Source organism: Manis pentadactyla, chromosome 18 (genome assembly GCF_030020395.1).
Source record: "Manis pentadactyla isolate mManPen7 chromosome 18, mManPen7.hap1, whole genome shotgun sequence".
NCBI lineage: Eukaryota > Metazoa > Chordata > Mammalia > Pholidota > Manidae > Manis > Manis pentadactyla.
The window spans coordinates 26,733,420-26,873,576 of record NC_080036.1 but is presented as its reverse complement, the minus strand read 5'-3'; the positions used below and the strand labels follow the sequence as shown (position 1 = coordinate 26,873,576).

The window sequence follows — 140,157 nt, the reverse complement described above, 5'->3', positions numbered from 1 at the left end:
AGAGTACAAGGGACAGAGCATTTATGAAGCACCCACCATGCGCCATCCCTGACACAGTGCTTTCTTGCATTCTTTCTTTTACTTAACTGCCCAGCACCTAGCCAGGATGTGGCGCGTGGTAGATGCTCAGTAGATGACACTGAAACAGCCTGAAAATCCTCTGCTGTGACAAGCTTCCTGCAGCCTCTTTTCCCTCCGCCTCCTGGCCACCCGAGCATGCTCGCTCGAGCTGCCTGAGGCATGGGTGGTACTCATGCCCCCCTTTGCTCCCTCGGGGCTGGGAGAACCAGTCAGGAGGCAGGATCAGCCCTCTGGGGAACTGTTATCTGGCTCTGAGGACAAGCCAAATGGTTATTATGACAAAGACAAGAAATAGTAATTGTTGGGGAGGATGTGGAAAAAAGGGAACCCTCCTCCTCCAACATTGCTGGTTGGAATGTAAATTGGTGCAGCCATGATGGAAGACAGTATGGAGGTTCCTGAATTTATTAAAGCTAGAATTCTCAATGATCCAGCAATTCCACTTGGATTTAACCAAAGGAAATGAAAACACTGATTCAAAAAGATAGCTACACCCCCATGTTCACTGCAGCATTATTTATAATAGCCAAGACATGAAAACAATCTAAATATCCACTGATGGGTGAGTGGTAAAAAAAAAAAGAAAGCGTGGCATATAATATACAACGGAATATTATTATTCAACCATAAAAAAGAAAGAAATCCTGCCATTTGTGACAACATGGATGGAACTTGAAGGCATTATGCTAAGTGAAATAAGTCAAAGACAAAGACAAATACCATATGATGTCACTTATATGTGGGAGTCTAAAGAAATAACCAAATCTGGGAGGGGGCCCTGCGGATGGAGACCGAGTGTCACACCTGGTCGGCAGAGCAGGCTGAGAGTGCAACTGCTTCCCCTGCAGGGCTCTGGGCCGTGCCTCAACTCCGCCGCTTACTTGCTTCAGCTTTTTCCTTAATGACCACCTAAGATGTCTACCAGAAGCCCTGACAGAGGCACGGGCTTGCCCCAGATCTCCCAGCTGATGAGTGGCCAAGGCTGGACCCAAACTCAGACGGTCTGGGTTTTAACCATTGCACTACAAGCCCTGCAGTAAGTCCAGATATCAAGGAAGTTTCCAGAAGTCTGGATGCCTTAGTGGCTTTAGGCAGGTAAATGCTGATGGACTAAAACAGAATTATCATACACATATAATAAACCAGAAATCAAGCCAAAACTCAGAAGGAAAGTAATCCTTTCTATTCCATTGCAAACCACCCCCAAATTTTGTTGGCTTAAAACCACAGAACTCATAGTGGTTCATGATTCTGCGATGCGGGCAAGGCTTGGCAGGGACAGCACATCTCTGTTCCGCATGGCATCATCTGGGATCACTGGACTGAAGAAGGAAGAGGCAGTTCCAGGCTGGTGTGCTCACTTGGCTGGAAAGGGATGCTGGCTGTTGGCAGGGGGCTGACCCCCTCTTTGTGGTCTCCCCACATAGCTAAGTTACTCTTCGGCAGCATGACAGCTGGATTCCAAGAGGGGGCACCCCAAGGGAGTAATGCACAAGCATTTTTCAAGCCTCTGCCAGCGTCTTGTTGTTAATGCCCCATTTACCAAAACTTTGTTGCTGGTCAAGATTTAATATTTTCAACATCTTGACTATTCCATGCTGCATTCATGTGGTTTTAGGTTTTAGGAATGGTGAACAACAACTTAAAAACAAAAATTAGAATGAGAAGAAAATGAGTAGAAAGTACAGAGCATTCACACATTCTGCCCTGATCATTACCACTGCCATATACACACATTGTGCCCCCCATTATTAACATCTTGCCTTAGTGTCGTACATTTCTTACAGTTGATGAGCCAATATTGATACATTATTATTAACTGAACTCCATAGTTCACCTTAGGCTTTACTCTTTATATTAGTATATTCTTTGGGTTTTGTTACCTGTGTAATGACATATATCCACCATTACAGTATACACAGAATAGTTCCACTGCCTTAAAACTCACTTAAGCTCCATTTATTTTTCCTTCCCTTCCTTCCTCCTCCTGAAGCTCAAATCATTATGTTACACACCTGAAGTCAATATAATATTTTATGTCAATTATAGTTCAGTAATAAAAAAAAAGAATGGGGGAAACCAATGGCTCTAGACAAATTATCTAGACCACTGATCTTCTCACTGTCTCCAGTTTTGCCTTTCCCCATTGGAATCCTACAATACATATCCCTTTTGGATTGGCTTCTTTCATTTAACAACATATCTTTTTGTGGCTTGATAGCTTACTTATTTTTGTTGATGAGTAACACTCACTGTATGGGTGTACCACCATTCATATATCTATCCATCTATTGAAAGGTATCTTGGTTGCTTCCAAGTTTTGGAAATTATGAATAAAAGCTGCTGCTATAAACCTATGTACACAAGTTTTTGTGTGCATATAAATTCTCAGCTCCTTTGGGTCAAAACCAGGGAATGTGATTTCTGGATCATATGGTGAGAGTGCGCCGAACTGTCTTCCAGAGTGGCTGTACCATTTTGCATTCCCACCAACACTGAGAGTTCCTGTTGCTCTACGTCCTCATCAACATTTGATGTTTTTGGTGTTTTGGACTTTAGCCGTCTAATAGGTGTGCTAGTGGCATCTCATTGCTGTTTTAGTTTGTAAATCCCTGATGACGTATGATGGTGGTCATCTTTTCATGTGCTTATTTGCCATCTCTGTGTCTTCCTTGCTGACTTGTCCGGATCTTGAACCTCCGCCTATGTCTCCAAAGCTTGGCCCTCTGTGCTCTTGACACCCTCCACTGCGGCCTCCCTGAGCCCTTCCTCCGTTCAGTAGCCTCTTTCTCACTTCAGCTGTCATTCCCTCGCCACTGAATTGCTCCTTGCAGCCAGCATACCTCTTGAGTCACAGCTAGTCCCAAACAGCTTCCCTCACCCCTGCTTCTCCCTCAAGCGACTGCCCTGCCTCCAATCCTTTGCTTTCAAAATTCTTCACAGAGCTGTTGGTGCCAGAAGCAGAAAAAGCCACCCAAAGCCAATTTGCTACATTTACTGAATATTCTGATTTGGCCACTTAAAAGAAAAATTTCTTTAATTTTTTCAATGAATATGAATATATCCTTATGAAAGTGTTAGCAAATACATTCAATAACATACTTTTCATGAACAAGTGAGAGAAGAATATATTCAGAAGAAGCCCAAACCACCCTCTGACCCTTAGCTTTCAACAAATCGATGTTCCATGAAAAATGTATTCATGTTTGTTGAGAAAAACCTTCTTCAAAATTATTTTTTTATAAATTTGCCAAAATTGGCACAAACGTCTTAATTGAAAAATTCTATCCATCTAACAGATATTTATTGAATGTCATTACATGCCCAAAATTGAGGCAAGTGTAGTCATACATATGACCCATACCTGGCCCTGCCCTTATAGACTTTATAGTCTAATGGGAGAGACAATAGTGAATCAAGCAGTCATTTAAAAGAAACAGTAAAATTGCGATTATGACCAGGGCTAGCAAGTGGAGTACCCAGGGCATGTGTTCACGCAAAACGTATAATGTTTTATCAGCATCTGCTTTTAATTTACATAGAAGTTATTGTGCTATAAGCTTCATTCTGTTTCTTTTTTTCCCACTCAACACTATGTTTCTAATATCAATCCATTTTCTTAAATGTGCATCTCTTCCATTATTTCTGACTACTGCATGTACCACATTTTTATTTATTCCCCCAGTGTTGGGCACCTAGGTTGCCTCTAACTCTTTGCTATTACAATGCTATCATGAACATCCTTATATATGTACCATCACAAAAATAATTTCTTTGTGAAATTTATCTAGGAGCAGAATTGCTGGTTATGGAGTATGGGTGTGACTCCCTGAGCAGAACCACACTGGCCCTCCTGCATCGTCAGTCTACACTCCTACCAACAGTGAATCAGGGTCCTTTGGCCTCCAAATCCCTGCCAGCCACAAACATTTTCCAGCTTTCTAATTTTTGCCCTTAGGATGGGGGTGCAAGTGATGTGTATTATTAATTTAATTTTCTATTTCTTCAATACTTTTAAGTTTGAGCATCTCTTAAATGTTCACTAGTCTTCTGGGTTTTAATTTCTGAGAATCACCTATTTACAACTTTTTCCCATTTTCCTTTAAAGTTCCTGTAGGATTTGTTTCCTTGATTAGATGTAATTTTCATATACTTAAAACCAACATTCTGGTCTTTGGCATTGCATGTGTATTTTGCCAGCCATGGTAAGTAAGTTAACTTTCTTCATGATGTCTCTCACTGAATCATAATCCTCAATTTTGTATTATCAAGTCTGTTCTTTTTTGCCTATGGATATGCCTGCACAGTTTTGTTTAAGAAGTTCTTTCCCTCCCCTGCATTCCCCTTTATTATCATTTTTACGGCTTATTATTTTCCATTTCAAATTTAGGTACCAAATCCATTGGATTTCCAGCTTTGTGTATGGTATTAGGGAGCAACACAATTTTTTTCCTCTATATAGGTAATCAGTTTACCCAAGGAAATTTATTAAATACCCTGTCCTTTCTGCTTTGATATGGGTGATTATTAATTGCACACTGAAGTCTTATACATACATGTGCCTATTTAAAATAATATATCCATGGTGTCTGTAGCTGTTTCATTTCTTTGTATCTTTTTTCTTTCAATCTTGATTAAGTCCTACCATAGGTCTCTCTTATTAATACGTATTTTCATAAAACCAACATTTGGTCTTTTTTATTTTATTTTTTAATTTTTATTTTGGTATCATTAATATACAATTACATGAGCAACATTACGTTTACTAGACTCCCCCCATCATCAAGTCCCCACCACATACCCTATTATAGTCACTATCCATCCAACATTTGGTTTTAATTTTATTTCTTTTGTTGTCTATTTCATTTAAAAAATTATCTTTGTTTCTTTGAACCTGCTCTATTGCTCTCTCTCTCAACTTCTTGAGTTAAATGTGTATCATCTTTTAATTTACTATTTTTATAAATGAAGTCTAGTTGATATACAATATTATATTGGTTTCAGGTGTACTACATAGTCATTCGACAATTATATACATTATGAAATGCTCACCACAAGAAGGGTAGTTACTCATTTATTATAAATCCTTTTTGATCCCTAATAAATACAAGTAAAACCATATTTTTACATCTCCAAGAGTTTGAGATGTAATGCTTCCACTGTCATTTAGTTCTAAATATTACAAAATTTCCCTTAGTTTTTTAACCCAATGGTGTTAAAATAGTAGGATATTTTGTTTCCAAACATATGGGTTTTTTTAGTCATCATTTTGTGATTCATTTATATATTTTTAGAAGCTTCTCTCTGGTGCTTGTACATAGCCCTCTGCATCTCAGCACCAGCGTGGGGCATCAAAGCCTTCTCATGCTGCCCTGTCTTTGAAGCAGCTAGAGAAGGCTCTCTACTTTTGAAGACTATGTTTTGTTTTTGGAAATAGGTTAAAAGAGGGATTTATTGGAAGGATATAGAGGTGTGTCACTTAGTCAAACCCCGGGCAGGTCAGAGGGGCAGCTGGGACTTAGAAAAACACCAACCAAGGACTTGAACCTCACCATCCTTTTCTCTGCTTCTGTCTGTGTATCGATTGCATTCTCTTTCACTGCACATGCACCCTTGTATTTATCAGGGTGCCCTGATGTTACCCCGCCAATATCTAAAACCTGAGCTGTTGCTCCCTACTTCTATTACATGGAGGCAGTGGGGGCAGCAATAACCGTCCCAGTCAAGGTGGAGAAGAAGCAAGAGAAAGACTTAAAAGGTCTGTTCCATCGCATCCTCCCCTGATGTGTCAGGCTGCTTTGCTCTCAGGTTGGTGCTCCGCCCCCAACCTACCAGCACACACAGCCGTTCACAACAGCCTTTGGTTTTCCTGGGAGTTCTCATGGTTTTTAGGCTTGTTTATTCATTCCAAGCTTCCCTCTGCTGCCGTAGTTTCGTTAGAGTTGACTGTGGGCAAGAGCCTGTAGCCCACGCTAGCCTGTCATCCTGGGAGGAGTCAGAAGTGGTTCTACCCCCGTTTCTTTCCTCTGAGTCTCTAAAAACCAGTGAGGGGGATAGATTTGATTAGGGTCACACACTCAGCTACCTGCTGGGGTAGACAGCCTACAATAATGAATGAAGCTGGCTAAGGGTGAGGCAATAGGGATTGATGGGGTCTGGGGAGAAGTGGTGTGTGCATGTATGGACTTTATCTATTGAGAGCAGCGATATCCATTGACAGGAGGCATCTGGGTCAGTATCATCATGAAGCCAGAAAGGCAGATTTGGTGGGAAATTTCCTCATTTATTTAAAACACCCGAGGGTTAGATTCAGCTGGGAGTCACTAGTTTGCTACCCTTGACTTTTTAATCCCTAAAGGTTCTTTTTAGATTTAACAAGCCGGGAGTCTTGGAGTCTAGGGTATGCCTCCCACGTAACATGCCAGGATGAGAACTTTCTCAAAAATGGAAAAGAGGCCTGTCTGGCATAAGCTCTCCTTAACAAGCCCACACTGGAGCCTTGTCCAGTCCACCAGCCTGTGGGTCTTAGAATATGTTTGTTTCTCTTTTGGAAAATCAGAACATTTGCCCGTTTCCAGTCAGGTGGAGACTCACCCATTCTTAAAAATTCCTTAACGATTACAAACACTGGTGGGGCCTTGGAACTTAACCAAAGCAGCTCTTGCCGACTTTAGAGTTGTTTTTTTTTTTCATTAAAAAAAAAAACAAAAAAACGTAACTTCATTCTGTGCTTTACTTTCTTCCACACTCTCTTCTATGGTTCTGCATTATTACTTTTAAAGTCTTTGTCTGGATTCTAACCTTTGTTCTCGCATAGCCCCTCCTCCAACTGAGACCAGATCAACATGGAATCCCATCACAGTTGTGCGATCTTAGGCAGAACACCTGACGTCTCTGCCCCTCAGTATTCCCTTCTAGAGAATGGGGGGAGCTGAGCGAGGTGCTCACCAAGTTTACTTCTAGAGCCAAGTTTGTGGGTTAAGGATCCCTTTGACAATTGGTTAAAAACTGTGGACTCTCATCTGGAAAAATGATCACATGGCTTATAAAGGCTGAACCTTGTTTCGTCTGCCAACACCACCATTCAGCTTTCTTTGGGGGAACATTTTGCCCCTATTCCAACTACTCGGCCCTAGATGGGTCACCAGTGAAAAGAAAGTACCCCACCCCTCCGTGTCCAGAAGTGTGGGCATGCCAACTCCTTTTCTGTTTTTTGCTTTTCTTCTTTTGAATGGAAATTGGAAGGGAAGGTTTTTTTGGTAGAGTTAAAGGAAGAGTCCAGATCTGCCTGGGGCCATTTTCCTGCTTTGCAGAGAAAGCCCCTCTCTGTAGACCACGGGGAGAGAGAAGCCCAGAGATTGGGGAGTTGGGGAGGACATGTTGGTCCTGGATCCAGCTGTACCTGAAGTTAGCCCATTCCTATCCTTGCTGCCCTTTTGTTCAATGAACCAATAAATTCCTTGCTGTTGTTGTTTCATGTGATTTTAAGTTGGCTCACTGGCATTTGCAGCAGAACAAGTCTTGGTTAGTATTGGCACAACCTCACCCTCTTTTCTATCATTGACTTGTTTCTTAATACCATTCTACTTGTCCTCACATGATTCTAAAACAGCCCTATGCACCTCCTACACAAGTGCTCAACTGGCGTTGACATAATTAAACAGGACTTTAGTCATTTTCTCTTATGGGCTCCTATTATCACATCGCCCCCCTCCCCGCCACCCAACATAAGACTATGATTTTGGAAGACAAGGGCACTGTTTTCTACTGTTTAAAAGTAGCTGGAAAGCGCTCTGAAAATGATAGGAACTCACGCAGTGCTGCAGATTGTGATGCCATAACAGTGACCACATCATGAGAGGAGCCCGCTAACTTCATGCACTGTAACATTCCTAAACACACCGTGAACGCTGGCCCCATTGAGAGACTGAGTCACAGGGATGACGAGGTCACGTGGCAACAGAGACCACTCTGCTGGGAGTCCCGGGGCCCAGCCTGGAAGCTGAGAGTGCATGTGACTGCCCAAAGTCCCACCTCCCCTGGACTGTCAATCAATCCTGCCTAAAAAGGACAGCAGCTTCTAGAACTTCCCCAGTGAATGGAGTCCTCACAGGGAGAGCCTACAGACCGACGGTGGTGGCTACAGCCAGTCTGCTTTCAGCAAAGGGCCAGAGTGGCCTGGCTTGGCCAGTAAGTCCCTGTGCTGAGACCCTGGGAAGCTCCTGAAACTACAGCGCGGGATGGGCGCGCACACAACACGCTTGTACACACATCGAGGATGTGGTCAGCAGACAATTAGCACGCTTTGTTTACTCACGTCACCACAATTTTTTAAACGTATTTTTTCAAAAAATGGATATTAAAAGCACATTTGCTGTCGTGAGTGTGTGAAGAGGTGGGGTGGATGTGTGAGGGTGCTCTAGCGCCAGTGAAGAGTTTTGACTTGCAAAAGGATCCTTCACACCCGGGAACAGCTTCAGGGAGAGGGTTTGTTAGCGGAGGCGAGAGTGGTGTGTCCGGCTAGCCGCTAGAGGGCGCCAGAGAGCAGGGGTCTCCCCCTCGGGGGCGTGTCCCTGCAGCCCAGAGCTCTGCCCCGGTGGGGCCTCTTCTGCAAATACAGACAGTGGCACTTGGCCAGTTACGATGGCATGGGTACAAAACTGCACCACCGAAGCCTGCGCTTTGGGCATCTCATGGCTTCCGCTGTCAGGAAAGGCCAGAGAAGTTCTCCCTCTGTGGTTGGGCCCCAGCAGCCCCAGAGAGGTCTCTTAGCTTCCTTAAAATTATAAATTGGGCCTATTTGTCCTAGCCAGCTCTCCAGCCCCTAAAGCAAACCAGTGTTCCTCCTGGCTCACTCAGGCGCTGAGGCCGGGTCCCCCAGGCAGTGAGGGGGTGAGGCAGGTGTGGGGAAGGAGCCAGCAGACCCCCTTTTCCACCTACAATGCCTGGTTGTCTTCCCTGCGGGCAGCAGAGAGCTGCTTTAGGAAGGAGCCGCCTCAGTTTTTCCAGGTGAGTGGGTGTCCAGGAAGCGCCCACGGGGTTGCCTGCAGGAGAATGAGTCACTTACTGGGGAAATGGCAAAAGAACTCATTCACCAAGGCCACGGAGACATTTTGCCCAGGAACTGGAAATAGGTCTTTTTCCACTGCGGCCCTGATGTTGTCTGTCCCTGGCAGGGCCCCTCTGCAGAAGCCAAGAAAAGGACCCCTGCACCCTAAAAAACCGTTCAGGCAACAGGCCACGGCCTGGGCTGGTTCACAAACTAAGGGGGCTCCCCTGCACTTAGAAACTTAATGGAACCTTAACCCCCATTTAAATCCTCAACCCCTCCTGCCTCTAAATCAGCAGAACCCATTGCCTTCTTACTGAAATGAGCAGCTGGAGCCCCTGCGGGGGGAAGACCTGTTTATTAAGTACTCTGCACAGGTGGATAAGGTCTGGGGGGTGCAGACTTCGTTGAGAAAACTAAGGGCCTCATTAAGTCCTCAATTTCCTCCTTTCTCCCTCAAAAGTTTGTTTCCTTCCTTCCTTTTCACTCCTTTTTTCTTCTTTCCTTGCTTCCTCTTTCCCTCCCCCCTTCCTTCTTCCCTTTACTGCATATTATAAAATTCACCCTTTTGGAGTGTATAATTCAGTAGGTTTTAATGTACAGAGTTGTGCAACAATCACCACCATCTAATTCTGGAACATTTGTGTCACCCCAAAAAGGAGCCCAATACCCATGCACAGTCACTCTCTCCTCCTCCACACCCCCTCGGCTCCCGGAAACGACTTACCTACTCTCTGTTTCTATGAATTTTATTCTCGACTGTCATATAAATGGAATCATACAATATGTGGTCTCTTGTGGCTGGCTTCTTTCATTTAATGTGGTGTTTTTAAGGCCCATCCATGTTGTAGCTTGTGTGTGTGTACTTCTTAGGCTTGTCTGTGAACATGATCATGTCACTTGTGAATAGAGATAGTTTTACTTCCTCCTCTTCCATCTGGACTCACTGTGCTTAATTTTCTTGCCCAGTTGCCCCGGCTGGGACTTCCAGCACAATGTTGAATAGAAGTGGTGAGAGCAGACATCCTTGCCATGTTTCTGATTTTAACAGAAAAACATTCAATCTTTCACCATCGAAAGTCTGCAGATTTCAGACTTCCGGCCTCCAGAACTGGGAGAGAATATATGTGTTGCCTTGAGCCATCAAGTTTGTGATCATTTGTTACAGCAGCCTTAGGAGAGGAATACACCAATAAATACCATTTATAAAATTGGGACAAAAATTATCATTGCATCCATAAAGGAGTAAAAATGTAATTCTTTGCACTACAGTTGAGCTGCTTGAAGGAGATGTGCTGAGAGTCAAGGTCAAGTAGACTCTTATTACACTTTATTTCTCATTATTAGCTTGTTTCAGATCAGTGGTTGCTTTGGGGTGGAGAAGATTGACTGAGAAGGGACATGATGGAATTTTCTGGATTGATGGAAACATTCTTCATCTCAACAGTGGTGTAAATAAGTGTTGTTAAATGAGTCTATGCATTTGTCAAAACTGATTTTGAGTGGGTATTCTTAAGAGATGAGCATTTTTCCATACATACATTATATGGAATTTTTTTTAAAAAGCTTGCCCACATATGGGTCCCAACTTTCTTAGGTAATTTTCTGTTTTTCCTAGAACTTTAAAAAAAATTGGTCCCCAATTTTTAACTGAAGGGGAGGCAAAGATCATCTCTTTCATAAACATGAGCTGTTGGTTGGAATTCACTTTCTCTTTGAAAGCATTCATCAGGAAACTCCTCAGACTTCCTACTCTAATTGAGCAACTGAGTTACATGCCTGCCGACCTGTATTTACAGATCTGCGTTCTGGGATTGCCCCTCTCCTCAGCTGATTTTGGTTTCTTTTCCCTGATTTCCCTTTCCCTTTTGCTAGAGCATGTCCTTGACTTTTTTTTTTTTCCAGAAAAGGCCATGGGAAGTCAATGTTCTAAGTCCTTTTATACCTGAAATATTTTTTATTTGATCTTTTGGCTGGGCAAGCAATTAAAGGATCAAAACAACATTCCTTAAGAACTTGGAAAGCATTGTCTCAATATCTTCTAGAATCCAATTATTGTCTATGAGAAGTTTGAGGCTAATTGGATATTTATTTTGCAGGTGACCTATCCTTCCCTCTCCAGAAACTGAGGATTTTTTCATTACCCTTGGAGTGCTGTAATATTATCAGGCTGTGTCTTGGAGTTCTGTTGGCTTTGTTTGTTTATCTTGCTTGATACCTGAGCCCTTTCAGTCTGAAGATTCATGCTTTTCTTTACTTTGTGGATATTTTCTTCTATTATTTCCTTCCTTCCTTTCTTCTCTTTGTCTGCGACTTCTGGACAGACCACTGCCCCTGTTCCTTATTTTTAATCTTCTTGGCACCCTTTTTATCTGCTAGTCCTGTAAGTGCTGGAATTTCCCCAGCAGCCAGCTAGCCCGTCTCTAGTCACTCCCTACTTCCTCTCCGGATGACCACATCCACTCCCACAGCTTTACTTCTCTTCTGTAGTTTGAAGCCCGCCTAAACCACAAGGCTATTCTCCACAACCCTCATGAGCTTCAGACCCAAATTTCCTTCTACCTGCTCAGTCCGCACAGGAGTTTCACAGATAACTGCAAAATCTTCCTTCCCACCTGTGAAGGAAGAAACACACCCCTGTGTGTCTCCTTCACTCCCAGTGCTCCACTTCAACACTTGTGGTGCTTCTGGTCACCGAATGTGTGTGTGCGCGCAGGGGCGTTCCCCACAACAAACAAACAGTTCTGCGACACCAGCCAGATGTCTTGCAATTAACTCAGTTCTGATGTTATCTCCCTGGAGACAGCATCAGATCCCACAGGTAAGGGCCCAGTTCCACAAGACTGTCCCCACCCCCTGGCCCCCAGCTGCAGATGTCAATCACCAATTGCAAGCCCAGGTTGTCACCTGTGCTTCTGACGCACCGGCTATAAATCAGAGGTTCCCACAACCCCCTCCTCAAGTTTGATTAATTTGATAGCATGGCTCACAGAACTCAGAAAAACAGTTAACTTATTAGATTACTTATTTATAAAGGATAAAGGAACAGCCAGATGAAGAGCTACATAGAATGAGGTGCAGAAAGGTCCCAAGCCCCCGAAAGTCCATCATGTGAAATTTGGAGTTTGCTACCCTCCTGGCACCTGGATGCACTCTTGTTCACCACGCCCTCTTTGGGGGTTTTTATTGGAGGCTTCATTACATAGGCACGATTGATTAAATCATTGACCGTTGGTGATTGAGCTCAGTTGCCATCCCAGAGGTCAGGGGGCAGGGCTGAAAGGTCTAACCCTTTAAGCACATGGTTGGTTCCTCTGGGAACCAGCCCTCCACCCCCCTGCTTAGGTGCTTTCCGAAAGTCATCTCAGTAACATAAACTCAGCAACATAAACATAAAAGGGTATGAATAACAAAAGGCACCTTTATTGTTCTTATCCGTTAGGAAATTCCAAGAGTTTTGGGAGCTCATTACCAGAAACAGGATGGGGACCAAATATATATTCTTGTCATAAATCAACAACACACCACCCCTCCACCACCTCCCCCTGCATCCTTTGTCCCCTGCCTCAGAAAATGGCTTCACCAACCAACCAGCCTGTCAGACCCTGCCAGACACTTGATTCTCTCCAGAGGGTCTCTGGACTGGCTCCTACGCCCTGGCCTGCACTCCACAGAACTGGCATGGTTCTTACCCTTACTTTTAGGGTCCCCTCCCAGAGTGCTCCCTTTCTGTCCTACTGTATCCATTGAGAGAAATGGAAATGAGATAAAAGATGGGGAGAAAAGAAAGAGGAAGAGAAGGCAGGAAGGAAAGAAAGAAGAGAGAACAGTGACAGGGTTCAGAAAAAGCCTCCTCCTCCAAATGTTCCCCTTCGGCATGTGGACTATTTTGAGCTGAAGACAATCAGGACCCTGCAGATTCCAGAAAAACTTACACTCTTCAACTATCTAGAAAAATCTAAGTAGTGGGTCTTTCCCAAAATAATGGTTATTACCAGAAATAAATTTTGCCTGAATGCCCCATCTGTACAGTAGGGCAAACACCTGCTCCTCTTACTGCCCTGGGCACTGCCCTCCTCCCCTTTGGAGCCCCAGACCCATCCCGTTCCTGAGCTCAGGATGGCTCCTGTACCTCCTTTTACCCCTGTCTTTGAACCTCTCATGTACGTGGCGTTCCTGCATGTACGAAACTGAATTTAATTTTCTCCTGTTAATCTGTCAGTTTAAATCTTAGAATAGCCAGAAAAACCTTTAAAGGGCAGAAGAAAAATTTCCTCCCAACAGTGTTGGTGAGCCAGCCAGGGGTCCTCACCCGCTGGGCCCTGCTCGCCTTGGGATAACTGTAGGAGAAAGATCCTGGCACCTTGGTAGGAGCCGACAGATGTGAGAATTCTTACCGCATCAGACTCCTGGCTCTCTGCCTGCAGCGTCCGGTGCAAATGGAGTTATGAAAGTCCTTTTTTTTAACTTTTCTAAATTTAGATTAACAGGGGAAAATATTTGTGGAACTAGTCCTTGGACTTCTCTACCGGTTTGTTTTTTATGGACCTTTTTCTCCCAGAGATAGTCATTGTTGCCGTGTCATCCTGTGTCCTGAAAGCTTGGCTTTGTGACCAGTGAGAATACTTTCTCTTGGTCCACTGGGTGGGGCGGCCCAATGGGTCGTGGCTCCAAGAGTCAGTGTTTACTTTGTCCGACCATGCCAGCTCTCAGGGGAGTTTGTCATAAGAGACCCTTGTCCATAAGGGGCTTTGTCGTCTCAACCTTTGTGGCTTTGTTAGTGCTGGAAATATCCCCCTCCTGCTTGGTGTCACAAATTAGCAGGTCTGTGACTGGAGGGTATCATGTTTCTGGGCGAGACTGGAGACACCGTTTTCTCCACACCATCCTTACCCGCTGTGAGACCAAGGCCTTTGCTTAATTATCTTTGGAAGCAAACTTTTCAGATCACGGGGGCTGCATCATCTGCGACCACTGTGGGGACATCTCTTGTGTCCATGGTAGTGATTTATTCTAAGCCTGGAAAGTTACCTTTAGGTCTTTCCATGAAAAGGCTTATGGGTTTGGGTCACTACTGAGAGACCCTGTTCATCAATGGCCAGAATATGGATCCTTCGGATTTTCTATATTTAAAAGAACCAAATTCTTTTAAGAGAGCTCTCCTCCTAAACAACTGACTTATTGACACTGGTGGAGAGACTAAATTTAAAAGAGGACATTAAAAAATAAAATGGCTAGCCTTAGGGATTCCCTTAATAAGATGAGAGAACAGATACCAGACTTAGAACAAAAATGAAATCCATCGTAAATCCTCTTCTCAGAACCTGGTCCCATCTGCCTGTTTTAACTTCCCTTTTCCCTATAAGACTTATAAAGAACACTCCTGCCTGATCCCCAGGCCTAGAGTACACAGGTTACTCGTGTAACGCTCCAAGTCAGGGAGTGAATGCAGCAGAAGCACCAGGGGCAGGCGCAGGGCTCGCCTCTCTGGCTCTGCCAGTGGTGGGCCTTCCTACGCAATGTCCTTTGGGGATATACCTAGACCCCCACCCAAAGGTTTCATGTCCCCTGGGCAGCAGTGGATCTTTCCAGAAGATTCTATGAAATTTAGAGAAGCGTTAAAAAGATCAGTGGTCATCCACAAATCCCCTCCACCCTGCCCAGAGGAAACAGATGGCCAGGTTTTCTCCTCGGTCCTCCTGCAAATGATCCGCTGGAGGCTGATGTTCTGGGGCAGGTAGAAGAGGAAGATCAGATACCACGATGCCCCTTCCTTTCCCGATGCAGACCCACCGGTTAGCGATCCTTTCCTCCCAGGAACAGCTGCCGGCTTCTTGCCTGTCTCCTCTCGCATCCTAAGAAGTGGGCTTGGCCCTCCGCCTGCCTGGGGATCCCTGTCGGTTCTTCCTTTTGGCCACTGTGGGAGTGACTCTGGGTCTTTGAAGGGAGTATCCTTTGCACCCACTTTGGGGACCCCTCTTACACCCAAAGAGAGTTATTCAATACTAGTAGAAATTTTTACTGCTTTTCCTAGCTGAAAACTGACAAAATATTTAAAAGATATTTAAAAGCTTTAAAAAAAAAAGTAGTGCTGTAGTCAAAAGTTTGCCAGATGGAAACTGATACCCCACGCCTGAGAGCAATTTTTTTATGACTCCTTTCCTAAGTGGAAAATAACACTGTGTATCCAGAGGGAAAGAAGCAAATGGGGGAGAATGTAGTTGGATGGGTTGATCCATTTATGATGTCACCTGAGTTGCAACCTAATTCCTTGAGGGATTGAAAGCAATAATCTCTACCTTAATTTTTATGAAACTAGAAATACAGCCCCAGAAACAATTCAACAATTCTGTCCTTTTATCTATCCCCAAACCTTTCCTCTTTATCTCAAAAGGCCTTTAAGTATTGTCCTTAGGAAACTAAAGACCTTCTTGGAGAAACTTGGATATTTTCTTTGTGCCTCTGTGATACAGATTTTCTACCCCATCTTCTCTAGGACCCAAGAGCCATTCTTCAAAATGCAAAGTTTAAAGAGCAGTTTTTTACTTTAAAAAGAGAGAGAGAGCAGAGCAAGTATTTGGAAAATGGACAAGTGAAAATTCATCTCCACAAATATTAACAATTATAAAGTCTCTGCATCTGTTCACATATGTCTATATGTATGTGTTGTAGGCATATGGTATTTTTATACCTCTGAATGGTATTGCTGTTTAATATCTTGTGAAATTTTCATGACTAATGTAAACATAATTTAAAAAATGAATTAAATAGATTAAAGTAAGATAAAAGTTCATAAATGAACTTTTCATGTTTCATGGTAATGTCTACTTAAATAGTTTCCCAAAATGTCTTTTTTTTGCTAATTTTGCTAAGTTAAATTAAATGATGGGAAATTTATTGCAAATCTCAATCATTTCCAAATGAGATAAAATACTGAAGCATTAATTGCTAAACAAGTCTAACTTTACCTACTTTAGTCTTTTTATTACAGAGAAACTAAAGATAAAGTTGGGTCTGTTGGGAAACATGTTTTGTGCTCTATTGAAATAACTGCATTCTAATAAATATAATTAAGGCTACTAGAAATAATAAGGGAAGCATCTCTGTATGCAAGAAAAGTGAGACATGCGCTTTCAGTAAAAGAAAGCATAAGGAATGGAAATGCATCTTTGTTGAGGGAAAAGAAAATGTTTGTCCTAAAGTAAAACAGTTATGGGAAAATTTAGGACAAAATCTGAATGTAAATAAGAAAATTATAGATTTGTGGAAAAGAAATCCTTGAACATATGGTTAAACTGGCTGAGATTAAAATCAATTTATTTAACAATGAGTTTTAATATAAAAAAATACAGGTGTAAGATTAGAATTTGGTTTTCTCTCTGTTAAAAGGACAAAGTTTTCTTAGATTATTGGTTTGCTCTTAATAAGAAATTATAAACAAAGGTTATTTTGTCTTTATTGGGTCTTGATTACTTAAAACAGAAAACTGAGTTTTCCGATATTAAAGGAGCTAAGATATTTTACAACTATTTAATTTTTTGTATTTGCCTTCAAAGTATTTAGTTGTCACTTTGCTTAAATGGATATCTAAGTATTGTTTCATAATGATCTGTGATGTTATTTAATCAAATATTCAAACCATTCTTGATATTTTTTACCAACTCCCTAAAATCAAATTCTAAATGAAGTCTTCCTGACCTGAAAGAGACTTTGGGATTGTTCCAGAAGGGCTTCTGGAACATTCCAAAGGATTCATTAAACTAATTAGATTTATTTATTTGGTATTTAAATTACATGGAAAGCACTGTCAAGTAAGTGATGCTACACATTCTTAGATTATATTTGTGTAGATATGCGTTATTAAAATAAGTATTACAGAAATTATATGAAACTCCTAGAAATCTGATATGTCCTGGCATGTTATCACTTGTAATTCTAGTTACTGACATGTTATGTGTCACTGAAATAACAAAATTCCCTCGTCAATTGCATTATAATGAACTCTCCTCATATCTTTAACCATGGCAATTTTTACGTCTTTTGTCATTTATAGACAGCTATTGTTTTATCGTGATGCTTTTGCAAATGTGTTTCACCTTCAGAAAGATTCACAGAAGGGACTTTTGACAAATAAAGGTTTCTGATAACCTTATATTGTAAAACTGAACTGAGTGAGAATTTACAGAACTAATGGGAACACTGGATTCAAGCAGAACAAGAATAACATGGGACTCAATGAACTGAGGAGGAGGAGGATAATTTTTATGACTTCTTGTTTAAAACATTGATGGTTCTCTAGTCTCTGCTTTTCCAGATTTAAGGAAACTTTTTGTCTTATCTCTGACTCATAGCAATTTGGTAAAATATAATTCTGTAAGCAGATTGAAACATTTATATTTATCTCCCTACTTGATCCCTCCAGAATTCAGAGACTCTCAGTCAGTATTCTTATTTTCATGGCAATATGGTTATTTGCATAACGTCAACAAGAATCTGTTCTCCTTGTAATGGGGCACAATTAGAAACACTGGTTATATTACCAAGGGTTTGACTGAAATGTCATATGTGAGAGAGAGACATAGGGATTCAGATATGACCAGACAGCTCTAAGTGACTAAGGTTGACTTTATGGAACCGACGAAGCCCTTGGGGAAATCAGCTTGGTACCTTGTTTACAGGGTTCCAAGAGCCTAACCAGGGGGAGAGGAAGGCCACTTCCTGGCAGACCCAGGAACCTCAAGATACTTTGGGGATCTTGAGAAGAGAGGAATTCACCCAAATCTGTACATATTGTAGGAGAATCTGATGGAAAGTCCTTGGCTTCGCTTTCCTGGACTCAAAAGGCCTTTTAAAGTTTAATTTGGAATTCTTTATGGGAAGTGCCAGGAAAGCCAATTTAAAAGAGCCTCTCTATATATAGTCAACCACTATTCTCACTGCTCTTATATAAACAATCAGGCCAAGTTTATTGAAACTAGACTTACTTTGCAAACAGATTAGTCTTAATTTGGCTATCTTTGATGGAAATTTGGGTGATTTTGGAGAGAAAAATCATGGTTTAGTAACATACCTTTGTGGATATTAGATTCTCGTTCTGATTAACTGTCTTTGAGGGTTAGTTGTTTCCCTACAAACTGGACTGAATCTTGAATTCTTCTGACTTCCTCAAGTATCTGGCTATGACCCCAAACGAACATCTCCAATTTACTCCCATCCTTCTGACTTGAAGTCATTGAGAACCAAAGCTGCCTTTTTCCTGAAGCCCTGCAAACTGAAGTTAGGAAACTTGATATAAACTTTAGAGAAATCACCACAACAGCCCACATTTAGACCATCTTTGTGCCTGTTGCTCTGTGGGCCATACAGGGACATTCAAACAGCAAGCCAGGAAATCTGTCAGATTGCCACGGTCTGTCATCACTCTATCTGAAGATGCCTGAAGCCTGACATCTAGAAATCCTCTCACTGGCAGCACCCAGGACTCAGCCATTGGGTTTATAATTTGCTCCAACCATTAACCTCTGTTTTCCTTTTGTTTCTGTAGAAATGCCTCTTATTAATTATAATTACCTGATGCCCTGCACAACACAAGCCTAACTGTGGGAGCCCATTTGCAAGACTGCCTCTCGAAATGAGACACAACTGTTTAGTTGAACCGACCTAGTCTCGGGACTAAGAGACTGGTTCAGTGAGATAAGAAACAATCTATCAGTTTAGCTTCTGGATTATGAAATTTCTTTAAAGTTTCAAAGGTGAGACTGAAGGGATTCAGAACAAGTCTTCCCAAAATGTGCCTCTTTAGCATGTGGACTGTTTTGAGCTGAAGATCAAGACCCTGTGGCCTCAAGAAAAACTTTTGCCCCTTCCTTAACTAAGTAGAAAATCTAAATTGAGAGTCTTTCCCAGTATAAGAGTTATTATGAGATAAATGTTATCTGAGTGACCCATCTGAATGGCAAGGCAAACACCTGTTCTTATTGTCAGGGGCATTGACCTCATTCCCTTTGAAGCCCCAGGCCCCTGTCCCATCCTGTAGCTTGTGGTGGCACATGTACCTCATTTTACCTTTCTGACTGAACTTCTCATGTACATGAGGTTCCCGTATGTATAAAATTAAATTTGAATTTTTCCTATTAATCTGTCTCATGTCAATTTAATTCTTGGACCAGTGACAAGTTTTGAAGGGCAGAAAAAAATTTTCTTCCCAACAGAAAGAAGGGAAAAAAAAATAGAGACTCAAGAGATAGGTCATTTCTGAAAGGGGTAGGGCTGCCAATAAGGCTTAATCAATAAACTTGTTTTTGTAATGATGAAATTAGGATAAGGTAAAGGATAGCCTTGAAGGGTAAAAGAAGTCAGCAAAGGCTGACTGACAGGGGAATGTGGAAGGGTCATGTGGAGGGCCAAAAAGGGGGAGAGAGCTCCCCAGCTTACTTCTTTAGGGCTTTTTGGAATGAGCCAGGGAGCCTCTCCTTCTCAGAGGCCCCCCTCACATCCCTGATGTGCATAGTACCTGCTGAGATCAGGGGTCTCAGTCCCAGAAGCCCCACAAATAGTGAGGAGAGTTCAGATCTGAGAACACAGTAAAATATGGACTGGTTCTAGATGGAGAGGGAGGGAGAGGGAGATTTATTTTAAGGAATGGGTTGGTAAACCTAAAATCTGTAGGGCAGGCTGGAAACTCAGGCAGGAACTGCTACTTTCAAATTTTTTCTTCCCAGGAAACGTCAGATTTTGCTCTAACAGCGTTCAACTGATTGGATGAGACCCACATACATTATCAAGGATCACATCCTTTACTAAAAGTCAAGCACGTCTATGAAATCCCTTTGCAACAACACCTAGATTCATGTTTGATTAAATAATTAAATAAGTGGCTACTATAGTCTAGCTGCAGTGACTCATAAAACTGACCATCACAGTAGCTAAGGTCGGGAACAGAACAACCAGATTTTGTGTTGTTTCTATTCTACAGCAGCAGAGAACCATGTGGAGTGGAGAACAGCCTTCACGTGACTCACCATATTGAACAACAGTCGAGCAGTTTCCTGAGGTTTAACCAGTATTGATTTAACCCGGTGTGGGTAAAATTGCAATATTTCCAGAATCTCTTGTCTGGGTTTAGTGTATCCACATATCAACAGGCGTTTCCAAGGGGTGGAGAGGGGTAGTCCATCTCCGTATCAATTGGTAATTACACGGACAAGCAAGGGCTTATCTGGACTGGAGAGGTTCGGGGGAGGGTTCGCTTGCTTCTGCCACAGCAGGAGATAGAGAGACACGGGATGACTGCTTGTAAACAATAAACGAGTTTTAAACCTTATTTCCCCCTTTGATTGATTTCGGTTTCAAAGGTATTTTGCGCAGGATTTCCCCTCCCTGGAGTTACACAAGGTCAGAGTTCGTTTCACTGGTGCTTTCCCATGACTGGTGCTTTTCAACTGGGGTTGGGTAATGATGGAATGGTGCGATATAATGAGTCCTAAGAAATACCTATTTGGTCATTCAGGTGACCAAATATATATTTCCCGGGTGTATTTGGTCTTCATCCACAGTTTCTAAAAACACTGCAGTGTCTTAAAGGTGAAATGGGTGTCTGGTCATGTCAATGAGAGACTTTTGGGTCCCCAGGGCCGGGGCTCGAAGTTGAATCAGTCAATGGCCAATAATTCAGTCAATCACGACCATGCAGGGACGCCCTCATGAAAACCCCTGAGAAGTGCTTTTCGCTTGCTGCTCTCCTGGATCCTGCTTCTTGGTTGGTGAGCTTCTATCCTTGGGGAGCCAGAACGCCCCCATGTGCTGAGCCAGGCCCCAAGCTCCATGAGGACAGAAGCTCTCTTATTTGGGACCGTGCCCTGTGTCTCTCTTCATCTGGCTGTTAACTTGTATCCTTTATCAAGCTGGTAAACATGTAAGTGTTTTCCTGAGTTCTGTGAGCTGGTCTAGCAAATAAACTGAACCCAAGGGGGAGGTCGTGGGAACCTCCAGTTCGTAGCTGGTAGGTCAGAAGCACGGGGAACTGCTTGGGCCTTGTGACCGGCATCTGTGGGGGTGGGTCGAGGGCAGTCCTGTAGGACGGAGCCCTTAACCTGGGGAAGCTGGTGCTGCCTCCTGGTACATAACAACGGAATTGAGTTGAGTTCTTGGACACCCAGCTGGTGTTTGAGAATTGCTTGATGTTGGTATGTGTGGGATGACCCCCCCCCCCACATACTTACATTGGAATTGGGTCCAGGAACCCGAATGGAGTTAGACTACTATTCCTGCTATGTATTGTATTGTTATTGTTGTATATATAGGTAGGAAAAGAGACACCATTGCAAATGGGGACTCAGATTATTTTTAGTGTGCAAATTTTAACACGAATAGGCAGCAAAGGCGAGGGGGCACATCATGACACCGTCTTGGGGTGACACTGCTGGTTAGTCAGCCTCCAGTAGGTTGTGACGCTGTAACAAACAACCCCCAAATCTCAGTGGCTTATAGCAACCATGGTTGTGTTCTCACTCACAAATGTTGGTGGCTACAGCTCTGCCCCTTGTGACTTCTCATTCTAGGACCCGAGATGAAGGAGGAACCCCTATCTGAAACCTGGTATTCCCAAGGCAAAAGGAAAGAGCAAGGTGACTGGAAGGACATGATGGCTCTTAAAGCTTCTGCTCAGAGCTGGTTTATGCCATGTCCACCTCCGACCATGGACCATACGAAATTACAATGCCAGGCCTGATGATGGGGTGGGCTTTCCACAAATCTCATGGCAGGGGTGAACAATCCTCTTACAGAAAGTTGGCAGCAGATGAGGAAGACTATGATACAACCTACCTTGCCCAGTCAGCTTTCTGTGCACAGTGACAACTGGCCTTTTTAGCAGCATTATTTAATGAATGCAACTGACAGTAAAGAAAGTCATTTTATACCAGGGAAGCCATGCAAGCACTGTAATAAAACCAGGCCCTGGGGGGAAAGGTCAGAACTTGGGCAGAGTGCTCCCTTTCCAGTTCATGGCATTCCAGCCAGCAAGCCGGTCCCCTCCTTGGGCTGCTGGGATTTCCCTTTGATGCAAGCTGGGGTCACTGCCTCCCTGAGGCTATGGGTTCAGCCTGTATGGAACCTTGGTGGTAGGGATTTTTGGTGTTTTTTTCCCTAATAAACAAAGCAAGGGGCCAGATGGGAGAAGCAGGCCACACTGTCTGAAATCTACAGAAGCGCTGTGGTTTCGGCTGCTGTAAACATCTGGATGCAGGAGTTGGCGTGGGCAGATGCAAGCTGAGAGCTGACCCACATTCTTCAGAGGCCACAGGCCCCAATTTCTATCTCTAACTGCCCACCATCCCCCTGTTTTTGGCAAATAAAAAATCAGATTATTGGAATAGTAGCATTTTGGATAAAAAATGGAATTATATAATTGCAAAAAGCAGGAAGATTTGGAAGGGACTCTTGATATTATCTGGGTGTACCCTATCAAAGACAGAAAGCCCGGATATGGTAAGTGGCCAGCCCAAGGTCCCCGGGGAAAACTGGACACACTGCATCCTGTCTTCCTGGTGCCCAGCACCAAGGGTGTGCCCAGTCTGTGGGCTCAGTGAGGGAAGGATAACGGAATGGACTGATCCATGGATCCCACTCCAGGATTTCCAGGCAGCGGGGCTCCTGGTGAAGGGTTAGGCCCAAGTCGAAAGGTCTTCAAGAGCTGAGATTCTTTTTGTTCCACCAATGGGGGGAGGGAGGGGCACGGTGAGGCCTCTTGAGGTTTGTGATTCCTGCTCTCCAAGGTTGTGTCAGCTCAACCTAAAAGCATGTCTGGATGTCCTGTAAATAATCTGGTAAATCTCTGCTCTCAGGAGCAAGCAAATCAGAACACATAACTCTTGGGCCTCCAGGTCTGACATTTCTGCTGGAGCAACAGTGGTGTGACCTGGTGGAAATAAGACTCCCGAGACTCGACTTCTTTATTTCCTTAGTCCAGACTTTCCCAAAGCTGGTGCTCTGAGATTCCCCTTCAGAAGGAGGATGCTTATAGGTCTGAGATTCCCCTTCAGAAGGAGGATGCTTATAGGTGTGAATGGAAGGTATGAAGTACCAAAATAAATAACATTCATCAGGTTATGTTAATAGGAACAAAGCCTTTACCATGGACTCTTCCGGATGCTCTCAGACACCCACGTACTGCTCTGAAAACCCTGGGGTGCAAAAGGTTCAATGACTTGTCCACGGTCACACAGCTAGAAACAGTGAGAGCTGGGATTCAAACTGAGGCAATCTGGCTGCAGCCCCTACCCAGCCTGCACCCCATAGCAATGATTCCCACTAAGACTGAGCGCTTACATCGTTGGGGACAATTGGCTGGTACCTTAGAGCTTCCTGACTTCGTTCACTCCAGCACTGGGAGTTCTCACTGTCATTATTCCCAGTTATTCTGCCCCCCTAATGCATGAGGAGACACTCAAGAGAGATGCAACAAGTTGTCCAGGGTCCCAGCACTAATTCCTGGTGGGACCAGAATTCCGACATTGGGTTGGTCCCCAAATCCCTCCTCTCCCATGTGCTTAAATGTTGATAATTGTTGAAGGTGAATGACGCAGCCAAATGGCTTGCTTTAATATTTGCTCTACTTGTGTGTATTTGAAAATTGCCTTTTAAAAAATGAAACCCTAAACAGAAAACCCCAACAATGCCCTCAGCCACCGCGTTGTCCCAGATCTCTGGGTTACTGGGTTTCCTTGATTGCAGAGGAAGGGAAAGGGGAGGAGAGTTTAGACTTGGGTCACAGAATTTCCCAAACTTTTTCGACCACAGAACCCCTTTTGTTTTCTTTGAAGCATGTTATGAGACAGGGCTTCTGCGACCTTCCTTTCGGAAGCTGACCTCTGGCTCTCCAGGAGGACACCCAGCCATCAGGGAGAGACCTGCCTTCCGGCGGCTCTTGCCCTGCTCTGGGTATCTGCAGGAATCCGCAGGCAGTCACGGGAGGTGGGGTGGCTGGGTCCCAGGGAGGAGGTGTCAGAGCAACGGCTCTCCTGTCCCCAGGCACTGTCAGACCCAGCCCTGAGGAAGCCCCTCTGTGCAGCGGCCTGGGACACACAGGCAGACCCCGGAGTAAGGGAAAACGTCCACGCAGCATTTCCGGGTCACTGCAGGAGACAGAAGGTGAACGTCAAGTCAGGCTGACACTTGAAATTCTCCCAGCTTATTACTATAATTTATCTTTGTTACATACCTTTCCATTTCCGAGACACTTTCCCACACAGGAACCCAGTTCATCCCCACAAGTGGGGGGAGCAAGGTGGGCCATGTGGGCTTTGCCCTCCCAGCCCCTGCGCTTTATGGTGCTGGGGGAAGAATTTGTTGTGATTCATCAAGGTGTGAAATACTAGCACAACTGGGGCCCTTTAACCGTGGAGCTGGAGTGGCCATTGGGGGGAAACCACCTTGCTCGCCTTCAGTTGAACTGGGCCAAAACCTTTGGACTGGGCAAAACCTCAGTTGTTTAAGAAGTCAGCAGGAGGAAGGACATCCTGATCACAAGACGGATGGACGTGGACTCTCTGAAGGTACCATCCGTAGTCAGTCAATGTGTAACCCAGACGGCTTAGCTTGTTAACACCCAGAAGCAGCTTTTTTCCCCTTAACTCATGTAATTGCCCCTCAACCCTTCTTTCTTTTCCTCATAAACCCCCCTTGCTTTCACCCTATAAGCAGGACACTGTTTGGGTATCTACCTGAGTCTGTGCTCCCCAAATTGTAATTCTGAGACCCTAAATCAAAGGTTTTTATTCTTTTTCGGTTTTGCCTCCATTTGTCAGTTGGCAATGGTTACACCATCAAGGTCACCCAGGGCAGAGAGCCAGCTTGGGGCAGGAGGGCCCTTGCCACTTGCTCCGCCACCCAGCATCTCCAGGGCTGGGAATCATTACTTTGGGAGATGGGTGGGGGAGTCCTGTCTGATCTATGAAATGTGGGTGCAGCCCCAGGTCACCTGGGCATGTTCAGAGAGCCCCCCACCCCTGACCCCCGTCTCCACAAGCAGGAAGGAAGGATAGAGGGTGTGAAATGCCTCCAATCAGGAAAGATGTCTCTGAGTGAGGGGGCACGAGGCTGGACTGGGTTGGGTCCGGGAGGCTGCAAGTGCAGGAGGGGCCACAGTCAGGGAAGAGCAGAGAGCAGCAGATCCGGGAGGGGAGCCTGACCGGGCTTCTCGGGCGTGTCCTGGTCCGCAGCCCCGCCTCCGTAAGGGGCCGCTGGGCGGAAGGATGCTGAGCCTCCGGGCTGACTCACTGCCCGGCGCGCCTCTCGGGCCCCCCTCCTCCCGCATTCCATCAGCCGCTGTTTCTTGCATCGCTGTTTTATTCCCAGCTTTATTTACCATTCTCAAGCCTCTTCATTATTGTCTTGTTTTATCACCAGGGCTTTTATTATGAATGACACCTGTGTCACTCATACAAAATTTCATCAACAAATTTTTTAAAAAAGTAAAGACAGCCATTTGGATGTTTACAAAAAAGACAGAAACAAGGTAGGACCGTCATCCTCCGGGCTTGGAGAGGCGCGGCGTCCACACTCCACCAGCAGCCGCTCAGGGCCAAAGGCACCAGCCTCCTCCTGTTGCTGGGCAGGGACTCAACTCTCAGGATTCCGAAGCACTTCCGGTGTCTGAATAATGATGTTGGCTCAGTGGATGGATTTCTGCTTTCAGACATCAACTCAAAACACAAAGTTCCTAACTCTGCTCAGTGAGTCATTTTACAATGAGAATGGTCGTCCTCTGGTTTATCCTGTCTTCCAAAATTTGGGTTTTTGTTAACTGAGTTTCCTGAAGCGGTTACGTGCACGAAGGAAAAAAGGAGGAAAGGAGGCTCTCTTCTCAGGTGTTCCAAAGAAGGAGCTGCTATATACTAGTCAGGGCTGTCTATGAGCCAGACACTATTTGAAGTCACATTATTTTGTTTCATCTTCACAACCACCCCCTGTAGTAAGTACTGTTACTTTACCACACCCTTCTTTGGGATGGATTCAAGTTTCTGAGGCCCTGAATCTTAGAAATTTGGGGGCCTTCTTGGAAAAAATTAAGTTGCAATTATACATTTATAAACATAAAATTAGACATGGAGCCTTGGTAATGGAGGGATCCCAAAGCTTCATTAGCTTCATGGCCTCGTCTGCAGATACAGGAAACTGAATCTCCGAAAGGCTAAGTCATTTGTCCAAGGTCGTACAGACCTTAAATGGGAGAATTTAAAGCCAGATCTGCCTGCCTCTTCATCCCCGTACCACTCTCCTCTAAGAATGAACTTGTACCCACATGGTATCAACCACCCTCTTCTAAGCACTTTACATTTGAAGTCATTTAATTCTGACAAGCCTGTGATGTGTGTATTATTTTTACTTCCCATTTTTATGTATGAGGACATTGGGGGCACAGAGAGGTTAAGTAACTCACCCAAGATCACACAGCAGTAAATGGGAACCCTAAGAGACAACGAAAAGAACTGGCTTACCGAGGCATACGGTCTGAGTCTGTAGTTAGCAGAACCTAGAAGGTGTACCCTCAGCCTCCTCCTGTACTAAATTTCCTCTTTAAAGGAAAATTGAGCCAGAACTTCTTATTTTATGGCTTATCTAAGATCTTAACTTCTGACCCCAACCAAATGCTTAGCTCTCAGCCTGACCTTATGGCAATTTTATCAAACAGTCTGGTCTATAGAGTGAGGGTTTAAAGGAGGACAGACTTAAAAGTGACAGGGTGGTGAGCTTATCATTACTCATATGGTTAAATGTGTGTATCTTGCTCTTTGACCCAATACTTCTTATGGAAATCTGCTCTGAAGAAATCATCTTAAAGGCAATGCTGTAAGCATAACGATGTTAACCCCACAGTAAAAATGGGAAAATAATTCAAACGTCCCACAATAGCAGAACGGTTCAACAAATGATGGCTGAAGCATTAGGCTACAAGCAAACCTGATGTTTACCGAGTTATGATACTGTAGAAGAAGGCTTATGTTGTCATGTTAGGTTTAAAAATAGTTTATAAAATATACATACATAGTTTATGAGGTGTAAATTGCTGCATAACACATTATTCCAAAACATAGTGGCTTAACAACACACATTTATCATCTCACCATTTGTGTGGATCCAGTGCTGGGTCCTCTGCTTCTGAGTTCCTCATAAAGCCACAAACTGTCAACCAGGGCTGTGTTTTCATGGTCTCATCTGAAGACTGGACTGGGACAGGATCTGCCTGCAAGCTCACTCACATGGCTGTTGGTAGGATTCAGAGCCTCAAGGCTATTGGATTGAGGCTGCTTTCGGTTCCTTGCCAGGTGGTCCTCTCCATCAGGGCAAGCATGTGAGAAGAGCCAGAGAGAAAGAATGCTAGCAGGATGCAATTCAGTCTTCTCTAACCTAATGTCAAAAATGGCATTCTACCACTTGGGCCATATGCTACTCATTACAAGCAAGTCATCAGGTCCAGCACATACTCAAGGGGAAGGGATTACATAAAAGTGTGACCACTAGGAGGTAGGGATCCATGAAATGGCCATTTTAGAAGGTGGTCAGTCACACATGGCACAATTGTTAATTTTGTCAAAACTGCATGTATCAGACAAAGTTTGGAAAGACATACATGGCCAAATGATGACTGTGGTTCTTTCTGGGTGGGAGATTAAGATACTGGTTCTTTTCTTCTTAAAATGCTTCCACATTTTCTAACGTCCTAATAATGAGGATGTATTACTGTGAAAAGAAGGTGCTCAGTTTTATTGACTGCCTGAGCAAAGAGGAGTCAACTGCTGGGCAGCCATGCTCCTGTGGCCGGTAGAGTCAAGGTGAAGGCAGTGGGCACACGGTCAGGCCACCTGCGCCCACTGTGATGATCTTTCCCAGGAGCTGGAATGGGGGATCCTGACTTTGAGTGTGAACCCTTAGAGGTGGTCTCTGGCATAGCAGCTGAACACACAGGGAGGAGGTAAACTGACACAGCGAGTTGACAGCAGGAACTCTGGGTGTGGCCTGGGGAGGCTGCAGAAGCTGGCTTCAGATCCTGGTGCTTTGGACCAACCTTTGGTCCTTTCTGTCCTCTTTTGCAGGACAATAGTAGTTGATACAGCTGAGGGTCAGGCACTTCCTATGCACCGTTTAAATGCCTTCCCTGGGTTATCCCATTCAATCCTCAAAACAAGCTAGGCAGCCGCTTTTATTGTGCCCATTTTACGGGAGGAGGGAGCAGAGGCTGCAAGCTGTGAAGGATCTAACCTGAGGTCACACGACCGGGGAGCAGCACAGCCAGGACTCCAAGAAGAGATTCTAGTCCGCTCTTGGCCTCCCTGTGCCTGACCTGTCTTCTAATTAAATTAGAAGCTTTGAGAGGTACCTTAGACCTCTTGGGTCCCCATGGCCTGGTGAATGCCTAGTACACAGCAGGCATGCAAAGGCCGTAGAGGAGAAGTCGGCTGGTGTGGGAGGGTCTGGGGGCATTTGAAAAGGGATTCATCTCCAGCTGATGTCAAGCTTGGGGTCTGAAGGGGAAACCACTGATGGAAGCATGTGTTCCCTCTACAAATGGCCCTTTGGGGTGGACCTGCACTGGCAGGAAGCTAGATTCTGGATGACAGCCTCACGGTCAAAGGCTGACCTTGAAAGTCACCTCATCCTGGAGGGGTCTGGTTTTCACTTGGTGCTGGTGTCCCCAAAGATCTGCATTGTTTTTTTAGTTGCAAATGTTCCCAGGCTTCTGGGAACAGGAATCCAGGCCAGGCTCTATCGTCTATCACTTCCAGCTGTGTGGCCTTGGGCAGCTCCCAGCGGGACCTCACATCCCGCCTGTAGGACAGGAACATCTGTGCCAGCAGCCCCAGCCGGGAGTCCGCAGTAGCGTGAGCTATAGCACGTGCTTTGGGACCCCCTCCGTCCCCCCCGGGATCTAGACCCACTTCCTGAGAGCCTGTCCCACACCAGGCTCATGGCAATCTAGTGAGGTACTCACTGCTACCCTTGTGTTTATCTAATTAGAATTCTGTTTTAAAAAATAGGTTACATGAAAATATTCAAAACTAAAGATCCAAACGGTACATTATGAAATATCTCCCTCCCTCCCCTGTTCCTAGGCCACCCCTTTCCCTTCCTGGAGGCAACCCCCAAAGCCTATTTTGTGTTTATCCTTATGGGGACACTTTGTGCACATGAGCAGATGCATATAAATACTTTGTCTCCGTCCCTTGCCTCCTTGAATGGTGCCACACTATACACGCATTCTGCACCTTGCCTTTTGTACGTAATGTTACAGCCTTATTATTTTGAATAAGAGGAACCTGACTGGCGAAGGCAGGTCTCTCAGAATGCAAAGCCCGTGGGGCTCTGAATCTGGGAGGGAGCATCGGGGGGGCCTGGGCCCCCTGGCTGTGCCTGTTCAGGATCTCTCTTCAGTGGGCCCTGGGCAGCTCTGATCACCACACCTCCCTGTGCCAAGAGAGCTGGGAGAAAAAACAACCAATGGCCCAGCCTGGCAGATGGTTCGAGGACCAAGAGAAAAAAGGGTTTTGTTCTCCACCCGCTGAATGCCTGGCCATGCTGGCTTTCTCTTTACTCTCTGTAAGCGCAAAAGTTTTTTCTTCCTGCCAAGACCCAGTGGCAGCCTGGTGGGTCCCATGGTGGCCTCTCCAGGGGCCCAGCTCCCACGCCTCACCCTCTTTTGATGGGCTTGCTGGCGATGGGCAGCTGTAGTCGTCCCTGCCAAAGCCTTGAGACCCGGCCTTCCTGAGAGTGTGCATCTGCTCCCATGTCTGGACCTAATGACCGTGCTGGGAACGCACTCTCTGTGCCCATGCTCTGTGCCAACCGGCCTCCTGGGAATGGCGTGCAGCAGGGTGACAGGGAGAGCCAGCAGGCCTGGGCAGATGAGGAAATGGCATTGATAGTGAAGTGTGTATTTATGCTTTTCCCTATAAAGAGCCCCATTTGTGGCCTCTCTGTCACCCACTCTGCTCCAGCTTTTCTGCTCCTCAAAAACAGCTCAGTCTGAAAGGTCCGCTGGGAGGCTGCAGACAGCTTCCGGTGCCGCAGGCCTCCCTGGGTGCCTGCTCTGCAGGCCAAGCTCTCCATGCAGGGAGGGAGGCGTGCTGGCGGGGAGTGCTGGGAGCCTGGGAGCTGCCCCCTGTGACAGTTCTGGCGAGATTTCTTCCCAGGAGAGAGAGTATCCATGCCAGGATGTATTCTTTTTGTCTTCAGAATCTGGCCTCTCAGGCAAAACGCCCGGCAGCTGTGTCCCCGAGCAAACAGCAAGCGGGCGGCTTCTCTCTGCGTCACCCTCCCAGCTGCAGGGTGGACCCAACAGACTTGACGAAGGCGAGGGCACCCAGGTGAAGCAGGGAGAGCGGCAGGCGACCACTGGAGTCTACTGGGAGAGGTTTCCTGGAAGAGCAGAGATAGAGGGGCCTGCTGGGGTGCGGGCAGGGCTTTGTGTCGCCTGGGGTCCATAGTCCCTCTGGGGGAAGTGGGCTCCCAAACCTGGCAGTGGGGAGACACGACCCGGGGCGTCCTTTGGGGGATGACCGGGGGAGGTGTCCACTGTTCAGAATGTAGGGCCTGCATGCTGAGAAGGAGCAGCAGGGTGGGAGCCAGAGCATGCCTGGAGGGCTGCTGGTGGCCACTTCGTGGAGGTAATGCGGCCGCAGATTTCAACAGGGAGAATAGGCAGGGTGCTTGGGGGGGCCACCAAAGAGACTGTCGATTCTCCCCAAGGGGTCCAGCCCAGCAGCTGTTGATGAATGCTCCTGAGGTGCTGGCGACCCAATGGGGGGCATCACCCCAAGGAGGCAGGGGCTGATGAAGGGAGAGGGCCTTGGGAGGGTACCTTCCCCACATTCATCGTGGGTGTCCAGCAACAGGTGGGCAGCCACTCGCTACTTCAAGGAGGAAACGGTTTTCAGAGTTCTGCTGGGATCCCCGGGACTGACAGACTTTAGAGCTGCAGCCAGAAGGCCTTGTGGAGAGAGACATGGAGGGGGCAGCGTGCAATTCCAGCTGTGCGTCCTGTCGCTGAGAGCCACTGTGGTCTCTGTTAGAATGTGTCATGCGGCCTTATCCCAGTCTGCCTTGTCAGCCCAGGGAGGGTTTGCTTCCCCACTGGCTTGGAGCTCCTTCCTGTCACCCTATGTCCCTCTGGCATTCAGCATCAGGCCTGGAGGATAAGAAATGCGCAGTGTGAGGATGGAGAATTGAATGAATCGTCTGTTACTCTGCACGGACACTTTGCAAGCATGGATAAGTAATCCAGATCAATGTGGCTTGTAATGTGAGGGGTCCGACTGGTTTGCTGTATCCCTCCCCGCCTTTGTTGCTTTCCCTCCCATCCTATTAAGCTAAAAGACCTAGCAGAACAAGAGATTTTTTAGCATAATAATGCAGGAAAGTCAAATCAGGAGAGGTGCCAAAAAAGGTCTGTCTGCCTCGCTCTCACCTTGATGAATCTGAAAGGCCTGAGCCCCTTGTAGCTCCACCTATTCCCACCCTCCTAGGATGCAACCAGGAACCAGACCCCAGGTCTCCGAACTGCACAGGGCAGCCACCTGGGTGGAGCCAGGATTGCACGGAGGTTGGAGAGGATACGGAGGGGAAAGGATGGGGTACCGGGGAGTAAAAGGGAGCCTGGTCTTTATCCAAGTCTGCCCTTCCTTACAAGGAAGTAACGTTTTGCACTATCCTCTGAGTTTGTGGTTGACTAAGATTTCTTTCCAGTATCTGTAATATCTTTTTGAGTATTGTACCTGGAGAGTAAAGGGCCAAGCATGTGGTTAAGATTTCAGTCTTGGCGGAAAGCTAGGCAGGTTCCAGTTTCAGCGAGAGTTTGAGAACACCATGCTCCCATGTTTATTGAGCACCTACTGTACGCCAGGCACTGGGATCACAAAGATGGGATCACAATGACTTCCTTTAACAGGAACTTCTTGAGAAACACGAGAATCAGAGGGGAGGAGAGGAACTTGCCCCAGCTTGCCCCGGGGCCAGCATTCTGGACGTGGCACCCAGGCAGTGCCCCAGGTCCCCTCGCTGAGATGGATCTGCTGAGAAGGTTTAAAGCTCTGTCTTCATCCTGAAATTCTTGAGCAAAGGGCTTTGCGTTTTCATTTTGCATGGGCTCTGCCCAACACGTAGCCAGTTCTGGCTACCCCACTACAAGAAAAACGGTAGAATCAAGTTCAGTCTGAGTTTGGAGGACTCCACCTGCATGGCGTTCTCATGTGCTAATGTTGCCTTCTGGCTGGTTACCACTCAAAAGCTCTTAGTTGGGCAGAGACAGGGAGGGCAAATTCACAGGGCCAGGCAGGGGAGGACACCTAGGGGCTGCTTTTCCCAGTGTCTGCCCCAAAAGGAGCACTCCCATTTTCACAGTCTGAGCTGCCACTTTATAACTCTGGGGGGCAAAATCCCGGGGCAAAATAACTTTGAAGCCAAAATCAGTCAAAGGGAGAAATAAAGTTTAAGAAACCCATTGTATTGCTTACAAGCACTTCTCCAGCGTCTCCCTCGGCCAACTGCCGTCCAAAGGCCACCCCACCTCTCCCGTCCCTCGCTGACCCTTGTAATTACCTATTGATATGAAGATGCACTAAAGCCAGGCAAGAGATTCTGGAAATATTCCATTTTACCCATGCACCTTTATGCTAATGATTTTCCTTTCTCTCCAGACGACTCAACTAGCTTCCAAGAGCTTTATTTCCAGCTGCCTGGGGGCCTCAAGACATCTCAACTTTGCATTCCCAAACACAAAGATAACCAGAAGAGTGACCTTCCTTCACGCCCATCCCCAGACAATGCCAGAGGGGGAGGGCCACCCTTGGCTAGGAATGCAATTGTGCCTTTTTTACAAGCGGTAAAAGCAGAGTCTGCTGGCTTTGTGTGTGTGTAGCTGAGTAGCCTCCGAGGAGTCTGGACTCCCTGGGACCCTTTCTTGTTCCTGGCAGCCTTAGGGTGCTGGTGGTAGGGGGGGATCAGTACTCAGTATCAGAGAGGCCACCTTGAAAAATTACAGGGCCCTTAGGAACATTGTCCTGTCCCCTCAAAAGGTTAGGTAGTACTCTCTCTCAGAATGAGCACTTTGGAAATGTGGGGGTGTCTGATTCAGCAGTGATGATCCTGGAACCTGGGGGATCAGAAAGGCCTTTCTGCGTGTCACCTTGCTGGTGAGACTTTGAAGGGGTGAGACTTGGTGTGCCAAAACTCTCCTGGTCAAAGGGCACCACACTGGCAGGAACCCCCAGGGCATTAATCAACCTTCTAGATTCTGGAAAGGCAAATAGACTCCAGAATCTAAATTCCAGAAAGACAAATAACTTAGATCTATGGATGTGCTTGGGAAGGAGTGGATTCTGGCCCAAGACCCACATCCCAGGAAATTCCTCTGCTGAAATTAGTAGACACTTGGAGAGTGTGGACAGGAGGGGAACAAGGCTAGGAACTGGGACACCCCTAAGAACCCCATGGGAAGGGTTTAATGTCCCAGGATCACAAGTTTGACAGTGCTAGGTGAGGGGTTTAGGGGCTCCAGGCCCTGTTGAAAACCGGAGGGTAAAACAAGGTTCAGTATAAGCTTCTGTTGGGGAGGAAAAAACTTTCCCTCTACCCACTAAGGTTCAGTATCTGAAGGCCTGTGAATTAAACTGACAAAAGACAGAGTAACAAGAGAAAAGAGTTTATTTGCACAAAGGAGTGCTCGTGATGAGTCAATCAAAGTTGGGGGGAAGGTGGTTAGACTTAATGGGTTTATCTAATTTAGTGGGGAAAAGGGAAGAGGGAGATAGGGCTACTAGGGGAAGAATAGGTTTCTTTAGGAGAACAAAAGGGACATAAGAATGTTTATAATATACAGCCTATAAAGCTATGAGTGGTCTTCCTGTGTCCTTCAGGGCCATAAAACTTCCTTCAGAGAGGGAATTTATGGTAAGTTTACTCTTGGTCTCTTTCCTGGGGGCAGACCTGCCCCAAAGAGGGGATTCATGGCAATCCTCATTTCTTAGAAGTTTTTGCTTTATACATATAGGAAAGCTTCCAGAAGGACTTCTTTCGGCAACTGTTGAATCTCAAATGTCTTCAGCCTAAAATATTCTTTATACCAATTCTGGGGTCCTGAGTGGGTCCTCACACCACACAGGTTGGCAGATCTCAATAAATATTTTTGAATGAATGAATGAACACAGTAGGGGGTAGGTCAGGAGGCTATTGTTTGATGGCCAAGCGTTAGGCACAGGGATTGGGACAGGAGGTAAAGTCCAAATTCTCCTCTTTGGTGAAGAAGTTGCTTGTACAGTCGAGCTGTGCTTCCTCGGGGTTCAGTGGCATATTTGGAATCTGAAAGAGCCTGGGACAATCAATCTGTTCACCTGGCAACTTTGTGAAAGTTCATCTGACATCTGATAGGACTGGAGTTGATCTCTAAGAGGTTTCCGGGCTATAGAGTGGTAGGTTTGGAGCCAGAAGTCAAAAATTTTAAGTCTGCTACTCACACTCAGTTCATTGAGAAGGTTGACCTTTGCTTGAGAGAAATGGCCAAATGAATGTCTGACAAGAGTTTCTGGGCTGCTGGCTTGAAAGGGGGGCAGTAGTAGGAGAAAGAAGACAACCAGCACCCAAACAGGTCAGGGATCTTTGCATAGACAAGGCTCTGAGACCTTTCAAGAAGGCCCTTCCAGCTGGAGTGTGAGAAGGTGGGGATGCTGGGTGCTGGGTGGTAGTGTTGGGGTTAGCCAGTGATAAACCCTACTGGGCCTGTGGTTTGCTGACCACCCCTCAATCCTGCCTAGTCTGGGGCTCTGGCTTCAGCCCTCCCTGGATTTGATTCTGTTAAGAAGAAAATCACAGGCCCCAAATGGAGTCACTTATGTTAAGGACCCACATCAGTAAATGAAGACTTAATTTAATACCTAACCTAACTGCAATTTCAACTCCCCCAGAAGTATAACCTTTAACCAGTCAACATGGAATTTCCTGGTCAGCACTAGGAAATTTACTGAGGGAGCCCATCTGTTCCCCTTAGGAGGGCAACCTTGCCTAAAATACTGCATTCTTTGCTAGAAATTTCCTTTTTTCCACTTCCTCTGCCTTTAAAAACCTTTCTTTCCTACAGCTCAGTGGAACTCCTTTTTATTTGCTAGACAGGATACTGCTTGGTTTGTGAATTGTTTAATAAATGTAACAAATTTTAACAAAAGGTCTTCAAATTTATCCTGATGAATTTTGTTTTTTGACAATTTCCAGGGAAGAACTTGATGTTCTTCTGAAATTGGCCTTGGTCTGGATTCAGTTATGAGATGGTGGGCTGTCCAGATGTCCAGCTGGCCCAGTTAAAAAGGCTTTGAAAATAGATCTTTCTGGAAAAATAGATCTTCCTAAGGCATTTATTTCACCTCCTTTCTACTCTGCAGACCCAACGCCTGACCCAGGTATGGGCACGTTTCTTTTCTACAGCAGATGCAGGTTCCTAGAACCATTCTGGGTCAGTGAGACAATGCCCTCTGGTACCGCTGGGCCCTGGGAAGGATGAAAGGTAACAAATTTTGAATGAAGAAAACACACGGGTTTGACTAGCAGCTCGGCAAAGGTTGTGAGACAGATGAGACCTGAGGCTGGGACTCGAATCCAGATCGCGGGTCTAAATCTTTCTGTACGGCATTCATGAGCTGTCTCAGAGAAGCAGTTGAACTTGGGTGAGGAGACACCTCAGAGCGCCACTCGGCTGTGAGCAGGAAACATTTGGCTGGTTCTGAGTGTCCGTGCATCAGGTGTTCAGAGAGGGGACATCAGTCATGGTGGGGGAAGTCACCAGAGAAATCCATGAGGACAGTGGTCAAACAGAAGCTTCCAGCGAAAGTATGGAAAATTACCTAAGGGTACCTCAGAATTTGGCCAACCCCTTCGGTTTCAGTGAGAAAACACTTTTACATTTTTAAACTGAAAGCATATTTATTCCCCAGCTCTGGCCCCTGGCCCTTGGTCTCTGGCTTGGAAACAAAAGGGGGTTGTTTGGTCCCCTGGGCTGGGATGTTTGCTCACAGATCAGGATGTGTGCTCAGAGCATCTGGTTTGGGGAAGGGGGCGTGCATTTGGATGGTGTTGAGTGTGGGCTTGCTGAGCTGTTCTGCTTAAGTCCGTGTGACGCCTGTGTTCACAAAATGCTGGACCGCGGAAGAGGAGGGAGGGGCTGGACTGGGGAACCTCCTCTCTCCTCTCCACCTGGATGGAGCTGGGCAGTGCTGACAATCATAAACTAGTATCCTGGAGACCGTGTAGACCTTGGAGGTTGTCCATCCTCATGGTCCCTGTCATCTATCCTCTGATGCATGCCCTTTGCATAAATTCCTCCAGGCAGCCCATTTCACACTGTCCTGTAGCTGCCATCCCTGGAGAGCACGTCCCGTTACAACCTGCTATCACCTCCACAGTCTGTCCAATGGGGGGAGTCATTTCATTCATTCCACAAATATTTTAGGAATGCTTCCTTGTTATTGCTGGGCACTGTGCCCAGTCCTGGAAAAAAAGAGCTCCCTTGGTGCAGTTGAGATAGATAAGGAATAGGCAATTTGTTTCAGTAAAGTCGTCACCATCCACTTAGCTGCTGAGGCCAGAACCCGGTGTCATCTCTGATACCTCTCTCGCCTAACCACCCCCTGGCGAGTCTGGCTGGCTCAGCTTCCCAAGCACTGCCGGTACTCATCCTCCTCTTTAGGGCCTCTCCTTGCACCCTGGCCGGGGCAGCCACGTCCCTCGACCGCTGCACTAGCCTCCCAACTGGTCTTTGAGTTTCTCTTTGGTCTCCCTGTAACCCACTTTCCACAGAGCAGCCAGAATCATCTTTTAAAAATAATGGCACTCTTTTCCTTAAAGCCCTTCAATAGAGTTTTTAAAATGTAAACTGTTCACAAAGTGCAACATACATTCAAAACATGGCACAGATTGTGTGTTCACCTCGGTGGGTTTTCACAGAGGGAACACACCTGTGTAGCTAACCACCAGCGCGAGAAGCAGAACACTTCAGCCCCCAGGAGTCCCCCTTGTGCCTCCATCAGTCACCAGTCCTCCACCAAGAGTAACCTTACTCTTCTGATCAGCCTGGATCAGTTTTGCCTGCCTTTGAGCTTTATTCATATGGAACCACAGAGCATGTACTCTTGTATTTGGTTTCCTTTTCTCAACATCCCATTTACTGAAAAGTGTGTGTGGATTTTATTCTGTGTGCCCAAACCGTAAATGCATGAAGTCCACTGGAGGGGTAAAACCCCTCTGGAACACTGTTTGGCGGTATCTGCTACAGCTGAGTATGTGCATGCCTATGACTCAGCACTTCCTAGGTAAATAACCGTCCGTTATGTGTGGGTACATTCCCCAAAAGACTTGTACAAGGATGTTAGTATCAGCATCGAACTGGAAACCATCAGGAAAGTATTGTCATTGCTCCATTTTACAGATGAGGAGACTGAGGCCCAGAGAGAGCTTGAAGAACGTCTTAGCCCATTTGGGCTGCTCTAACAAAATACCAGAGACAGGCTAGCTGCTACCATCAATCACACTGGGCACTGGCTTCCAGCATATGAATTTGGGGATGACACAAACATTCAGGCCGTAGAAAGAACTTGCCCCAAGATCACACACTTGGCATATGATAGAATCAGGCTACAAATTTAGGCTGGCCACTGTCTGACTTTGAAGCCTCTTTGGGTCCCACTCCCCTCTCCTCTTGTCGGTCCAGGTCTGTTGGCCCTTGTTCTCTTGGTCAATTAGCTAGCCTCAGCCTTCCTCAAGGCTTTAAAAAAAATCTTTTAATGTTAGAATAATTTTGTATTTATAGACACCTTGCAAAGATAGTTCAGAGAGTCCCTGTATATCCCCCAGAACATTCTTCCATGATTCTCCTCTGCATTCAACCACTCTGCCTTCCCCAAACCCCTGTCAACCATGCCTCTGTTTTTAAATTCCCATAGTTTTGCTTTTTCCCAGAATGTTACATAAATGAAATCATACAACATGTAGCCTTTTTAGTCTGTGTTCTGTCACTTGGCAAAATGCATTTAAGATTCACCCAGGTTGTCACGTGAATCAATAGCGGTCCTTTTTAATCACCAAGTAGTATTCCAGTGTATGGTTATATCTCCGTTTATCTGTTCACCTACTGAAGGACATCCTGGTTGCTTCCAGTTTTTCATGGCTATAAACAAAGCTGTTGTAAACATTTGTGTACAGGTGTTCGTGTTAACATAAGTTTTAATTCACTTGGGTAACACTTAGGAGTGCAACTGCTTCGGAGTCATATGGTGAAGTCTATGTTTAACTTTATCAGAAACCGCCAAACTGTCTTCCAAAGCGGCTGTATCATTTTACATTCTCAAAAGCAATCAGTGACAGTTCTTGTTATTCTGAACTGTTGTTAGCGTTTGGTATAGACAAGTTTTTTGGATTTTAGCCATTCTAACAGGTATGTGGTGATATTAAACAGCTGTTTGCATTTTATTTCCTTAATGAAAAAATACATTCAGCATTTCTTCCTGTTTTCCATCCATTTGCCATCCATGTATCTTCTTGTCTTCCATTTGCCATCCATGTATCTTCTTTGTTTCGATTTTTTGCCCATTCAAAAATGTGGGTTGTATCCTTCCTGAGTTTTAAGAATTCTTTCTTTATTCTGGATATGTGCTCTTTATTAGACATGTGATTTAAAAATATTTTCTCCCAGTGTGCGGCTTGTCTTTTAATTCTCTTGGTGGCTTTCACAGAGCAAAGAGCTCACAGAACAAACTTTGATGAAATGCAATTTATATTTATTTTTCCTTCAGGAACGCTGCTTGCGGTATTGTACTTCAACCTCATCACCAAACCAAAGATCATGCAGGTTTTCTCTCCAGCAGTGCATGCTTGGGCCTGCTCCCCACAGCCTCGCACTCACAGCGCGCTAATAATGTGATACTTGCCAATCTGATGAGTGAAACACAGTACTCACTGTGCATTTAATTTGCACTTTCCTTATTACGAATAAGGTTTAGCATCTTACGTCTAAAATTAAAAAAACACAGACCAAACAACTCCTGAGCCCTTCCCGGCCCAGCCTGCTCAGGACTCGGCAGCGCCGCCCGCACTCCGCGGGGCCCTGGGCGGGCCGGCCTGGGATGGCCACCGCAGCGGGCCGCCTCCCGGTCCCCCCGGGGCCACCGAGCCCCGCCCCGAGCCCGCCCCCGGCCGGCCGGGGCGGAGCACGTGGGCCCGTGGGCGGGGCTGCGCCGCCCGATTTATTCCCGTCCAGGAGCAGGAGCGGGCGCCCCGCGGTCGGAGCAGCCCCCGCGCCCGCCCCGCGCCCGCGTCCCTCGGCATGCCGGGCTCCCGCCTGCGGGCCGCGCTGTGCGGCGCGCTTCTCTGCGCCTCGGGGCTCTGGGCCGAGTCCGGTGAGTGGGCGCGCCGCTCGGAAGGTCGCCGCCGCGCCCGGTCTCGCTCGCTCCCTGTTTACAAACCCGGGCGACGGGCGGGGGCCGCGCGAGGGGCGATCTCTCCGGCGGCGCCGGGCCGGGGGTGGGGGTGCGGTGGATGCGCTCGGCCTCCCACGCGCGCTCTGCGCCCCGGGGTCCGGGGAGCGCTGGAGGCGTCAGAGTTGGGCGGGGACTCGGCACACCGGGGACAGCCCAGCCGCCCCCAGAGATGTGACTTACACACGACGAAGGAATCCGCTGTGCAGGGCCTTTCTTTTCCCATCTGTGCAATGAGGCCAGTGAACTGCCTGACTTGGGCGCGCCTGCCGCTCGGGAGTTCCTGGGACTCCCGTACTGATACGCCCTCTCCAGCCGACTTTCCCGGCGACACCCGCCCGCGCCCTGGCGGCCGCTCAGTTCAGTGGAGTGTTGCGCCCCGATTTGTGGTGGCAGATAGGCAGAGGGCGGGGAGGGAATGGGATGGTCGGGGATCCAGCTGGGGCCCAGGAGGGAGACTGAGAGCCTGCGGAGGGACTTGGCAAAGCGCTGCCCCCCGGGGTGGCGTCTCTGGGCTCCCTCGCGCGGCCTTGGGCCGCTGCTGTGTCTTCCTGGGCCCTCCTCCCCTGCCTGGGAGGCCTTCGCCGACAGCCGGGCCCCCAGCAGGCCGGTGGTGGGGTAGCCCCAGCCCCTTCGCTGCAGGGCCCTCGCAGCCCCGGCCAGGGCTGGGGAAAGGGTGCCCTCCGTGGGGGATGCTAGGGACCCTTCAGGCACGCCCTCCATCATTTTTTCATAGAAATAGGATTGACTGAAGCCTTGGGGCGTTCAAGCAGGCCCCTGGTGCTGCCATCCTGTGACTGGTGGTCCCCAGGCCTGGAGTGAAAGCCGTAAGGCCACTCTGAGCTCCCGCCCAAGCCTGAGAGGCGGCTGGGTCTTGGAAGACTCTTTCCACTCCTTTCTGTCCTCACAACCTGGGTCCTGGCAAAATGTCCCCGGGGAAATCTCCCGAAGCGCAGGGCTCTGAAATCCTAAAGGTGGTTCTGCAGAAGGTGATCTGGCCTTTCCCGTAAAGGGGCAACACCGCGGGTGCTCTGTGCAGGTCCGTCTAAGACCACAGGGCACGGGACACCTTCCGCTTTACTCCCACCGGACCTGAGGGCAAGGATGGGATGGGATGGGATGGGAAGGAAGAGGCGCTGGACCTTGTTGGGACAGCAGCCGGAACTCGGGCCATTCCCAAGCCTCTGTGGCAGTGTCTGCTGCCTGCCAGGTCAGGGGAGGGGATTAACCTGCTATTTAAGGCCAGTGACTAATAGCTCTTTGGGAGCCGCCTTAAGCCTTCGCTGAGGTGGGGCTCTGTCGCTTATTAGCATTAGCGGTGTTCTCTTCTCCCCGGAGCCCAGCTCTCTGGGTCCGTGGGATTTCAGGAGGGCACCACAGCCTGGGAAGCATGATTCTGTGGGGAGAAGCAAGATTTCTCATGCCTTACCCCAAATGACGGCTTTCGGTGTGGGGTATGGGGCGGCCCTTCTGGGATGCTAAGGTCAGCTAGAGGATCCTGCACGGGCCTGGCTCACCTAGAGGGTTGCCATTGGTCAGCCAAGGGACCGGGAACAGGCTAGTAGTGCACATCTGCCTCCCAGGCCCCCACCAGAAGCTGTGATGTCCTCTCCAGCCAGCCCCCATCTCCTCGGGCTTTGCCTGCTGCAATCTTCCCTGCCGCCTCCTCTCTGCCTGCTGCCTGACCTCCTCTCTCACAGCCTCCTTGATGCCCTCCCTGTCTCCTGCCTCATCTGCTCAGAATCCAGGGGGATCTTTGTGAGGCTACGCGATGCCTTCCCTCCGCAGGGGGGCCCATCCGCCTTCTACAGGTGGGCTTTTCTCCACATTCTCCTTCCCAGAACTGGGAATGGCTTCCCCACTCTCACTTCACCTTGAGACCCTCTGATTTCTTTTCCTGGTGGACAGTGATGGGGAGGCCACGGCAAGGTTAAGAGCTCCTGGTCTACAGGAGGCAAAGTCTGAACGTGTCATTCTTAAGGTCCTTCCCACTCTGGCCCCAGCCTAGCTTTTTGCTGTGTCTTACTCTTCTCCAGCACATGGAGTTCCTTGTGCTTCTGCTGTTCTTTAGAATGTTTGTCCCTGCCTCCCCAGCCTGACACGGTGGCACTCCGACCTCAGACGCAGCTCGTGTGTTCCCTCCTCTGTGAAACTGCGACTCCCTGGCAGGCTCCCTGCGTCCAGTGCCCCCTCGTGCAGGCGTCTATCCGAGCTTACGGCGCCTCTTCCCCACCTGTTGGCTTGTCCACTTTCCCACGGCTTCGTGAGGCCTGGGCTGCACCCAGTTGCTTTGACTGGGGGTTCCGCATGTACATGATAGTTGGCCCCCCAAGTATTTACTGGCTGAATGACTTGTTCTGAGCCAGAACTTCCATCTTAGGAGACTTCTGTGACTCCAGCCTGTGCCTGAATGGCGGGACCTGTTTGTTGAACCATGGCAAACCCTCCTTCTACTGCCTCTGCCCGGATGGCTTCACAGGCCTCATTTGCAATGAGACTGAGAAAGGTACCTGCCCTGCACCCAGTTCCTAGTTGCAATTCAGGCTGCTGGGCTGGTCCTGAGGTCGGGACTGGTCCTCGCATTCCCCTGGAAACTCCCAAGGCACTTGGAAAACTGGGTGCTTTCTGTATCTGGGCTCATTCACTTACAGTGATCCTCCCTCTCACCAGGCTGACCCAGGCTCCAACAGGCAGACTGGGGAGGGAGGAGGTGGGGAGGGCAAGGCAGGCAGGGGGCTGAGTGTGGGAAGAGGGTCCTTCTGGGCCAGGCCCATCTGCTGCTGCCTGTGTCCCCTGCTCCTTCTTAACTACCTTCCCCCCTCTCTGCCTTGCCTTCCTAGGTCCCTGTATCCCAAACCCCTGCCAGAATGATGCTGAATGCCAGGTGATTGACGGCTCACACCGAGGCGATGTCTTCACCCAGTACATCTGCAAATGCCCGCATGGCTACACAGGCATCCACTGTGAGACCAGTGAGTATCGGGATTGGGCAGGCGGGGGGCGCAGACCCTGAGTCACAGTCCTGGCAGCCCAGGCCATGTGCCGGCCATATTCCCTTTATCAGGTTCTCCAGGTAGGTTGAGGGTGGGACAGACCCTCAGTCAGGCCGTGGTGGAGGAGGGGATCCTGTTATTCCTCTCCGGGCTTCCTCCCGCCCAGCCTGTCTCCTGGGATTGCAGGCCGGGGCTGATGTTGCTCTAGGGGAGTGAGGGGTGGTGAGGGCAGAGGTCATGGAGTTCTGTTTCCTGAGTCACCATGAACTAGACACTCAGCTTTAGGACTTAGGGAGGGAAAACAAACATATTCCTAACCTTCTGGGGCCTGGAAGGTCAGTGGATAAGGCTTGGACCTTGCGATTTGGTAGGTCCTGGCCCACGTTTGACCTGTGGCTTCATTGCAGAGTTTCGGGAGGAGGGGCAGGCCTGGGCAGGCTGGGCCCCTCCTGGTCAGGCTGTCAGCGCTGCCTGGTTTATGCACGGGGGCCGGCATCTCTGGCCTGCCTGATCATCTACTTGGCTGCCAGATGGTCCTGGGTGGGTGCCAGGCCACATCGCCGGCACTGGTTCTCTAAGCTCTCTTCCCTCTCGGCCTAGTTAGAGTCCCTCCCACCGAATCAGGACTCCTCCTGGGCTGCTGTGGGTGGGCACGTCCACGTCTAATGTCCAGGGATGGATAGAAGGAAGGGGGTCCCAGTTTCTGCAGTCCAGTGGGTATGTCACTGAGCACCTCAGGCAGGGGGCAGGCCATCCACTTTCTGCCAGATGTGGTGATGCTGGCTAAGGTTTGCTGACCTCCAGGAGGAGGAAGGGGGAGGGCTGGGCCAGCTGGGTAGGAGCTGGGGCCCAGAGGAGAGCAGGTCAGGTGCCCTTGGAGGGGGCAGTGCCCAGGGCCTGTACCTGGGTCGTGGGCTGAGGCCGGTGTGTGAGATCCTGGATGCAGGACTGCGTGTGGTGCGGGTAGGGTTGCCAGGGCAGACAAGCCCTGGGTGGGGACAGGGGCACCCACTGATTGCTGTGCTTGGAGCCGGGGTAGCCCTGGGTGTGCTGAGTCGGAATTACCCACTAGCCGCCCCCTGCGTTTCGGCCTGGGGCCTGCCAGGGCTGGACAAAGTAGTACCTGGGCGGGTGGCAGGTGAGCACAGAGGCAGGGAGCCTGTCCTTGTTTCTTAGGGGTGTGTTTCCGTGGGGCCCACAAGTACCTCAAAGGCCCAAAGGATGTGCGTTTGGGCCCCACAGGGTGTGGACCTGTGGGCTGTGAGTTCAGTCTGGACCCGGGTTCAGCTCTCTGCTCGGCCCCTGTGAGTCTCGTAGCACTGACCTCAGCGTGAGCTTAGGGTGTTGGGGTCAGGGTAGTTCTGCCCCTGGGGGATGAGAGAGGCCTGGCCCCCAGGACCACATCTCTGGGGTAGTGTTGGTCCCTCGGCCAGGGGCAACTTCACCAATGGCAGGGGCAGGACCTGTAGTTGGAAGGGGGGAAGGGTGCAAAGGAAAACAGTGGCATTCGTGCCCTACCCTGAAAACTCCTGCCTGTGGGATTCTAGAAAATTCCAGGCAGATTTGCTTACTGTTGCATGTGTAGTGCACACATTGCCCTCCATCTAAGGGGTCCCTCTTCCCATGGCCGTCCTCCTGGGGAAGCTGGGGGCTGGGCTGGATGTGGCGGGCCTCCTGCTGGGGCGGGACACCCTTCGCACCAGAATATCTGCTGCTTTGCCCTGTAGAAATGAGACCACCTAATCAGTGTGGTGGGAGACTCCACTGCCTGTCATAGCAGGGCCCCTGGGGCCAGCTTGGCCCGGAGCCTTCTGGCGGCCCTTGGACCCAACCCCAACGACTGCCTGGCCCCTCCTCACCATGTGCTGGTTCTCAGCACCCCCTCTTGGGCTCTTGTTGTCCCCTCGTGGTCTCTTGTCTTCTGGGTCCACCTGCCTGGCCACCTGACTGCTGTCTCCTTGTCAGCCTGCGCCATGCCACTGGGCATGGAGACGGGTGCCATCACCAACTCGCAGATCTCCGCCTCATCTGTGTACCTGGGCTTCCTGGGTCTGCAGCGCTGGGGCCCCGAGCTGGCCCGCCTGCACCTCACAGGCATCGTCAATGCTTGGACAGCCAGCAACTATGATAAGAACCCCTGGATCCAGGTCTGGAAAGGATGGCCCTGGGGTGGGTGGCAGGAGGGCAGGGGAGGGGAGGGGAGATGAGTGTGCCTACGTTTGGGGGTCCCCATGAGAGTGTTCACACCTGGGGTCCAGTTAGCAAAATAGGAAGTTCCCACAGGTGAAGTGACTGCTAAGCAGAGGGCAGCCTTGGGGGGCCTGGAGTGGGTGTACGGGACGAGGCGAGCAGACCCAGGCAGTGGAGAGGCTGTTTGCATTGGGTGAGGCCTCTGGGCGCCCCACGAGCCCTGAGCCCAAAGCCCTAAGAGGGCCAGATGAGAAAGCCCCCCTCCTTTGTCCTGCTTGGGTGGCTGCCCCTCTGGGTGTGGAGAGTGAGGCAGGTGGAAAAAACCCAGGAGCTGAGGGTACTGTCCTCCCGTCGAGTCCAGGTGAACCTGATGCGGAAGATGCGGGTGACAGGCGTGGTGACGCAGGGTGCCAGCCGCGCAGGCAGTGCTCAGTACCTGAAGACTTTCAAGGTGGCCTACAGCCTCGATGGGCGTGACTTCCAGTTCATCCAGGGTTCAGGGGAGTCAAGAGACAAGGTGAGGCTTGTTGGGACCCTAAAGAAGGGCTGTGGTCAGTACCCTCCGTGGCCCGGGCATTGTTTGAGGGCCCCCAATGAGGGCCCCAATGAGGCAAGGGTTTCCTGGGTGATGGGCCATGAGATGGGTCTCCAGGTGCATCTTTCTGGTTCCCAGAAATCGGGAATCCCAGACTGTGCCCACGGTCTGGGTTGCAAGTAATAGCTCCACTTTATAGATGAGAATAGTGAGGCTCAGAAAGGTTAAGTGACCTGTTGAGGGTGGCTGTAGGAAGCTAGGATGCATTCTGAACCTCTAGGTCTACCATGTATAGTTGTGCAGGTTGTACACTGCTCAAGGGTGTCCTTTTAAGGGTGTCCTATTAAGTGAGAACCATTCACAACATAGCCATCATGCTTGTGTACTTCTTTCATCTGTGGGAAAATTGTTATAATAAAGTGCCTCTAGAAAGGAGTGACTTTTCCTAATTTGCAGATCAACCTATAAATTATAGGTGGCCCTGTATGAAAGATGGGCATTTTTATGCCTAGGCCCCACGATGACCAAGGAAGGTGTGAGGAGGGGAATCTGTTGAGGGCTGTGGGGTGGCCAGAGGAAGTTAGGAGCCCCCGCTGGCTCTACTAGGCCCCACCTCTGTCTCGTCAGCGTGAAGGGGAAGGGGAGGCAACCCCAGGAGGTGGTCCTACCACAGCGACTCATTCCTCCATTCTGCCTCTTCCCTCCTAGGTGTTTGTGGGTAATCTGGACAACAGTGGCCTGAAGGTGAACCTGTTTGACCTCCCTCTGGAGGTGCAGTATGTGAGGCTGGTGCCCACCCTCTGCCACCGGAGCTGCACCCTCCGCTTTGAGCTCCTTGGCTGCGAGTTGAATGGTGAGTGCTGGAGGCTGTGGTCTGTCCCGCCTCTTGTCAGCCCCCCTGTGGCAGCGGTGCTGGGTGGGTGGGCGGCAGCAAGGCCCAGGGATGGCTCAGGTGGGGACTAGAGGGATCCTGGTCAGCAGCACTCCTGACCAGGTGTTAGCTGTCTGCCAGCCCGGGGCATTCTGGTTGGTAGAGAACATGACGTCACTTACATTTGCAGAGTATTTTCACTTATTCTCTCTGGTTCCTTGAGCCCCTAGACCATGTAGCTTAGTTCTGTTTTGTAGAGCCCAGCTCCATGAGGGCAGGGAGTTCATCTCTTTTGTTCACTGCTGTGTACCTAGTGCCTAGAACAGTGCCTGGATCATAGGCACTCAATAAATATTTGGTGAATGAGGGAGTGAGAATGAGGAAAGGGAGGCCTGGATAAATTAATTATTGAGGGCACACAGCTGGTAAGTGGTAAAGCGTGGTCCAGATTCCTGGGCTTCTGACACCCACCCAGTGCTTCTCCCACCCAAACCTCTTATAGTCTGCATTCAAGAGGGACACGGGGGCTTCTAGGGTCTTAGGGCTGGAGCTGGGGCTTTCTGCTGGCCTTTCAGGTGAGATTCCCGGATGAAGGGACTTGGGGTGGGAGGGCCTTAGAAAGGAAAGGTTTCTGCTGAGCCAGGAAAGTTCACCTCTGGAGGGGACAGGATATGGGGGTTGGGCTAACTTTGTCTCAGCCCAGCTCAGCCCTGAGGCCTGGGTAGTTCCCTGTCTTCGCAGCCACAGTGCCACCTGCTGGCCACCATAGTAACTGTAGGGCTCCCTAGGCGGCGCTGCGGAGCCGAGAGGCGGCTCCCTGCCTTTCTGTCTGGTCTTACCCAACCCCGCTCTCTGCCCGCCCTGCCCACCTTGTGGCACCTCTTCCTGCTGTCCTGTTTTGATACCACCTAGTACCACACGGAGCTGAGTTCTGTGTCTGGCCGAGTTTAGTCTTTTTTTGAAGTATGAACTTAAGTCAGTGTGTTCCCTGCCTGCCTTTTTGAGCCTTACTGTTCAAGTGGGGAGGTAAAGACTCGGTCTTCTGCCAAAAGGAAATGTAGGCAATCGGTGAAAGACAGACAGGTCTGGGGAACCCCTCCCTGGGCTCCTGTCCCTGGAGCCCCTTGCCCCACTCACTGTCACAGTGTGAAGCCTTTGGCTGTTAAAGTTGCCTGCCTGGTCCTGTCACGGCTGCTTCCCTCTAAGGCCGAAAGAGGGTAAGCCAGGCAAGCCGAGGAGGTGGGGATGTCCTGTCTGCTTCTCTCAAGGTCTGGACTGTCCCCTCTCCCTAATAGGTGTCACCCGGGGCTTGCAGAGATGCTGACTCCCAGCGCCACCTCGGACCTGCAGGAACAGAATCCTTTTAACAAATCCCCAGGTGGTCTGTGAGAAGCACCGCTCTACTACCCCATTTTACAGATGGGGAGACCGAGGCCCGGAGAGGGGCAGGGACATCCCAGGGTCACATAGCGAGTGATGGAGCTGAGAGTCCTGGCCCTCGGCTCTGTGCCCCTCCCAACTGCATTTTCCCTGGAGGGCTGTTCGACTCCCTCAGGCAGCCCAGCAGCGAGGGGGACAGGAACTGCTAGAGGCAGATGCGCCGTACAAGGGTTCACCACCAGCAGACGGTGTCAGCTTGCCACCCTCTGCGAAGCTGCCCCAGGCCTTAGCCTGCCTTGGGAACAGCCACCACCCTCACCAGGAGCCGGTACCACTGGCAGGCATCAGCACACGTGGGAGGCACGTGTCTCTGGTGGCATGAGAGCAAGCTTCCGGGGGGACAGCGATGTAAGCGCCGTGTACGGTAGCCTGCTCCCAGATGGAGGGATGGCTTTCCAGGCCTGGTGCCCCGGACTGCCTAGGTCCCTGAAGGGATGGCGTTGTGTGGGGATTCTGCCAGGCATGTGTTCTCTTGGGAGTTTTATTTCTCCTGCCTGTCCCTAATTGTCCCGGCCACCTGCAGGTGCAGAGGGTAGTGCAAAACAGCTGCGGGACACCAAGGCTAGCATCTCGGGCCTGTCTGCCAGCACCCCAAGTGTACAGTGTTGAGGGTGTGGGGGCCCTCTGGTAGGCACAGGGGGAGGGGCTGCTGGGCTGGGATACTCAGTGATGGCCCCTGGGCCCCAGGAGTTCTGGCTTCTCTGACTTGCACCTGCGGGTGGGTGTGACCGTCGTCCTGTGCACTGCTGGGTCACCTCTGCCCGGGCCAGCCGTCCCGGCACTAGGTGGCTGTGAGGCTGGTGAAGGTGAGGTCATAGTGTGGCATGGTGGTAGTAGTTTGTGTGTGGGGGCGTGACTTGGGCTCAATGCCTTATGGCTCACAGCCTCAGTTTTCTCATTTGTAGAATGGGGTTACCAGTGTTTTCCTCATTCAGGTTTTTGTGTGGCAGATTAAAGGAAATAAGCACTGAATCAGCCAGATGCTTATTATTAATCTACAGTAATCCCAGGACTAGTGGTGTGGACAGCAGCTGTGCCAGTGGGGTGACAGAGGAGGTGCTGGGTGTCCAGAGGAGGGACGTGCTCTGCCGAAGGGAGGTAGTCAGGGCAGTCTTCTTGGAGGCGGTGTCTCACACAGCAGGCCTTGAAGGAGGGTGGGAGGTGGTGGATCAGGCCCTGCCCTGCAGCAAAGGGAGAAAAGTGGTAGGTGATCTGCGAAGGGCAGGTCAGGGCGGAGGTGGAGCTGAGAGCTGCAGGCAGTGAGGCACGGGCAGGGCGGGCAGGGAGAAGGTAGAAAGGTTGGCTCCAGAAGGCAGAAGGGGCCTTTTGCTGTTGCCTAAGAGGATGCCAGGGGCTGAGCAGGATCCCTGGAGGTCTCCCCTTCATCACCTTGTGCGCACCCCCCCGGGAGGCTGTGGATCCCAGATCTAGGTGATAGCCCCCTTCCTGGCAGGATGTGCTGAACCCCTGGGCCTGAAGGACAACACCATCCCCAACAAGCAGATCACGGCATCCAGCATCCACAGGACCTGGGGCCTGAGCGCCTTCAGCTGGTATCCCTACTACGCGCGGCTGGACAAGGAGGGCAAGGTCAACGCCTGGACTGCCCAGAGCAACAATGCCTCGGAGTGGCTGCAGGTGGGCTGGGCCCCTGGGCCGAGGGCCTGCCAGCTCGCTCACCCTTGAGGAGGGACACCTGACCTGGGCCCCTCCCGTTTTCCACCTGAGCACAGAGCAGATGCTCTGTGACTCAGTATCTGAAAACATGGCATGGGACGGCCCTGGGATTCCCTGAAACTGGGACACACGGGAGAGTTTTGGAAAATCAGAGCACCTGTTCTTTTAATAGTTGGGGAAACAGTCCTGGCAGAGTGGGGGTTCTGCCTGGGGCTCTCTTGCCAGCTGGCGTGAGTGGGGTTTGCAGCCTGGGTGTTGGTACTGCCCATCCAGAGGCAGCTGGGGGTCCCGGCAATGGTCAGGGACTGGGGGCAGGAGGTCTGTGTCTAGGCCCCAGGAAACACATTTGCCTGTGGAGTGGGGTGTTATAAGGAGGAAACCTCTTCCTTGGCCTCCCTCAGGACCCGTATCAGGCTGTGGACAGCCCTGCTGGACCCTCAGGGCAGTTTCTGCCCCTTCAGGCAGTGGCCTCTCCTGCCCCGTCCCCATCATGAGGGGCATTGGCTGTGGGTCTGCCGGGGCAAAGGTCTGAGGTTTGAACTCTGTCACGGCAGAGTGCATAACGGCGTCTGACGAAGTAGGTGGTAGTAGTCATTTTATAGATGAAGAAACACATCCTGCCAAATGAAGTTGCTTTCCCAAAACAAGAATTGATGATGCCCCAGTGTCTCTACCTTTTCCCACCCTACTGAAGATGATCGAGCACAGAAAATGAGGTTGACTTTTCTTACAGATTGACCTGGGCACCCAGAAGCAGGTGACTGGCATCATCACCCAGGGTGCCCGAGATTTCGGCCACATCCAGTACGTGGCAGCCTACAGGGTGGCCTTCAGCGACAATGGTGTGAACTGGACCCAGTATGGGAACAAAAAGGTGAGCGTCTGCCCCACCGTCCTCCCCGTGCCACCCCAGGGGTGTCCTGTGAGGCTGGCCCAGGGCTCCGAGGGCAGGGGCTAGCTCTGGGCCCTTCTGACACCCTGTCTGCCTCCAGGTCTTCCTTGGCAACATGGACAATAATTCCCACAAGAAGAACATGTTCGAGACACCCTTCCTGGCTCGCTTCGTGCGCATCCTGCCCGTGGCCTGGCATAACCGCATCACCCTGCGTGTGGAGCTGTTGGGCTGTTAAGTCATGAGCCAGGCCGAAGGGGCCCCAAGGGCTATGCGGCAGCCCCCGACCCCCGACCCCAACACCAGCCCTCCTGTGGGGCCGCCTCCACCCTCCCTCCTGATTGTAGCCAACCCCCAGGTCAGGTTCCAATCGCCTTGCCCCCTCCCCGCCCTCTGCCTCCCTTGAGCCCCTGCACCCAGCCCTCAGGCCATCCCATTTTCTTAGGCACTGCAGGAGTTGAGTAGGCCTGGGATGGGTAGAGTAGGGCCAGGTAGGGGGTGCAGGTTACCTGCCCCTCTCCAGATCCATGGTGGTGGCCTCTGTGTCCTCCCTAGACCCTCCGTCACACCCCCCTGCCCAAGGCCCTGGAGGGAGGCGCTGAGGTGCCAGGCTGGAGATGCCAGCCTCCTGCCCGTTTGCCCCGGGGAGTGACACCACCACTCTTGCTCCTGCCACCTTGTCCCCTGACACTTACGCTTCCCCCTTACCTTCGCAGAGACCCCTGCTGACCCTTGTCCTGAAGTCTGGACAGACACAGTGGGGCGGGGTGGGTCCCTGCAGAGCTGGAGGAGGAGGCGGGCAGGCTTTCCTTCCTGCTGGGTCTTCACCCCCGAGCACACAGGCAGCTTCCAAAATATATTTATATCACCCCTTGGGACGTTTGCCGTGGTTCATCATTGCTGCGTCGAAATGTGCTTCGGCCTGTGCTGGTCCCCCGACCCTCTCTCCTCTGAGCCCTGCGGGCGCTCCAGCACTCCTGGTCCCCTGCCCGCAGCAGAGAGCTTAACGGCAGGAGGAGAGGGGAGACTACTGGGGGTCCCACTGGAGAGGGCCAGGGCTTCCCGGGGCACGATGCCGGGCCTCGCCCCTCGGTTCTTCCCTCCAGGCCCGCCCGTGAGCCCTGGGCCCACAGCTGCTTCAGTCGCTAGCCAGGTGAGGGGCCCACGGGTACCTGCTGCCGAGGCTGCACCCACCGGGGCCATTGCTCCTTCCCACCCTAGGAAGACAGGCTGCTGGTTCTCCCCTTCGGTGGTTCCCATTTTCGCTGCAGCTAGATGGGTGGGCTGGAGAAACTGTTAGAAACTCAGTGAACCTGGCTGCTTCCAGAGCTGCAGGAGGCGCAGGGTGGGGTGCAGTGCGTGACGGGAGGGGGCTGGGCTCTGCCACCTAGGCACAGGCCCTCCTGGCTGAGCACGGAGGTTCCTGGGAGGCCACTGGCATTTCACTCCGGGGCTGGGGGAAAGCTTCAGGGGTATCCCTGTGTCCTTGCCCATGCAGGGGCCATCAGAAAGTGGCCAGTGCCCTGGAGATGGGGGAACAGGGCTGGCAGAGGAGGGACTGACTAGCTGTGAAAGGGGCACATGGAGCCACCTTAGTATTTGCAGCTTTAGAATGCAAGATGAATTTTCTGGAACAAACTTTGGGAGCCATGCTGAGCTACACACAAGGCGCCTCTGGGCAGCGGATCGGGCCACGTGGCTGCCCCAGGGAGGGTGTGGCATTGCTGGAGCTCTGTCAGGGAAGTCAGTCTGGAAGCGGCTCCTTCCTGAGAGCTGCTGTTGCCGGGTTTCTTGGCTGGGCAGGGACAGAGTAAAAGGCCCAGGCCGCGGTTTCTGATGAACTGGGGGTGTGGGGCCTCCCACCCTGGGGGTCTCTCAGCCCACGCCTTCCTGTTTCAGAGCTCTGGGGAGCCATGGGTTGGGTTTGGAGTCAGTCTTCTGGGTGATTGCTGGCTGCCTCTGGGGGCTAGCAGACAGTGGGAGAAGGTGGGAGAAGCATCTTCCCCGCATCTCTGCTCTGGGACGGTTCTACGTCCCCAATAACTAGTGGCAGCTTGGGCTTTGCCAACACCCAGAAGTCCCACTTGCAGGAGAGCTGCACTCCTGCCTGCCACCTTGGCCCTGTTGGGGCATTGGCTCTGGGGGCTGGTAGGCAGTGGGCACAAACCCCCATCTGGTCCAGGACACCCAAGGCAACTCGGGAATCACCTGGGCCACCTCTCGGGCCCTTCTGCTCATCTCTGCCTCCTTGGATGGGTTGGCCACAGCTTTCCACACGTTCCCCCGGGGACTCCGGACTCCTGATCGCTTCCATCCTTTGCTCCTCATCCTTTGCAGCCTCATCCACTTCACAGCTTTTACCATCATCACAAATTTACTTATTTTTAAGAATTGAGGTATACATACAATAAAATGCACAAAACTCAGTGTACAACTCTATGCATTTTGACATGTGTACACACATGACCACTGCCCAGGTCAAGATTACACATCCACAGTAGATTGGTTTTTTTTCCCCTTCACCTATTTCACCCATTTCCCCACCCCCTGTCCACAAATTGACTTTCTTTCAGAGAGGCAGATTTATTTTGGAGACCCACTGCTGAGATTCCACCTGCTAGCCAGTCCTGGCCCTGGCTGGCATGATAAACTTGCTTTGCACTCACAAAACTTACCCTCCTTGCTGTCCATCGTTTTTCCTAGACTTGTGCTGTCAGTGATGGGACCTGGTGACCCACCTTTCCCAGGAATCTAGTGTCCTTCCCATTCCTGATTTAAATACAGTGGTTATTAGGAGCTCACAGTCTCAAGTCAGACAACCTGCGGTCAAATCCTGCCTCTGGGTGGCTTTGGGCAATGGACCCTGGGCCTCTGTTCCCTCATCTGTAAAATGGAAATAATAGGACTGACACCATGGCCTTGTGGGGATGGGTGGAGAGAAGATACGCAAGCCCCAGTGCAGAGCCTGGCCCAGCACAAACGCTTTGGTCACGTGACTGTCAGAGACCCTTGTAAGAATTCCCTAATTGGTGTTTGTGTCTTTCCCCTCCACACGTGGTCAGACCTGTCCTTCCAGAGCAATCTTCATTGGCTCTTTGCCCATCAAGCCTGGCATCATTCATTTTGGGTACAGTTTACCCCCTAGTCCACTGTGGCCCCTTGCTCTGGGCTGTTCTGTGTAACACACACACACACACACACACACGGGCATGCACAGCTTTGTATGCAGGCTGTGAACTGTTGAGCCTCTGGGCTCAGTGACCCCATGGCCCTTCTCCCAGCCAAGGCTGGAGGACCTCTGGAGGCTTTTATGCTGAAGAAATTGTCAGGGCCAGGAGTCCTATTGCTCCGGATGGGAAAGAAAACACCCTGTCCAAACAGGCTTGCTTGGGGGCGCCTGCTGGGTTGGCAGCATCCTAGGGGAGGCCCCTAGCCCTACTGGAGAGCCGGTGAGAAGCCTGATTGCTCCTGCAGGGTGCTGGGAGCCCGCCATCCGGGGCCTCTCCTCCCATCCGGGCCACTCATTCAAGCCCCACTTGGAGTCAGAATCCACGTGCCTGGCGCTGAGTTGCGAGTCTGACTGGCATCTCACTAGGGCCAAACTCAGGGGCAGGAGGGATGTCAGCACTCCGCTGCCTCCTAGGGGTAAGGGAAGGCGCACAATGCTCACCCCTCCCTCTCCGGTAGGTGGGGGCAGCCATAACATAACCCACATGCAGAGTGCTGGAGAGGGGCTTCCCCACTCAGTCTCCCTGGTTTTGGTAAACCAGAGCGTCCAATGGGACCCCCTTAGCTCCTCTTACATCCCCCACCCACCTCCCTTCCCAACACGTGACAGCCTCGGCTCCCCGACACTCCCTTCACCGCGCGGCCAGCAGCTTTGCGGTTGGAGGGGGTCCCCGGCGGGTCTGGATACCGCCCGGGCCTGCAGTGACTCCTCCCTTCGGCCCAGCCCCCGGGAGGGAAAGGGGCTTGTATTCCTTTAAGGGGCTGGCGCGGCGGGAGCGAGGGGGATTGTCCGCGGCGCTTCCTTTCTGGCCATTCAAGATCCCCAAATCCGCCTGCTGCCTCGGCCGGGCTGCCTGCGGCCGGGAGCGCCCGAGCCGTCGAGGAGCCGTCTGGAAACGGTGTGTGTGGCTCGGGGTGGCCAGCTTCCGGGGCCCCCGGTGCGTAGCCCCCCCCCCACTTTGGGTCTCCAGGGGCAGAGTCCTGGCAGGCGGGCAGAGCGAGTGGGCCGGGTGCTGCGGGGCCGCGTGTGAGCGCCGGCGGGGGACCCCTGGGCGCGAGTGGGGCGGGAGCGGGGCGCGCACGCGGGCCGACTCGCCTGGGACCCTTGGGAGCTTGGCGAGGAGGCAGATCCCGGGCGAAACCCGTGGCCTCCGAGACCAGCGCCCGGGTCCGGCCGCTTTCCCGCCGGGGGCCGCCCGATCCCTCCCCGTCAGGTCCCCAGCACAGCGCGCCGCGCGCGCCCGGCTCTGCCCCGTGGCACCTGCGGATGCTCGGGGGCCCTGCGGGGGTGCTGGGGACAACCGCGGGGCGGCGGGCAGGCTGCCGACCCGCGCCTCCCGGCCTGGGGCCTGCTCCGGCCACCGCACGTTAGGCGCGAAGGATGCCCGTCGGATTCAGGCCCCCCTTTCACCGGGGTTGCTGCCTTCGGGACAGCGAGACCGGAGGGCCAGGGAAGGCGGAGGGGGAGCCCTGGAGGGGACATGGGGTCACGCAGGGAGGAACTTAGGGCTCCTGAGCGGCCAGAGGGGACACAGCGCGGGGCACCTGGACCCAGCTCTGCCACCGACTCGCTGGGTGGCCCCGAGCAGCCTGTACCCCAGACGGGACGGCGGTGTCCAGCGCTGACCCCCGGCAGCGCCTCTGCCCTCTGCAGCTGGGGGAGGTGATTGGGAGGCTTCTCTCCCGCCGCCCTGCACGGCCCAGCGGGCTGGGAATGCTGATAGGAAACACCTCCGGCTTCCACTTTCCGGGGGCCGCAAGTTTCAAAGGCGCTCCTAAGTCTTGTTTAAACAGGGGGCACCGAAGTCAAATTCCTCGCAGGGAGCCGGGCTGGCGGAGACGGGAGGGCAGTGCCGCCCTCTGCTGGTGTCTGGGGGCCTTGGACGCCCCGGTCGCGCAGTGAGGGTCGTCTGGGGCGCTGCATCGTCCTTCCAAGTCAGTGTCAGCTCCTCCTGCGGGTGGAAGGGTCCCCAGGCGGGTGCAGGGAAGAGCAAAGGATGCAGACCCCAATTTCTGCAACCTCCACCTATTTACTAAAGATAAAGCCTCGCCTCCGTCTCTTGGCCCCCAGTTACCCAACTGTAAAGAAAAGGCCATGGTGGCGGCTCTCCTAGGCCCTGAGAGAAGAAAGACCCACTGAAATAACGCGAGACTTCACTTTGTCAACTGTGAACAATCATATACTAGCTAATTATTTTGAGGGCTTGTCCTCCCTGCAAGCGGAGGTCATCCATCGCTGCCATTAGTGGCGGTGGTCGGGGTGGGCCTGGGGCAGTTACCATTCCTGACTCATACCCAGGACTGCTCCGTGCTTTTGCTTGACATTCAGGGCCATCACTGTCCTCAGCCCCTGAGCTTCCCCGTTAGCCTTCTCTGGAGACAGGGAGGCGTCTCTTCGGAGGCCACATGGCTTGCCCAGGGTCACCCTGCCAGCAGGTGACGAGTCTAACTGGAGTCCTCCGGCTTGTGTGCTGCGCTCCTCTCTGAGGCCGGAAGAGGAGCACCACTTCCACTTTTGCTGCTGCTCCCGGCCCAGGGCTGATCTTTTTCTTCAGAACACATTTTTTCTTGGAGTCCTCCCACCCATTCTCAGGTTGCATGACTGCTGGGTTAACATCCAGCAAGAGGGTGTCACTTCTCCACTGACGGTAGTACTGATAAGCCAGGGAGCAGGCTGGTGCCCAGACTGGAGAGGGGCCAAAGGAATGGAGAGAAGTGGGGCTGTTTGTAGCTGGAGGGGAGGAGCCAGCATGTGGACCAGCCCTTGATTTGCGGTAGGAAGATAGAATGGTTCTTGAGAGTGTAAGTCAGAAAACTCCTCAGCTGAAAACTCATACGTGTTTTCACTTGAGTGCTACATCATGAGGCCTGTGACTGCAGTTTGGATATCCTTTCCTGCCACCTTCCCTCTTGTTCTCTGGGCTCCAGCCTCACTGGGCTTCAAGCTATTCCTGTCAAAAATCTTTGTACTTGCTGTTCTCTCTTCTAGAATGCTTTTCCCTAGTATCCTGAAAGCTCACCCCTTCCCTGTCAATCCTCTTCTCAGTGGGGCTTCCTGATCCACCCTGTCTCCAGGATGTCCTCTGCTTCATCCTCCTCGGTCGTGTGCATCCCCTTCACATCACAGATGTCCCACATTGTGTTAATTGTCCGTCTCTCTCCCTAGAATGTAAACTCCATGAAGACTTCTCATTTGTATCCCCCATGCTTAGAACTGTGCCTGGCACATGCTAGATAGATGCAGGAACAGTATTTGCTGAGTGAATGAGAAGAGTCCAGTTTCTTCCTCTATTATCTGGGTAACCTTAGCCAAGCAATGTAGCATTTCTGAACCTGTTTCCTTGTCTGTACAATGGGGATGATGATTCTGACATTGTGAGGACCATAGGTAGTGATGTCCATGGTCATGTCTCGATGAGTGGCAGTCCTTAAATATGACACATAGCTATGGAGTTTGGCTGAAAGAGTTCAAGAGTCCTGCCTCTAACCACCTCCTGACTGTGTGACCTTTGGACAGTTGCTTCATGTCTCTGTGCTACTGTTCACCTGTGGATTAAATGGGGAGAAAAAATTCTCCTTGTTGAAGGTGTGCTCTTGGGAGGATTGAAGGAAGGGGGGACATGGAAGCCTTTTAAAAACCAGGCAGTGAGTGTGGTACCCAGGCTGGAGATAGTGAGTATGTGCTGGGGTCTCTTAGGCTGGGAAGGGCTTCCCTGGAGTATTGTGGAGGACACCTGAAGGTGTCTTTTCTGTCTTCACCCATGTTTCTGAACCACAAATGAACTCATCCATGATTGGTAAGAACAATGGGGATCTGTGTCAGGATAACAATGGAATTGGTCCAGTGGTGGCTTTTCCCAGTGTGCCAATGTATTATTGGAGTGGCTGTACAAGATTTCTCACAATGAAAGAGCAAGCCTTAGTAACGTCTGGGTTCCTGAAGATAAACATGATAGTCCTGCAGAAAGTACCTGCCCTTTGTGTATGTGCGCAGATGTCCCTTGCTACCCAAGCTTGCCATTCATTGCCTAAACTCGGGAACCAAAGTGATTTGGACAATGCAACATCTCTTCCCACTTGAATTCTCCTAGCTCTCAATATCCAAATTTTTGCCATCCTGCCTCAAGGATGCAATAGATTTGGTTGAGGGAAGGATGCCTTTATGGCTGCCTAACAACATAAAGTACTCTGAAAAAAGTAGGAATCAGGCAAAGAAGTTGCCAAGACCCTTCCTCTGTGTTTAAAAGAAATGATTAAAGAAGACCATGTCACCTAGAGTCAGATTTTTAATTCTGGTAAATCTGGTTTCTGTTGGAATGCAATGGCCCACGGAAGAACTTGACCAAGTCTTGAAGGCACTGGGCACCAATGTCAGTGGAGAATTGCTGGGCTGGTGTTGTTTTTGTTAGCTCTCTGGTTACAATGTTGCACATGTTTTGAGTAGCCTGCCTCAACCTTATTTTCCCAACACCTTGTTATTTTTGAGTGCATGATAGGCATTTTCCCCCACGCATACAAGTATCACCTTGTGGCAGAAATGCCTGCATTTGCTCATCCTGGGGAAGCCCTTTCTCACTGGGGAAACTGAGCCAGATGAGCTGCTGTAGGAGGCTGGAAACATGCAGAGGCTGGTGCACCCAACCACTGGAGGAGGCTGTGGGTGCTCAGGGATGGGGTGGACCCAAAGGACATCCAGTTCAACATCAGCAAACCTGTCAGTCCTTGATCCCCTTCCCTCCTGGTTCCAAATGTGAGACCTCAAGGAAGGAAGAGGAAACCAACCCTCACAGGGCTTGCTCTGTGCCAGGCACTGGGCTATGTGCCCTGCATGTTACCTCCCTGAACTGGACCTGGTGGTTCAGGGCTTTGGAACTAGAGAGAGGTTAAGATCTTAACTCTGCCGCCAGAACTGATTGTGAGGGGTTTATTTCTCAGTAAGTGTCAGCTCATAAGGGGTTTGCCTCTTGGTGAATGTCAGCACATAAAACTCAACCCAGATTGTAAGAAAGGAAGATTTACTACTTTCAGTAAGGGAGAGTATGGGGGATAGCTCCCAGGACAGTGTCTGCAGGAACAAAATACAGGGCAGCCCTTTGATAGGCACAAGTCTATTCTCACCTTGGTCCCCCATGGAATAAGGTGAGAACTCCGTGCAATTCTGACAGATGTTTAGAAGGGGAGGAGAGATTGGGCAGAACTCTCAGTCCTTGGCAGCAGGGAGGGGGCATCCAGGCAGCAGTTAGGGGAGCTCTTGCACATAACAGTTGCAAATAGCAGCTGTTATGCCCTTCTGTTATGCCTGCTCTTCCAGAAACATTTTGTTTTGCAAAACAATTTAGCAGAGAGTGTTAACTTACCCTCTAAATTCCCCATGAACCCTTTTCTGCCTATGGTCATACTACTTTCTAGCTGGATAACCTTGGGCAGATTATTTAATCTCTCTGTGCCTTTAATCCCATCTGTAAAATGGGGATACAAATAGGTTCTGCCTCCAGAGGGTGTGCTGAGGATTAAATGAAATAGTAGGAGAGCATTAAACTCAGCTGTTAATATTTTTATGCCAGTGATAGCAACCCTATGAAATGAGGCCAAGTGAGGCTAAGTTATGTTCACAAAGAGACTCATAATGTGGTGGCTTACATATGATAGGACTTGGTTTTTCTCTTACTACACAGTGCAGGTGGGGGAAGTCTAGGGCTGGTGGGACAGCTCTGTCGTTCGACGCATGGTTTTCATCTTTGAGACAAAAGTGGCTACTCTGGTTGCCAGCAGGTTGGGGAAAACAATACCAGGGAAAGGCATCGTAATTGTTTTAATTGTAAGACCTGCATGTGGCACGTTATTTCTGCTCATTGCCATTGGCCAGCGCTGAATCACATGGCCTCTCCTAGCAACAAGGGAGGCTGAAAATACAGCCTCCGGCTGACCGGTCATGCATCTATCTCGAACTCTCTTACCAAAGGAGGAAAGTAGACTGTATGGGTGAACAACATGTGATGGTGAGTTTTATGATTCTGTTTCACAAATGAGGAAACCTGCCTAGAATCACAGAGCTAAGAAGCAGTGGATATGGGATTTGAACCCACATCTCCCTGACCCCAGATGTCTGTGTTCGGTTGCCTGATTGTGCTTAGGCTCCCCAGATCCAAGGCACCAGGAGACTTTGTAACCAAACAAGGGCCCGCTGCCTCACGTGCATTGTAAGCCAAATATGCGATGCTGGGTTTTGCAAAAGGAAAGAGTTTTCTTGCAAGGTGGCCAAGCAAGGAGACAAACCTGTCTCCCTGCTCGTCAGGAAGAGAGGCTTTTGATGATGTGGTGAAGTACAGCTGGCTGAGGGTTGGGAAATTCCTGCTCTGGTTTCTCCATCCCACAGTGATTTCTATGTCCTCTGACCCATGTGGTGGCCGTGCTTTATTACTAGGTCATTTGTTGCCTGCTGCTTTTGGACATGTTTTCTCAACAGAAAGGTTGATGTCTGGGCAAACTGATCTATCCTGCACATGCTCTAGATGGTTCTACTGGTTTCTCCTGGATCTAGTGGGTTTCTGGGGAAGGCCTAGATGGGCATGGAGGCTTCTGGTCATTCTCTGAATAATAAGAATTATCTGTGACTGTTACCCTGCAAGGCACCGTTCACCTTTATGGGTGTCATCCGGGGATTCCTCCTGGACGAGAAGTGAGGCTCAGGACAGTGTCCTCCTGTGGTGCGCAGCAAGGGGCAGGTCTGGGCCTCGGGATCTGTGACGAGTGTCTAAGAGAACAGCGCCTGCTACCTCTCAACTCCCCCCATCCATTCCTTCCTCTGTAGCCGAAGCTCCTAGGCGTTCCAGAACCGAGAATATGTCCTCGTCAATCCCCCCACCATTGCAGATCGATGCCTTTTCTTGTTTTTCTTTTCTCCCCTATCCCTCCCCACCCCCTCTTGTTCCCTCTCCTTCTGCTTTCTGTACACAGGCATCCGTAGGCCATGTACTTACAGGCATAGCAGAGTGGCAATTCTGGGTTCTGCTTTGTCTATTTTAAATTACACCCTAAGCATTTTCCCCTGTTGCCACATGACATTCCTGCTTCCAAATGTCTGCTGTCACTCTGCCTTGCTGCCCACAGTCCACTGTCCACTTTGGCCCTGGAGGGATGTTTCTAAGATAAAAGTCTGATCCTGTGGCTCTTCTGTTTAAAGCTACCACTGCAGGACCTTTGGGACAAAGGACAGGCTGCTGGCCCTGACACCCAAGGGCAACTAGACACTGGTTCTGCTGATCCCTCTGCCCTTTATCAGCCAGCATCTCGGCAGGAAGCAGAATTCACCCTGGATGGTTCCAAAACACAGACTCACATAATGAAGGGATGGCTTCTAGAAAGGAGAGTGCAGGCAAAAAACTAGTCTTGTCTCTTTGACGTCATTAAAACATGCTGCTCACAACCTTTCACATTCAGGCCTGCAGTGTGGAAAATGTTGTTACTGTCGCATCTTCCTGCTTACTTTTCTCTGTGCCCTTTTTGCTGGGTCCTAGGTCCTTCTCAGGATTTGCTGGCTTGCTTACTGCTCATTTTGCCTGGAGTGGGGAGGCAGCCCTGAGAGCAAGGACCTCACCTAGCTCATCACTGTCTTCTTGGCTCTGAGAACAGTTCCTGGCACACAGGAGGCGCTCCAGAATTACCTGTTGAGCGAGTGAGTGTGGGGGTGTTGGAACCCCGAGTCCCCCCTGTCCCCCACCCCCAGCAGGGCTTCTCTAATTGGCTTTCTTTTCTCCTCTTCCCAGTTTGCCCCGGGCCCCAGCCTTGCCCAGGACACCCTGGCGCTGCAGTTGTGCACAACGCCATGGGCTCGCTGCTCCTGGTCCTGCTGTTCCCTCTGCCCTGGGTCTCCGGGCTGCCCTTCTACAATGGCTTCTACTACTCCAGCAGTGCCAGTGGCCGCAGCCTGGGCAACAGCCACAGCGAAGGTGGGTGGCTTCCTGGATCTGGCTCTTTGCTCCTCTGGGTGACCAAGACCTGTCCTGGCTCCTGCTGTGATATGCAGGGTCCAGGCTGGGATGGCGGACAGGGCATGGAGTCATCAGCCCCTTTCCCCTCCGGGTCCTTGTAGCCGACCATTGTCATTTCTAAGACAATCCAAAGAGATGTGTCAGTTACTCTGCGCTGGCTCGCCCCTCAGACACGGAGCTGAATGCATTTATAGACAATCACTTGTGTTTTTATACTTTCCCAAAGTCCTTCTGATTTTTCAAGATCCAGCTTAAATGTGACCTCCCCTGGTCTCTACCGTTTGAATCTTAATTTTGCCACTTGCTAGCTGCACGGCTTTGTCCCTTACTATATGCAAACAATATCACAAACTATTCCCCCCACCTGGAGGAGCCACTGCTAACATCTTAGGTGTACGCTTCCAGCCTTTCATATGTGATTAGCAACTCAGCATATGCAGTTCTCAAGTCTCCCTTTTCACTTCATAGAATACAATTTTCCCTCCCCAGTCAATGAATGATTATGCATCCACCAGGTTATTTTACATGGCCGTGTTTTATTTTGTCTTATGGATGCATTGATTTAGCTAAATATTTTCATTTTATTCAGGTTTGAATGCAGCTTTACTACAGAGTGTTGTCACTAAATGATAACCCTGGTGCATGACCACTGGACCCTCTGTGTGCCAGGGGGGCCCCCCTAATCTGATTTGAGCCTCACCACAGCCCATTGTAGGTACCGTGATCACCACATTTTACAAATGAGGAAACTGAGGCTTGATTTCTCTAGACTGGCCTAGACTTGTGAAAAGCTGGAGCCAAGATTCAAGCCTGGCTTGTCTGCCTCTGGGCCTGTGTTCTCAGGTCTCTGCCTACTGCCTCTCCGAGCAGGGTTCTCCAACCTGAGTGGCCGGCAGTCACCTGGAGGGCTGTCAAAACACTGAAGGCTGGGCTTCACCCACCGAGTTTCCGACTCAGGAGGTCTGGGGTGGGGCCCAGGAATTTGCATTTCCAACTAGTTCCTAGTAATGCCAATGCTGTTGGCTCTGGGACCCCACTTTGAGAACCACTGCACCAGGGCACCTGGCTCATTAGGGAGCCTTCCTGTTGAGCTCCCGCATAGCCCTGAGGCTACCCCTCCCCCACCCCTGAGGCTACCCCTCCCCCACCCCTGAGGCTGCCCCTCCCCCACCTCCGAGGCTGCCCCTCCCCCACCCTGTTACCTCCAGGGTCTGAAGTCCAGGCCCAAGATCTTGAGCCGGTGAGGCCCCTGTAGGGGGTCCCGGTTGTACGCGCCAGCCTTAGCCGACAGACTAGTTTCTGTGGTGCATTTTGGGCGCTGTGCTTATGTGCCTGGGCCCGGAGTAGAGTCTCCTTTAGGAGTCTCGGCCTCATCTCACCTGGGTTTCTCGGTATGTCAGAAAAGTGATGGCGGACAGCTGCACCGAGACTGAAGGGCAGGCCGTGCTCTCCTGTGGTTCGTGTGGTAGAAGGAGACTCGGGGGGTCCGAGGTCTAGACACCCCCATCATAAGGAGGTGCTGTCGTTGCTGCACCAGTAGCTTCTTATGCATGACACACGTGGCGGCTGCGACAACAGGCACTTCCTTGGCTCATGATTCCTGGCTCAGCTTTTGGGGCCGGGCTCGCTCAGCTGACTGCCTCTAGTTGGTGGGCGGGTCAGCCGGGGGCTGGCTCGTCCAGGGTGGCCTGGGCTAGGACGGCTCGTCTCTGCTCCATGTGGGCGCTCACCCTCCAGCAGCTGAGCCCAGGCTCTTTCTGAAGGTGGCTGGCAAGGTTCTGAGAGGAAGAGTGGAGAGAAAGAGAGAAGAGCTAAGCAAGTGGCGAAGCCCACCCCGATGGGAGGGAGGGGCGGGGCACGGCGTCCCCTCCTGACGGAAGGAGGTGCGCGGTCACATCGCAGAGCATGTGGGTGCGGGGACGGGTGCCGCACCAGGGCCAGCCCTGCGTTCTAGAACACCCGAGCCTGGGGAGGTGGGTGGCGGTGGCCCTTGCGGGGGTACAGAGACGCTGCAGCAGGTCCCCGTCCCCATCCCCCTGTCCCCCCAGGCATCTTCAGTGGAGTGAAGCTGGTCGTGGAGACGCCGGAGGAGACCCTGTTCTCCCACCGAGGGGCCAACGTAACCCTGCCCTGCCGCTACCACTACGAGCCGGCCCTGGTCTCCCCGAGGCCCGTGCTCATCAAATGGTGGAAGCTGTCGGAGAATGGGGTCCCCGAGCAGGACGTGCTGGTGGCCGTCGGGCTGAGGCACCGTTCTTTCGGAGGCTACCGAGGCCGGGTGCATCTGCGGCAGGACAGGGAGCGCGAAGTGTCGCTGGAGATCCGGGACCTGCGGCTGGAGGACTGCGGACGCTACCGCTGCGAGGTCATTGACGAGCTGGAGGATGAGAGCGGCCTGGTGGGGCTGGAGCTTCAGGGTGAGTCCCGGACGGGCTGGATGATGCTGGGACTTTAGACAGGCCTGTAACCCTCCACACAGCCCCATGGGGAAGCTACTTTATCACCACCCCCATTTTACAGGTGAGGAAACCGAGGCACGGAGCGGTCAAGTAACAGTCAAGGTCACGTAGCTCATAAATGGCAGGATAGGGGTGAACCCCAGGCAGTCCGTCTGCAGAAGCCACTAGTGTCCACTCCCTCTTGCTCACACCCCATTCAGAGAGGAAGATGGGAGCTGGTCACACAGCTAATTAGAGACAGAGCTGGACTGCAGCAGCGGCAGGTAATGCAAACGGATCAGGCAGCCCCGGTGAGTGACAGGGAGCACCGGGCCTCGGGCGCACAGTGAGCCCGCGTCCCATCCAAAGGAGCGTCCTGCCCAGGCCTGGTCCTCATGCCCCCCCAGAAGCAGACCCAGCAGGGCCAGATTTTCTGATGTGGCAAGAGAAGCTTATATTTATGTGTGAAATCTCCTGATTTTTATGTAAAAATCTCTTAATTTGAAAAAAAACTCAGTGCTGCCCGAACCAGCCAGACCCCACAAGCTGAATCCCGTGTGGGGGCCCGGGTGGCGACCTCTAGGTGACGTTACTCTTGCTGTCTCTAGGATGGGACCCTGCTTCCCATGGCTTCTACCTGCTAGGCAGGTGACGTGGTTTGGGGGCAGAGAAGGATGATCTGACACCATGTCCACCCTGTCCCAGCTCTGGCACCTGCCAAAATGCCTCAGCCCCTCAGAACTCCGGTCTCCTCACATGCCAAGTGAGGAATACAGGTCTCCTCCGTGACCTCCTCCTGAGGAGCTGGGGATAAAATGGGAGTCAAGGGCCTGGCTCAGTTGGTGGCAGACCTTTGCCATCAGCCACCTACTCCCCAAGTCCAGGGAGCTTAAGATGGTGGCCCAGGGGGACCACATTCCTCATCCCTGATGTTGGAGGTAGTGGGATCATCTGTCAGGGGACCACAGGGGCAGCCTAGAGAAACAGGGAGCCCTCACCCCATTTCTGGCCCTGGAAGAGCTAAGGATTTGAGATGGAATTAAGCACAAAATAACCCCCTGCACACATGTGGGTGTTGTGAGCCAACCATTGAGGCCCGTCCATCCCGTGGCAGCCCGGTGTCCTGCCCTAGGTGAGATTGTGGGTGTTCCCAGGTGCCCGGCCACAGGAAGGAGAGGCTAAGGACTCCAGGCCCTGCATGTAAACAATGCCAGTCCCAGGGCCTAGGCTCATCCTTTCTCCTACGGTTTCATTTGACTTGGTAGAAACTAAATCCCAGGTCTTTAAAAAACTTTTTCAAAGTCACCATTCATGTTTGAAACTTTGTCATAATAAAATGTTTTTGTTTTGCCCCTACAAGACCCTGGCACCGGGAAGGAAAGCCCCCTCCCAGGACCTCCTTGGCCTTGGGGCCCCTTTATAAGACCCTTTACCATTCCTCATCTCCCCATGGCTTCCAGGGCCTGCTCTCCCATGAAAATTATGTCATGTATGGAAACTTCCTTCCATTCTCCTAAGAAGCTTCCGCGTGAATCTTAATATAGAAGATCAGGTCTCAGCTAACAAGGGGGGCCTGCAGAGCCCAAAGATCTGCCGGCTCCTGTGGACGGCGGGCAGCACCTTCTCCCTGGTGTCTCAGTCTGTCCGGGCCGCTACAACAAAGTGCCATCACCTGGGGGTTTATAAATGACCAAAATTCATTTCTCTCAGTTCTGGAGGCTGGAAGGCAGAGATCAGCGTGCCAGCATGGCTGGGAGAGGGCCCTGTGCCAGGGTGTGGACTTCTCCCTGCATCTGCAAGTGGTGGATGTTCCTTTCATAAGGGCACTAATCCCATCCATGGGGTCCCCACCCACAAGACCTCAGTACCTCCCCATTCGATCATGGGCATTAGGGCTTAAGCAGATGACTTTGGGGGACATGTTGAGACCACAGCGCTGGGGTTCTTGCGACAGCCCATTAACTAGGAGTCACTGTCATTCTCTAGTTAGGGACATTAGTGGGCTGGTTAATTTATGACCTTAACAAGCTAGTAAACGTTTTCTGCGTAGTGCTGTGTGCCAGCCTAGTTCTAGGAGGGGGTGTAAAGCACATGTAGACTGTCTTTGACTTGGACTATGGAAAGGAGATGACAAGTTTGCTGAGCTTCTCTGAGGGACTGTGTGTGTGTGTGTGTGTGTGTGTTAGGGGAGTGTGTGACCTAGTGGAGTAGGGAGAGGACTGGGGTCTCTGGGCAGCTGGACCCCTGCCCACCCACTCAGGCTCCTCTTTCCTCCCTCCCCAGGTGTGGTCTTTCCCTACCAGCACCCCCAGGGTCGCTACCAGCTCAACTTCCACCAGGCCCAGCGTGCCTGTGAAGAGCAGGACGCAGTGGTGGCCTCCTTCGAGCAGCTGTTCCGGGCCTGGGAGGAGGGCCTGGACTGGTGCAATGCAGGCTGGCTGCAGGATGCCTCGGTGCAGTACCCCATCATGCTGGCCCGGCAGCCCTGCGGTGGCCTGGGCCTGGCACCCGGTGTGCGCAGCTATGGCCCACGAGACCGTCACCAGCACCGCTACGATGTGTTCTGCTTTGCTGCTGCTCTCAGGGGTGAGTGGGCCAGCGAGCTCAGGCCTGCGGTGGCAGGCGGCATCGGGGGCGCTTAGGACCTCTCCTGCAGCACCTCCACCTGCCACCCATGAGGCCACATCTGGGGGCCTGCTTCTGGTTCACACTGATGATTGTTTATTCATTCATCAAACATCTCCTGAGTGCCTACTACATGCTGGGGCCAATAGTAGGCTCTTGGCATCATAGACAAATAAAACAGTTTGTTTTCACAGGAAGATAAACAGAACCAGAAACTGGTTCAGTTCCATATGCCAATCACTTGGAACAGTGCCTGGCACATAGTTGGTGCTCAGTAAGTGCTGAGTGGGTGAAAGGCTCTGATTGGTCCAGCTTAGGTGGGGTGACCATCCAGGGTGCAATTAAGGAAGGATGGGGTAGAGGACAGACATGACAGGGGGACCACCAGCCCCATGGCAGGTGGGGTGGAATGCTCAGAGGGGGTGAGGCCTGGGAAGGTGCCTCCCCAGGGTGTGCGCTGCGGATGCACTGCGGATGCCCACAGTGTGGTGGCTCCTGGGCTCGGATGGTCGTCAGGTCTCTGGGGACTGGGTGGTGTGGTCAGGGTGGGCTGGCATTTCTGCAGCCCTGCTGTGCTCTCTGGATGCTCCTCTGCCCAGCCCTCCCCCCTGCTTTCACACAGGGCGGGTGTACTACCTGGAGCACTCTGAGAAGCTGACGCTGGCAGAGGCAAAGGAGGCCTGCTGGGAAGACAGCGCTCAGATCGCCAAGGTGGGCCAGCTCTTTGCCGCCTGGAAGTTCCAAGGCCTGGACCGCTGTGACGCTGGCTGGCTGGCAGACGGCAGCGCCCGCTACCCTGTGGCTCACCCACGTCCCAGCTGTGGGCCACTGGAGCCTGGCGTCCGTAGCTTCGGCTTCCCAGACCCGCAGAGCCGCAAGTATGGCGTGTACTGCTACCAGCCATGCTAGCACCCCGCGCCAGCTCCGACCCGCCCGGGCCCCTCCCCTCACGGGCCGTATTTATTGAGTGGTTCATTTTCCCTTGTCAGTTGGGGCAATTTTCATATTGTTTTTATACTTCTCAACTTAAAATTCAAAAAAAAAATGACTGTATTTCATAAATCCACCAGATCCCAAATCCTCCCTTTGCTCAGGTGGGTACCCCAAGGCTGTCCGGCTCCTGGAATCCTCCTGCCCCTCTCCTCTGGGACATGTGAGGCTCATGGGCTCACGAGGGCTCCCTGTGGTCCCTGGGTGCAGCCCCTTTCCCTGCCCCAGAGGCCGGTGCTCAGAGCGGGGCTCGGAGGCTGCAGTGCCCGCTCCGCCTCAGCCTGGGGAGGAAGGGGGCACGGGGTGCAGGGGGCGGGGGAGCTGGGCTCTGGGCCTGGCAGCCTCCTGCCCCTCTTCCTTCTCTGGTTAGCTGCTGGCCGGAGTCAGGGCTGGAAGCGGGTCCCTAGGCTCCTGTGTGAAATCCCAGGGAAGGGAGAGATTTCACATTTCCTCCTCATTTTTTTCTCTCCCTTGGTTCCAAAGACTCTGTGTTTGGTTCTCATTCTCCCTCTTTGGGGAACAGCCTCAGGTGTGTGTACTTTCCTGGGACAGTAAATGGTGCGGGGAGCCCTTCCTCCACCCCCAGACCTCCCCTTTGTTCTGCTGTCCAGCTCAGCCTGTCACGGGGCTCAGCCTTCTGCCCAGCGGGTGTGGAGGGCAGTTTGGTCCCGGGCTCACAGGATCTGTGCCCTGGCGTGGGCGGCAGACTCCATGGCTGCCCCTTCGGGCTGACGGAGTTCTCCCTTGCCGGTCCTGGGGCAGCCCCGCCCTGGTGCTGGCCTTGAAGCTGGAGGCCCTGGCCTGCTCTCCTACCTCCCCACTCCCCAGCTGGGTGACTGCTGGCCTAGCAGAAGGGCAGGGGGCGCCTCAGGAAACGGAGGAGACCGTGTGCCCGCAGAGGATCTCAGGCTCCAGCCATCTCTGGGCCTCACCCTCTGCCCCCTGCCCCAACCGCCCAGCCTCAGAAAACCCAGCCTGTTGCCTCTGCAGAGGCTCACCTCTACCGCTCCCCCTCAGTCATGCAGCCAGTTCTTCGTGTAGCCCCTGTTCTCCTCAGAGGGCGGCCAGGAGCAGACGGGTCCCTGGGAAACTGTTCGAAGTGCGCATTCCTGGGCCCCACCCCAGACCCACTGGGTCGGCAGCTCTGGAGTGGGGCCCGGGATTCTGTGTCATCACAAGCCCTCTCGATTCTGACGCAGGCTCAAGTTTGAGAACCACTGACATAGTTGTACTCCCAACGAATCAGTTGATTATCTTCCTCACGTAATTATTGAGCCCTTAATATGTGATCATCCTTGTACCCTCTACTTTTTGTCCACTCATTCATTCCGGAGTTGTAGGTAACCTGGGCACACGGATATAGTCACCAACAAATACTCAACCACACCACACACATCCACACCTGAAGAGATACCAGCAAAGCCACCCGGGCACTCGCTAACCAGCTCTCAAAACTCACAGACTCAGCCGCCTGTTGGCAGATGTGATGAACGGTTGGTGCCCACTCCCGAGGAGGAGGCTCATGGGGGCACACTGCCTGGCTCAGGGTCTGCTGGGGATCCACAAGCAATCAGAATCATTCTTGTCCATATCCAACAGCCTCCTGAAGGGCACGATGCCCAGATTTTTTTGTTAGTGGTCAGCTGGCCAGTTTACCCCCAAAATGGGTAAGCAAGTTTCATTGTTCCCAGGCATCTGCAATGTTTTTGTTACCTCGTTTAAGTCCTGATTTTGCCTGTTCTTGGACTTATTCCACCAACCGGGTCCTCCTATGTGAGCACTGTGATATCAAAGCACCAGACTATGTAAAGTAGCCAGATGTCACACTTGAGTTGCTCTGTCAGTGTGCCAACTTGCAAATCGCCACACAGCGCCCACTGACTCATGCACACACACCACACACTCTTCACATCTCACGTGTACAGACACATACACACACGCAGGGAGGCCATCAAACACAGGCACTCCTTGTAAAAAAGCACACAAAGGCGTGACTGTCTCAGGCTTACCGGACAGAATGCACACCAGCTTGGCTTCATTTGATCAGACCTTGTCCTCACTGCCCCCATTCCCGATAGCCCCTTCAGTAGACCTCAACCATGGTGGGTTTCTCTTTAAATTAAAAAAAGGAGGAAAAAGCAAAGAAATAGATCTCTTCCAATGTCTTTATTATTATTATAATTATCATAATCTTCAGTTTTTTCAAAAATATAAATAGGTGCACGGAACCCTGGTGCCTGCACGGTCCCGGGAGTGGGGGAGGTGGGGGGCAGGGTAGGTGGCATTCCCACGGGGATGCAAGTGCCCCCGACCCAGCCCTGCCCGGATGGACATCTGCTAGGGGGGCAGCGCTGGGTGAGAGGCTGGAAGCAGGTCCCCTGGAGGGCCCCCGACCCCCATGCAGGGGAAGCTCCCTCCATGGCCCCCTCCTGTCTGCACCACCTTGGTGGGAACCCGCCCCCGCCCCCAACTTCCCCCCACCCGGATGGCGCAGCCTCTCGGCTCCTTCTCATCCAGTACATTCAGCTGCGGTTCCGTCTGCAGTCGTGCCCTCCGTCCTCTGCCCCTTCCGCCCGCCTCCCTAGCTCTCCCTGGGAGTCAAAGAACCAAGGATCGCACTGCTCTTGGATAAAGTCAGGAAACAAAAAATAATCTTCTTTATTTAACTTAACCCCTCCCCTTCTCCCCCTGTCCCTGCTCTGGTCCCTGGAAAGGCACAACGGGAGACTGAAGAAGCGTCTCTAAACGCAGTCCGTGGGTTACAACACGTTTGCTTTGCTTTGGCATTTGGGGGTGGCGATCGGATGCAGTTCCGGCGATTCGGGGGTGGGTGGGTGCATACACAACGTGGGACTTTTTTTCTCCCTTCTTTAATGGAATTCCTTATATGACAGAAAGCGGCAAGAAGAGGGCACCATCTGCGTGGGCTGTCTGCCCGGCAAGCCTCCGGGGCTCTGCATCCCGGCCGCGTCCGGGGCTTCCTCTCAGTGGGCCGTGCCGGGCCGGCTCCGCCGCCGAGGCCGCCCGCTCCGCTTCTGTAGTCTGCGCTTGTGGGCAGAGGCTGGCATGCAGGGGAGACGCAGAGATCGTTATGAGCCTGGGAAGAAATCAAGCAGCCTGGCTTCTCCCCAGCGTGTGCCCTCTCCGTGGGCTCCCCTCCCACAGAACCCCAGGGCTCAGGAGGGCAGCCTGCGCCTTTCTGTGCCTGCTGCTTTTGATTTTTCTTGGAACCAACTGGGGCTACCGGGCTTCTGGCTGGTGTTGAAGAGCAAAGCGGGCCCCCATCGGCTTGCTCCTTCATCCTCAGGGAAAGGCCCTCCCTAGCGGCAGGGGCAGTGGTCTGTGGTGGCCCCTGTGGATGGCACGGGCAGCTGGTGCTCAGGGTCCCCGGAGAGGGCTGCTGGCTGCTGCTGGGCCCCACGGTGGGGAGAAGGACGGGAGGGCAGGACCCAATGCTGGGCCCCGTGAGGGTCGGGAGGGGCTGTGCTCACGGTCTGTGCAGGTGATCCGAGGCTCCTCCCAGTGCCCGCTGGGCAGGCACCGGATGGTGGGCACGTGGCGCTGGACAAAGCCCTCATTGCACTGGTACCGCACCAGGGAACTGATCTCGTACCGGTCCTTCTTCTGCCCAAAGGGCCTGGCGTGCTCCACCACGGGGGGGTCTCCGCAGGCCACTGGGGGGTAAACACCCTTCAGAATGGGCCCTCAGAGGGTCTCCCGTGATGACCCATGCCAGTGACGAGCCGGTGTGGCCCCCTCTGGCTGCGATGGGACAGCCCAGAGTCCAGGGAAGGGGCACTGGACCCGGACACCCAGCTGTGAGCCCTGACTGCTGCTGGCCAAGGGGAGTTTTCATGCCCTGCTAAGAATCTGGAAACCGCTGGTTCTAACATCTGGTGCCTTGATGACCAGGAGCAGCAGGAAGGGACTGAAGGAGGGTCTGCTGGAGATGAGCAGAAGACAGAGAGGGCAAAGGTGGGGGACAACAGGGAGGGCCAGGCAGGCCATCTGTGACGTCAGGAAACATCCGGTGCAGGGGGAGGGGCCTGACGGGGGCCTGGGGCGGGGCACAAGGCTGGGGGCAGGACAGTGAGGGGTGTCCTACCGGCACCCTGATGTCCACAGACTTAACTGAGGATCAAGGCCTGACAACTCTTACTCTGACTGAGGGACTTGGGGGCCCCAAAGAGGGGGAGGTTCCCAGCCCATGAGCCATCGGGCATGACTTTCTATGCTGATATCCACGGGATGTGTATGTGTGGAGTTGGGGGGAGGGAGGGTCCCCTAGCCTGTGATCTTCACTCTCTCCCTGCCCCTGTATGTGGTCCCTAGGAGTGGGCTTGCCCTTGTCACTGGCCCTGGGATACTGGTGCTAGGAGAGCCCTTCCACTCCTAGGTCAGCTCCGATTTGCTGTTAGGCAGATGAGGTGACATCAGCAGCCAGGAAACAAGGTAACTTGCCTGGGTCACACAGCAGGAGCCTCAAGTCTTGATTCTATCCATGCAGGACCCTCCTCCCAGGCTGCCACTTACCTGTGCCCTTTTTACACGTGAAGGGCAGGAGGTAATTGCAGGGGACGTCATTCCACTCTCCCTTTTCATGCCAGATCATCACCACGCAGTCCTCTCCAGCAGTGAAGAAGTTGTCAGGCTGTCTGGGGCGCCATTTCTCAAATTGCTGTGGGCGGGAGTGGGGCAGGGGAAGGGGAGGACAGGGCAGGTGATATTCACCGGACTTGTCCAGCTCTGGGTGGTCTCTAAAGGCAGAGGTGAAGCAGCTACGATCCCTGCCCAGGGATTCCCTCAGTGCTCCTGGAGCAGCGGATGCTCAGGGGATGTGTTCGCACGTGGTCTGAATGTCTCCGGGGGGTTTATTCCCCTCCTCTGGGCCACCCATTCTCCCTGGTGCCCCTAGCAGAACTCACCAAGGTGTGTCCATCTGACCAGCGGAAGTCCCCTTCGATGGTCCTGTCATTCAGGCCAATCCACTGGTAGTCTTGAGCATTACCTGCAGAGAGGATGTGGGTACTGGGCATGGCCCTGGTCCCCTGAGGGTGTCTGAGAAACTCGGACTCATAGAGGCAGAGGGGATGGGGGTGCAGGAGGTGGGTGGGCTCCTAAGAGCATGCCATCTGCTTCTAAAGTCCTGACAAGGGCCTCAGCATATGCATATCTGCGGTGCACTTTGGACCACCTCCCCCAGCTGGTGCGGACCAGCGACAGCCACAGTGTTTGTCTGGGGCTCACTCAGAGTCGCCGGCTTGTCCCTGGGGCAGCCAGAGCGTTGGTCCCAAAGACCCCATCTTCCCTCTGGGAACTCAGGCTGAGGAGATGCCCTTCCTCCCCTCCGTGTCCCAGATCCCTGCAGCCTCACTGGGCCCGGGTGGGCTGACTTCTGGCAAAGAAGGCCCTTTGCCCGCCAGGCCACTCTCCTGTCACTGCACTCACTGTTGACAAACTCCTGCTCCTCGGGGGTGACGATGCTGCTCAGATGTGACTGCTGCTCCCGACACCGGCTCTCGGCGTTCACCCAGGTCTCGCGGGCAGGAAAGTGGCGGTAACAGTGGCCCTGGAACTTGGTCCAGCCCTCCTCACACAGCTCCTGGTCTGCAACACAGGGCGGGGCGTGACGGGAGGGGCTCAGGCTGACTGCGGCCTGCCGGTGGCTGCTGCCAGCTGTAGGGCCCAGATTCCTGCATTCACCCAGCCTGCGGGGTCATGCCCTCAAGGAGCGGGAGAGGCCCAGCTGGGTCAAGGCTCAAGTCGGAAGCCAGGAAGGCCTGGCCTCGACGTTCCCACACTCTGGGAAGTGCCAGGAGGGACCTCTTTCCATGCTTTGGTCCCCCAAAGCTTTTGTCCTGTTGATGCCTGCTCTGCAGGGCCGACAGAATTCAGCAGGCCGGGTAAAAAGAGGTAGGAAGGTGGGAGGTGTTGAGGTTTAAGGCAAAACATGGCTCAGAGGCTCTACGGCTCTGGGAAGAGAGGGGGCCGTGGCGTAGTGCGTGAAGGCAGGGGCAGCAGACAGTGCTGGGGGCGTGAGACGGAACCTTGGGTGGGGGCAGAGGAGCAGGATTAATCTGCTCTGGGTGCAAAGAAGCTTGAGAGCCTTTACGTGTGTGGTCAGAGCTGGCTCATGATCCTGCCAACCCGGGTGCATGGTCCCGGGGCACTGGTGTTTTATTTCTCGGTGGCAGGTGAGAAGAGAGAGGAGCTTCTCTCCTCACAGACTATATTGGTGATGGCTTCTGAGTTCAGGAGTCGGGGCTGGTTTGCAGCTCTCAGAGCAGCCCAGAGGGACAGACAGAGGCAGAGGCGTGCTGGGGTGGCCTCGCCAGGCTGGGGAGGGCCGCTGTGCGCGTGTCTTCCCGACTTCAGTGACTCACACCGGTAGGTTTGAATTGGCTCTGGTGGGAGTATATTGTACATATTGTACCTCGGAGTTTGGCAGATGCTACAAAGCAGGGCTGCCCCTTCCTCTCCGGGAGCCAGTTATTAGGCCCCTGCCAGCGCACCAGTGGACAGAGGGAATTCCAATGCTTTCTCTTCCTTCTTCCGTGGCCTCCCTAGAGGCTGGGGCTCCGTGTAGGGCCATGAGCCCCGCAGGCTGTATGGCAGCCCCCCTGATTGGTCTGGCTGTCCCAGGAAGGGAGGACCGGTACCTGAGGGGTAGGAGGCAGAGGCTGACAGGGTGGATGCATGGAAGGGTTGGCAGAGACCCTCGGGGGGAGCACAGAGGGAGGAGAGGTGGAGGCCAGCAGTCTGAGGAGGAGGAAGCACACAGAGCAGCGGGGGGCCTGGGAGGGGCCCACTAGGCTCCCCCTGCCAATGCCTTCCCCAGGGCGCCAGGCAAAAGCCTGGGGAGAAGATGGGCGGCCTCGGAGCTGGCTTAGCAGCTGAGGAGGCCAGAGACCTGGTGCCAGGGCAGACTTGCGGGGTCCATTCCTGGGCCCCCTCAGTGCCTGAGGGTTGAACCACGCTGGAGGCGTGGGTGCTCTGGGAGGGCCAGGGCCGTGCAGGAGGGGGGCTCAAGGGAAATAGTCACAGAATCCCCGGAAGGCGGGAGGGAGCAGAGGAAGCAGCAGGGCCAGAGCCGGGACATGAAAGGCCCACGGTGGTGAGAGCTCAGGGTTGGGATGGGAGAAGAGATGGAGGCCTGTTTGGCTGGGTGCCTGGCCAGGGGCCCCACTGGGCAGCTCTGGCACCATCTCTCTGCACCACCAGCGTGTAGAACCCTGGGAGGGCCCTGCCTCCTGTTCAGAGGGCCGTCACCCAAGAGCTGTTGTCTGTGTGGATGGGTGTTCCAGACCCTTTTTGGCAAATATTTTGGCATCCTGGGGAGAAAATCCTTGTAACTCTCCACTCTCACCCCATCAGGACCCCACACCCCAATTTCCTGGGGTCTTGGGGAGAAGGTGGAGGGTGGGAGGCTGCAGGGAGGAGGAGGGTCGAGGCCTTTGCTCCCGGAAGCCTTAAGTTCCCCCACCAGTGTGTAACCTTGGCAGTGTCTCCAAGGAACATGCAATCCAAAACCATCTCCCCACATTGCTTAGGACCAAAGGGAGACTTCCCTGGAGTTTCAGCTGCTTTCTGGAAGTTTCTGCGTTGTCCAACTGAGAGTTTATTGAAAATCGTTTTGAGCCCCTGCATGCTTCCAGTTCGGTGTGGGTCATTGCTACTAGTGACGGCAAGACCCGTCTCCCCCTTTCTGAGTTGGGGTGGCCCTGGGATCCAGGGGGATGGGGAGACTTGAAGTATCAAAGGTGAGAGAGCTGGGGGCTCAGTCCAGCCCTAGGAGGCTCCTGGCACATAGCTCGCCCTCGCAGAGCCTGGCCCAGGTGTGGAAGCAGGGGTTAGCGAGCGGCAAAAGAGGAACTCAGCCCCAGTCCCTGGCAGTGAGGCCCTGTTCACTCTGGCCGGCCTTTTGCCTTGCACAAGGGAGGCAGAAAGGAAGTGTGGGCCGGAGTGGCACTGACATGGCAGCTGTCATGGTGGTGAGTGGGGGTGACATGCAGCGGTTGGTCCTGCTCATGCATGAATTGGGCTTGCTGGTGACACGGGAGGTCTCAGGCAGACAGACCCTAGCTCTTGCTAGAAAAGAAGAAGGCAGCTTGGCCAGTGCGGCACAGCGGCTCCCCAGGCCATGGAGAGGCCACAAAGGCCCCCGGGGCAATACAGCAGGCAGACACATGCCCATGCCCGAGCCGGAAGGTCCACGCCTGTCGTCAGGAGCACAAACTCCTCCCACCCGCAGCCTCCTTCAGGACAAGTGCACTGGGACAAATCAATCCGTTCTGTCCTCTTAGTCTGAGGCGTGTGCCAACCTTGATAGTGGCGTCAGCAGGTCTGGGAGCCCTGCAGAAAGTGAATGTTTTAAAGGACCCCCAGCGCCCCACCTTCCAAAGTGCAGGCTGACGCGGCCTGCTTCTCTCTGTCCCCGAGGAAGACTTTCAAGGGGAACAGCAGAAGAAGGGGTGGGCACGACGGGGCAGACTTCTCAGTTGTGGCCCCCGAAACGGCTCTCTGGATGGACCTTAGGGGCCCAGCCAGGGCCCAGAGCCTGTGGTTAGGAGGCGGGTGAGGGAGGAGGGGGTGTAGCAGTTAGTAACGTTAGCTGAAGCCGAGGCGGCCGTACCAATCTCACACAGGTCCCCTCGGTAGCTGGGAAGGCATAAGCATGTGAAAGAGTCGATGGCGTCCAAGCAGGTGGCTCCATTCAGACAAGGGCTTGAGAGGCACTCATCAATGTCTGCAAGAAACCAAGGGCCACATTAGGACTCCTGCAGGCAGCTCCAGCGGGCACGCGCTGCGGTGCGGCACGGGTGGCGTGGGGCTGGGTGGGGGCTGGGCTCCCGGGAACCGCTGCTGCTGCCCTGCTGCTGTCGCCCCGAGTGCTGGGCACAGAGCCAACAGGGGGTCTTGGAGGCACGTGATTCTTGATCGGCAAGCCTGGAGGCTGCAGCCAGGTTTCCTAGTGCCCAGAGAGCCGGTGCTTCCAGAGGCAAACGCCTATGGTGAGAGTGGGCGTGGTGGCTCTACATGATGCCCTCTCTCGTGACTGTTGCAAGAGGTCGTGGGGTCTGAACTGGCTCTGAACATGGTGCTGAGCAAGGATGCTGGAAATCAAGGTCTTGAGGCTTGGTGAGAGCTTTCTTTTCCTGGCTTCCTCCATAGTTACGAGCCAGGAAAGAGGGCCAGGCCGTGCAGTACTAGAACGAATGAGGCTATAAATGGTCTGCAGAGTTCGGGACCGTAAGAAAATGGCAGCGTGGATATTCGCATGGGACTCATTCGATTTTTTGGATTGCAGACACCTTCCTTGTCTTCAGTAAATAAGATTCTAGAGTATCTTGTAATGATGAAGCCACCATCATTCTCTTGAGGGGAGGGACAGGAACCCAGCCCAACATTTCCCCATGTAATTCTCCTTCCAGCTGGAGGTCGCAGAATGTGCACATCTTCAGTGAGTCACAAACTTTGGAGGGGCTCCTTCCTGGCCAGTGCGAGACCAGTGTTTGAAGCTGGAGAGGCACTTAGTAAGTGGCCACCCACCAACACCAGCCTGGGATCCAGGCAGGTCCCCATAAGCCTCTTCTTCCCAGGCAGGGTCTCCTTCCCTTCTGCTCTTCTGGTCTGAGATGTTCTTTCTGGCCCAACTTCTCTGTAGGAGTTGAATCGGTAAGTCATTGGCCTTTGCCTTAAATTAGCATCCACTAGCCAAGGTGAGCAGTGGACCTCCTAAGCTGGTCTTTCTTCTTCCTTCCTAGAAGCCAGCTATCCAGAGCGTGGCTCTCCCACACTCTTTGGGACTGTACTCCCAAGGCTCCTGTTGGTCTTCTCTGGGTTACTTCCCCGGGAACGTGATCAATTCTTCCCAGTAGGTCAATAAAATCCTGCAGTGAGTGGATTCCACTGGCTCACGGGGCCTCAGGATACATGGCTGAGCCTTGGTTATGTGCACCTGTGTTCACATAACCTTCAGGACCCCATATGTCTGTGGGTGGGATCCATGTGGACAGTGTCTTAAATAGGCTCCTGGACTTAGTTTTTGCTTTTTGTAAGAGCAAACCTCTGGTAAGAAGGCAGGAGCACTTTCTTCTGGATCTTTTTGGTTAGTAGATAGTAGAGGTCTTCCGGACCAGCAGTGGCTTTGTGCAATGGGTGGCCTGAAACATCTCAAGTCCTCGGTATTTTTCTCTTCCCGTGATTTTCTTAACTTGGTCTCAGGGAGTGCACACCAAGGACGAGAAACCAGCAGTTCTGAGTTTGGAACTGGTCCAAGCAAAACCAAAATGCACGGAGGAACCGACTGAAATCGCAGCATGCATGCCCCAGGATTCCCAGCAGCACTAGCGGCAACAGGTCAGGCTGTCGGCTGGGCGGAAGCTGGGGGGCGCTGTTCTGCTTCAGAAGAGCTGCTGTTCTCTTTCGTCCGTTAGCGTCATTATGGGACATGGGCAGCACTGGGCAAGGGGGCATTAAGCAAATGTAGGCGCTGAAGCAGTTGTACAGAGCAGGGCACAGGAGTGGCCTGGGGGAGAAGAGCCAGACATCCCCCCTCCTGTGGCGAACCCCTGGGGAGAGAGCAGGAAGGGCAGAGGCCCCAAGGGAGGTCGGGCCAGGTGGCTCCCCGTTGTCCCAGGGACTTAGTTCCCTTGCCCCCCGCAGCCTGAGGTCCAGAGGGCAGTGCTGTTTGCCTTCTGGCTTGGCCAGGGCACAACATTTGAGATGGCTGAGGGGACTGAAATTCACGGAACCAGTGCCCGGGCTCAGAAGCTGTTTTATGCAGGTCCTGGATCACAGGTAAGGGAGCAAGAAGAGCCACAATCCTGGAACAGAGGGCCTGTGAGTGCCCCCGTGGCAGTTTAGAGAGGCCTTCAGCAATAGGAAGAGGACGGGGTGTCCTGTGTGGGGCTTTCTTAGCTGCCACCTAGGCCTGTGGTGCCTCACCCCCTCTTCCTCTGGCTGGGAGTGCCCTCCAGCCTTGCACTGCACTCAGCCTTGCACTGCCCACTTCTTTCTGTGGAGGGCAATTGGGACGTCGCTCATCTTCTGGAACCAGGAGAGGAGTCGGACTGTGCCGTGCTGTGAGCCAGGGGCCCCAAACAGGGTGACAACAGGTGGAGGATGGGAAGGGCTTTGGGCAATGGGCAGACTGCGTGAAGGAAGAGCAGGAAGAGAAAGAACCAGTATCTCTCAAGAATCTCCTCCGAGCCAGACACAATGTCCCCCCCCTCCCACACTATCCTCCCAGCAGCCCGAAGGCACAGGTGTCACTGTGCCATTTTACAGGCAAGGACACAAATGAAGTGACCTGCTCGTGCTAGTAAGTGGGAGAGACAGATGAGAAGAGATGGAGGAAAAGGATTAGACCACGAGGCTGGAAGTTGGGCCATTGTCCCAGGCTGGAGTCCTGGACCTCAGCATCTTGGTACCGTTTCTGCTGCACCAGCCAGGGGTGCATGGGCCCTGGGGAGTGTCAGAACTCAGAATCTTCTTCCCACTACTATAAGCAAAAAGGTCGGCTTGTTCCCGAACAAGACCCTCTAGCAATTTCTCTGACTTAGGGGAGAGGATGAAGGTGGGGGGAATAAAGATACTTGCAGGTAATCACTTTGGCATCTGATTTGGAGACCTTAGTCCTCCACCGTGAACAGGTTCTTGTCCAGCTTTTGTCTGGGTCAGAGCCCAGTGACCTCCAAGTGAGAGGGTTTATTTGGCTCAGAGAAAGGGTTGGAATGAAGAGAGACAGTGGGTGTTTTTACTCAAGTGATACCCCACTAAAAGGGTTGCCATTCATAATGACTATGATATGAATGGTACCTCTCAAGTTGTTCAGTGCACAACCTGTGCAGCTGTATATGGTGACCCTGGACATAACTTTCTGGACAAGTATGGGGGAAAATCCACTCAAGAAGCACAGAGGTAATTTCTTAACTCAGTGGATGCTCTGTTCCTTGCAAAGACCTAGGATCAATCAGGATGGACAAACTTGAGTAAATATACTTGCTTTCTATTGTATCACAGTTGATAGAAGGATTCTAAAAGCATATTTATCAATATGCTTCTAAAATAAACACTGTTAAGTTAAAAAGTATGCTGTAATAACTTATACTATCAAGTCTTACATTTTTAAAGGTTGATCATGAGTGTAACTTTTATATCCTGCTTCTTCAATTAGTTGCCTGTTGAAATCTGCTAAGTTTGTTCAAGAGGCATAATTTGTATTTTCACTAGTAGCCCTGTATTTCCCCTCGCTTTGAAAGCATTTCTCCCCAGGGATAACATTTTGAAATTCAAACATCTCCCCATTAAGGGAAGAGACAGTGTCAGGTCAGAGATTAGAGCCCCAAGCCTACAAAGTGAAAAATGGCAGTAAAACAGAAAAGAGACTGACTTTATTAAGTTTGTGCCCTTCTAACCAAAGAGTTTAGAGAAACCCATGTTAACACCAGCAATTGCTGGAAAATTGGATGTGAGATCTAATTAGAACAGTGTGTTTCAATCTTAGCTACATATTTAGAAGGTGGTCATTAAAAAAAATTTTTTTTTTTTAAATTTAAAGACTTAAAAAAAAACAAACCAATGCCAGTTTCCCTCTCCAGAGCAACTGGAATGGAATATCTCAGGGTGGGGCCCAGGCAGGGTACCTCCTAAAATATCCCAGGGGATTCTAAGCAGCCACCAGGATTGAAACCTCAGAGTCAGAAATCTGATCCCCACAGGAGAGAAAAGCAGTGGAGGTGGGGAGGATGCTGAGGCTACGAGGATCCCACTGGGATAGGCTGCTTTTAATTGCTGGAGAATCTGAGTATTCATTAAACAGATGTTTATTTTTATGTCAAGAGGACGGATTAATAATTAATCAAGAACTTGTTTATGGAATGCTGGCTAGACCAGGTGACAGTAATTGTCAAGCGTTTTCTTTGGGGACTAAATACAACCTCCAATCTCCTTTACTAGGTGAAAGTTTTCTCTGAGTATTCAAATTTGCTGCAGGAAAAATGCTACGTTTTGCTGCTGCCTATGCCTCCAGAGAACTTTGATCCGTGGTCTTTTAACAACCTCTGGTTCCTGCTTCTAGTGCAAGATAACAGAGACTGGAGACTTTCTTTTTTTTTTTTTCTTTTTATGTGTGGCAAAGCCCTTTGCAAACAGTTCCTCCCAGTCACTGGGGGCTGGAGCCCACTGCACCTCCTAAGGCATGTCCCCACCCCCAGCCCTATCCCGTGGTCACCTGGGGGGATGGGAAACTACTACCCAGAGCCCTTTTGGAAGCACTGAGTCTTGAGCCAAATCGATCAGGAGTGACTTGGGACTCCAGGGGCACAGTCATGGACCAGGAGACCCCAGGTTTCACTTGGGTGACCCTCACTCCTTGCTCGTTGGAGACCATAAAGCTTTTCCTAATAACCAGTGGAGTGAGAGATGGGAAGGCGGACCAACTTTTATTCATGCCTCTTCTGGCCAGACGCCGTCCACTGAGGAGCTCAATCCTTACAGCAGTGTTTCTTAGCCCTGGCTGCACACTGGGGTCACCTGGGCTTTAAAAAAAAACCCCAGTGCCCAGACCACAGGACTATTTCAATCAGAATCTGTGGGGGTGGGAACTAGGCATCAGAAATTTTAAAGCTGGAACCAGAGCCTTTGACCCTATTTACAAATGAGGTGGTGAGGGCTTGCCTGTGAAGTGTCTGAAGGGACCAACTCCTAGGGCCCCACCCACTCCGTTCTGGTTCCCCCGAAGTCCAGCTTCTAGCGCTTTGAGACCGGCAGCTGGTTATTATGCTCAAGAGGGAGTTTCTTATCATTAAGAGTTGGGTCTATTACTCAACCTCTCCATGCGGCAGCTTCAGATCGGGATGAGGGGCTGTCTGGGGAGAAAGCACGGGAAAGAAGGCCCTCTGGAAAGATACATAATTAGGGGAAGGCTGTTCCTGCAGCACAGCGGTTAAGGTCCATTGTCATTGCTTCTGATTTGATGATGGAGGGACACAGCTACAGTCCCTGGGGTCACTGTGGTCCACAGGAAATACTGTCCCGTCGGTAGTTAAGGCAAGGCCAGGACCTTCCTAGGAGAGCCCACTCTCTCTGGCCATGGAGGCCAATGGCGTTCTCAGTCACAGCCCCCACATGTGGGCAGAGGCTGACCCCAAGGGGGGTAAGAGGGGACAGATATGTACCCTAGTGCCTGATTATGAATACATATGTATTTCCTGTGTACATGCCAAGTATGTAGCCTATTTATATGTGAGTCTATTACATGAAATGAGGCCTTGATTTAAGTATGTATTAATATATATAAACACAGAAGCTTTCTTTGTGCATGATGGGAAGGCTATGGAGGAGAGTTGCCTGGCACACTGTCTACCTGGCACTGACTGCATTCCTCTGGGATTTGTGGCTCTGATTTCGCACATGCCCTAGGACTGGAGCCTTTTTATGAAAGACCCTGGGTCTGTGATTCTTGATTTGGGACAGAGGCTGGGGAAAAGGCCTGTGGGCAGTGCAGAGCAGTCACCTGAGAGCGTGAGCTTGGAGATAACTAAGCACTTCCTGCCGCCAGGGTGGTCAGCTGCTGGTCAGCTGTTGGCAAGATGCTGCCAAGGTGAAATGCCCTCATGGCCACAGGCCTGGAGGGGCTCAGAAACAAAAGGTTGAGTCTAATCATCTGGCTTTGGGGGCCACCTCCAGTAAGGCTTCCCTAGGCTCCCCTGTCCCCCAGACTGCCTGATGGATGGGCCTCCCTCCCCAGAGGGCCCAGGGTGGTAGGTGCCCAGGAGCAAGGCGCTGCTGACCTGTAGCCGTGAATCCTGGGGTGGGGGTGACAAGCACGGTCTGTGTCATTTCCTTCTGTGTGAGAAGGGGACCCAGACCCCGCCCGGACCCAAGCATGGAGGGGTCAGAAGGGTTTCCTGGAGAAGTCTGCTATGCATAATGCAGGATAGTGCCCCGGGGTTTCCTTAAAGGGACAGTGGGGTGTGACCAGCTATGCCCAGTACACACCCCAGCTCAGCATTTCTTTGAAGTGTCAAGTTTTATCTTCAAAATGCAAACCTTTTTGCAGTCTACTCATAAAACAATCATCAGCTTGACAAAAACACCTTCCCAGTTTCATTACTTAATGAATAAGTGGCCATGTGGAATGGACATTCTAGAAAGGTGTGTCATGTTTATATCCTGGTCTAAGAAGCCTGAGCGTCAGCTGACCTTGGCAGCCCCCCCCCACTGGTGGCCCCTCCTGGGGAGGAGTCCCCTCCCTCTCTGCCTGCCTCCCCACAGCCAACGTAGGTCTGACCTATGCTGCAGTGCTTGCCAGAGTGGCCAGGGGGACACAGGCATATGATGTGTCCCTCGGTCTCCTGGCAAGTCCCAATGCCACAGGGCTCCTCAGCACAGGACCCGGGCAGGGCTGCAACCCCCAGGGAGAGGCTGAGCATCAGCAACATAGCTGCCCGGGGTACAGAATAACCTCCGAGCCCTCGAGGTCGAGGCCTGGGACCCCTAAGCCCATGAGGCTGGCTTTGGGTCAGCATGCTTCTGGGGCCTTTGTCCCTCCTGGGCGCTGCTCCCAGCATCTGGGGAGAGGTAAAGGATTCCAAAGCAAAAAGCAAGGGGAAATCATCAGTGTCTGGTGCCCGGTGCCAGGACTGTGTCGGTGAGACAACCACCACAGCACAGAGGAGTCACCTGTACCAGGATGGCGGTGGGGACACAGGGCCAAAAGGACACAGCCAAAATGACACTTCATAGTGTCTTGAATGGTGCAGGTTTTAGCCCTGTGTAAAGTAAATATTTGGGCACAAACGGCATCAGTAGATTCATTCTCTCATCTCACACTCACCCCATGGGAAAGAGTCATGAGCAGAATTTGTAGCACAATCTAGTCACCTTTCCTCTCTCTGTGCCCATGACAGACAGTGTGGGATTCACATGTAAATGTTCTTGAGAGGTGACTCCATTGTAACATAACAATTACTCATCTTTAAGGGTGTGCTGTGTGCAAAGTATGATGCTGAGTACTTGTTCTCTATATATTATAACCTATTTAATCTTCCCTGGGACTATTCCATTTTACAGATGAGGCTCAGAGAGGTTAAGAAACTTGCCTGAGGTTGCACAGCTCATTTTTGGTGGAGCTGTGGTCAGAACCTTGAATCTACACTGCCTCCCACTGTGCGACAGCCCAAACTACACAAACATGTTTAAAGGAAAAAAACATGAATGGTACCTGCAGTGGTTGCCTCTGATCTGTCTGTCTCTTCTGGAGAAGATGGGATGGAAGCATCTGGTGGGTTGGTGGCTGTTTTGGCTGTTTGGTCCTCTTCTCCTGAATGCGAGGGGCTTGAGGACTCAATTTCCAGGTGCGCCTCTGCGGGGCGCTGGGTCCACTCTGACTCTGGGACACTAGTGCTGATGACAGTTTCCAGCCCAGAGGTGTGACCAGACAGGTCTCCGCTGACTTCAGTCCTGTCTCCAGAAGCCAAGGGAGTAGCCGAAGGCCAGCCCAGTGCCTCTGTGCCCACATCATAGGTGGTGGTTGACTCACCACTCCCTTCTGGGGTGGCCGAGCCCGGCCTGGGGCCCTCCTGAGAGGCTGAGGTGCTACCGCTCACTCCCAGGCCCGAGGCTCCCTCTGCATCAGCTTCATGGAAGGCGGAGGTGGCTCCACTCAGATCAGGAGACCCAGAAGCAATTCCACTGGCCTCAGGGGCAGCAGACACCCCGACCCCAGGCTTAGGAGAGGCAGACGTCTCGATGTTGGATTCTGGGACTGACGACGCTTCTACTTCAGGCCCAGGGAACCTTGGGGTAGCTCCACTAATTTCCCCAGACGTAGAGGCTTCTCCACTGGACTCAAAAACCTGGGGGGTATGTGTCACAGGGGGTCTTTGGCCAAGTTCCTGGAAAACAGTTGGTTCAGTAACACCCTCCACGAACTCAGAAGTGATCAGCGTGACTTCTGGAAGTCCTGAAGCCTCCCCACTGGGGCTCGTGGCTGCAGACGATTCCCCACTCACATCAACGGTGCCAGGAAAGTCCCCACTAAAATATGGAGTACTTGATGGCTCTCCACTGGGTTCTACCATCCCGGACTGCTGCCCACTTAGGTCCAAAAATCCCGAATGGTCTTCAGACGCGTCTGGCGCTCCAGAATGGGCACCACTGAGTTCCAAAATGCCCGAAGACCCTTCTCCTGCTTCTTGGGCTGTTGGAGCCTCGGTTATAGATTCCACCAAAGTCCTGTCTAAAAGAGAGACAGTGGGGAAACCAGACGGAAGTCCACTGCCATCGTATGCTCCCGAGGGCAGGCTGCTCCCAGTTTCAGCTCCAGAGGCTTCTCCACTGACCTCAGTTACTCTACTTGGCAGGCCGCTGAATTCTGGAGGCTGAAGTGTAAAGCCACTGGAGTCAATTGCTCCAGAAGATTGTCCACTGACATCCACTGTCCCAGATGTGCCTGAGAGATCTGCCTCCCCTGAAGGGAGGCTGCTGAGTTCCACAGACCCTAAACCTTCTTCTTCTTTAAATATAGTCGGGGTCACTTCGACCAAACTGGTATCCACGAATGTAATGCCAGAATATTCACCACTGCCACTCACAGCCCTGGAAACCAGGTCGGGGATTCCAGATGTTGTCCCACTGAACCCAGGTAGTCCTGATGGTTGCCCACTGAGATCAGGGACCCCGGATGTTTCTCCACTCCGGTTGGTGGTTATGCCAAATGGTTGACCACTGCCAAAAAGAACTCCAGAAGCTTCCCCACTGACATCTGGTTGTCCAGAGGATAGTCCGCTAAGCTCGGTTACTCCAGATGTTTCCCCAGAGAATCCTGATGGCTGTCCACTAACCTCAAAGAATCCAGATGTTCCCCCACTGATGTCAGGAGCCCCAGATGCTTGGCCACTGATTTCAGCTCCTGAGGGGAGTCCACTAGCTCCCCCACTAATGTCTAGCTCATGGAAGGGCAGCCCAGAGGTTTCTTCAGCACTGCTGATGCCAATGGTTCCCCTCCCTTCTAGTTCACCTGTGGTGGTGGCTGTGACCACTTCCACCAATGTACTATCCACTAGGGAGATGGTTGGGAAGCCAGACGGAAGTCCACTAAAGTCAGGCAGGCCAGAGGATGGACCACTTCCAAGGTCCACCCCAGAATACTCACCACTAAACCCAGAAGGAAGGCCACTTGCTTCTGGAGCCTGCCCACTTCCTAGAGTTCCAGAAGGCACTCTGCCAAGGTCCAAGGCTCCAGAAGTGAGCCCACTGAGATCCTCAGCTCCAAAAGTGGAGGTCTCTAGACCTTCTTCTCCAGAAGGAAGTTCACTGATGCCCCCTACTCCAGAAGCAGAAGTCTCCGGATGAAGCTCTTCCCCAGAAGGAAGTCCACTGATGTCTTCTAATCCAGAGGCAGAAGTCTCTGGATAACCCTCTACTCCAGAAGGAAGTCCACTGAGGTCCTCAACTCCAGAGGCAGAGGTCTCCAGGTGAACCTCTTCCCCAGAAAGAAGTCCACTGAGGTCCTCAACTCCAGAGGCAGAGGTCTCCGGGTGAACCTCTTCCCCAGAAGGAAGTCCACTGAGGTCCTCTACTCCAGAGGCAGAGGTCTCCAGGTGAACCTCTTCCCCAGAAGGAAGTCCACTGAGGTCCTCAACTCCAGAGGCAGAGGTCTCCAGGTGAACCTCTTCCCCAGAAGGAAGTCCGCTGAGGTCCTCAACTCCGGAGGCAGAGAACTCAGGGTGAACCTCTTCCCCAGAAGGAAGTCCACTGAGGTCCTCAACTCCAGAGGCAGAGGTCTCCAGGTGAACCTCTTCCCCAGAAGGAAGTCCACTGAGGTCCTCAACTCCAGAGGCAGAGGTCTCTGGGTGAACCTCTTCCCCAGAAGGAAGTCCACTGAGGTCCTCAACTCCAGAGGCAGAGGTCTCCAGGTGAATCTCTTCCCCAGAAGGAAGTCCACTGAGGTCCTCAACTCCAGAGGCAGAGGTCTCAGGGTGAAACTCTTCTCCAGAAGGCAGCCCACTGAGATCCCCAACTCCAGAGGCAGAGGTCTCCAGGTGAACCTCTTCCCCAGAAGGAAGTCCACTGAGGTCCTCAACTCCAGAGGCAGAGGTCTCAGGGTGAACCTCTTCCCCAGAAGGAAGTCCACTGAGGTCCTCAACTCCAGAGGCAGAGGTCTCTAGGTGAACCTCTTCTCCAGAAGGGAGTCCACCGAGGTCCTCAACTCCAGAGGCAGAGGTCTCAGGGTGAACCTCTTCCCCAGAAGGCAACCCACTGAAGTCCTCAACTCCAGAAACAGAGCCCTCTGGGCCCTCACCTCCAACCTGGGGAGTGCTGGTCCACGTAATTGTATCTTCACCCTCTGAGGGCTGCCCACTGGAGTCCAGGCGTCCTGAAGGTTCTCCACTGCCTGTGAAGCCACCGCTGACTTCGGGGACGCCGGATGGCTCCCCAGAGCCTGGCAGCTCAGTCCCGCTGGGCGCTGGGGGTGAAGGCGTGGATGGCTCCTCTGAGGCCGAGGGGCCTTGCGTCGCCAAGGGCCCCTCTGTGCTCTCCTCTGTTGCTGCACTAGTGGGAGGCCATGCAGGGGGGGTTCCTGGATGAAAGGAGAGGAAAGAGGAGGTGTGGGTTTAGTAACTCTGTCCCATTTTAAGCTCACAAAGAGAAGGTGAACTCCATTCCTTTCACACTAAAACTTCTCTCTCGAGAGCTCAGATATGTGTTCAGACATGCCAGTGTCTTGGGAAGAAAGGAGGCGGGGGACCAGAAAGCTCCCCGCCATCCTCAGGCTGTGTTTTGTGAGACTCGGTGGAGGTGCCACTGGGGGCGATCAAGGACACCTTTCAAGGGCTTCTACCATATCCTCTCACTTTTCTAAATCTGTGGTTTTCAGGTGAGGTCTCTGGACCAGCAGACCCAGCCTTCCCTGGGAGCCTGATACGAAAGCAAATTCTCAGACCGTACACCCCAGGGACCCTGGGGTTGGGGCCAGCATGCTGTTTATATAAGCTCTTCCAATAATACTGACGTTCGCTTGAGTGTGAGCCCCGGTCATCTAAAACTGTTCCCCTGAGGCAGGGAAGGCCAGCAAATCTTCAACATTTTCAATTCTGAGAGCCCTAGTACAGAGGTTTTACAAAATAGAGAAAGAAAGGAAAACCCCATCATTCTAAAGAATCATGGTTCCATAATTTTCTTTCCATCTTGTTTCCTTTGGCATTTAAAAATAACCCAGCCGGGTTGTACCTGGCAGGTACTTCCGGGCTAATTGCCCAGGTGGGGAACCTGAGCACAGAGGGTGCTGGGTCCCACTGAGCCTGCTCACAGCTTATTCTCACTTAGAGGAGAATCCTGAAGCCGGGCGGTATAGAGAATCCTGGAACCTGGAACCAAGTTCAGAATAGCAGTACTGGCATGCAAGAAGATTTTAGGGGGATGTATATATATGTGTGTGTGTGTGTGTGTATATATATATATACATATACATTCTGGGTGGCCACTTACAGTCAAGATATAACACGTTCCTTTTAAATAAATTTAGGTTTCTTTTATAAAAGCAAGTCAATTTAAAGAAAAAGATGTAGAATAAACAGTGGTATAGGTAGACATGCCCAACTAGGGCAAGCTGGCTCTACTAGGTGCACACGCACTCCTGAGCATTGCTTTATAATTAGGTCTTAACCACACCGGGCAATGTTAAGAATGTCCTATGCAAAAAAATTTAAAAAGGTCCTGTGGTCAGATTCATTTAGGTCACATCCAATACATCACCTCTTCTGTGATACAGTGCATATTAACATATCCAAGGCTCTGAGAAGGTCTGCAGTGAGGAAAACTGTTGATCATTCTGTAAACCAGCATTTCCCAAACCTTATGGCCAGAACACACTTTTCTGGGGGACGACTACTCCCATCCCATCAAGTCCCATGTGATTTAATCCTGACAGAAGGAGCTCAAAAGTCCTGGCTGGGGATGTCTGGCCCAGAGGCGAGATGTGGAAGGGGAGCAAGGCAAGGAGACAGGTCACAGCCAGACTTCCAACAACTGCCCCTCCCAGGGCCTTTCGCCTCTGTTGGAGATCCTCCCGTAAGAGAGATTTTAAGAGGCTAGGGGTAGGGCTGTAAATGCAGGGGAACAAAGTGAGCTCTCTGATCAGCACGGCGCTGGGCATCTGGGGTGTTGCAGGCAGGAAACCTCAAGGGAAGGGAACAGTGAGTGAGGAACAGTGAGTGAGGAAAGAGAAAGAGAGGGAGGGAGACAGGGATGGAGGTGTTTTAAGAACAAGGCCGCCCTGCCCTTTCTTTCCCTTGGGGGCTGGTCCCAGAGGCCAGCGGACGTGGCTGAGGTTGCCCACAGCAGCACACCCAGGCACGGGTCCCAGGGAGAGAACCCACCCCTGGGGCTCACCCTAGGTGGACAGTGGACAGGTGAGGATGGCTTTAGGCCATGCCCTAGAGCCCAGGCTTCACGGACCTGGCAGGGGGGAGGCGCCGGCCGGGGTGAGGGCTGGTTCCCATTCCGTCTGGTTTTCTGGCTCAGCGGTGAGGCCCGGGATTGCAGTGGTCTCCTCCCACAAGGGCACAGCAGCCACGCCAGGCCCCACTTGGGTAGCGATCCACTCCTCCACATCAGCAGGCGGTGTGGGTGTGGCAGCCTCCTCTTCTCCTGGGAGGCGCACCACTGAGACACCTAAGGGGATGGAGGAGGTGAGGAGTCCTTCTTACCAGTGAGCCATCCAGGCCTGCCCTTCTTTAGGAGAGCTGGAGGGCTTTGAGGTGGGCCGGAACTGTGCAAAAACCTTGCCTAGCTTCCCCTTGCCTGCTCAGGTCCAGTAAGATGGCTTTTGTCCTCAATTAACAAGAGCGGTTTGCGTCCTATGCAATATCAGTACGCACACACCACCAGCACTTTGTTTCAGGGTGGTTGGGAGCCTCTCTTCTGCAGAATCTCTTACAAAGATTCGGTTTTTGATGTATAATATGTAAAATATGGCACAAGCCATTACTACAATCTACATTCTAGTCTATGCCTCTGGACCCAAGGGCTCTGGGAGAACTCAACCAATCAGCGGCCAGCAATGCTACCTTGGCCACGCCCACTAAGTTGTTTGATGACATCACTCTCAGAACTCACACTGGTGATGACAGGATATGGCCTCGGGTCCTTAGCGTGAGCCAATAAAAAATGTGAATTTCTATGCTTAGTGAAGAATAATAGAATAATTTGACTAAACTCATCAGAAAAATATTTAGAAGCAGGAGAAAATTTGACAAGGGCATACAAATTAAAAGTATATGTGTGTGTATATATTATTTATTTATAATAATAAAGCTAACATTTATTGAGCATTTGCTATGTTCCAAGCACTATGCCAGTTAATCACTAAGCTACTCTTTGAGGTAGAAACTACAGTGTTACTATTTTAGAGATGACGCAGAGGAACAGAGAGCTTAAATGATTGCCTAAGGTCACACAGCTACTAAGCAGCAGAGACATCACTAAAATTCAGGTCTGGCTAATTTTAGACTTCAAGGTCTAACCTCCCCCTACTTGTCTCTGGGGAGTTTTAGAAGTACATACTTGCCTTGGGGTCAAAGCCTACAGTCATGCTAGCTCCAGAACTGCCCCTGCCCCAGAGGGACTGACTCTTCCCTCCTCGCTCTGATGAATAGGGAGAGCGGACAGGGGCCAGGAGAAGTGATCCCTGTGGAATCACCCCCAGCCCCCCAGGCATGGTGGGAATGGAGGAGAGGTGAGGATGCATACCTCGGAAGCAGAAGGCATGGTGCCGGGACAGTGGGTCCAGGAGGCCCGTCTGGTTGGGGTAGAGATAGACGGTTCTCACGCCTGGCTTGTCCCCACCACAGGAGGGCCTTGGGGTGACAATAGGGTAGCGGAGGCTGCCATCCGACAGCCAGCCGGCGTAGCACTTGTCCAAGCCTCGGCTCCAGGCGGCATAGAGCTGGCCCGTGGAGGCCAGTGTGGCGTTGTGGGATTCACAGAACTCCTGGGCTTCCTGGAAGGTGAACTGCTCCGGTCGTGTGGCAAAGAACACCTCCCCTGGGGGCAGAGGTAGGTGGTAGGTGTGACCCTTCGTGCCCACAGCCAGAGCAGCTTCTGCTCCCCCGGGGCGGGGCAGCCCAAGTGCAATGAGTTGGTCGCCCTCATGGAAGCAGCCGTGTCTCCTTTCCAGATCCTGGAGTCACAGACACCACCTCCTGTGGCTAAGAGAGGCTCCGCCTTGGGGAAGCCCCGATCTCCCAGCGCTCCCCTGCACCACAGCTCTTAGTCACGAGCACTGTGACTGCTGGGGACCTGGGGACCTCACCTCCACCCCACCCCTACTCCGTTGAGGGCAGGGGGCGGGTCCTGTGGCCACTGCTGGCGGTTGGGTCCCAACACCCAGAACTGTACCTGGGTGCCTGTCTGATTTGGGGGAAGCTCACATTTACCCAGCACCTACTTGTACCAGGCACTTTTCATATCCATCTCATCTAATATGCAAAAAGTCTCTGATAATTGGAAAATAATCAGCCCCATTTTACATATTTATGAGAAAACTGAGGCCTAAGGAAACTGAGGTTAAGTAACTTGCCCGGGTCCCAAAACAAGTGAGTGGGAATGCTGAGGGCTTTTGAGAATACCAGCATTTCCAAAATTGAGTTCAATGGAATACTAATTTGATTTTAATTGAAGAAATGAAATAAAGCAAAGTCAAGGATCTGTAGTTTCATCAGTTTGGGCAATGCTTGGTGAAGCACTTAAGGAGGTTTTTTACTGCAGGACTTCTCAGAGCCTTTGGTTGGTTCCTGGACATGGTTTCTCTCCATGAGACAGATGGTATATATATACCATTTTTGTGTAACAATAAATGGATTCATTTATCCACAGAACTCACTGCTTTTTTAAGGAACCAGTGCTCCCCTACAAAGCTGGGGGATCCACATGAAAGATCTGGGAGGGAGAGAAGGGGCTTGACCCCTAGAAAGGCTGGGCGAGCCTTCGGCCCTGGGTCGGAGGGGCTGGGCAGATGGTAATTCCCCCTGTCCCCCAACCCTCGGTGTCTCCTCATCAGCCCCCTGCCCTGCTAGGGCCCAAAATGTGAGAACGTGGCCTGTACCCTCGAGCTTGTCCACATAGCAGTAGACATCATAGGTTTCTGACGGTGGCCGCACGCCGTAGCTCCTGACCCCGGGGCTGCTGTCCTTGTTGCCCACACATGGGGTCCGTGGGCTCACAATGGGGTATCTGCAAAGGATGGGGGGGCACAGATGAAGGCTTGTTCTGGGGACTGGAGGATGTGGGGCCCTAGGGTGAGGCCTGCAGGTCACCTGGGAACTTGGGCAAGGTGTTGTCCCATGGATGCAAACAGGGAAGGGGCCCCTCATGTGGCAAGTTCCCTGTGCATCTGGGGGAAGGGATGGGGGCGCAGTACATGGAGTCAGTGGGTCAAGCTGGAGGGGCCTGGGGACCAGGCTAGAGGTGTCTCCCTCTCTAAGTCTCTTTGGGGGAAATGACCCAGGACTTCATGTCACCTGGGTTCCCCACCCTCTCAGAATATGACTTAGGTTGGGGGAAGAATTCTGGGAGTAGCCATGGTGTCACTAACTGATTAACTCCAAGTCTAGCTGGCACCCACTCTGTGCTGGGTGTCATGCCAGGCTCCCCAGGCTCGGCCTCTCCTGGCTGGGTCCGGGCCGGGAGGGGAGCTTAGCTGGTCCTTCACCTGACGGTCTGGTCCTGCAGCCAGCCAGCGTCACACTGTTCATAGCCTGCTTCATAGGCGGCCTGGAGCTGTGCAGGAGAGGCGATGACTGCCCCGGTGCGCAGGCAGGCCTGCTGCGCCTCCTCGAAGGTCAGCGAGTACCGGGCAGAGCCGGGACGGTAGTGGAACACCACCCCTGTGTGGGGAGGACAGGGACAGACAGAGAGACAGGGTAGGTTCAGTGGAGCGTGGGCCAGGCCCCACAGGGCCGATGCCTGGGGCTCCAAGGGCCTGGAGGGAGCCCTGGCTTCTTAAAGAATGACCTCCCTTCATCCTCTCCTTTCTTTCCTATTTGCAGTGCAGCTGCTTTTCCCTCTGCTTGTTCAAACTGTTCCTGAAATCCATCTGCCTGAGAGAGCTTTCTAGGACTTTTCTTCTGTGGGCTCCTCGGCCCTCCTTTCTGGACTCCTCACTCCCAGGCTGCTCTTCTGTCCCCTGATCTTTAAAACAAATGCATTTATTCTTATTACATAAACATTCATTACAGAACATCTGGAAAATGCAGAAAAGGCCAAGGAAGACATCGACCACTGGCATTTTTTCCCACCAGTCCAGTGCCTGGGGTTTGAGCCTGGGGGGCCCTCCTGCAAGTGGCTGGGGAGTAGGCTCACGGCTTTTGCCACATTCTCAAAGGGCCTGGACCCCACACAGTGAAGAGCCCTGTCCTTGAGCCCCCAGTTACTCTCCCGCCCCCAGTGCATTCAGCTGGGTTCATATTTGTCTTTGACATTTCCCTGGGGGACTCGCCAGTTCATGTCACAGCTGCGAGTCCCTAGTCTAAGTCTCCCCATGTTCTTTGTCCTGTCTTGTGTCAGATGCTCAGTCTGTCCACTGTCCCCTTCCCACCTGGTGGCCAGGGGGGCCCTCTCCAGCCCTGGGGCTCAGTCATCATTAGCGTTACCCCAAAACTTTTCAACAATTTCTCCATCCCAACATACTGTATTTATCTGGGCAATTCCGGCTGAAATCCCACATGGTGGCATCATGGATGCCAGTGATGTATGGCAGGGTCTACCTGCCCCTCCCCTGAGAGGGGACACCACCAGGACCCCTATGGAAGCTACCCAGAACATCCTTCCTGTTCTTGAACTTGAGATTGGAGCCGCTGAGCTGTATGGGACGTGACATGCCAATTCTCCAGATACTTCTGAACACCTGGAGCACCATCAGCTTAGAACAGGGCTTGGCAAGCGTTTTCCGGAAAGGGCCAGATAGGACATATTTTGGTCTTTGTGGGTGAAATGGTTTCTGCCACAACTACTCAATTCTACCACCAGAGCCCTAAGTCAGCCACAGGCAACACATGAACAAATAGGTGTGGCCTTGTTCCAATGAAACTTTGTTTGCAGACACTGAAATTTGAATTTTATAGAATTTTCAATATATAGCACATAATATTCTTCTTCTTTTGACTTTTCTCCCCAACTGCCTAAAAATGTAAAACCATTCTTAGTTCGAGGGCTGAACAAAAACAGGTGGTGAGCTGGATTTGGCCCACTGGCTATAGCACACTGACTCCTGCGCTGGAAGGCCAGCACTGTGAGAGGCCCCAGGGTCACCCAGTGCAGCAGGGACAGGGCGCTGGGTTCTGTGGAGGTGCCCGATGGGGTGAGGTGGTCCCTGCACAGAGGAGCCCCAGTCAGTTCACTTCACCTACACCCGTGTGGAACCTTTACCTGCTTGGGACATATGTTGGTTTCCACCTATGACTTTGAAGGAGATGCTTTGTGGCAAAACAGCATGGGTATCACTCGTCTGGACTATAGCCCTTACTTTGCAAACAAGGAGAACCCAGTCTGAGAGGACAGAGGCTTGTCCCAGGTCTCAGGTTAAGTTGAAGGCATGAGCCCCAGGCCAAGCTCTTCCCATCGGCCCCCAAAGCAGCCCTCCAAGGGTACACACTCACCTGGCAGTTGTGGCTGCCCAGGGGCCCCCGGGACTGCAGTCACCTGCACAACCAGGTCCTCGCTGGTGAAGGCAGTGAAGCCCAGGGCAGGTGTGGACACCTCAGGCACGCCCCAAGGCCTGGTGGCCTCAGGGAAGGCGCTGGCCTCTATGTCAGGGCCCAACGTGAAGGGTTCTTCGGGCTCCAGGACAGTGGGGGAGACGTCAAAGATGGGTTTCGCCGTGAGGATCACATTGCCTCGGGCTTCACCCTCGGTGATGTTTCGGGGCAGAGGCAGCTCCACGTCAGGCCAGGTCACTGTCTGGATGGTGATGTCTTCCTCACCACCCACCCCGAAGAAGTTTTCTGGGATGTCCACAAAATCTTCACCTAGGGTGAGGGGAGAGGCAAGCTTTAGCTGCTCAGCCTGGGGCTGGCCTCAGGAAGACGAGCAGCGGCTCCACCTCCTTCCCTGCTAAGGGAGGAAAGCCCCTACTGTGTGCCTCGCTTCTTGCTGCGTCCGTTGCAGGGGGCCCTCAACTATTGGAGAATTCAGTACAGGAGCTCCCCGTTCCTAGGTTGCAAAAGAATGCCAAGTCCTTACAGCACAAGATACTGACCCGTCAGGTCACTGCTCGTAAAATCAGTCCTGCTCCAACATCGTCAGTCACCCATGAAGCCGCCTCCTTACCTATTTTTGGAGCACCTTTGACCATCTGGTGTTATAACTAGCCAATGGGACGATGTAAGTCAATTACAAGTGGGCTTGACAAAGCTTGCTGAAGATTCAGGTGCTCGTAACACTGATAAAAATGATGTGAGAGAAGTGCCTGCCTCAGTCATGAACAAATGAGGGTCTGGCAGGAAAGAGCCAGTTAATGATTAATAAAGAGAATATCCACAAGGGCACAGCTGACTCTTGAACAGTGTGGGAGTTGCCCCCCTCCACCACACACCCAGTCCTATAAAGTTGAAAATCAGCATATAGCTTTTGAGTTCCCCCAAACTTAATTACTAATAGTCTACTATTGACCAGAAGCTTTACCAATAATATAAATAGTTGATTAACATGCATTTAGTATGTTACATGCATTATATTCTTACACTAAAGAAATCAAGAGAAAATGTTTTTTCAAACTGCCACGAATCTCCAATAATTCTCCCAATATATTTATTGAAAAGAAGTCCATGTATAAGTGGACCTTCCCAGTTCAAGCCCCATGTTGTTCAATAGTCAACTGTCCTTCAAAAAGGGTGGTTAGAATATCGAAAGGTTAAGAGAGGCTTTGGGGGAAATCCTAATTATTTCTGCAAAACAATCCACTTCATGTAACATCCGACTGTGAAAGTTAAACATGCGATGAGCTATGTCATTGGGCTATCACCAGTTTGGTCATAAAATTTATGTCACTCCATGTGATTCACTACGTGTTTTCCTCCAAAAATTAGCATGTAAGTGTAATTGTAACCTACAATGCATAAAACACAAGATTAAAAATTTTAAAAAGTTTTTGTTTAGATTTTCAAAATTAAGGTCCTGTTAAAACGTTTTACCGACTCATTTTCAAAAACACTTTGGCCCTGCTTTAAAGTGTGTTCAATTTAAAAGGGCAGTTGGCAGCGCCCTCGTGGTACTGCCTTCTGCCCAGCAAGCAGATGAGGAAAGTGAGGCTTGGGGGCTTGACTTTCCCATGGCCGAGCAGAGCAGTAGCAGGTGGCAGAGCTGCGACTCAAATCTGAGAGCACAGCCTCTAAGGCTGGTGCCTTTAACCCTATTCTGGGCTGAATACCCTGCAGCCTCCAGTGATTCTACCTTAGCTTCTCTAGGAACTAATGAAAGGAAGGGGTGCTAAATATGGGGTGCAGGCACCAGTGGCCCGTGAAGGTGTTAAACAGCCCCATTCCAAGATTGCTTCCTCTGCACCCCGGTTTTGGTGGCGTGATCCCCCTCCTGGCCTCCAGGCACGACCCACCTGTGTAGCAGATGGCGTCGTAGCGGGATGAGGGGTCGGGGTAGCCTGTTTGGTTGGCATGGAGGTAGACAGTCCTCACGCCCAGCAGGTTGCCCCCGCAGTTGGGCCGGGCCTTGGAGATGGGGTAGCGCACGCTGCGGTCGGCCAGCCAGCCGGCACTGCACATGTCCATGCCCGCCTGCCAGGCCAGGTAAAGCTGGCCTGTGGTGGCCAGCCGGGCACCCAGCCGCCGGCACTCGGTGGCTGCTTCTTGGAAGGTGAACTTTTCTGGAGATGTTGCATAAAAGACTTCACCTACAAAGGACAAAGTGATGGGTGAGGATCTCACGCCTGCCCTTGTCCGGAGCCCCAGGGAATCCCCGCGGTTCCTCCAGATCTTGGGTGCCCTCTAACTCGGTTTGGCCTCTAACTTCTCAAAGCCCTGGTCCCACAAGCCTGCGTCTTGGGTCCTGCCTTCCATTTCCTCTGGGCGTTTGGGCAGGGTGACATCGGTTTCCCAAAACCAGAGGGCCAAGAAGGAACCTGCCCAAATGGTAAGGAGGTGGGGAAAGCCTAGAGGGTCTGGACAAAACTCCTGCTCAGAAGCGTCTAGGCCCCGCACCTGGCTGTGCAACGTCTCCGCGCAAAGGCATCTTGCTGTGAGTTAAGCATTGCCCACTCAAGCAATTGCAGGAAAAGCAGGCATCAGACTTTGATCCTTAGAGCAGCAGGTCCCAAAAGGAGGTCTTTAGGTCCCTAAGCGTCCATGAGGGCATTAGTGGGGCCTGCAAGCTCTTTTTACCATTTCCCAAAATGCAAAAAGGTGGTGCTGGGGCGGGTGGTGGGCATCTGTTATGGGGACAGTCTGGAACTATCAGACTATCTGGAATGATCAGCCGCTCAGTGGCAGCTCTGATTGGCTGTTAGTGTGTTGGTTAGCCAACGGGAACACAATCACTTGCTACTTCACTGGCTAGTTTGGACCCTGGGGTGAGGGGAGAAAGGGGCTGTGGAGATGAGAAGCTGGGGACAGCCCTTCTCCCAGCCTGGGGGGCAGCTGTAAGCTGGGGAGGGGGCAGAGTTGGCAGGGGCTGGAATGTCAAAGGGGTGAATGGGTGCACGGGGAGAAGGGGTGTCACCCCCATGCCTGGGTAAATTGGGCAGCTCTGACTGTGACCAAAATTAGTGCCCTTTACCAACCAGAGCCTGCAGATTCCTCCCCACTGCCCTGGGGCCCTCCAGAACCAACCCGTTGGCAACAGGGAAGCTGACAGAGGGTGGCTGGCAGCCAGCTCTCCTGGGAGGTGTATTTCTGATGGGTCCACCCTGGAGTGGCCTGGGGTGTCCTCTGTGCTAGTGACCAGGCCGGGCTGGGTTTTGATGGGGCAGTGAACCTTGGGACAGCGATGGTCTGGTCAGAGTGGTGGGAGTCCTGGCTGGCAGGGGACAGGGTGGGGCAGTCTGCAGGTGCCTGGGGCCATGAGGCCCTCTCCAAAGTGGGGCATGAGGGGCCAGACCTGCAGGCCCCTTGCGTTCCCCCTTCCCACCCCCATCCCTCTGGGCATAGCAGAGGGGGTTGAGCATGGTTGTCTTGGGTTAGCGCCCTGCCCCAGGGGAGGCCCACTGAATCCCGAGTGTCTATGGGGTGAAGGACTGGCGGGGGCTCTTGGGAACTGGGGTTGGGGTAGGGTGGCCTCACCCTCCATCTCCTCCGCAAAGCAGTACACGTCATAGGTCTCGTTGGTGTCCCGTATGCCGTAGGTTCTCACGCCAGGAAACTCATCCTTGTCCCCGTAGCAGCCTTCCCTTGGCATGTGGATGGGGTACCTGCCCAGAACCCAAAGTGGGGGCGTGACACTCAGGGAGCAGAGGTGGGCCGTGGCCTGTGCCCTTGTACTGCCACCCTCGTGGGAGGAGACAGCCACTTACTGGCATGCTTGCTGCTATCTGCCTTGGACGTGTGGCCTATTTGTTTTTTCAACTTTTCCCCAGCTTTACTGACATATACATTTTCACAGTTATTGATGATTACAGACAGCCCCCTCTCCTGAATATTTATTGGTCCCGAAAGTGTTCTATCATGGGCCTGCAAAACCTGCAAAAGGCCAGACGGTAAATGTTTTAGGTCTTGCAGGTCACATAGCATTTCTGCGTGACCTCGACCTTGCCATTATAGGGCAAAGCGGACAGTACATTAAAGATCAGGTTGGCAGTGTCCCATAAAACTTTATTTACAGAAATGGGTTGGATTTGGCCTGTGGGTTTGTTGACCCCTGCTCTGTATCATCTGAGTCTCACATCAGCCTCATTTTAACCAAGACTCTATTTTAACCTGGAAGAAACTGGAGCCCAGAGATGTTAAACAATTCATCCAAGGTCACACAGCCTCCAAGTGTGGAGCCAGGGTGAAGTCGAGGGTGGGTGGTTGAGCCCACATTTTCCAAGGTGAAGTGTGGATTCCTGTACCATAGGCTGTGGCCTCATGTGTTTTGGTTTTTTTTATGGTTAGTGGGTTTGGTGTCCTAACATCTCCTTTGCTTACCCCAATATTGCAAAAATATTTTCCTTTGTTTTCTTCTTGAGGCTTTGTGGTTCTGGCTTTTGCCTTTAGCGCTCCATCCACCCCGGGGAATGGCCTTATCTTGCCTTAACAGGCTAGCTCAGCACTGAGATTCCTCAGGGGTAAAGCTGGGCTCAGGGAAATCTGTGCCAAGAAGCCTAATTTATGTGTGTCTCGCCTTATTAAAAACAAAAAGAATGTAAAGCGGTTTACAAAAACACATAAAACACCAACATTTATAAAAAAGTCGGTGAAGAAATCATGGCTAAGGGAACAATGGGTAGGAAGAACAATGATGCGTAACTTACATGGAGAAAGTGCTCATGTAGAGCAGACGTGGGAGCAGCCACAGGACAGCTTAATGAGGCTTTGGGACAGGCCACGGGGCCTGACTCAGGCATCCCTCCAGCCCCCACCGAGGCCGGCCGTGGTGTCACACCGGTGCCAGCTCAGCGCTGGCCAGCGCTCCAGCCCATCACCTGCCCCTTTGCTCCGCCCGTGGCCTTGGGACTCACCTGACAGTCTGGTCGGCCAGCCAGCCGGCGTCACACTGGTGGAAGCCATCCTCGTAGGCGGCCTGCAGCTGCTCGGGCGTGGCGATGATGGCACTGTTCTGCAGACAGGCCCGCTGCGCCCTGTCGAAGTCCAGGGTGTAGCGCGTCGAGATGGCTCTGTAATGGAACACAATGCCTGCAAGACACGCGCCGGTGGGAGAGCAGGTCAGGCACAGCCTCCCATCATCAAGGCCCTTGAATTATAGCAATAGTCAAAGGGGCCTCTGGCTGATGTGTGGTACCCTCTCCACGTCTGCATGTGGCCCTTCAGCTTTGGCTGGAATACCTCCACTAATGGGGGACTCACTACCTCACAAAGCAGCCTTACTGAATATTCAGGATAATTCTGATAATCAGAGAGTTCTTTGAATTGAACTAAAATCTGTCTCCTTATGATTTTCTCTTGTCACTCTAGGACCCTATATTTACTGTGGGGAAGGACACTTAGAGTCCCATGCCCATCAGCCCAAGGGCATCCTAGTGGGAGCCCTGTTAACGTATGCCCAGAGGAGGGCCGTCTTTGACAGAGCCTCCCAACGGGAAAAATCTGACGCTGATCAAAGTTCTGAAGCCAACCAAGGGCACAAGCATTCTCCTTGGGCCGCTGAGAGGGAGCCGGAGACACTTTATCTCCCTCTTTGGCTTCTGGAACTGAGAATGGAGGGTGGAGGTTGGGGAGGGAGAGGACACCCGGATGAAGAGCCAGGAGGCTGCTCTGGCTCACTTCCAGGGAAACTCCGGGCAAGTCGGTCAGCCTCGGTTTGCCTGTCTATAAAATGGGGAGGATCACAAGTTCCACCCAATTACAGGATTGTTGCCAAACGTAACCTGTCATTTACGTGTGACTGTGGCCAGGAACTGTTTAATTCCCCTAATGTCCAGAGAGGATGACTGCAAATCGCCAGCTCCATGTAACAGAGGCAGTAACTGAAGTTCAGTAAGTTTGAATGAGGTGCAAACTGGTGGGGTGGGGGGAGGAGCTGGGATTTGAATGCCAGCCTGGCTGGGTCCACCCGGGTGAGGGGACCTTCCGGTTCTTTCCGTAGGTGAAGCAGTGTCCCTGTGGGAGGCTCTCACCTTTCACCACGACCTCCAGGGTGGCCTGGCTATCCTCGATGCCGTGCATCACCTCGCAGCGATAGACCCCAGAGTCATTAGAATGCAGGCTTTGGACTTCCAAGGTGGCGTCGCTGGGGATGGCCGGGTAGTTGGGCAGCGAAACCTTGTCTTGGTAGGCACTGCTGACCTTCACCTGCCCTTCAGTGGCGACCAGCAGCACCACTTCCTTCTCCTTGGAAATGCGGCTCCACTTGATTCTCGGGGTGAGAGGGGCGGTGGAGGGGGCGGTGGTCACTGGGTGCATGGGGTCAATGAAATAGCAGGGGATGGTGAGGGTGCTCCCCAGGAGGACCCGCAGCGGGGATGGTTCCGGGATGCTGACACTCAGTGAGTTGTCAGGTTCTGTGGGGAGAGATGGGAGGGGAGGCAGACCTGTTAGTACTTAGGGAGGACCACCCAGCCTCCCAGTCAATCCTTCCGGAAATGACAAAATCCAATGAGTGTGTTTGTGATTATGCTGTGGTGGTGGTGGTGGGTGCTCCTGTGCCACCTGGGATTCCCAGGAAGCCTTCCAACACCCTTTCCAGAGTGGTGTTCCTCAAGACCCCTCGTCTCTGAGCCTCAAGGCAGGACCTATGGAGCCAGCAAAGGGCTGCTGAAGAGGGCAGGGGAAACTTCAGAGTCAAGACTGCCTCTCTGTTTCTCAATGTGGGGTGCCCTAGGGGATGCCAAGCCATTGGATAAACAGGACCCATCTTTTTGGAGTGACAGCTTAGCTCAAAGATTTTGGAAAAAATTATCATGGGGCAGAAAAAAATTCCACACAACATGTGCCCCACTTGAGGTGGTCTGCTTTGAGCTCCATCCCAACTTTGCAGAAGAACAAGTAATTTTCTTCTGCAGCTGGGGAATTAGGGACCTCACCAGAGAGGCATCAGCAAAGACCAGACATTTAAGCCTGCAAAGAGGCAGACGTGGGGTATCGGGTAGGATGTGATTAGACCCCACAAAAAATCATGGTCAGTATTGATAGGGGCGATGCAGTGTGTTTACCAAACCCTGTTAGAAATAAAAGATCTTCCTGGAGTGGGAAAGAAACAGCTTTGAAGAAATTGCACCTTTCATGGTGAGTCATAACACTATGGACGTTTTATCCTGAAGTGCCTACAGGTTGAAAATAAAACTGTTTCAGATATTTGTGGGTAGTAGCCACATAATAGGGCAAGGAAGGGGGAGCAGGAATATTTGGATATGACCTTTTGATGTCCTGGACAGTCACCTTCCACGAAAATCTCCCTCCCAATGCTCAGCCTTAGCCTGCAGCACAGCAGGTGTTAGTGGTGGAGGTTGTCTGGGAAGAGCCGGGGTGACTGCGGTGCCTGGCTCTGAAGTTTTTAAAGCCCTCAGGAAGCTCTAGTGAGCTGGTTTGCCTGGGTGGGCAGCCCCCCAGGTGATAGCCAGGGGCTGGATGTGTGAGTCCCAGAGCAGGCATACAAACGGAGACCCCTATACCATATTAAATATTTAAAGCTATAAATCAAGCCAACACATTGTTAAATAAAGTCTGTTCTGCTTCCTATTTGACAATGATACTTTTCCAAATGAAAAGCCAGATTCAAACAGAATTCTTGGGTTCCTGAGAGTTTTGTACTAGGAATGTGGTGGCCATGAGTGTGTGTGTGTGGGGGTGGGGGCAGCCAGGCCCCTTCCTTTCCCACCACTGCTGTGCACTGTGAGAGATCTGTGTTTATCCAGCCCTCACACCCCAGCTCTGTCCACACACCCCTACAAACAGCACCCCCCAGCCCCCCCTTGGGCTTAGGGTCGGCTCCCACCAGGGGTGTGCTCCCCCCATAGGAGGATGGACCCAGAGGTGAGACCCACACGGCCCTGGCAGTGGCTTGGGTCCCCTTGGACAGGAAATTCAGGGTGTCCTGGGGACCGAGTGTGGTCTAAAGGGGGAGCGTGGATCTGGGTGGCCGTGTCTCGTTGGTCCCACAGACTCCTTGTCCTTTAGTGGGAGTGCTGGGGCTGGAGGGGGGTCGGGGGCTGCTTAAGCACCTGGCCCAGAGCAGACGCCTCGCTTGCCTGGGTCTAGGGGAGACACACCCCACTTTGGGGCAAGCCCGTCCTGGAGTTAATGGATAGTCTGTTCATTTGGTTCAGGCCTTGATGATCAGAAGCCTACCCAGTGCCTGCCACCCGCAGAGATCACGCGGCGGGCTTCCTAGTTGGTCTGCCGAGAAAGGCCGAGACCTGTGTGATTTGGGGGGCTTTGTTCTGACCCCTCTCAGGCAACTTTCTCTCCTTTGATGCTCCACCCGATACTCCCTCGGCAGCTTTCTCTCTTTTGGCTCAACTATGTCTTGCTACAATCCCAAGTTCACTGACTGGCAGTTGTAGGTGGGTCCACGGGGAGGATGCTAGGAAGGTGGGCACCTGCCAGGAGCTCTCCCTAACAGCCGTCCATCCAGGGGGCAGCTGGGAGCAGCGTTTCCCGAGCAAGTGCCCCTGGACACATGCTGATGTTCACGTCCATGGGTGTGCTGTCCCCTTGCAGTTATGTTTGCCTTCGAGAAAAGGGGCAGGGCCAGGAAAAGTCCAGGAAAGGGAGAGTTCTATCCTTGGGTCTAGCAGCACAGACTTAGCACCCAGCACCCAGAATCCAGTCCTCAGTACCTGCTGGAGAAATGAGACATGCGAGGGAATGTCCTCACCTGAAACTTCTACTGAGATGGCCGCTGTGATGACCCTCAGAGTCACAAACACCAAGAGTAAAGTGGTCATAGTTCACCTGGAAGAGGGAAGGCACAGGTGTTATCTGGAGGTGGGGTTGAGGGTCATGTGACGCACAGCACAAGATGATGAACTCCATGCCCGCGGGCCTGCAGTCATACCAAGATGGGCAGGCTGCATGCAGGTGGAGAGAGATTTCCTCCAAGAATCCTCTCCTTACAAAACCTTCACACATGTCTCAGTTTAATTACAGGTGTGACGCTGGAAACCTCCTCCTACCTTTTTGAGGGATCCTCCCATCTTCCAACCAGCAAAGATTCATCCTAAAGGATCCCTGTGACTGTTGGTTTTATGTGTCCACTTGACTGGGCCACAGGGTGCTCAGATACTTGGTTAAACATAAATCTTGGCGTGTCTGTGAGGGTGTTTTTTGATGAGATTAATACTTATATAGGCAGACAGAGTGAAGCAGATTGCCCTGCTAATGTGGGTGGGCCTCATCCAACCTACTGAAGGCCTGAAAAGAACAAAACAGCTGAACCTCCCCCTATTAAGAGGGAATTCCTCTTACCTGCGGACCTTCAAACTGCCTTCAAACTCAGACTGAAACATGAGCTCTTCCGGGATCTTGAGCCTTCAGACTCAGGTTGAAACTACTTCCTGCCCCTCCTGTTCCCAGTGCCGAATACTTCCGTAAGCTCGTGAGCTAATTCTTTATTTTAAATCTTTTTCTGTATATGTACACACATACCATTGGTTCTGTCTCCCTGGTGAACCCTGACTAATAAAATCCCCCAGGTCCTGAAATCTGGACCAGCCACCAACCTCAAGTTGAGGCATCTTGTGTGTTTAGAACGGACAATGCTCCAAAGTTTTAAGCACAATTCAAGAACGTGGTTCAAATCAGGGAAAGGCTGCCCGCCTAGTGAGCTCTCTAGAAGGTGATGGATGGACAGATTAATACTTTAGGAGAGAAATGAGAGCCCAGGACTCCTGCAGCCCTCCGGCTGGTCCAAATAATGGCTTACGTGAATTAGAAAAACAAGCCTTCCTCATTGTCATGTGCTGGAAAACCATCATGGTAAGTATACAAACCTGTGACAATGCATTGTAAAGCATATGTCCTGCACAACGGGGACCCTGATTCCAAGCGGGCCAGTGCAAGGGGACCCCGAGAAGACCCAGCTGACTTTACAAGCACTCAACAGGAGCAGTGCTTCTCAACCTTGGCTGCACAGGGAAATGACTTGGGCTTCAGTCTACTCCAAGGGAATTTTAAAGGCTCCCTGGGAGGTTTTTCTCTTTGCAGCCAAGACGGAGCACCACTGGCTAGAGGGTGTGCAGTCACGCTGCAGACACCTGTGCCTTGCACTCCGTGACACGTGCCCGGTGGTGTTTCGTGAGTTTTCTGTTGGATGGACCTGCCCTTGGCACCAGCCCTGCACCCCCTCCAGTCGTTGAGGGCATTTAGTCTGGGTTTCAGAAGTGTTTGCATCTCACATGCTCCACAGGAGGAAGGAGGACCTGGAACGAAGGCAGGGCCTGGAACTCCCAGAGTAACGCTCGGCTGGGGCAGCTGCCCGGCTGCTTGACCTCGGCTCTGTAGGAGGCTGACAGCCCGGCAGGCGTCACTGTAGGCCCAGTCACCACCAGCTGTGCTGGCTGGATTTGGGGATGGGGTTTTCTGGGGTTCCTGTACCAGGAGTGCACGAGGGAGGGGCAGGTGGGGCCCAGGACCCTGGGGGGACCCTTTTGGGTGACCCCAGCCTGTGGTGTTGAGGGCACTTTGCCCCATTATCCTTCATTCCACATGTTGGTCCCCTGAGATGTGAAAGGGCTGGGGGTGGGGGACTGAGATGAGTGCCTGAGGCTTGCTCCCCTATACCAGGGCAGGCGGGAAGGCCCCAGAGCCCCAGGACACTGGCTTTTGCTCTCCTTGGGGATTTTCTCCCTAGACACTGCCTGCAAACTAAAATCTCTGGGGCTCCAGGCCTGGCACTGCACTGCGGGGTTGCTGACTGGTAGCGCTGTCGTTCAGACCCTGTGTGACCAGTCCTAGGCGGGAAGTGGTCCCTGGAGGCTGCCTCTGAGACCTGCCTGCACAGCCTGTTCTTCCCTAGAACGTGCTTTGTTGGAACTTTGGGGTCTGTTTTCGGGATTGTGTGCCTCCGTGGCTCCGGACAAGCCTGGCATTGTCGGGATGCAGGGAGGGGTGCAGAGAAACTAATTTTATTTCTTTTTTCTAAGACAAACTTTGGGAAAGAAATATTGCAGTAAATATGCTCTCGTGTGTGTGTGTGTGTGTGTGCGTGTGTGTGTGTGTGTGTGTGTGTTTTCTTAGCTGTAAAGAAAATAGGGAGAAATTCCATTCTGTCTGGGATCCAAGGGTCTCCAGGATTCAGTGAGGCTTTTATGGGAGGAGAAGACTGCCGGCCTGTCAACAGGGAGGCCTTCCTCCGGGGAGCAAAGCTAGGAGGTGGTGGGGCTCATGGAGCTGCACCCCAGGCAGGGGAGGGGCATCTGAAAGGCGGGGAGAGGGGAAGCTGGGGGAGCAGGAAGTGAGGCCGGGGCTGGTGAGGGCCCGAGGCTGTGGGAGGAGTTGGCCTGTATGGGGTATGGGGTTGGGCTGCCCATCAAGGAGCTGGCATTCTCAGGGGAGAATCACTAGGGGACTTGGCAGTGCTTTGAACCTGAGCAGAGGTTGTGTGTGCATGCATGTGCGCATGTGTGTGCATGCGTGTGTATGTGTGAGTGTGAGCCCCAAAGCTCAGGACAGGAAACTCTCCACCTTCCCGTCAGCTGGACTCTGTCCACGGTTGCTGACCCAGCTGCCACCTTGACCTTTCCTCCATCAAATAACGGGACTGAACGGGCAGCTCCCCCGCTTACCTTACATTCTTCCAACAAAGTGCGGTGGAGACCCACAGACCAGGGCCCCCGCCCTGTCTCCACCATCTGCTGCTCTACTCTGGCTGTTTCAAGACCCAGCAGGATAATGTGCCGGCAGGAGCCCTGGCTCCGTCCCAAGCACAGGGCCTGGCCCTCAGTGGGCATCCGTCAGCACCATGCCCCTCCCCCCAGGTCCCTGGGGTCAAGCCTCGTGAGCCTCTCGGAATGTGGGCACTGCGGGTTTAGGTCTTGTCCTGGGATGAGGGTTGGACTACACAGCTCTCCTTAAAGAATAAAACTGCCTCTGCTTCAAAAACATCACCACCACACTGCCAAACGTTTGGAAAATAGGGAAACAGATAAAACAAATCACCATGATCCTCACTCCCAATCATTATTTCTGTCTTCATCATCTCCCTTCTAGCCCTTTCCCGTAGGCATCCATTTGTGGTTTATCGAATTGGAATCTTTTTGCATCCTTTTGCTTGTCCACGTAACACAGCGGACCAAATGATGTTTTTTGGTCCTTCAGAATCCATGACTGCGGGGTTTTGCAAACCTTCCTGTCCGTGGCTCCTGTGTCCGTGGCTAGGGCAGGGGGTGTTCAGCCTCGAACCAAATTCCTTCACACAGTGGCCCTACCGTTGCTGGGCAGCTCTGACTATATTCACCGTCGTCCAAGGTGGAATCCCTCAGGAGTCATCTCCTTCAGCCCTACGTCTTCACGGGGGAAGAGGGGGCTGGAGGCTCACCCTTGCTGAGCGCCCATGCACTGCACAGCCCTTTGAGGCAGACCACTCCCATTTTGCAGTCCATAAATCTCAGCTAGAGATACCCGTTGCTTGTGTGGGATGCATGGCTATATTGACTCACGCTCCCACGTCATACAGCATGTGACTGTGAGAGAGTCACAGTCCATGTGCAGCCCAGGGGTATGACAATCAGGGAGAACCTTCTTCGCAGGGCTGCAGGGAGAACCAGCGGTATGCCAGAGCTGGCTTGTACCAGCTCACCAGAGACAACTTGAAACATTTCTTCCCAAACCATGTGTTCAGTGACGTCACACTGGTAGCTTTAACTTGGTCCCGATGGGCGTATTTACACCATGGAAATCAGCCTACACTGCAAATGAGGGCTTTTTCCTTTCCTCCCCCTTTTGGGAGTGGGCTTACTGGCACACTACTGAAATAACTAACCCTAGATGAAGAAAAAGCCTCGCTGAACGACAGCGGGCCCTTCTCTTTTTCTGTGAAATGAAGTCTTATTCTCCATTCATCATGCGGTCCTGCGTGCGGCTCTGGGGTTACTGGAAGCCGGCACAGAAACCAAGGCCAGTTTGCCAGCCTAGGGAAGGGTGGGGCCCTGCTCATCTCTATGGAATATTCCCGGGCCCCGCTCGAGCTGGCCACCTCGCTGCAGACTCAGCACCTGTTTGCTGGATAAGGGAATGTCTGCACTTTCCCTTCCCTGACCCTGCAGGGCTCCTGTGCACTCTGCAAAGCCTCAGCAGGCCCTGCCCTTTGGTTCTGCTCTCCCAATGGTGACAGCTTCTACGGCCACTTTCGAGCCCTTTTTCCCCCACCGTTTTACCTACACTAGCTTTGCCTCATCAAGCACATTGTGATGTCAAGCCTTTAGTTAAAAATTCCGTGTTAACTTATACAGTGCCAGGAACCACAAAAATTGGGAATTGACAACTACTTGTTGATGAATTGGTGGCACTGGAATTTTGTAGAGTGGCTGACCAGCACTAAAATTTGTCAGTAACCAAGTGGCTCTGTGTCTGGGACCAGTCCTGGGGCAGGGATTCAAAAGGACCGAAGTGCCTATCCCCTACCACTGACCTCCAGTGCATCACTTATTTGCTGGCCAATCTCCCAAAAGCCCCTCTTCTCTTGCCAAGCATGGACCATCCATCCTACCTCTGTGCATAAAAACAGTGGCTTACGCATGTGAATGCCACCTGATTTCAAAGCGGTCTTGCTCCTCGGCCCCAGAGAGTGCTAGAAGACCTGGGAGGGAGGGTAACTGTGAGGGAGGGCTGCCGGGGGTGGCCGGGAGCATACACATGGGCCATGGAAGCATCACTCATGCTCCCCTCCTGCTATAGGGCCAGGAGTGGGACAGGACGGGCCACACACAGGGAGTGGGGGGCCTGGGGGTAGCATCCAGGGACAAAAGAGACCACAGAGCCATGGTGCACCTAAGGAAGGCTGCGCTTCCAAGGGGCTGGGTGCGGGTCCAGGTGCAGGGAAGGAAGGCCAGCCACGGGTGGCGCTTCCTAAGGGTAGGGTGGCCCAGCCATCCCCGGCCCCGGAGCACATGCCTGGACAAGGGTGGGCCCTTGAGGGAAGAATTCAGCTCAATATCAGCAACCTTTCCCCATTCCTTCTACCTCTCCCTACTCCTGGTTGCAGATTCCCAGTAAAGCCAGTTAAAAGCGGAGAGGAACGTGGCATGACTGTGGCTCCTGACTCACTCACCCAGGGACATTTAGCTTTGCCCTGTTCTGTCTGTGGAAAAAAACCTGGGGCTTGGGACCTGCCCCTTCCTGTTCTCAGCCTTCCTTTTCAGCCTGGGCACTTGGAGGTTTTCTCTGCATTAATTTCAGACGCTGTGTAAATACCAGACCTGGGGTTTTAGAAGGGAGTGTCCTTCAGCCCAAACTTTCCATCAGGCACAGGCACCCTTCCTGGGGCAGGAATCTTGGGCCAAGAGCTGAGTTCCCTCTGCTTGGCACTGCCCAGCCCCCTAGCGGGACCGAGAGCTCCTTCCTGCAGGAGTTTGGGGAGGGCTCGGGGATGCAGGGAGACTCCTTGGGGCCTCCCTTGGGTGGGGGGCATGGTGGGGGTCATGAGCCCAGGTTTCAAAATGATTTTTGGTACAGGTTTCTGGAAGCTGAGGGTCCTGGTGGAAATGCTTGCTTGCCGGAAAGGTGTCTGGGGTTATAGTTGAATTCCTGGGCAAAGCAGAGGGCCAGAGGTGTGGCTAAAAGGGAACAAGGGGTGACAGGTCCAATCCCTTAAACGTCCGGGGCAGATGCTCAGGTTCCCGGGGTCCAGTCAAAGGTAAGAAAGAAGATGGATTATTTGGAGTCAAACCTCACTCTTTCGACCCTAATTTGCATCCCCCGAATCCAGGACTGGGAAAGGCTTCATAGACAGTGTCTACTTAGCTCCTTTCGGGTCAAGTTCCCTTTTGAGAGCTGATGGGACCTGTGGGCCCAGCTCCCAGGGGGTGAACTCTAAGCTCCCGTTTACCCAGATGTGTTGGGACACACTGGATAGTCTATGCTGACAGTGTGATTTATGGCGGGGGGTGGGGGTGGGGGTTCCCTGGTCACCTGGTATCAACTTGAGCTCTGGGGGCACTGGAGACTAAGGTCAGCCAGGTGGGTGGTCAGCCATGTCTACATGACCAGCTCCCCAAGAAAAAGGATCAGGAGAACTTCCCTGGTTGGCAAACTGTGTGTTTTCTAACACACCATTGCTGGGAGAAGTAAGCGCTGGTACGGGACTCCCTGGGAGAACACAGCTGGGTTCTCTGAGCCCGGCTCCCCTGACCCCTTGCCTAGGTGCCTCTTTCCTTTGCTGGTTTTGATCTGTATCCTTTTGCTGTAAAGAACCATAACTGTGAGTGTAACAGCTTTGCTGAGTTCTGTGAGTCCTTCTAGTGACTCACTGAACCCAAAGGGGGTCTTGGAGACCTTCTGAAGCTGCACTTTCTGTGCTGCAAGGTCAAGGTCAGCTTGTCCTGCCCAGGATGTCAGTTGGTTGGTTCAGTGTTGGCTGGACGGTGGATGGTGGACAAGACCTCTGTACCCCACGCCCACCCTTCAGTGACACTGCTTTCCCTGCCTGGGGCATGCGCTCTGGAGAGCAGAGCATTCTCTTTGGCCCTCATGTGGAAGGAAAGTTCCAGGCACTCCTTGGCTTGCCTCCCTCCCTCCTCTCCTCTGTGGAGCCCCTGCCATGTGGAAAACTCTGCAGCAGGTGCTGAGGGGGATCCTAGGAGGGACCTGTGTGAATCCACCCCAGGCTCACTGGGCAGGACAGGAGACGAGAGGTGTGAATGAATCATCCACTCCAAGGGGAAGAGCTTCTCGGAACGAGAAGTTTCCAGAAACTGAGACGATTCCGACATCACTCCTGTTTGGGGGACCTGGGAGAGTTTGAAGAAGAGATGGCCTTCCAGCTGAGCCCTGACAGCCAGGGGCACTGTGGGCAAAGGCACGAAGAAAGGAGTAGATCCAACTGGTGAAGGATCCAAGACAGTTAGAAGCAAAGCTGGGTCAGATGCTGAAAAAACCTAATGAGTTTGGCTTTATTCTGTGGGTGACGGGGAGGCTCTCAGGGATTCTGGGAGTGACCTGATTTGAGGTGTGTGTTAAGAGGCCTCTGCTATCGCTGCCAGATGGCCCTTCCTCCACGAGGTCCCCCTGGTACCCCATCAGGATCACGTTCACCCTCCTCCATCACAGCAGGAGCACACGCTGCCCAGAGCATTCATCTGCATCTGCAAGGGGACTGGGGTCACTGAGGCATGCATGCATCAGGCGTCCTTGTCTTTGGAGGTCCCTCAGCCCTGAATGCCTGTCACAACTACTTCCTCTAAAGATTGTCATGGAAGGGTGATCCCAAGCCAGCATGGTGCCCAACAGCAGTTTGAACAGAAGCATCATCTCATTCAATGCTCACAGTCGTCCTGGGATGTGGAACTGTTACTAGTCTCATTTTAGAACAGAGGAGACAGAGGCTCAGAGCAGGTAAATACCGCTCACCTCAGATCTCTCAGCCAGGAGGTGGCAGGGCCAGAATTCAAGCCCAGGTCAGCCTAACTCCAAAAGCAGTGCTCCTAACCAGTTCCCTGCTTCCCATGTACGTGCCAGGAACGTGGGTAGGTGCTGAGAGTGGAGCTTGTCAGGAGTTTGGCCTCATCACCCAAAAACCTTTGACAAATCTGTTCACCCAGCTTGAAAGTGTGGATTCAATGAACAGACATTGGCGGCATGCCTGCTGCAGAAGGAGTCCTCGCACGGACTCGATTCAGCTCTGAAGTTTGACTCAAAGCACCATAGCACCTTGGAGCAATCAAGGCTGAAAATCCCCGAAGAGTTGCTCTCCGAGCCCATCACAGACCCCATCGGACGCTTGGCTTGTTCCAGAACAGTCCCTGAAGAGCTGCAAACACCGACACGACATAATGTTGCCCCGCACTCCAGCCCCAGCACTTTGCTTCCTCCCTTCCAGCTGGCTCCAGCGTGTCCCTTCTGGCTGGGCGACTGTCCCCTGTAAGGCTGTCAGGGTCATAGCGCCTCATGGTCTCTGCCAGATGCCCGAGCAGCTGCTTCAAGAAAGCGCCTTCTAGGGACTTGCGCTGCCCGCTGCCTCCCAGCCCCTCCCGGTCAGCGTTTCCTCAGTGATTACTGTCCTCCCAAGAAATCTACCTTTTCTTTTTTTGAATTCGTTTTTCAACACATTCTGATAAAATATATGTAATAAAGAATTTACCATTTTAACTATTTTTAAGTTCATATATTTAACCGTTCAGTGCAGGACGTACACGCACATTGTCATATGTTGTGCAAACATCACCTCCGTCCATCTCCAGAACTCTTCATAACTTGCAAAACTGAAACTCTGTACCCATTAAACCACAACTCCCCATTTGCCCTCCCGCAGCCCCAGCAATGACCATTCGACTTTCTGTCTCCATGAAGTTGACTATATCACCTTTCCTTTCGAGGAGGATAATCAGTATCTCTACCTGACACAGTATCTAGAGATCTTTATGGGCTATTCCCATTGGACAGGCTCCAGTGTTTTTCTGGAGTGCTTTATATGTCCAAGGAGGCCTTCAGGCAAGCAGGGCGCTGCCGGTTTCCACACTGCGTGTGGCATTCTGGGACACCTTCGCACAGAGGAGCCGCATCTTTGTGGGGCTGGTCTCCAAAGCCACTCACCCGGTATGATCAAACTTCTCCTTAAAAATTTCATAGGAAGGCACCATGTTGGAGGCACCTCGCCCCCCACTCACTGCAAATGAGTCAAACACAATCACCCTTTTTCCATTTCTGCATGTAGTTATTTCTTTATCTGAGCAGCAGATGTATTCGTTGGCTTGTTAGGAGGACCATGCTATATGAGAAACATGTATCATGAAACACTAGGCACATGCTTGGCCCCTCAAGATTCTCATACCAGGAGGAGAACAAGAGAACGTGCCTCAGGCTTCCTGGGGACACATACGCAGCAGGCAGAGCCCCTGCAGAATTCCTCACTAAAGTGTGCTCTCACGGTGACTGCCAGTGCCCTGTAGCTGAGCCTCAACCCCGTGTGAGCTGGGTGGGAGCAGCTGTGCCGACTTTCCGTGATGGAAAAATTCATCTACAGCTGCTCAATTAGCCAAGGAACTAGAGCTCTCTGCCTACTGTACTTTCTGCCGCAGACATATTCCCTCCCACCTAGACTGTGCGCTCTCATTTAGGGCAGGGAAAACTTCTTTTTTCTTCCTTTTGTATTTCCTGCCATGTCCCATAGAGAGCCTGGCACATAGAATATCTAAATTATGGAAAACTGTTTACTGGCTTGGAAACATTTTACGCTATATCGTTCAGCACGGAAAGCAAATGGCAAACTAACATGTACAATGCAATTCCATTCCATTTTTGTGTATATCTGTTCATGGAAAAAAGACCAGAAAGATATACAGAAGTTTAACTCTGCTTATCTCTGGGTAGTAAGTTTATAGTAGATTTTAATTTTTTTCCACTTTGAACATTTATATTTCCTAAACTTTCTACAATGCCCTTTATTATTTTGCAAAGGAAAAGTGTTTCTAAAAATAAAAGAAATGGTATATCCTTTAAAAAAAATCTACATTTAAGACAATCACAGGAGGAAATAAACTCCAGCCCTGGCAAGCCAGTAGGGGAACTGGAGTTTGTGCATCAAAGCAAGTGGGCTCCCCGTGGCCAAGTGGACAGCCAGCTGGGGAAGGGGGGTGGAGGAGAGAGAAAGGTCTTTGTGGGAAACTCTTGGGGATCTGCTGGGAAACAGACTTTCCTTCCGTCATGGTTAGTGTTCAACAGGCTCTGGGCCTCGGGTCTTTCCGGCTCAGGACTGTCCTTCCTGAGGTGGCCCTGACTCCCAGCTGAGGGGGTCCCGTGAAGCTCCTGGGCATGGGACACGGGTATGAACAGCTGTACACACACCCTAGACTGGGCGACAAGCCCCTTAGCTTCTTTTTCTTACAGTAGTTGTCAAGGTCCAGTCTGAGAAATTCGCCTTCTCTCTGGGAATAGGTCACGAACTAGCCAGAACACCATGAACTGTGCCATCAGAAAGTCACGAGTTCAAGTCCTGACCCTACCGCTTACCAGCTATGCCTCGGTTTCACCATCTGTAAGGGGGGATAACTAGACCTACTTGAGCCTCACGGAGCTTCCTGCTGGTTCAGGTTGTGCGAGGGTGTTTCTGTCCTTCCTACTCAACTTGCCCAGTCTGCGGTTAGCATAGAAGCACTGACCTCACAGAGACTATGTCATTTATTTAACCTATTTATTTAACCTCTCCTGATAGAACTTCCTTTACAACTCACAGATGAAGCACAGGTCTAAAATAGTGAGTCCCTAAAGGGTGTTTGGGGTTAAGTTTTGCTCCCCCTCAAACAAAGATATGTTAGAGCCCTACCCCCAGTACCTGTGAATGTGGCCTTATCTGGACATTCACATCTTTGCTGATGTCATCAGGTTAACATAAGGTCATTAGGAGGGGCCCTTGATCCAATATGACCGGTGTCCCTGTTAGAGGGGAAGGGGGCCAAGCGAAGACATGGACACACAGGGAGAACGTTAAGCAGAGACAGAGGCAGAGGTCAGAGTGGGGCTGGGGTGGCCAAGGAATGTCAGAGATGGCAGCGTGGCCAGAAGCAGGGCAGAGGCGAGCAAGGGTTCTCTCCCCCAGGTTGCAGAGGGGGAACCTTCATTTTGGACTTGGAGGCTCCAGAACGGGGAGGCAATACATTTCTGCCATTTGAAGCCACCCAGTTTGTGGTACAGTGTTACGGCAGCCCCGGGGAGCTTACAGAAAGGGGTACTAAGAAAAAACTTTTAAAAAAAGATTTCCCCATCTCACTTGGTAGTCAACTTCAGGATCACTTAGATTTCTTCAGAAAATATTTCTTAGGTCTACTTGAAGTCCTTTGGCTTTTGTTTTCTCAGTGGAGGCATTTCATGTCTTGGGATTGTTCCTGATGGATTTTTCTAGATCGTTCTCAGCTGCCCTCCTGCTTGGCATCCAGCCCTTGTGCTCCTCTTGGTCGGCTCCTTGACTCTCAGGCTATTGTCAGGGCTTCCGGCTCCCCTCCGGGTCCCACTGACAGTGTATTTCTAGGGAACCAGGACGAGGGAGAAACATCTCCCAGATCCTGGTCTGGGTGTTATATTTTATTATGAAAAACTCAGACATGAAGTACCTTTGAGGTTTCTGGCCTGTTTGGATGCAGAGCACCTTATCTTGGGGGGTCCACATAGGACCAAGAAAGACTGAAGTTTCAGGAGGAGGCACAACTGAGTCTGTTCAGTTGCCCTGACTTGCTCAGAACCCTCGAGGGTTCTCCTGGGACATTTAGATTTCCTCAGTTTCCAGCCCCGGGGGAGAAGGATGGCAGGGTTGGTGGGTGGTGAAGGGGGACATCAGGGTGGCCAGAGCCAGCTTCCAGCCCTGTCCCAGCGCCTCTCTCCTCCTGAAAGCACAGAAATGCTGGCTGGCAGCTAGAACACCTGAAAAGGAATTTTTTGCTGAGCCATCCTTTGTAGCGATGGTGCAGTCCCAAGGGACGGCTGAGGGGTGAGGCGCATGGGGCGCAGTCAGGGCCCACGTGTAGAGCGCAAAGGCGATGCACCGTGCGACCCCAGGGGACACTATGCACGGACCACATGGAAAGGCTCCCCCTGGAATTACGCAGAGTGGGGGCCCTGGGTACCACTGTGCTGGCTGCAGCTGCCAGATCTGAAAGGAGACCTGCCCCGTCCCACAGTGAGCTTCCGGGGGGCTGAGACCATAAGGCTCGTGTTAAATTCCTCAGGTCCCTTCCTGCTCCAAGCTTGTATGGCCACCTTAAGAGGGAAAGTGGGCAGGAAAGCAGCTGAGAAACTTTAGTTTGGGCAAGAGAGAGAGTCACAGGATTATTCAACCAATCTTCACAAAATGTCAGGTTCTGAGATGCCAGGAATGGGCCCTAGAATACTCACGATTAATGGCAGTCACTGCTTCCAGAGCACCCACTCTGTGCCAGGTACCGTGGTCTTACGAGCATCTTATTTTACCCTCCAGTGAACTTATGATATGAGAGTCATTATATCCACTTTACAGATAAGAAAACTGAGGCACACAAGACTAGTCATCTCTGGAAGGTCACCCAGCTGGTGAGTTGGCCAAACTGGGCCTGGAGCCCCTCGACCTGAATCCACTCCTGGAGGACAATGCCTGAGGGATGCTGTTGGGAGTCCAGGCACTAGGTGTCATCAGGAAGGGAACTGGGAATACAATGCAGGGGACCGTGATCTAGACTCTCCATCACAAAAGAAAGACCAGATGGAGCTGGGGGTCCAGGGAAGGCCCAGCGGTGTAGCCTGAGCAGCCAGGCACAGGGGGGAGCTGGAGGCGAGAGGTGTTCAGTGCGGACGCGAAGGCTGAGCAGAGCTGCACGTTTGGGTCTGCAGAACCACGAGGACTCCGAGCTCTGTGAGGCCAGGGGAACCAGCAGCCTGTTCCCAGTCCTGTCCCCAACCTGGCCTGCCTCCTACTTTCATAGCAGGTGCTGGAGCTCAGCAGCTTGAAAGAGGCAAAGGAGATGAGATGGAAGGTGGCCATGGCCCACGTTGGGCAGCCCAGTGATAGAACTTGAGGCTCCAAGGGTGGTAGACCATAAAAATACAGATTTATTCCTAAAAGCAACTGCCCCCCCATGATGTTCAAGTCAACTACTAAGGAAACTGAGAAGGGGAGGCAGTTGGCGTATGGAGAGTGGCCATTCCTCTCCCCAGCTGGGGCCCAATGGTGGCAGAACATGAGCCGGCCTGGGGGGTGGCCATTCTGACTGTGCAGAGCCCCCGAGCCACGGCCAAGGTGAGACGGGGCTCTGAGGTGGCCGGGACGGGTGGGGACTGTTCTTAGGCAACAGCCCACTTGATAGAGCGCCAGGGATGGGGACATTGGGCTCCAGTCCCAGCTCTGACACTGGCCAGGGCCACACCTCTGGCCAGGGCACACCCTTTTCCAAGCCCCAGTTTTCTCATCTATGACAAGAGGAGAATTCACATCAGCGGTTGGAGTTGTTCTGACAGAATCAGGCACAGGGATCCCCAAATCCCTGCCTCTCTCCTCACTGTGGCTGCTGTGGGGAGTCACAGGCTCCTCCCGCCCCCAGGCTCCCTGGAGTGTGGTTTGAAAAGCACTGGACTGAAGTCATTTGTCCAGCCAGCAGGCTTTTACTGAGCACCTAGTGTGTGCTAGGCATTGTCCAGGTGTTGGAAATAGAAGATGATCCAGACAGACAGGGCTCCTGTCTCATGTGGCTTTTGTCCTTGACGACACCAGGGAGGGGACAGGAAACCAACCAGACAAACTTTAGATAGTGAAAAAGCTACAAAGAAAACTCAACCAAGGGCTGCGGGCATGGCGGCGGGAGTGTATATGTTCTTTAAACTGGGTGGTCAAGAAAGGCCTCGTGGAGGAGGTGGCATTTGGACCTGAATGTCAGAATGAGGCAGCCTTGCAAAGCCATGTAGGAAGAGCACCCAGGCAGGGAAGACCAGTAGGGTGAATGGCTGGAGGGGGATGAAGTGGGAGGTCTGTGGCTAGAGGGTGGTGGGTGAGGGACAAATTGTGGGTGCCGAGGGGGGCAGGGAGACCAGTTGCTGAGGGTCTGTGGGTATTGGGCTTTATTCTGAGTGTAGAAGGACCCCATCCCTAAGGTCTTCTAAGACCCCTGCAGTCCCCAGAGGGATATGCAAATGCTCTGGGGGCTGCTGGGGGCATCAAGGGTAGGTGTTCCTCATTAGCACCTGCAGCAACTAAGGAGGGGGTAGGGCTAGTCACCCTTTCCAGCCAAGGGTAGGTACAGAGATTTAGTACCCCTGTGGGTAAGCGCTGGGCCCCTGAGGCACTGAGATGGTAGACGGAGCTCTCAGAGAGAGAAGGGGGTGGGTGGGAGGGCCTAGGTGGGCCGCAGGGGCAACTGGAGGCGGGGGCTGTAAGCCGGGGCGAGGGCCTGCCTCGACTAACAAAGCCACTCCCACCCCAGCCTGGGCCCCGCGCAGCAACGGGAACGGAGACCGTCCGAGCCACAGGTCCCTCCACGCCAGGGGCAGACTCCCTGCTGGAACATTAACAGCAGGAGGCCGAAGCCACTGCAGCTTGGATTCCGGAAGTGGGAATCCAGAACGAGGGGCTTTAGAGGGAATGAGTGGCTCTGGGCTCGGTGGGCCTGGGGCGGGGGTGACACCTGTGGCGGTAGTGAGGAGGACCTGGGACAGAGACAAGCAAGCAGCACGGGCTCCGGGAGGAGCCCTTCACCCCTGGCGGGGTTGCAATTCAAGGAGACGTCCAGGACACTGGCGCCCCCTGGAGTCACACAGCGAGTAGTGCACACAGGTCGGGGCCTCGGCCCACAGCTGGGGAGGCAGCCAGGCTCCGGTGGAAAAGGTCCGGAGGCGGGGTCAGCGGGAGAGCTGGGGCCCCGCCTCCAGTAAACTGCACTAACTGCTGCACTTCTCTCCCTATTTTCTAAAAATACAGCAAACAACGGAACTAAAATGAGCATCCCGCACAGCCAACCTTCAGAGGGAAGGTGGCAGGTACGAGGTGGAAAAGGAGAGGCCGGCCAGCCTTCCCCCAGGTGGAGAGGGCTTGACGGTAACTGCATTTGAGATTTTAGGGTTTTAGGGTGGGGCCTCCCCTTCCTTTGGGCTCTGGTGCGGCTGCCTCTTCCCAGCAGTGGGTTCAGACCTGGCTGATCGCCTAGATTACCGTGTCTATGGACCCTCAAACTGCTCTAGGAAAGAAGAGTTCCAGAGTCAAACTCAATTTAAGGAACCTGATGGAGCTTTCCAAGTCCATGAGCATAGAGGAGTCCTGTGGAAAAGGGGGGCCTTTTATTCTGTTAGACCCTTGGGGATGAGACCCATTTTACATGCAATGCCGGTTGACCATCTCTGGAAGGAATGTTCTGTGGAACCCACTTTGGGAAACCTGGTTTAGCTTCATCTGCCTCTAGGGACAAATGTGCTTTAATCCAGGGTCAAGGTCAACAAGGAAGCAGGGCCCCTGTCTCAGGCAGAGGAGAGAAGATGAGGAAGCAGGTTTGACCTTCTTATTACCCAGAGGCTGTGGTTCTGCAGGGAGGGGAGAGCTGGTGACCCTGAGAAGCAAGGTTAGAGGGATGTGGCTGTAACGGAATCACCTGGGGCAGTTTTGAAAAACAGAGATGCCCCACCAGGTGGAATCTCTGGGGGCATATTCGAGTTTAGGGATTCACATTTTTCAAAAGCTCCCCAAATGCTTCTGATTCTAGGGACTGAGGCTACCGCTGATGACAGTCTCTAGGCTTCTTTCCAGTATCTTGTAAAACTGACCAACATCTGCTATATCCCTGAGTCATCCTAAAATCCAGGTGTTCCCGAGCCATCCGGATAGGGAGTCAAAGTGAGGGCTGTTTGGTCACGGGGAGGGAGGGGGCACCAGGTGGGGAGGGCAGTTGTGGGGGAAGGTCAGGCCAAGGTCCAGGTTTTGTTGGGGAAAATCGCCTACATGTGACCCAGGGTGGCGGCTGGAATAAGAAACCCAGGTTTTCTGAGAGGGGTAGGAGGCTGGGCTGCCCCTTGCTCTGGACATTTCTTTTTCAAGGGATTTCTTCCTAAAAGCAGCCCTGGAACCAGCAGGGACTCTGCAGGGACAGAGTCAGAAGGTGGCCCACGGGTAGACAGGGGGTGGTCCCAGGTCAAAAACCTGTCCACAGTCAGTTCTGATGGGATGGCAGTGTTTCTGTGATCTGGTGCCCGCTTTTGCTGGCTTGAATGTGACGTGTGGCGCGGAGGGAGGAGCCTCAGCCTGAGTCCCTGAGGAAGCCACTGCTGTGCCAGGCGCAGCCTGAGCCCTGGGTCCGAGTGTCCCCCGGCCCCGGGACTCAGTCTCCTCATCTGCATAATGAGGAGGTGGGTCATTTACTTGTCCCCTAGGTTCCTTTCTGATTGAATGCTTCATGATTCTAAAATACGGGGGCTCAGGGAAGCTAGGGTGATTTCCCAAACGTACCCCTGTGGCTAGTGACTTTCAATTAAGCCTTCATTTATTGTAACTTCAGTTCCACGTGGTTGAGCAATGGCCCTATTGTACAGACAGCAAAGCACCGGTGTTCAATGATTTGCCTGCGCTGAGATGGGTCTCAGGTTCCTCGCACTGGTTTGGTCCTCTTTCCAGCGGCTGGGCCTTCCTGCGTTCTTGTCTCGGGGCACCTCCCACTCCCCAAGGGGATCCCACGTTGGGGGGGGGGGCGATCAATTGTTGTGACTGCAGTGCCCTCTAGAGGGCGCTGTCATCATGCGCTGTCAGCTGACCCTGAACACCCTGGGGACCATAGGTGCAGCTTGCTGGGATGGAGAATCGGCAAAGTGGGGGGTGGCTCATCTGGGTTTTGCTGATACTCCCCTTGTCAAGAATTGAAGGTAATCTATAGTGCGATGGTTCATTCATTCATTCATTCATTCAACCAGCCTGTTTGCATGCAAGGCACAGATTAGGTGCAGTGCACATCATATGCAAAAGGTCCTGCTTAGGCTTCACAGGCTCCCCCACAGGCACCTGCCAATTTCCATTCTACACATGAAAAGCCTGAGGCTCAGAGAGGTAAAGCAATTTCCCATGTCACACAGCCAGTCAATGCCCAGTTTACGCGGCTCCAAGTCCAGTGCTCCTCGCACTGCACACATTGCACTTCTCTCTGGAGCAAACCCATTTCCCGGCTCACCCCATGCTGGAATCTGAGCGTCTGGGGAGGTACTGACCCTCCTTCCTCGCCCCGGTCAGAAGGCATCATTGTGGTAATCATACCCCAAACAGCATCCTTCTTTGGCCTGGTGATCGCATGTCCACATTTGTTGATGCTGTGATTTTCCATAGCGGGGCTTTTAAAAGCCTCAGAGATCATTATAACAGCTGCTATGCTGTTATAGGTCTACTCGGAGCCAGGTCCTTCATTTGCTTTATCTTCTGCTCTCTCAGTTATCCCACAAGCCCCCTTTCACAGATGCAGACACTGAGGTTCAGAGAGGACAAGTGACTTGCCCAAGGGCACACAGCTGGGAATTCGGCCTAGATCTGGGCCACCAAAGTCCAAGTTCTTTCTACTTTACAGCTGTGGCACTAGCTTCCTTTTCTTTCTTTTCTTGTCTGTTCTTTACTGCCTGCCAACCCCTCCCATATTGCCCTGCCACCCCCGGTCTTCCAGATGTACATAGCTGGGCATGGCCTGGCCCACTAACTAAATGAAGGTCTGGAGCAGGGTCTCTCCATTTTGGCACTATTGACATTTAGCCTGGAGAGTTCTGTCCTGCTAGGGGGAGGCGGCTGTGCACTGTTAGACGTTCATACCAGTAGTATTGCCCCTCTCCCACCGTGACAACAAAAACTGCATCTGCACATGGCCAGGTGTCCCCCAGCTCCCCAGTGGAGAACCACTGCTTTATAGAAATGAGGGGTCAGGGTCAAGTTGATTATAGCCTGTCTTCCCATTAGCCCGTGAGCAGGTAGCAGGCGGGAAGAGGGAATTGTCTCATTCGCTGCCGTATCACCCATGCCTACTGCATGCCTGGCACACAGAAGGTGCTGCTGACAGAACGAATGAGTAAATGAATGAATGGTTCCTCTGGACATGGTATGTTTCAGGCCAAGGTTCCCTTCCAGATCCTCACTGACCTGCTCTGGGTTGGCTGGGGGCATGCACCTTCCCCCCTGTGGGTCTCCGTTCCCTTTATGATCCCTTAAATGAGGGTCATCGCAGGCCCTGAAGGCCTGGACAGCCCTGGTCTGGGAACTGCCGTGTTCCACCTCAGAGGCCCGGAGTCAGGGGGCCGAGAGGCGCTCTGAGGCCGGACACTGCAGACCACCTGGTCCCGAGTTCCTCCTTATCCTCATCCCTCAAGTCCCGTCAATTACAGACAGACAGGCAAGTGCCCACTCTACCCCCCAAAGCGACCCTATGCAGGAAAGGTGAGTCCTTTTTTGGGTGTGTGTCTTAAAAGGAAAAATATGTGACCTCAAAAGTAACCAAATATCCAAATTGTGATGCCCAGCCTCACATACCCCAAATCCACCTATTCATGCGTTTAACAAAAAGCTTCTTTAGGATACACTGTAAGGCCATTGAGAGCGAGCAAAGTCGCCTTTCACATGCCCAGGCCAGCCCGCAGGGCCGGCCCTCCCAGCGCACACACGCACACACACACTTGGCCGCTTACAAGGAGGCTCTGAGTTTTTAAAAGTAAACTCTACCATTTCCGTTCTTGCCCTGGATTCAACTTTTGAAAAAAGGAACCGTTTTACTGGTTTCCCTACAATTTCCCCCACTGTCTGGTCCTCCCTTTGCATCTCTCTACCCCCGTCTCTAACCTCGCCACCCACTCCAGCATCCCTCCTCTGCAGTGTCCACTCTGCCTCCAACCATGCCCAGTGGCCCAGAGCCCCTCGCAGGGATGGGGGTGTCCTGTCCGTGCGGGCGGGGGCGAAGGACAGCAGCCACCGCTAGGGGAGGTGCCACAGAGGTGGTCCCCCTCTCCCCGTGGAACAGGGCTTTCTTGAGGAAGGAGGGTTGCAGTGAGGGTCCCATCAGGGCCCAGGGCCTGGTGACAGCAGGAGAAGAGGGCTCCTGTTTCAAGATGTGTTCCCAGCCCTAGGTGCCCTTTCCCGGGGCGGCCCACTGGCCCAGTCCCTTCTCCTGCTGCACTTGCAAGCAGGCCTGTCCTCTACGCACTGCTTCCTCTCTGACTCGGGATCTTCTTCCTTGAACTTCCCTTTCACTCCCACCCCCAGCTTGCACTACCAAAATGCATAAGGCCCAGCCCAGGTGTTGGTATACGGGCTGCGAGGATGCCCCAGGGCCTGCCAGCTGAAGCCACTGAGGCAGGGCTTTCTCAGAGTCAGAAATATCATTAGGATCCTTGTCTTTCTAACTTTTTTGACCACAAGCTGCAGTAAGAAATACACTATTCAAATATCAAACTTGTATGTATTTGTGTATATACATATATATATATATATATAATACACTCATACACATTTACATAGGACTGCAAAATATATAATAGAAATAAAAGCTTCCAGAAATAATATTTACCTTTGCTACATGGGAGGTACTATAAGATTATTCTCTCCTATGTCATTAAACTCCCACTAAATTGGTTTCGCCACCCGTAGGTGGACAAATCCTGTGCTAAAGTTCCTGCAGGAGCAGAGACAGACTAGGAGTGAGACCCCAGCAGGGGCCCGCGGGCTTCCCCTGGCTCAGCGCTCCTAGTGCCACAAAGGAAGGGACTTGGGTGGGAGCAGGTTCTAGAAGGCATCATTAAAAATACACGCACCAAATATGAGGACACACCATCTTTTACTAAGACAGAATGTTCTCAATTAGTGCCATCCTGAACTTAAGGTCTGTGACCCCCAGGGGGTCTAGAAGCCTTAGAGGAGAGAGGTATTAGGGTTTGGGGTGCATGCTGAGAGCAAGAAATGGCAACCACAAGATGTCTCTTAATCCTCACAAAAATCCCTGCTAGAGATTTTCCTCTCCTTTGTAGGGAAGGGGAAACTGAGTCGCAGGGAGGCCGCGTAACCCCACCACAGTCACGTAGGTGGTAAATGGCTAAGCAGGGTCTCACACCTGGGTCCGTCTTGCTTGCCTGCCCCCACAACTCTTCCCTGCCATCTCAGGAGGTGAGCTCTCTCTTGGAGGTCCCTCTCAGACAGGGGAGTTATGATTTGCATTGAAATTCTAGGAACAGAAAACTCCTATTTAATATTAAAGTTAATAATAATATCAAACAGTTATTGAGTACTTGCCTGGTGGCTTTGCCTGGGCCATGTCACAACTACCATTTCTTGAGGACCCGTTATGGGGCCCCCTGGGAGCAGGGCCGGGCACCTAGGTGGCGCTCAGTAGATATTGGAGAATGAATGAACATACCAGGGGTTTGGCTAGACACTGCACACAAATCCATCTATTTTAAACACAACTTGATGTAACGTGGTAAATCCCAGCATTTGTCTGAGAGATATTTCTTCTTTTTGATAATTCCTTCATCCAAAACTTTTCAAACTGGAGGGAACTTTCGTACCGTAATATTTTCTTTCAGGTTGGAAATATCCCCTGATGCTCGCGCGCGCGCGCGCGCACACACACACACACACACACACACACACACACACACACACTGCCGCCCCCCACACACACACACACTGCCGCCCCCCCCCCCCCACACACACACTGCCGCCCCCAACAAGCCTTTGGGTTTTCTGCCCACTGCCCTTCTGTTCCTGGGCAGTCTCATCAGTGATTGACAGGCCAACACTCCCACATCTATGGATCCTCACGGCACCCTCCCTAGCTGCCCTGCCCCGGGGCACAGGCAGTCTAATTGCCTCTTCTCAGCAGCAACCCAGAAGGCAAGGAAGAAACGGGAGTGGAGCTCAAACTTCTGGACTCTTAAATCAGGACTAGTGACTGGCAATGGCTCCTAAGTCGCAGTGCGACCTTTAGGAAGTCATTGTACCTTTCTGGGTTCACTTTCTCTAGAGTGTGTTTCCAAGGTCCAGGGCTCCCCCAAACTGTTGCATTCCCACCCACTGCAGCATGCAGGACCTGAAACACCGCACTAGTCCCATTCAGCTTTGCAAACGTCCTCCTCGTGGCTGCCACCCCAACAGCGTGGAAATTCATGCATCAATCCAGATGCAGGTCCCTGGGCTCCCTAGTGGTGAAACCTGTTAGAATCCCAGAAGAACTTTGGATGACAGAAAAGTGTGGGCTGAATGCTGCCTCCCGGCAGCAGATGACCCCCAGGCAGTTTGCTCTGGCCTCGAATGCAGTTCAGTTGACACTGACAACCGGTCACCCAACGCCAGGGTTAGAAAAGGTCCTGCTCCACCATCACTGGCTTCATCTGCAGCGGAACACAGGTACTGAAGAATCGCCCGTGGTCCTGTGTCCTCATCTGCCCCTCTTTCTTGAGGAATGCCCCTTCCTGGTGGCAGGTCACCCTTGTCTCCCTGCCGGCCACTCATGGCCCCGTCCCAGGTTCTGCCTACTCCTCCCTGCTCTTCCCCAGCCCTTTGGGTGCCCTGTGGCTCCTGGAGCAGGCCAGTGGCTAAGACACTGGGACCACGGGGTTCTCTCAGCCTCTCCCTAGGCACCTGCTGCGTACCTGGTGAACAATCCATGGCATTCCACTTATGCCCCCAGCCACCTTGCCAAGGAGCCCGCTCCTTCCCGCTGGCAGCACAGGCCAAGGCTCGGGAACATGAGCGCCACGAGTATTTGCCTGGCATGTCCCTGACTTTCAAGCTACTGCTGTGCCTCCGTGGCTCCTTGCAGACCCCAGGACTGGAAAACACCGCAAGTTTGGAGTCAAAGCCCCCCTGTTCTCTCTTCCTTAGTTCTGGGGGACCAGGACACCAGAGCCCCTCCTCACGTGTTCCTTCGCCCCATTCACTCCGAGCCCGTGGCAGTCGCAAAAGTTCGCTCAACTCCGTGGGGCGCAGCTGTCGGGACCCCAGCGCAGGCCCCCTCGGGGGTGATGGGCAGAGCGGCCCTGGTGCAGACTAGGCGGCCGCAGCCCCACTCCCGGCTGGCGGGGGCCCCGGGGAGCCTCTCCCTGGAGGGAAGGAGACAATTACCTGGAAGAGCAGGACTCCCTTCGCCAAGAACTCCAGTCCCGACACCCGGCCGGGGGACGCGGAGGCCCGGGTCACACTGCGCAGCCGGGGAGACGCTCTGCGCGGGCGCTGCGCACCCCGCCTCCTGCCGGCGTCCTGTCCGCAGGTCCCCTCGGGCGGCGGCCGCGGCGGCAGCGGCTGGGTGGCGGAGTCCCGGCTGGCCGAGGGAAGGGACCCTGAAAGGTGCCCGGCGCTCCGTGGCCCCCGCGTGGGAAGCCGGGCGGCGAGGTGCGGAGGGAGAGACCTTGGGCAGCGCGGCGCGCGTCCTCAGCTCTGCGAGCCCCGCTGGAGCCGCGGGGAGGTAGGTGGGCGGGCGGGCGGGCGGGCACGGCGCGCGGTGACACATACATAGGGGCGGGCGGGGGAGGGGCGCGCGGGCGGGGGCGCGCAGGGAAACCCCACCCCCGCGGGACCCGAGGGCGGCCGAGGGGGAGGGGAAAGGGGAGGCGACCGGCGCGCGCTGGACCCCGGCTACCGACCGGCGCGCCCTGGACCCCGGCTACCGACCGATGCGCCCCGGACCCCGATGCGCAGCTGGGCAGTCGCCGGGGCTCAGGGCGCGAGAGGAGCGCTCCTCGCGGCGGCGCGACCCGCAGCTCCGGGGCCCGCGGAGGACGGCGGCGCCTGCAATGCGGCCGGCGGCTCCGCAGTCGGAGGGGCCCGGGATGGCTGCCCCCGCCGGGCAGCTCCCAGCTGGACGCGGCTCTCGGCGCGGGGTGCGCGTCCCACGCCGGCGAGGCGCGATCGGCAGGGGCGCGCGCCCTCCTCTCAGGCCGCGCCCCGGGACGACCGGCGTGCAGAGCTGGCTGAAAGTTTCTGGGGCTGGGGAGCTCCGGGATGGCAGGGAGTGGGGGGCGGACAGAGGAGGCTGGGGGCAGCGGGGAGGTGTGCGGGGACGGAGGGTCCCCCAAATCCAGGGGTTTTGAATCTCAAATGAAGCAGGGATTCTCCAGGGTAGCTACAGAGACCACCCTCCCGTCATAATTTTGTTTTCAGGTAAAGGAATAAAAAACGAACCGTTTTGAACGCCTTTTTTGGAGCTGGTTGCTTAACATACATTAACATCTCATTTAATTTTCCCAACGAGCCCCCCCGGGGTAAAGATTACAACTTCCCCCACTCCCGAAGGTGTGAAAACGGAGACTCAGAGATGAGTTTCCCACTCGAGGTGGGGTTTGAATTCCAGCCCAAGGTCATGCTCTCTGTTACGCAGCCGCTGGTTCCGCCGCAGCACTTTTGGGGCACCCAGGCTGGCTGGTGGCCTCCAGGGTCCTTATGGAGGAAGCTGGTGATTTAGTGGCATTGGTTAGTGTGGTAGAAGCCACTGACCCCCTCCCTGGGCAAGGACTGAATGAAGAAGAGTAAGAAACGAGGTCTTTGTGGGCTGTCCACCACAGAGATGATAGACTGCGCTCTTCCTTGATTGAAAGGAACGGGTGCCTCAGTTTCCCCAGGGTGACTACTCTGGAATTATGTGGGTACCTCACGGGCCATCTCTGCTAGGGGGCAGGACTGGCCCTGGCCCAGCACACTCTCTGGAGTACCCCCCACCCTTCTCTGCACAGGACAGTGAAGCCTGGGGAGGGCGTACTGCCCACTCCACCCACTGGGCCCCGGAGCTGTGGCTAAGGTGCTCCATTAGTTAACCATTCTTGGCTTCACCCATCACCACCTGAGTCTGTTGGCTTCACAGGGTCAAGCGTCTAAGTTGCAGAGTGCTTTGGTCATTAATGACATGATAGTGAGTACAGCCCTTCTGGGGAGCAGTCCTTCCCTCTCAGACAAAGACATGGGATGAAATCTTATTTTGTTACTGCCCCCAATGCCTGGACCAGGGAAAATGACCCTTCTAGAAAAAAAAAAAAATCCTTCTAATTCCCACAGGAAGGGTTATGGATTCTTATGCCAGTATTTGCCTAATACGGTGAGAACAAACCATGCTCTCGTCTGAAAAATGGGGTCATAGCTGACATACCTCCCAGGACAAGTGGGATTAGTGAAGGACAACTCAATTCAAGGATAAATAATAATTAGGTAGTTAATCTTTGTAATGAAGGGAACGAATGTTTATTGACCATCTAGTTTTGTAAACAAGGCTAAGAAACCTGTATTGGGTACCTAGTATGTGCCAGACACTGCTTGATACGATGGCCACCCAGGTAATGGATGAGTGCAGGGTGGCATTGACGTCACACTGCCTGCCCTTACAGGCTAAGAAAATGCGGGATGATAAGGAAGTGTTTGGACACTTTAAAGACCTTCTCAAGAGAATCAAAGGACATTAGTGTCCGCAAGCCTTTGGTGGCATATGGCATATGGCGGCTCCCCTCTCAGTGCAGGAGTCCTGTTTCTTGTGGAGCTTTCTTGAAGCTGGCCATCCCTCTTCTGCTCAAATACTTTACAGTCGCCTAATGCCTTTTCCAGGCTGCCGGACCTGATCTGCTGTCATGGGCAAATTCTAACCATTCGCTGCTCAAAGTGTGGCCTGCAGACTAGCAGTCCCAGCTGGAAGCTTGTTCGAAATGCAGAATCTCAGGCCCACCCCAGACCTCCTGACTCAAAATCTGCATTTTCGTGAGACCCCTGGGTGTTTGCGTCCCTGCTGATGTTTGAGAAGCCTGGGCTGGCATCATTCAGTTACACAATTACAGACTAAGAGAATCTCAGAGCTGGTGAGGGCTCTCCGAGCCCGGCCCTTTCTATAGCGGGTCCCTCTCTCTGTTGGAACATCAGGCTGTGCATGGATGTGCTCACTGGTTTGACTCCTTTCTGAGGCCCTGATACATTTTCACAAGGTGCTGGTATTTAGCACAGAAGCACCTACTGGTTCCCATTGCTGGGGATTCAGCAGCGAAGAAAAACAGGCCCGTTGCCAGCTGTTTTGGCACCTCAGACCTCCTTCCACGTGACATGTCTGTATTTGAAATCAGTGACTGTGTTGACCTTGCCCTCCTGCTCTTCTCCTTTTGGACTGGGCATCTCACTCCTTTCTGTGCCTCCTCGTCTGTCTCCATCAGCAGACTCTGTCCACTTCCATCCATCTTCTTCAAGCAGGTCTGGACTGCCCTTGTCCCATGTAAAGAGTTCCTCAGAACTGGACATGGTCCTCTGTCAGATGCTCCGCTGAGGGAGGGCTCACCTCCTTTAACCTGGGTGCTATGCTTCTGTTTATGCGGCCTACACTTACGCTTTTCTGGCAGCCTCATTGTGACTCTTGCTGAGCCTGCAGACAACCCAGAGCTCCTTTCTACATGTACAGCTGTGGCCCAATGTCTCCCCTGGCTAGCCTGGTCCAATGGGTCATTCTAACCCAAGTGTGGGACTTTATCTTTGCCTCTCTTAAAAATTCCCCTGTTAAGTTCAGCTCCCCACTCCTGACCACCTTGGCCTTGATTCTGTCATTCCATTTGTTTGCTCTTCCTCTCCGCAGCACACCCTCCACAAAGCTGACTGGTGTGCTGCTTCTGTGTCTTCACTCAGCCTGCATCTGAGTTCCAGGGAAGGGCCCTAACGGTGCCATGTTTCTGTTATTATGGCTGGGTAACATGACACCCTAAACCTTAGGGGTGTAAAACAACAAGTTGTTTGATCTCTGTCATGGTTTCTCTGGGCCAGGAATTGGGAGAAGCATGGCCTTTGGCTTGGACTGTCTCATGGGGTTGCTGTCAGATGTCAGTTGTAGCTCCAGGAAGCTGAAGGCCTGACTGGGGCGTGAGGACCCAGGTCTAAGATGGCTCGCTGACATGGCTGGCAGGTTGGCATTGGCTGTTGGCCAGGGGCCTTGCTTCTTCTCCCTACAGGCCTGCCTCATGGCACGGTGGCCGGCTTCCACCACAGTGAGTGACGCAAGGGGCCAAGGGGAAGCTGCAGGGTTTTTATGTCCTAGCTTTGGAAGCCACTCACGGTCACCTCCACCACACTCTATCAGTCACACAGGGCCGCCTTGAATTAGCATGGGAGGGAACATTCAAGGGTGTGTATTTCAGGGGGTGGGGATCTTGGAGGCATCTTGGAGACTGGCTTGCACACCTCACTAAACTGACTTTCTGGGGCTGGCCAGTCTCCCAGCCAACCTAACTGTATCACATTGGAGTGCTTGTTTCGGTCCCTTACCTGGGGACACCATGTAAGTGCCTTGCTGAGACCCAGGATAAAGTGTTTGCAGAATATCTCTGAAGCATCCTCCTAATCGCCTTGCAAGCTAGTGGTCTGGCCTGCGGTCTGGGACAACATGACTGTCCCAGTTTCCACAGCACAGCCGTCATTTAGCCCAAGGAACTTTTCACATCATCCCTCCACCTCTTTCCTCAAGGTGGAATGCCCTCAGGTCCTTCAGCTGTTTCCCTAGGAAGTTTCCTTTGGGCTTCCTTGCTCCCTGGAAACTCTGATTTGTGGATGCCCCTCTAAAATGTGATTCCAAAATTGGATGCAGAAGCCCAGCTGTGGGCCGACCAGGCTGTATCCAGGACAACTCTTCCATCTCATATTTGGGCATCCCACTCCTCCTGGTGCAGCAAAAGATCGTTGAGTTTCAGAGCTGCATCACACTTTTGATTGCTATTGAAACTTGTGGGCAGCTGGAACCTTCAGTCTGTTTTCATGCTGGCCCACGAAAGGGCTTCCCTTCAGGTCTATCTCAGGCAGCACAACAGAGTCGAGGAAGCCGAGCTTCCCCGTGCGATTAGCAGCACTGGATGTGAATTCCAGTTCTGGCACAGAGACCTTGGGCACGTTTCTTAACCTGTCTGGGTCCTGCTTTTCTCACCTGCAAAATGGAGCTAACTCATTATGGAACTGTGAGAATTAACATGAGATGGGATGTCAGTGTCCAGCAGATGATGTGGCTCAAGGTGCAAGCTGGTTGATTTTCCCCCCACTTCACTGCAGTTTGAGGTCCCTGAGTAAGTAATTCTCATGGGTGCCGCTTCTGGGTTTCTACAAATACTCACTTCATAGGAGTGTGCCGATGCTAAATACTCTATGTAATATGTATAGAGAATGTTGTGAATCCTTTCTGGAAGCCAAGAGAAACGATATAGAAAAGACTTCTTATTACAAAACTGGGCCAGGGAGTGGAGTCTTCTGAGAATGAGTGGAACATTCAAAAAGTGCCATTTCATTACTTTAACACTGTGCAAGTGGCGAACTCAGAGGGAAATATTCTAATAATAAAGAACATGGGGTTAGTTAATGAAACACTTACAATTCCCCACAGGTCTGTGTGGAATAATGACGTGCAGTAACAGGAAACTGCTGTGTCACTTAAGACATAGAAAAAGAAGGGTACGTTTAAGGAAACTCATTTCTTGGAGATTCAGTTTGATTTTTTTTTTCTGAATCATAGCAGATTCTATTTTTAATAAAACCCTGCCATTATAAAAGAGGAAATTAGGGCAAGCTTTTTATTCACAACTCACTAGTGTTTATTGCTGAGAATACTCAGGGTATGATGCTGAGATGGGTGTTATGGTGTTGGTTTATATCACCACCACTGTCATCATCACCTACAACATTTTCCAAGCAGGTCTGGTGTAAAAGGGGCAGTAGGAGGGTGCCCACTCACCTTTCCTCTCCCCCATCCTGAATCCTAAGGGGCTGCCTCCCACACCCCGGACCTGAGCTGGCTCTTTACTGGTCTTTCCGTCATTCCAGCCACCAGAGTCCTTTGGGACTGACTGCCCAGCCCTCGTTGCATCATACTTGATGTTTTTCTTTCTTTCATTGACAAAAATTGGATCATTCTGAAACATTTTGTCTCATATTTTTACATTCTATAATAAGGATACAAAATCCGTTCTTACTAAGTGAACAAACCTGGTGTCCCAGAAACACTTGCTAGAACTGAAATATAAGACAACTTCATAGCTTGGAAACGGTCTGCGGAAGCACAGGCAGGCTCTTTCCCCAAAACTTGGCATTCATTTTTGATATTCAAATCTTGGGGAATAGTTATAGGGACATTTTACCTGTTGCCATTCACCTATTTGGTTTCTCAATGTATATTCCTCTAAGGGAAGAAAACAGAATACATAAGGAAAAAAACAAGTTCTAACTAGGCTGTCTATTATTCTCAGGACATTTACTTGTTAGCCTTCTAATCCCGATACAGTCACTCAAAAACATGCATTATCAACATACCAGAGGGAGTCAGCCTAGTCTCAAAATCTCAAGTCCAAAAAAATGGAACGTCAGTTCCCTTGTGGGATAGCACAGCCTCATCACCATGCACGGACTGATTGATTTTTGGAGTATAACATAAAATCGATCATTCTAACCACTTTAACTGTACAGTTCAGTGGTATCAGGTGCATTCACATTGTCCTACGACCATCCCCAGCATCAATCTCCAGAACCTTTTATTTTCCTAGACCGAAACTCTGTACCCACGAAACACCAGCTCCCCATTTCCCCCAGCCCCTGACGGCCACCATTCCACTCTCCATCTCTATGAATTTGGCTACTCCAGGTGCCTTGTATGCAAGCGTACAGTATTTGTCCTTTATTGACGAGCTTATTCATTTAGCATAATGTTCTCAGGGCTCACATCTGGTGTTCATATAAAAACAGTCAAGGCATGTGTCAGCATTTTCCTTATTTTACAGCAACATTTATTTAACATTTGCTGTGTGCCTGGCCCTGTGCTAAGCATTTCATTAAGTCTCACAATGACCGTAGGTCTCATTTCACTGATGAAGAAACTGAGGGCAGGGAAGTTTAGGAAGTTGCCCAAGTTCTGAATAGTTGAATAGTCGAACCAGGCATCTAGCCCAGGCCACCTGCCTCTGGAGCCCTCATACTTTAACAAAATTTTAATGGCAACCATTTACTGAGCACCTGCTATGTGTCAGGTACTAAGCTAGGCATTGTACCAAAATTTTTTTCTCCCTCTCTTTCTTTCTTTTTCTATATAGTTTATACAGAATAAAGTGCATGTTATATGGACAACTGAAATTTTTTACCTTTGTTTCTGGCCCCCTCACTCAAGTTGGAGGCAAACGGGAGCGTGCATGCCCCATCTGAGGGAACAGCCACTACCCAGCTCCTGCCAAGTGTCACCATTCAGGAATTCAGGCTCATTATTGCAGGCTCACTTAGAAATAGTAGTAGTAACTGTTTTCTTTTGGAAGTCAAATATCTGATTTTTATGTAAAAGCAGACGATGGCTAGTTTAAAGAAATTTAAATACGGTTGTATGTCAAAACGTGGAAGGATAAACAGACAGTATGTATGAATGGTGGGATTCTACTATGTTGATGGCAGTGAGAATGGGCAGGAAGGGATATTTGAAAGAAAGAACAGTGGATCTTGGGAGAGAGGGAGAAGCAGGAATCAAGAATGGCCTCAGACTTCTGAGTGCCTGGAGATGGGGACCATGTGACAGCAGCTGGAAGTCAGGAAGGGTGGCTGGCCTGGGGAGAAAAGATAGCAGGTGTCATTGTCAGCAGGTTGGGTTTTCAGACAGGGATGGAGGGTCCTCCAGGGGGGAGGTGGCCAGTGGGCAGAGAGAAATGTGGGCCTGGGGCTTGGGGAGATGCTCAGCCTGAGGTTCCACACATCTGGTGTTCATAGAAAAACAGGAAGCATTAAATTCTATTCAACAAATAGTAAACTATTCTTTAATTGCATTCTGTAACTAATTAAGGGAGGAAGTAGAAGGGCAGAAAAGGTAGAGGAAAAGGGGCTATTCTGTAGGATACAAGAATGCTAAGAGAGGCAGAGAGAGACCCAGAAACCGGGGAGGAGATGCCAGAGCCCCTGACACCCTCAAGAAAAAGTGAGGCGTAGAAGTGGGTTCTAGAAACAAAGAAACACAGACAAGCGTCAAGACATGTACTTTCATTACCCACAGAGCTAGAGTTTAATTGCATGATAGTTGCATCTCGTGGCTATCAGGACTTTGTGGCTAATGAATTTTTAAAGCTGCTGTATTTTTGCATCAGTAGGCACAAATGGGGCTAGTATTTCTTGGCACTTACCCCTGGGCCCCAATAAATGACACCAGTAGTCACGATCTTCTTACGTACCCTGGCCAGGTCTCACCACCGCTCCGACAGGCTCCAGATCAGGTGAGAAGTCCAGCCCCCAGGGCCACCTCAGCCTTCCTGAGGGTCCCTGGCTTACTAAGGGCTATGTGTAGTTCGGGCTAGAAGTTCTCCGCACAGCTGTGTCAGAGCCGGTTTAACCTCTGAAGGATGAAGAAGAGAAAAGAGGTGTGATGAAAGTCACCCACCTTGGGGAGGGGTATCGTTTTGCTACTGGTGTTTCTTGCCTCCCATTTCCCACAATTGATGGAAAAGGACCTCTTGAGTTCCCACCGCAGTGCCCTCGGAGTAAAACACTCAGCCGGGTCCCAAATCACGAGTGGGTCAAAGAAATTGCAGCTGTACAGGTACCAAAGCGACAGTGATAGTTTTTTAATTATTTATGTATTTATTAAAGTATCATTGAGATACAGTCTTACGAGGGTTTCACATGAGCACCACGGTGGTTTCAACATCCACCCATACTATCAAGTCCTCACCTCCCGCCTCTGCCGTCACTGTCTATCAGTGTATAAGATGCTACAGAGTCATTACTGGGGCAGTTATAATCTGATTAGGAAACAGAAAATTGACAAATTCATGACTTAAAGCCTTAAACAATTATGAACATATGAGAAAATGAATACTCAGTAAAACTCACTGATAAAGAGGGGATAGATGACCCATGCAGAGTGGAGGATGGTTAGAATCGGGTGCGGTTCATCAGGTAAGACTGAGAGCAGGGGAAGGCCCTGAATTAATTAGGGCGTAAATACAGAGAAATTACCCTGGAGGGGCGGAAGGGCTTCCCCCCCAGGCATGAAAATCAGTGGTTCCCCGTGCCCAGGTGAGCTGGGTCTCACCGCCTGCCCAAATCTCACACCCGGGCATTCCCCCCCCAACCCCTGGCCCCTCTGCATGCCTTGGTTGGCAACGTGGCTTTTCCAGAGTCAAAAGTCAGAACACAAGGCACCTATTCACCCCGCTGGGTTTGAAATTCTCTTCTGAAATTCCTTCAACTGCAAACGCCTTCTCCCAAGTACACTGTGCATCTTTTCAAATTTCAGACATAAACAGCAGTGTGGCCCCGCCTGGCAACCCCCTCACGCTCTCCTGATAAAAATAGAAAGGGTCGAGGTGGGGAAAGCCGTGGGCACAGTGGGAGTTTTGTGGACCAGCTGTTTGCTTGGGTGTCCCTGACCTTCTCTGCCTATTTTGGGGAGGGGTGTCTCTCGGGGATCTTCGAGCTGGATTCTCGGGGGCTTTGTCATTCCTGGCACATTGGTCCCTTCCATTCTGGGTCCAAGACACATCTCTGTGGTTGTGTGTTTAACTCCGTGTCCCAGGGAGAAACACGTTTACCTGTGGTTACTGGCTTGGGTGTTTGCAGGCTGGTGGCTGTGGGGGATGGGAAAGCATGGTGGGGACAGAGTGCAGGGAGCACTTCATTTGCAGGAGCCATTGGCATGAAAACTTTCTCTGGTCCCCTGGTGGCACACTGTGGAGTCCTGGGTTTGGGGTGAGTTTAAATCAAGGTGGGCGTCATGGCTGCGTGAGCAGGCGAAGGGCTTTCCGAAGTAACGAGGTGTTACTTGTGCAGGGGTCCCTGCTGTAGGCACAGGGGTGAGAGAGGCGGGGCCAATAGGCAAGTTTGCGGAGCACCATTCACCAGGGATGCGCCCTTGGGCCTCCGTTTCCTCCTCAGTAAACGAGGACCTGCCATGGCCTCACAGGAGGAGGTAGGGTGGGACTCAGCGCCCCTCAGCACACAGCCCTCCAGTGACTTCCCAGGACGCCTGGCTGACCTGGCCCCGCCTCTCGCTGCCCCATCTCCCCACAGTACCGTCTCCCAGACATTGGCTCTTTATGTTTTCGCTCCATCTCATTTTTAGATTGTACTTTAAATATCAGAGAGGCCTTTGCTGACCCCCCCCAACTTCTCCACCCCATCAGTTTCTATTACAGCACCTTGTTCTTGTTCCTGCCCTTTGGGGCCTGGACCACAGCTGGCTAGGTATATTTTGATCTGTTTACTTGTGTGGTGTCCGCCTCCTTTCTCAACAGACTGTGAGCTTCCTGAGGGTAGGGACCCACATCCCCAGCCCTTCACAGGGTGTGACGCCTGCAGCCCCTCGGTCAGTATTTGTTGAATGAATGAATAGGTCCACTTCATTCGTTCTCCTTTGCATCTCCTGTGTCTGGCATATTGACATACTCTATAAGGGAGCCACTCACAGGCATTGTTCTAAGCACTTTCTGTCTAGTAACTCATTCAGCTTCCATCGCAACCTTATGATTTGTTAATAGCCATCTCAGGTTATCCCTGTTTTACAAACAGTAGGAAGCTGGGGCCCAGAGAGGTCAAGCACTGTGCCCTAAATCACACAACTAATGAGCGGCAGAGCAGAGTCAACGCCAAGCAATTGCATTCCAGAGCCTGCGCCTTTAACCCCTCACCATCCTGCTTGAATGAAGGAGTGAGTAAAGGAGAATAGCTGGTTGCAGACGGTCATGAGCGGTCCCTCCTCCTTCCCTGTCCATTTGATTGAAAGGATAAAATTAGGTCTTTGCAAGACAGTGAAGATGTAGTAAAGGGTATAGTCAGAAGTAGAAATGAGTGGGGAACTCTAACGGTGGCTAGGGGGAGGCTCAGTCCCCATCAGCCGGCCTCTATCTGTCAGGAGAATTTCCCGGGATAGTGGGGTTAGAAGCTATTGAAATCAAGGGAGAGAAGGGTTATGACCAGCCAAGGCCACGGCCCGAGGCTTGAGCTGGCGAAGGCTGGAAGCAAAGACAGAGGACCTGAAGCTGCATCTCCCGTGAGAAAGTGAGTCAGAAACGTGACGGGAGAACGGAGCACCCCTCGGTCTCGCTGGGACGTGAGGCTGAAGACGGTGCCCCAGGAAGTCAAGTCAGGACCCACGGGTGCAGGTTCTCTGACCAAGAAGCTTCAAAAGAGGCAAAACAGGTCTGTCTTTAGTCCAGCCAGGTTTGAGGTATCCAAGTTTCGGAGTCTGATGTCAGACATCAGTTCACATGCTGTAGTTCAACTCCTGGTATTTGGGTGGCAGCCTGAACTTTGCCCCTTGTAGCCACTTAACTTTCTCCCTAACCCTCTGCTGGATCCACCAAATCCTGAAGGGCTGGCATTTTCGTCTCAGAGAAGAGCATGGACTTGGAGTCTTCAAGCTGGGCAGGCCTCTGTGGCATCCTTATTCTTCTGTTGTGCTGGGACTGAGGTTATGGCTTGGACTCAGAGTTAAAAATGAATGATTGAGAAACGAGGCTGTGTGGGTCACTGGGAGTAGGGTGATTCTGAACATGGGCAGTGCTGGTTGGCCTCTGACCCATGCTTCAGTCAGGATAGGCTGGGTTACTCTGCAGTAACAACAGCCCCCAAGTCTCAGTGACTTGAAATAACAAAGATTTAATTCTTGCCCAAGCTCGTGTCCCGGACCAGCAGGGCCTGCATGAGCTTTGTAACAGGTTGTCATTGTCGTTGCTCCAGGTCAGAAAGATGGAACAGCCACGACCTGGAACATTGCTGGTTGCCGTGGCCCGGGGCGAAGAGAGCGTTGGTGCATCGTGTATCAGCTGCTAAATGCCCCTGCCCAGAGTTGGCGCACGTCACTTCTTGTTACAGCTCATTGGCTGGAAGTAGTCATGTGGCCCATCCAACTCAGCTGGGAGCAGGAGGAGCGTAACCCTCTATGCCAGGAGGATGAAAAACGGAAATACTCTGAACAGCCGTAATTACCGTCTCTAGTCAGTCTCGCAGCTCCCCCTGGCTATTTGAGTCACTGAGCCCTCTTTCCTTAGAAGTCAGAATGTTTCTCAGAGTGGGTGAGGGTGATAACGGTGCACTGGGGGCGGGGTGGGTGGCTTCTGCATGACCCCCTGCTGCTGGCACAGCCCCTCACACCTTGCTGGGGGTCTTGCGCATTTGTTGGAACCCCTGAGTGTTCAGTTTGCCCAAGGTCTAGGCCCACCCCCCTGGAAAGAGAGGACAGCAGCCTCCTTCCCATGGTTGTTCCTCACCAGGGCATTTGGAACCTGGAAGCTCCGCTTATGACATGTTTGGGGTCTAAGTCTTTGACACAAGGTGGTGGATTCAGGATGCTTGCAGGGTGAGGCCTCTCTGTACCTGAGGACTGTGAGCTCCTCCGATGGCCCCGTTCCTCCTCTTTGGCTTTATTCCTTGTCTCCTGGGACCACATCTTGGAGGCCACAAAGCTCTGAAAAGGTGCAGCTGTCCCCAGAAGTAACCGTGGCCCTGCACGCTGCAGGCTTCCCGTCTTGGGATTCCTTCCAGGCTCCCCTGCTGCTTGGCTGGTCAAGAGGGAGCTCTGCTCACTCCGCAAAGATGATATGAGCAAAGAATCGGGCATCTCGTGTGCTGAGAGCAAGGACACAGGAAGGCGTGCCTGGGGCACCGGCTTCGGCTCTCCCGGCCGTGGCCTGGACCTGGTCCCAGCAAGCCCACCCTCCCTCACTCACTGAAGCAGGGAGGACTAGGGGAGAGGCTTACCAGCTTATCGGGAGGACAGACACTGGGCTGCTTCCCTCAGGAGAGACACACAGGATAAAATCCAGGGGACTATGCTGGGACTAGGGTCTGAGAAGCATCACATTTCTTCATCTTTGGTCCAGAGGGGCCATGGGGCCTTAGCTTGGGTCCATCCCTGCTGGAGTTAAGGAATGGTCCTCTAGGAAAAACCGGGGATGGGGAATGGAGGTGGGGGTCCGGAGCCAGGTCAGAGAAGAAGACCTGGCCATCCACGGGGCCCTTCTGGAAGGCAAGTAAAGGCTTCATGAAAACCGGAGTCAGAGCAGATGCGAGAAGGGACCAAGGAGTCGGTCAGAGACGTAGGGCCTTTGGAGCATGAAGGCCTGGCTGGCAATGTGGACTGGAACCTGGGGTGGAGTAGACAAGAGAAACGCCAACCAGGCTGGTTCTCTACAAGAGGGGCTGTCCTGCTGAAGGTCAGGTCTTGCTGTTGGGGCTTTGTCAGTGCTGAATCCGGAGAAAGGATTGGCATGACTGGTGCATGGCCCAGCCTGGGCAAAATGCAGGAGGCAGGATAGAATGCCTGGAGGGGCCATCCTGAGTGGGCCTGACTCAGATGGGGAGGGAGGCACAGAGGACCCAGAGCACGAAAGAGGACGTGAGCAGGAAGAAACTGGCATTGATGTTTTCACACGTTAAAATCCTGCCCTACTGTCAGGGCCCAGAACCAATGCTACCCGGTCCAGAGAGTTTTGTCGTAATCTGGGATCGAAATTCATCTTCCTTTGTGATTCTCTACCTATCAGTTCTTGTCATGCCCGCCTTGTGCTGGAATTAGTAGCTAACCCATAATGGGTGCCTGCCGACAGCCCGATCTCCCCGTGGATGGGACTTGGCTGCAGGGTGCTCCCAGCTCAGCACCTGCCTCTGAGGCACCAACGGGGCCAAAGGGAAGACAGCAGGATGTGGCGGGGTCCTTGCCCCAACTTCCAGAGGGGTGCCCGCCGGTGGGTTCTAGGACCACCTGCCTTCTACGCACCTGGGCTCTTTGTTTAGAACTCGCCCCAGACTTGCCCAATCTTTCCAAGGTTTGTCCCCCAAATCTTCCCTTTTTTGCCTTCTTTTAAAATTAATTTTGATGAAGCATAATTTACATATAATCAAATGTAACCATCGCAAGGGTCAAGTTTAGTGAGTTTTGATAAATCTACAGTCATGTAATCATCACCTTAGTCATGATGTAGTGTTTCCTTCACACCAGAAAGTTCCCACATGCCCCTTTGCAGCCAATCAATGACCTGCTTTGGCTTCAGACAACCGCTTCTTTTTGCTACTATAGGTTAGTTTTATTCCTTCTAGAATTTCATGTAAATGGAATCATGTGATGTGGTGGGTTGAACGTGGCCCCAAAGATTTCAGGCCCTAATCCCTGTAAACGTCACCTTATTTGCAAAATGTGTCTTTGCAGAGGGGATTTTGAGATGAGGAGATAACTGGATGGATCTGAGTGGGCCCAGAACGCCATCACAAGCATCCTTACAGGACAGGGAGACTCAACACTGCGCGTGTGCGTGTGCACACACACACACACACGGAGAAGTCCATGTAAGGACAGAAGCAGAGATTGTAGAGATGTGGCTGTAAGCCAAGGAACACCGGCAGCCACCAGACGCTGGAAGAAGCGAGTCATAGATTCTCCCCCAGAGCCTCCAGGGCAGTGAGGCCATATGACACCTTGATTTTGGCCTTCTGGCATCCAGAACTTTGAGAAAATAAATTCTTGTTGTTTTAAGGTACCAGAGTTGTGCTAATTTGTAGTAGCAGCCCTAGGAAACTAATGCATGTGATCTATAATTTTCTGTGTCTAATTTCTTTTGCTTAGCTTGATTTTAATATTCTTCCATGTCATCTGTGTCCCTAGTTCATTTTTGTAATTGCTGAATAGTACTTCACTGCAGGGATATAACATGATTTGTTGATTTATTTCACCTATTGATGCATATTTGAATTGTTTCTAGATTCAGGCTATCATGAATAAAACCATTATGAACAAGTGTGTGTGTGTGTGTGTGTGTGTGTGTGTGTGTGTGTGTGTAAACATATATTTTATTTCTCTTGGGTAAATATCAAGGAGTAGAATTGCTGGGTTATGTGGTGACTGTATGTTCACTTTCATAAGAAGCTATCAAATACTTTCTAAAGTGGTTGTACCATTTCGAATTCCTAGGAACAATGCGTGACAGTTCCAATTACTTCACATTCTCATTAACACTTGGTTTTACTAGTCTTTTCCTTATTATATATGAATATGTATTATATGTACATGTAAAATAAATAAAAATATAAGTCAACTTTAAATATAAATATATAATAAAAAATATATATATTTTATTCAACTTCAATTGAAAAACATTTACTTGTAAAGAAATACTTCCTTTTTTTCCTAAAGGAAAAATAGAACAGTTCATGACAAGTGATGCATAAAGATGATACTCTAATATTTGTGGAAGATCAGATAATACAACAAGAAGTTTTATTTCTATAAATATCTAAATATGAATCAGGTGATATTTAGTGTAATGGGTAGATATTTAGTCAAGTGTAAAGTTGTAGATGCACTGAAATCTTCAATTTTTATTTTCTTAACTTTTTAGTGTTGAAAACCACAAACATAATTCTTCAAATATTTCACAGTACCTACTATCCTGTCTTGTCATTAAAAACTATGGAATGCTTCATGGATTTTCA

The 140,157-nt window shown here is 51.9% G+C and overlaps 4 protein-coding genes and 1 pseudogene across 5 annotated transcripts; 2 read left to right on the top strand and 3 right to left on the bottom strand.

Moving 5' to 3' along the window:
* Positions 1-38,781: 38,781 nt before the first annotated feature.
* Positions 38,782-41,491, bottom strand: LOC130681456 (dapper homolog 3-like). The gene is made up of 2 exons (XM_057494691.1): positions 39,820-41,491; positions 38,782-39,094 (listed from the first exon to the last, which is right to left on the bottom strand). Exons 1-2 carry the CDS (start codon positions 40,360-40,362, stop codon positions 39,062-39,064), a joined length of 576 nt encoding a protein of 191 aa, XP_057350674.1. The 5' UTR covers positions 40,363-41,491; the 3' UTR covers positions 38,782-39,061.
* On the top strand, positions 39,390-51,110 carry MFGE8 (milk fat globule EGF and factor V/VIII domain containing). 2 transcript variants are annotated; one of them, XM_036931837.2, is made up of 9 exons: positions 39,390-39,558; positions 42,017-42,142; positions 42,477-42,608; positions 44,595-44,776; positions 45,181-45,336; positions 46,063-46,207; positions 49,119-49,303; positions 50,076-50,216; positions 50,335-51,110. In XM_036931837.2, the coding sequence occupies exons 1-9, from the start codon at positions 39,486-39,488 to the stop codon at positions 50,470-50,472; spliced, it is 1,278 nt and encodes a 425-aa protein (XP_036787732.2). In that variant the 5' UTR covers positions 39,390-39,485; the 3' UTR covers positions 50,473-51,110. The 2 variants fall into 2 exon arrangements, with proteins under 2 accessions (XP_036787732.2, XP_036787733.2); XM_036931838.2 differs by lacking the exon at positions 42,017-42,142 and having other exon boundaries at positions 39,400-39,558.
* A 3,139-nt stretch (positions 51,111-54,249) lies between these two features.
* On the top strand, positions 54,250-67,550 carry HAPLN3 (hyaluronan and proteoglycan link protein 3). The gene is made up of 6 exons (XM_036932023.2): positions 54,250-54,361; positions 60,980-61,137; positions 61,229-61,411; positions 63,502-63,870; positions 66,175-66,477; positions 67,139-67,550. The coding sequence occupies exons 3-6, from the start codon at positions 61,288-61,290 to the stop codon at positions 67,423-67,425; spliced, it is 1,083 nt and encodes a 360-aa protein (XP_036787918.2). The 5' UTR covers positions 54,250-54,361; positions 60,980-61,137; positions 61,229-61,287; the 3' UTR covers positions 67,426-67,550.
* Positions 67,551-69,667: 2,117 nt separating this feature from the next.
* ACAN (aggrecan) lies at positions 69,668-103,076 on the bottom strand. Its single transcript, XM_057494726.1, has 17 exons — positions 102,991-103,076; positions 100,292-100,675; positions 99,176-99,350; positions 97,800-97,927; positions 96,122-96,415; positions 94,170-94,538; positions 92,225-92,399; positions 91,619-91,746; positions 90,265-90,558; positions 88,972-89,187; positions 83,735-87,094; positions 76,139-76,252; positions 72,955-73,113; positions 72,432-72,514; positions 72,040-72,184; positions 70,998-71,180; positions 69,668-70,567 (listed from the first exon to the last, which is right to left on the bottom strand). Exons 1-17 carry the CDS (start codon positions 103,058-103,060, stop codon positions 70,491-70,493), a joined length of 6,354 nt encoding a protein of 2,117 aa, XP_057350709.1. The 5' UTR covers positions 103,061-103,076; the 3' UTR covers positions 69,668-70,490.
* A 37,052-nt stretch (positions 103,077-140,128) lies between these two features.
* The window catches only part of LOC118935613 (U6 spliceosomal RNA), a 100-nt pseudogene continuing 71 nt past the window's right edge, over positions 140,129-140,157 (bottom strand).

Excerpts from the sequence above, each read along its gene's own strand:
- ACAN (XM_057494726.1), bottom strand. The coding sequence starts at position 103,060 with ATGACCACTTTACTCTTGGTGTTTGTGACTCTGAGGGTCATCACAGCG. Across the intron at positions 71,181-72,039 it reads CACGTGTAAAAAGGGCACAG|TGGCCTGCGGAGACCCCCCC; the intron begins GTAAGTGGCAGC and ends TTTACCCCCCAG. Across the intron at positions 70,568-70,997 it reads TCGGATCACCTGCACAGACC|CCTCTGCCCACAAGCGCAGA; the intron begins GTGAGCACAGCC and ends CCTGCATGCCAG.
- HAPLN3 (XM_036932023.2), top strand. The coding sequence starts at position 61,288 with ATGGGCTCGCTGCTCCTGGTCCTGCTGTTCCCTCTGCCCTGGGTCTCC. Across the intron at positions 63,871-66,174 it reads GGTGGGGCTGGAGCTTCAGG|GTGTGGTCTTTCCCTACCAG; the intron begins GTGAGTCCCGGA and ends CTCCCTCCCCAG. Across the intron at positions 66,478-67,138 it reads CTTTGCTGCTGCTCTCAGGG|GGCGGGTGTACTACCTGGAG; the intron begins GTGAGTGGGCCA and ends GCTTTCACACAG.
- MFGE8 (XM_036931837.2), top strand. The coding sequence starts at position 39,486 with ATGCCGGGCTCCCGCCTGCGGGCCGCGCTGTGCGGCGCGCTTCTCTGC. Across the intron at positions 42,143-42,476 it reads TTGCAATGAGACTGAGAAAG|GTCCCTGTATCCCAAACCCC; the intron begins GTACCTGCCCTG and ends TTGCCTTCCTAG. Across the intron at positions 45,337-46,062 it reads CAGGGGAGTCAAGAGACAAG|GTGTTTGTGGGTAATCTGGA; the intron begins GTGAGGCTTGTT and ends CTTCCCTCCTAG.
- LOC130681456 (XM_057494691.1), bottom strand. The coding sequence starts at position 40,362 with ATGATGGAGGGCGTGCCTGAAGGGTCCCTAGCATCCCCCACGGAGGGC. Across the intron at positions 39,095-39,819 it reads AGCGGATTCCTTCGTCGTGT|ATTGGCAAGTATCACATTAT; the intron begins GTAAGTCACATC and ends TTCACTCATCAG.